Source organism: Diceros bicornis, assembly GCF_020826845.1.
Source record: "Diceros bicornis minor isolate mBicDic1 chromosome 13 unlocalized genomic scaffold, mDicBic1.mat.cur SUPER_13_unloc_1, whole genome shotgun sequence".
Taxonomy (NCBI): Eukaryota; Metazoa; Chordata; class Mammalia; order Perissodactyla; family Rhinocerotidae; genus Diceros; species Diceros bicornis.
The window spans coordinates 20724090-20868268 of NW_026690866.1; the positions used below are offsets into that span (position 1 = coordinate 20724090).

A 144179-nucleotide genomic window follows, 5' to 3' on the forward strand; every position below is an offset into this window, starting at 1 on the left:
AATCAAGAAAAGGAACACTATCTTCCCCAAATTTGCTCATGTTCATTTTAATTTCTCCTTCCCTGCCCTTTGCAAACACATTCTCATTCCCAGGCAACGAGTGATCTGGTATATGTCTCTATAGATTTTACTAAAATATTTATAAATGGGATCATATACTATGTACTCATTTTTTACTGGCTTCTTTCACTCAGCATAAATATTTTGATATTTATGCTTGTCATTGCATGTACTATGAATTCATTCTTATTCCCAACCCTTCCCTGGCAGCACTGTGCACACACCCGAGCACTTCCCATGTTGGCGTGAGAGCCAATACTAATGCTGCATCCCCAAAAGTAGGAATGCGCCTTGGTGCAACTCTGGGAGGGGTTGGCGTGAGCCCTGGAACCACACATGAATGCTTTCCTGGATGGTTGGAAAGCGCACCATGCCACTGCAGTCCCAAAGATTGGCCAATGCTCAGAACCCATGAAGAAGCACCAACCACCAAACACAGAGGCTGGCATGAGCATAAGAAAAGGCAGCAGATATACACTTATATGCAAATGCTTTCCCAGGTGGCACAAATATCCATAGTAGTGCTGCGGTGTCACAACTGTGCACGTGCCTCCATGTGGTGGCAGCTCTGAGCCCAGTGGGAATGCTTTCCCAGCGAGTGGAAACACCCACTGTACCCACACAACTTCCAGCATATGGGGTGGGATCAGAAACACAGCTCATCTTTCCCCACAGTGGTAGCAGCTAGAATTTGTGACCTGATACTACCACAAATACACAGGCAAAAGATCAGTTCATCAAACACCATAAGGAACTACAGTAACAATTCAGGGCAGAAGGAAACGACAAATCTCCAGAAACGAAACTTGAAGTCACAGAAATTTACAATCTAAATGACAGAGTTCAAAATAACTGTCAATAACTGTCATAAATAAACTCACCAAGTTACAAGAATATTCAGAGAGTTCGATGAACTCAGGAATAAAATTAATGAGGAAAAGGAATACTTCATCAAAGAGACTGAAGCTATTAAAAAATATCAAGCAGAAAATCTGGATATGAAGAATATAATTAAAAAGATAAAAAAGAATCTAGAATCCTTAAAAAATAGAGTTGATATTATGAATGAAAGAATTAGTGATTTAGAAGATAGAAATATAAAACTGCTTCCAGTGGACGAGGAGAGAGAACTCTGATTTTTAAAAAAGGAAGGAATTCTTGTAGAAATATACGACTCAATTATAAAAGCAACATAAGAATTATACGTATTCCAGAGGGAGAAGAGAGGTAGAAAGGAGCAGAGAGCTTGTTCAAAGAAATAATAGCTGAGAACTTCCCAAACCTGATGAAGAACCGGACTTACAAATACATGAAGCCAACAGAACGACTAATAATATCAACGCTAAAAGACCTTCTCCAAGGCATATAATAGTAAAATTGGCAAAAGCCAATGACAAAGAAAAAATATTAAGGGAAGCAAGACAGAAGAAAATAACCTACAAAGGAACACCTAGCAGGCTTTCAGCATATTTCTTAGCAGAAACTTTACAGGCAAGGAAAGAATGGAATGATATATTAAAAATACTGAAAGACAAAGACTTTCAGCCAAGAATACTCTATCCAGTGGAAAGATCCTTATGATACAATGGAGAAATAGAAATTTTCCCAGATAAACAAAGGCTGAGGGATTTCATTGCCACTAGATCTCCCATACAAGCAATGATCAAGAACGTACTCATACCCAAATTAAAAAGAAGGCAAATGTCTACAAAGCTTTGAGCAAAAAGATAAATAGACAGACAAAATCAGAAAGCTACAGCTCTGTTTCACAACAGGGTAGCAAATGCTTAATTATAACTTAAAATAAGAAGGGAAGGAAAGCATCAAAAGTAACTATAAACACTTCAACTTAGTCACAAACTCACAACACAAAAATGAATAACTTGTGACAACAATAACTCAGAAGGAGAAGAGGAAAGGGATGGAACCTGCTTAGCCTAATGGAGATAAGAGGCTATCAGAAGATGGACTATCTCATCTATGAGTTCTTCATACAAACCCCACAGTAACCAGCAAACAAAAAATCAGAGCAGAGCCATAGATCACAAAAAAAGAGACAACCTCCATGAAAACCCCCAAAGTGAAATGGTAGTCAGAAACACAATGGAAGAGAAACAATGAAAATATAGATTAGGTGGGATTAAGCCCTCAAGTATCAATAATCACTCTAAATGTAAATCAATTGAATTCTCCAGTCAACAGACACAGAGTGGTGGGGTGGATTAGAAAACCAGACCCAACAATATGCTGCCTCCAGGAAACACATCTCAGCTCTAAAAACAAACAGGCTCAGAAGGAAGAGATGGGAGAAAATATTCCAATCAAATGGCAAAAAAAAGAAAGTAGGTGTTGCCATACTTATATCAGACAAAGCAGACTTCAAGATAAAAAAAGACTATGAGAGACAAAGCGGGGCAGTATATAATGACAAAGGGGACTTTCCACCAAGAGGACATAACACTTATAAAAATATATGCACCTAACACAGCAGTAAAAAAGAATAAAAAGGAACCCTCTATAGAGCCAAAGGGAGAAATTAACAACAACACAATAATAGCAGGGGACCTGAACACCCCACTTACATCCATGGATTGATCATGCAGAGAAAGGCAACAAGTCAATAGTGTAATTAAATGAAACGTATGATCAGATGAACTTAATCGATATACATAGAGCATACCCTCCCAAAACAACAGAATACACATTCTTCTTAAGTGTACATGGAACATTCTCAAAGATAGACGATATGTTGTGAAACAAGGCAAGCCTGAATAAATTTAAGATTGAAATAATATCAAGCTTCTTTTCTGACCACAAATCTACGACACTTGAAATCAACTACAAGAAAAAAGATGGGGAAGTCACAAATATGTGGAGACTAAAGAACACACGACTGAAGAACCATTAGATCAATGAACAAATCAAAGGAGAAATCGAAAAATACCTGAAGACAAACGAAAATGACAACAAAACAACTCTTATGGGATGCAGCAAAAGCAGTTCTAAGAAGGAAATTCATAGTAATACAAGCACACCTCAACAAACAAGAAAAATACCAAATAAGTACCCTTAAACTACACCTAATAGAATCAGAAAATGAAGAATAAATGAAGCCTCAAGTCAGCAGAATGAGGGAAATAATAAAAATTAGAGAAGAAATAAATGAAATAGAGACTAAAAAAACTGTAGAATGGATCAATGAAACAAGGAGCTGGATCTTTGAGAAGACTGAAACAAGATTGACAGACCCTTAGCCAGACTCACTAAGAAAAAAAGAGAGAAGGCTCAAAGACATAAAATTAGAAATGAAAGAGGAGAAACTACAACAGATACCACAGAAATCCAAAGGACAATAAGAGAATACACTGAACAACTTATATGCCATCAAATTGGATAACCTAAAAGAAATAGATAAATTCTTAGATTCACACAACCTCCCAAAACTGAATCAAGAAGAAATAGAGAAAATGAACAGACTAATCACATGTAAAGAGAACGAAATGGTTATCAAAAACCTCCCAAATAACAAAAGTCCAGGACCAGATGTCTTCTCTGGAGAATTCTACCAAATATTCAAACAAGATTTAATACCTATGCTTCTCAAACTATTCCAAACAGTTGAAGAAGATGGAACACGTCCTAATTCATTCTATGAGGCCAACATCACCCTGACAGCAAAAGTAGCCTAGGACAGCACAAAGAAGTAATATTACAGGCCAATATCACTGATGAACACAGATGCAAAAATCCTCAACTAAATATCAGCAAATCGAACACAGCAATATATTAAAAGGATCATATACCATGATCAAGTGGAATTTATACCAAGGATGCAGGGATGTTTCAACATTCGCAAATGAATCAGTGTGATACACCACATTAACAAATTGAAGAATAAAAATCACATGATCCTCTCCACAGATGCAGAGAAAGGATTTGACAACATGCAACATCCATTTATGATAAAAACTCTCAATAAAATGGGTATAGAAGGAACGTACCTCAACACAATAAAGGCCATATATCACAAACACACTGCCAACGTCATACTTAAAGCCATTAAGTATGGCTTTAAGTTTTTCACTTAAAGCCATTCCTCTGAGAACAAGAAGAAGACAAAGGTGCCCACTCTCGCCACTCCCATTCAACATAGTACTGGAGGTTTTGGCCAGAGCAATTAGGCTGGAAAAAGAAATAAAAGGAATCCAAATTGGAAAGGAAGAAATGAAACTTTTGCTGTTTGTAGATGACATGATTGTAAATATAGAAAACCCTAAAGAATCCATCAGAAAACTATTAGAAATAATCAACAACTACAGCAAAGTTGCAGTGTACAAAATCAACTTACAAATATCAGTTGCATTTCTATACTCTAATAATGACCTAACAGAAAGAGAACTCAAGAATACAATCCCATTTACAATTGCAACAAAAATAAAAAAGTGTCTAGGGATAAATTTAACCAAAGAGGTTAAAGACCTATACAATGAAAACTATAAGACATTATTGAAAGAAATCAATGATGACATGAAGTAATGGGAAGATATTCCATGCACATGGATTGGAAGAATAAACACATTTAAAATGTCCATATTACCTAAAGTAATCTACAGATTCAATGCAATCCCAATCAGAATCCCAATGACGTTCTTCATAGAAATAGAACACAGAATCTTAAAATATATATGGAAAAACAAAAGACCTCAAATAGCCAAAGCCATCCTGAGAAGAAAGAACAAAGCTGGAGGCATCACAATCCTAACTTGAAAATATATTACACAGCTATACTAATCAAAATGGCATGCTGCTGGCACAAAAGCAGACTCATAGATCAATGGAGCAGAACTGAAAGCCCAGAAAGAAAACCACACATCTGTGGTCAGTTAATCTATGACAAAGGAGCCAAGATCATACAATGGAGAAAGGAAAATCTCTTCAATAAATGCTGTTGGGAAAACTGGACAGCCACATGCAAAAGAACGAAAGTAGATCATTATCTTCCAGCATACACAAAAAATTACTCGAAATGGATAAAAGACCTGACTCTAACACTTGAAAGCATAAAACTCCTAGAAGAAAATATACGGAGTGCAGTCTTTGACATCGGTCTTAGCAGCATCTTTTCCAATACCTTGTCTACTCAGGCAAGGGAAAGAAAATAAAAAATATACAAATGGGACTACATGAGACTAAAAGGCTTCTGCAAGGCAAAGGAAACGATGAACAAAATGAAGAGACAGGGCTGGCCACGTGGCTAAGTGGTTAAGTGCACGCGAACCTCTACTGGCGGCCCATGTTCGGATCCCGGACACTCACAGACGCACCGCTGGTCCGGCCATGCTGAGGCCGTGTCCCCCATACAGCAACTAGAAGGATGTGCAACTATGACATACAACTATCCACTGGGACTTTGGGGAAAAGAAAAAAGGAGGAGGATTGGCAATAGATGTTAGCTCAGAGCTGGTCTTCCTCAGGAAAAAAGAGAAGGATTAGCAGAGATGTTAGCTCAGGGCTGCTCTTCCTCACAAAAAAAAAAAAAAAAAAAAAAAAAAAACGAAAAGACAATCCACCAACTGGGAGAAAATATTTGCAAATCATATATCTGACAAGGTGTTAATCTCAAAAATATATAAACAACTCATACAACCCAACAACAAAAAACAGATAATCCAATCTAAAAATCGGCAGAGCATATGAACAGACATTTTTCCAAAGAAGATATACAGAAGCGCAACAGGCACATGAAAATATGTATAACATCACTAACTATTAGGGATATTCAAATCAAATCTACAATGAGAGATCACCTTACACCTGTCAGAATGGCTAAAACTCCCAAGAGAAAAAATAACAAATGTTGGAGACGATAAGGAGAAAAGGTCACCCTCACACACTGCTGGTGGGAATGCAAACTGGTGCAGCCACCAGGGAAAACAGTATGGAGATTTCTCAAAAAATTAAAAATAGAAATACCATATCTTCCAGCTATCCCACTACTGGGTATTTATCCAAAGAAACTGAAATCAACAATTCAAAGAGATTTATGCACCCCTGTGTTCACTGCGGCATTATTCACAATAACCAAGACATGGAAGCAATCCAAGTACCCTGCTACAGAGGAACAGATAAAGAAGATGTGGTATGTATTATATACAATGGAATACTACTCAGGCAGAAAAAAAAAAACAGGATCGTCCTGTTTGCAACAACCTGGACGGACCTTGAGGGTATGATGATAAGCAAAATAAGCCAGACAAAGACAAATAGCATTATTTCACTCATATGTAGAAGATAAACATACACAGGGATAAAGAGAACAGATTAGTGGTTACCAGAGGGGAAGGGGGCTGGGTGTTGAGTTAAAGGGGCACATATGCATGGTGATGGATAAAAGTTAGACTACCGCTGGTAAGCACGATGCAGTCTATACAGAAATTCACAAATAATAATGAACACCCGAAATTACACCATGTTAAAACCCTTTATAATTTCAATACAATAATTAAAAAAGAAAAAAAATAATTCATTCCTCTTTATGGTTGAATCGTATCCGACTGTGGGGATATATCACACTTTGTGTATCCGTTCACCAGTAGATGGACATTTGGGTTGTTTTCCATTTTTATCTACTATAAATAGGTTGTTATCAACATGTGTGTACAAGTCTGTGTATAGACATATGTGTTTATTTCCCTTAGATGGATTCCTAGGAGAGGAATGGCTGGATAGACGTATGTAATTATTAAAGACGCATCCAAGCTATTTTTGACCAGCACTTGATGAGAGTTTCAGTGACTTGACATCTTCAACAACACTTGCTATAGTCAGTCTTTTTAATTTTAGCCACTCTTAAGTGTGGTGGAATCTCATGATGACTGTCACTTACATTTCCCCAATGACTCATGTGGAGGAGGAGAAGGCAAGCCACGCACAGACTGGGAGAAAACATCTGCAAAACATATCCCTAGAAAAGGACATGTATTTAGAATATATAAAGAGCTCTTACAACCCAATAGTAAGAAGACAAGCAACACGTCATGTCTTACCAAGACACAGAAGATCAGGCCTGTGATGAGCACCAGGAGTCCCGCCAAGCAGATGAGGATGAGGGCCCAGAAGGGGAGGTCTGGGGAGACATGTGGTGGGGTGAGCCACGTCCTGTCATTGCCCCAGAGCTCTTGGTGACCCCACTGTGCCTCAACCCTCCTTGACAAGGGTTGGCCAATATTCTTCATCATCCAAGACCCTGTGCGCATGGTTCTCTTCGATGAGACACAGCATCAACATACTCGCCCCCTACCATGGGCTGGGGCTTCCTGCAGGTTTACCAGGCTTCTCAGTCAAGGCATCATCTCTGTTTGGAGAATACTCTGGAAGTGAATGAAATGGAGAATGCATGTGAGTGTGTTTCACTCTTTTTAATAAAACTTTTTAGACACAGAAAATTAAAGGGAACAGTCTCATAAACATCCATCATCTAGATTTAACAGTGTATATTCCATCTAAATAAAACAATATTGCATCAATGTATAAAGTATTAACACTTGCCACCCTTGATTCATCCCATGTTTTCAATGAAATATTAAAGTCAAGTAGACATCATGATGTTTCACCCAATTTTAGTTTCCATCTCTAAAAAGTGAGCACACTTTGCTACAAAATACAAGACCATTATCACAGAACAAAAGTGTAATAAATTAAACCAAATTCATACCTCTGGGAACAGAGGACTGAATTTGGGCTGGACTTTCGTATGACAGCCGGGGGCAGAATGGGTCATCACAGTTGGCAAGCCTATGGGATCTCTCTAAATTTGTAAAATCCAACTCAAAAGTGTTCTTCTGTGCCTAGAAACACATCATCCCCTTCTCCTTCATCTATTTGCTTAATATTCATTTTCTAGGATTAACCTACAATGTAATTTCCTGCAGGATGTCTTCCCTGATTTCCGCCTGCAAGCATGAGTTTGTTCACATCAAATAATTGATAAGTTTCAAATCTCTATTCTTGTTATTCCCAGCTACAAGATAAACTCCAGGAGGGTAGGACACACAACACCCAGTGGGCATGGGGGGAGGGGTGCATGTCCCACTACTTGTACCTCTACCCAGACAACCTCTTAGAGGTGTGCTGTCTAATATGGAGCAGCTACAAGTATCTTTTGAATTAAAATTAATTTTAGTTAAATAAAATAAAAATTCTAGTACCTCAGTAACAATAAAGACCAGTCACAATACCATCTTTCGAGTACTCAACAGCCACATGTGGCTGTGCACTGGAGAGCACAGATATAGAACATTCCATCACTGCAGAAAGTTCTAGCCCATTGGTGATCATCTAGAGCGGGAATTGGCAAACTATAGCCTGTGGATCAGAAACTACATCCACCCCCAAACCTGTGACTCTGCTTCACACACAGCTGGAGGCCCTCACTGACCATCTGGCCCAGTTGCTGTCAGTGCAGAGATAAGGAAACAAAAGTCCAGAGAGGGGAGGTGACTATCTTTAAGTCACAGAGCTGTCTAGGAAAAGGTTGAGGGCCTCCTATATTACACTGGTTTCCTTTTCTCTCTCTCAATGGTGGGTAAAGACTGGGGGACTATGCCACCTCCTGCCAGCCTGAGAAAGCTCAATGCTCTCTAAGCCCCAGGAATCCAGAGTCCCAGAAAGGCCTCACTTTCTTTCCCAATTACCAGGGAGCTGTATCATCCCCAAGGATACTCTTCCTGTCCAGGGTCAAGTTCTGCAGCTGGGTCCATTCTGGGTCAGCCACAGGAATTCCTCATAGATGGCATCTCTGTGCAGTCTCTGTGCCAAGTTGGCAAGGTACACAGGGAGTCTGCTCCAGTGTGGTTACTGTGGGGGACAGACCTGGTAGGGCACAAGGGATGAAAAAGTGTGTCTGGAATTCTACCCTGATTTTAGATTCCCTGCTTCAGGGTCCTGTAGAAGATAAGTTTCTGCAATAATGTAAACATTTGTCTGCAATACCATATACACACATTATTAGCCCCATGTTGTTATCAAGCACTTAAAATGTGGCTAGTGTGTGTGAGTGAGGAACTGAATTTCTCACATAATTTCATTTAAAGTAATTAATTTATAAATAAATAACCACAGGGAGAACATTTTTGAAACTTTGGAGTAAGGACTTCTGCAAATGCATAAAAACAATGAGAACACTGGTAAAAATGGTCAAAATCAAATTTTCAGAAGTCTAGAAATTAATCAACGGCATGTAAGAATCTGAGGATGGTTTAGTGAAGAAACATGGTGGAATCTTGATAAAGGGAGCCAAGTTTGTGGCACTATAACTTGCACTTTCCCATCCTGCTCTTACAATATCCTCCATAACTTTGAAAACTGTCATTCTCAGAACTATAGTGGCTGAGACATCCAGAAGCCCAGCAGCCATAATGGGTTTGGAGCTCTCAAAAGACCCATCCCCACCGAACTCTCACTAGCTGACCTGCCTGGCAGCTCCCCGAAAAAGCCCCATGTTCAGGGCTTGTAGTTACTTGACTCAGAGCTTGCCCAGGGAGGAAAGTCCGTCCCCAGGGCACTTGCTAAAAACAATCAGGGCTAATTGTTTTCTATTGTAGTTGCCTGAGGGAGTGATACCAGCTGAGGCAGGCAAGAGGTGAGCCAAATCTTAGAAGAAAAATTGGGAGAATGAGATGTCCACAGGGGCCTTTGAAAAGCTCCAGTGTATTTGTGGGCATCTAGAAGGACACAAGGGCCCAGGGCTGTGGCACGCCCGGGAAAGACTTGAGAACATCTTAATCTCTCACCGCTATTTGAAGGGTTGGCTTAATATCTGAAAACTTGATTATGTAATACATCATATTAATAGAATAAGGGCCAATACCACGTAATCTCAACCACATATACAGAAAAGAATTTGACAAAATACAATGCCCTTCATGTCTAAAAAAGTAAACACTCAACAAATTAGGAATAGAAGAAAACTTTATCAACATATAAACAGCATCAATGAAAAACCCACGTCTAACACCATTTTCAATTGTGAAAGACTGAAAATTTCCCCCTAAGACCAGGGACAAGAAAATGATTTCTTCCCTTATCTCGTATGTTAATCACAGGTACTAGAGGTTCTAATGAGGGCAATTAGGCAAGAAAAAGGAATAAAAGAAACTCAGATTGGAAGGGAAGAGGTAAAACTATTTGTTTTGCAGAGGAGAAGATATTGTATATAGAAAAACCTAAAAAATACACTCCTCCCAACACACAATATGTGAACCGTATAGCAATAGATGTATAAAAAATTTAAATTGCCCCATGTGCTTAGTGGCTCCACTACTGGACAACACAGTTAGACTGCTGATATTTGTTGAAAGTTTCCAGAAGAGGAAGAGGAGGAGGATGCTGGAGGTTGGTGGCCCCAAATGTTAATGCTTTTCTCATCTTCTGAAAACCTAAGGAAGGAGATGGTAGGATTAGCTGACAGGGATGTGGGGCAGAATGGGCACCATGTCAGTGACATTCAGATCAAGGATGTGTCACTTGAGCTCAGAGTCATCAGCCACCAGCTCAGCCAATGCTTCCAATCTCCTCAACATACATCAAGTCGGTGACCAGGCAGGAGTGGAATATATCTCACATCTGGCTGCCCTTGTAGAGCTTGGTGACCTAGAACAAACGCGAGGGAGAGTGGGTGAGATGGAGGTCTCCTGGGGATGCAGGGGGCCACTGGAGTCAGTGAAAGATCACAGACTTTGGGGCAAGGGAGACCTGACTTCAAATCCTGGCTCTGCCCCTAACTCACTGTGTCACCCTAGGCACAATACTCCCCTATCTGAGCTTCAGTTTACCCAAGTGAGAAATGGGCAAGACAGCTAGGACATCACCTCTGGACACTGAGAGAACCCAGACATGCAGGGAAAATGAAGGTTTGAAACAATCACGTAACAGATGTAAGTCAGGCAGAGGAATGACGCTGCCCTCAGGGCAAGGAGGACGGGAGAGGGGAGACCCCCACATGTTCCGGGGTGTCTCTCGGCAGGGCGGTGTACTCCGAGGATGTGGGCTCCAGGTTGCTGAGGTTCCCAACGATGATGCGGAAGTGTAGTAGGTGCTCTCTGTGGATGGATAAACTCTGGGCTGCAGAGCATGGAGCCACTGAGAGGAAGAGCAGACAGGTGGAGACTTTCCATTCCCAGCACAGAGGCATGGTGGCCCACGGGATCAGGGTGCTGGTGCAGACGGTGTCACCCTGGTGGCTGCCCCATCCTTCTCAGGCCTGGGGAGAGAGGGATGTGGGGACTCTAGTGAGAGGTCCTGAAACCTCTGGGGGTGGGGGCCAGAACTGGAAGGAGGAAATGGGAGGACAGTGGGGAGACAAAGACGGGTGGTCACAAAAGTGGTCATTAAGGGCAGATGCTCAGGGGAGGGTCTCACCTGAGGGAGACCAGTCTGCAACTCGAGTAGAAGGGACCCAGGCTGCTCCTCTTGAACTAGGAGCCAGCGGGGGAGGAAGGAGGAGGAGGATGAGCAGGAGGGACAAGAGTTAGGGGAGGGGCTCGGTGGGATTTAACCCACCAGGAGCTGCTGAGACCAGGGTCTCACCAGGCTCTGCAGGACCCTCACAGTGGAGTTGAATGAGGCTGAGCCATTGCTCCTGTCTGATGAATACCAGAGAGTGGAGATGGGGAAGGTGACTGTGAGGGTCTTCAGGTTGTGCCCCAAAGCTGCAAGACGAGAGGGAGTGCGATGGCCATCACTGAGTGCTGGCCTGAGACCAGAGCAGAGTCCTGCACTAATTATCATCTGTCGTCTTCTCTCACAGTGGCACCACCACCCACCCGTGTGGTCACCCAATTCAGAACCAGCATATCTGCTCAGCTCCTCTTCCCTCCCAGTAACACCCATTCACCTTGCACACTGGTCCTCACATACACTCCATCCCTCTCCCAGCTCAGGTCTTAACTTCCTTCACCCAGACAAACACCCCAGCAGGCTCACTGGATGCTCTGTCTAAAGGATGTTCTACATGGACTACAAGAAGAATCTTTCTGAAATGAATACCTCACTAGAGCCACCACTGCTCTAGTACCACCCATGGCTCCCTATGGCCTTCAGTGATTAGTTCAACCTTCTTGACCTGGCACTCAAGACTCTACTCAATCTGGCTCCTGCTGACCTTTCAGTATCATTTTATCCATCTACTGCACTTTAAACTTCATGCTTTGCGCAAACCAAATTCGTTTCAATTCTCCCCTTACAGCATGTTGATTCTGGCTGGAGCCTTTGCTCATGAAATCCACTCTGCCAGGAAAACCCTTCATCCTCTATTTGCCAGGATCCCCCCTATTCATTCTTAAAGACTCCATTCTGGTGAAACTTTCTCTAGCAAGCTCTTCCCCTCCAAATTATGCCAGGTACCTCTCGCTGAAACATCCCACATTGTATTATAATGGTGTGTTAATTTCACAAGACTAGGGGCTCTCTGAGGTCTGGCCTTAGACTGAATCGTTGATATAATCTTTGTGATCAGCATGATTGCCCTAAAACCAGAATGTCACACCCTGGCTTCCCAGCTCCTGGATCACAACTGGCTGGTGGAGGATTGGGGCCGGAGAACTTCTCCTGGGAAGGACAAGGGGCCCCCGATACCTGTGGTGGCTTCTGGTAGCACAGGTGTTGATCAAGTATGCAGGGACGTGGTGGCTGGCTCGGGAGTTGTGGCGAGGGCTGTCTTCAGGGAGGGATAGAGTGGGAGGAGACCCCAAGCTCACCAGGGCTCCAGCAGTGGCTGTCCCAGGACCACCATTCACAGATGAAGCATAAATGAGAGTGAGGGGATGGGTGACTGTGTGAGTAGAGGGATGAGCAAGCCTGTGGATGAGAGGAGCCCAAGAGAGAGAGATAGGTGAACAAGAGAGACTGAACTCGGAGGAGAGACAGATGGATGGGCAGAAAACTGGACAGACGGATGGGATACCTGGAAAAGGAGGACAAAGGGCGGCGCTTTAGCAGAATTAAAGTGAAAATCACGTGGGGTCTGAGTGTGTGGAGAACATGTCTCTGTCAAAGGCTTTCTCACACTGGGTTGGGACTCTCCACCAGAACCCGGGAGGGAGAGAAGGGATGAATTAGGGCCCTTCCAGGTCCTTCCCTCACCAAGGACAGCAGGTGTAGGAGAACATGTGCTCCCCATCTCCAAATGCGGACGGGACCCAGGAGATCAGGTCCAGGAATACTCACTGTTGGTAGTCAGGGCCACGGCTCCATAGGTGTAACCTGTGGAGAGAAGGCAAGAGGAACTGAGCAAGAGTTGGGGTGAACATAAAGGATTAAGGAGAGGGAGGATGCAGGGACCTTTGTGGGAAAAGCAGATGGGAAAGCAGAGGGGAAGAGGGGAGGGGTGTTGAGGGGGGAGGCAACGAGATGGAAGGTGGCTGGACCCAGTGATCACACAGTGATGAGAAGTCTGAACCCAGACCGGGTGGATAGAGAGATGGATCATAGCTCACTTTAGAGCAAAGGAGGCAAAACAGAACTCCGACTAGGAGAGACAGCGTGGCTGTAGCACAGGCCCTCACCACTGACATAGAGGCTGTCCCTCTCCAGGGTGAAGGAGCCCAGGTGGGAGAAGCCCTGGGTCTCATGGCTCAACTCCCAGTAGAGTCACTCTCTGTCCAGCCCTGCACGTGCACGGGTCAGAGTGGAAGGTGCAGATGATGTCCACCCCAGTGGCTGCCCTACCCTTCTCAAGCCTGGGGGAGTAAGAACATGGGGATGTGGAATACTGAGCAGGGATCCTTGTGGGTGTGGAAGGCGAGAGAGGGGAAAGGAGGAGGCTGAGGGAGATGCTGAAGGGGCTGCTCTGATGCCTGCAGGGGCTCTCCTAGGTGTCACCCATGTGAGACAACCCCCTCACAAGTAATGCCTGACATCCTTTAGGATGTGGAGGGGGGCATGTGAGTGGCAAAGAGGGGTGAACACACAGACCTGTGCGAGGGGGCACCTGCAAGTCTGCACGGACAGCAGCGAGGAGCACAGTCAGTGCCCTGTGCCATCTGACACATGCAGGCAAGAAAGTACCGTTACATTCTCTCGGTTCTACACTCCACGGTCTTTTCTTTCTACTTAGTTCTTGCTCCACAGCCATCAGCCAGGCGTAGGGAACAATCATCTTATTCCTAATTTTATTCCCAGCTCCTCCCATCTTGCCTCTTAAGTCTTCATTCTTAACCATGAAGTCCATTTTAACCCCCGTGCTTATACCAAACACTGATTGCATCATCCTTCTACTCGCATTTCTCCAGAGTCTTCCCACTGGTCTTAGAACAGAGTCCCAAGTCACTCCTGACCTTGTCCAGCCTGTCCCCCACACTGGTCTGGCTCACACCTCTCCCCCTGTGTTGATTCGGCTCAGCCATCCCTCTTCTCAGTTCATGGACACACCGGGCTCTCTGCTTCAGGGGTGTCCTCATGCGGATCCCTCTGCCTGAAACACTTTCTTGAACAAACTCCCACACCCTCACTCCAGTCTAACCCTCCAACTAGCTAAATCCAGTTCCAACTCTAGCTCTCAAGCTAAATATCAGTCCTTCTCAAGAGGGCTTCCTTACCCCCTTAGGTTGAGTCCCCTTGTCCCAAACTCCCACATCACTCCCATCATTAACTGTCTAAAATCCAAATAACCAAATACAATATAAATTCCATGGATGTGGGACAAGGTCTCTCTGGTTCTCCAGGTCCCCATGCATGTGGCCCAGGGCCTGGCTCATGAGATCAGGAACCATCCCGGTTTGTCTAGGACTGCCCTGGTTTGAACACTAAACATCCTGTGTCCTGGAAAAACCCTCTGTCCCGAATAAATGAGGATGTTTGGTCACCATAAATTATACACTCAGAGACTATCTATTGCATGACAAGCACACATTCCCCTCAAGAACATCACAGGAAAGCTAGAATGAAAAAGGCACACACACACAAAATTAGTAGAAGCCAACAACTAAATACAAAATTACTTAACAAGATACTCTGCAACGTGAATCACTAGACCGTTATTTCAGAAAAGTTTCAAGAAACAAAGTTAATTCCCTTTAGAAGGAAAGGTGGTGTGGACAGTCTTTTTGGAGACTATTGCCCTTCCCTTCAATCTACAGTGTTGCTTAGTATTCCTCCAAATGATTTGAAATGTCATAAAGAAAAAAATGCTCTAAATGAATCTGGCTACTGGCAAATTCAATTTTAAATTTGTTATTAATACAAGGAAGTTCCAATCATCTTTTTTCCTGAATGCTCCTCTATTTCAAATTTTTGTGGAGGATTGATAGGACTTTAGAAGTCAAATTGAATGGTTCTAAGAAATGTTGCTGAGTATCCCTGCTAATATTTCATGGGATGTCTTCTAATACTACATACACACGCAAAACATTTTTGTATTTATTATATATAAATCCTGACTTTTGAGTATTATGCAATGCAAGTAAATCTATATTTTCTACTATAATCCACATTTGCAGTTCTTTACGTTTCTTTCATATGTTCTTATTTGCATATAACTGTACTTACTGAAATATTTACCACCCAGAACCACACACAGTTTACCATCTTTCCCTTGAATATAATTCATCAAACATCAATAATTTTTCTCAAGATACCCTCACTCTCAGTGAGTCCATGTGGTGACAACCCGAGCCCAAGAAACCCCACTGGCAGGTCTTCTGCACAGCAGAGGCTGCCGGAACCTGTTGGTACCAGGTCCACAGGGTACTCACCTGGTCACACAGAAATCCATGGATCAGTGAGGACAGGTGGACCCTGAGCCCGGTTTCACCTCAAAGTTGAGCTCCACAGATGCTTTTCGTGTCTGAGGGGAGAAAAAAAAAGCGCAAACAAGCTTTTGAGGCCTTTTATAGGGTGTTGGATGGAAAGGCCACACCATTCACTCTTCTTTTTTTGTATTTACTGATTTAACTGTAACTGTTGGTTGTGACAGGATTTTCCCAATTCCTATCCAGCCACCTGCTCCCCGAGATGGGAGAAAGCAGCTTCGTGCTGTGTACACTTGAGTCACTCAACTCGGCTGGACAGAGACGTTTTGGTGACTCTGGACTCTTTAAACAAGCTTGTCATTTAGGGACCCTGTAAGTGACTCGCTGACTTGTCAACAATTTCCACACTTCATTCAGGGCTCGGGGGATTTTCAGGCCCTGAAGCAGGTTTCCCAACCTCCGCACCACTGACATCTGGGGCCTGGCAATTCTGTGTCGGGCTGTCCTGGGCCCTGGAGGATGCTGAGAAGCATTCCTGCCTCCCCCTCTAGATGCCAGGAGCGTCCCCATTTGTAACAACCAAACACCGCCTGCAGATGTGGATAAGCCCCCTGGGGACAAAATCACACGGAGGACGGTGTTGGGGACTCTGAGGAGGGGACGGCGGCGCCCAGAGCCTGGAGGAACAGCAGCCTTGGGGGCCCTGAGCCAACAGCCTGGGGGAAATGGAGCTGCGGAGGGACGGAGAGACGTCGGGCACTGACGGGGCTGCCCGCGGCCCAGGCGCATCCCTGGACCCCTACCCGAGCCGGGACCGCCCGCTGCTCACCAAGCCCCACCCCTGAGAGCAAACGTCCAGGAGATTCCGATCTGCACCAAGAAGATGGAACACACCGCGAAGCCCCCGGCTCCATCCATGGCTGCCGCCCGTGCTTCCACTTCCTGTCTTGGGCGGGCGTTCGGGGAGGACGGAAGTTCAGGGAGGACGGACGTTTGGGGGCTCCGGGTCGAGGCGGCGTGCAGGTCGGTGCGGGGCCATGCACCCCAGCCTTGAGGGAGGTGTCTAGTTTCTAGAGTGAGTGCTAGGGCGGGCAGCGGGCTGGGTCAGCAACAGTGACAGGACCAGGTCTAGGGGCAGGGCTGTGGGGGGGGACAAGGGTGTGGGCGGGGACCACGCTGTGGGTGGAGCCAGGCCCGAATGTTGTGGGCCGAGACGAGTTCCAGGGACGTGAAGAGGCAGAGGTGGGGCTGGAATAAGTCAGGTGGACTTGACAGGGGGAGGAAATGAGCTCCAGGGGCAGGACTGGAGGCGCAGCTTTCCCTGGACCCCTAGACTGTACAGGTAGCTGGATGTTGAACAGCTTTTCTTCATTCCTTTCCCCACCTTTACACAGACACATAGAATGATGTGCCAGATGGGGAACAGGTGTCAGAGCATGGCTGACTTCTGGGAAGCATCAGTCATTGTGGGGTGGTCATAAAGAGAAGCCTGGAACTTGCTCAGGAAGTTTAGACAGGCAAGAGCAGGACAGTGTAGGGTGGTGGATCCCAAGGACAAATGGTCTCTTAAAATGACATTGGAGTCCGCAATGTCACGTGCTACTGCAGAGCATGTCAGAAAAATCATGAAAATTCCCCAGTGGATTAGTAAGAGACATGGCTTGTGAGGTTAGCAAGAGAAGCATCCACAGAATGGGGATGGGATTGGGTGGGCACCCTGGAAACAGAGGCATTGGGATATATGTGAACTTTTCACAATGGATCCCTGGCAAGAGGAGGAGAGGAGGGGCGTGGAGGGTGAGGACTCTTAGGAACGCTGGCTGAGAGATTAGTTTGTAGATGGTAGAGATTTGTGCGTATTTGAAACTTGAGGGATGATTCCAGTAGGGAAGTTATGGAAAGCACAACAAATAGTGAGGGCATAATGTCATTAAAATGGAAGTATAAGATAAAAATCAGAGTGGTTTCAGCCAAAAAATCAATTTCTTTGGATATAACAACAGAAAAGTTGTGATAAATGAATTCCTTATGAGGAATATATGTAGATCTGATGACTAGAGAGTGAAATAGTTCCTGTCTGGTGGTTAACAATTTATCTGTGAAATATGGAGGAGGTCGGAATATAGAGATTTATGGAACTCAAGAAATGGAAAAAATGAGCAGAGCATTCAGGAAGCATTAGAGAAATGCATATAGGTCCATTGGTTGCTGTGATTCTCTGTTGGGATCCACAGGCTCCTGGCGCATTCTCTGTTCAGTGCAAGTGTCAACATGGCATGGCAGGTATTTGAAATCATCTGAAGTGTGCAGGGTGGATATGGTGGCAATAAAATATCTGGGAGTATGGTCAGTGAATGATTGAAATGATGGGCTGTGAATCTGAGATTACTAGAAAGGATTAGGAGAAGAAAAGAAAGGTTTGTGAAGATATTCCTACTGGAGTAATCTAGTTTATTGAAGAATGGTTATTTAGAGTGGATTTCTTTGTGTACAAACTGGAAATGTGGAAATTTGTGGTGGGAATATGGTGTTTGTGAATTACTGACTGGGGAGCAGGAGAATTTTGGGTGAAGATAGGATCGGGGTGTGGAAGTGAATGACTAAGGATAGAGTAGTGAATAATTTCATTAGAGATGAGGCAGTGAAAGGAGCTCTGGAGTACTTGGAACTCTGTGTCCCAATAACAGTGGGCTGTGGGGCACCAGCATGTGTGTATTTGACCATGACAGAGAGCGGAAGAGAGGAACGTCCTGAAGCAAGATGGCGGAGGGAAGTTGGCCTGGATTTGACACTGGATAATGACCTTGAGCTTTCTGTCCTTGTCTCACTTCAGCTTGATGATGTCACTGAATCCTGTTCTCCGTGTGGTCCCTGTACCAGCAGATCAACATCACCTCTTAGAATTGAAAATTCTCTATTCCTTCCCCAGACCTACTTGGGTTGAGTTCCAGCAATCTGAGTTTTAAAAACCCTCCAATGATAGTGATGCACAGTGTGATTTGAGACACATGTCTCCAGGGAGAGAAGGAGGGCGGAATATCCACGTGAGCAGAGAACGTTCTCCATGGATGGTAGTCTTCATCCTCCATTTTGTTCAAATTTCACATTTTATTTTGTTTTGAAAGAGAAAGCTCCAAAAATATTCCCCGACTTCATAGTGGAAACAGTAAGATCATGAAACTAAAACCATTCAGAAAACTAAATATCTATGCACCCTGAAGCCTAAGCAGCTGCATATTCCAGAGGCCAGTTACTGGAATAACTTCCCATCCTGGTGGTGAGGTCAGGTGCAGTCAGTGGGAGGAGACCCTGGAGAAGCCGCAGCAAGGCTGTGGATACAGTAGACTGCAGGGACTCCAGGCCTGCAGCAGTAAAGGAGAACTCTTAAGTTCTTTGGAGTCGCAAATACCTTCGAAACAGTCACACAGCCTGGTCCATGTGAATCCCTGGACCATGCAGGGGCTGATGGATCTGCACACCAGCTCTGAGCCCACCCTGGCTCGCTGTCCATATTGGGCAGAGATGAGTCCAGGAATGGGTCTGAGTCGCTCACAGACCCTCTGCAGGCAACAGGTATCTTCTAGAGATATCAGGAGACAGACACAGAAAGTGAAGAAAAGCATGGGAGAGAATGACTGTGGTCTCGAGGACAGACGAGATTGCTGGGGAGGCAGAGAGAGCAAGGAGCCAAGAAGGGCATCCTGAAAACAGTGAGGAAAGCAACATCGGTGCTGAAGAAAAGCTGAGTGGCGCCGTTGAGAATTTCCCCATGAGACAGGCTTGACTCTCACAGCATCTCTTTGTAACGTCCATCATGATCTTGACCTTTCATGGTAAACCTCAATTTTACTTTACGATGAGTTTTCTCCTTTTTATATTAAAATTGATAGGATAATTGAAGCTGAGGAATTAGTGTTTTGAACTTACATTTGTTTTTTCTAGACCTTACACTCAATGAAGTGATGATACCTACTAGAATGAGATTTGTCTTTGAATGTATATTAAAGCCGATTCCATAAATTTTTATTATGATTTTGCATCTAATTTTTTTTTTTCGCTGAGAAAGATTTACCCTGAGCTAACATTTGTTGCCAATATTCCTCTACTTTTTGTGTGGGTCACCATCACGGCATGGCTGCTAATGAATATTGTAGGTCCGTGCCTAGTAACTGAAGCTGGGCCACCAAAGCAGAACATGCCAAACTTAACCACTTGGCCAGGGGCCAGTACGATGATTTTGCATCTAATTATAACTTAAAATCCATCAGTCTTTCCCTTCATTGTCACATGGTAATTCAGACATATGTGATTTCTATATCATGAATTAAGTATCTCTTATCTGTTACCTGGCAAACTTGTGTAGCTTTGATTTTGGAATCTCAAGAATGAGCATACCCCCTGTGGACATTATTTTCCACTTAGAGAACCTTGGCAACAGGCTCATTGCCTTCCTTCCCACACTAGATCCAGAGTCGTGGAAATGTGTTTTCCTTGCACACAGCACAGAGCACATAGGAATTACTCAACAAACATGTGATAAGTGAATAATTGGTGGCATCATCAGGTCATTCACAGAAGCCAGACTGAGAGAGAGCTTCCTTAGGTCAGAAGGAGAACCATTCCTTTATATTTGTGATATTTTAATTTGTAACATTATAATGTGGACACCAAGTATAATGTTTTTATCAAACTTGTGTTCTGAAGGTTTTCAAAAATCTCTAAAACTCAGAGTACAGAAAAATAAATCTCTGTGACCCTGTTACTTGCTTCAAACATTGTCAACTCGTATACCATCTGACTTTGTTTATCCTCACACCAAGACCCCAAGAATTAACCAGAGGACATGGCTGAGAGCACATCATTTCAGCTGTAAATATTTGAGTTTCTCTTACAGATGAGGGATTTTTGGAACACAAACACAATAACGTTATCACACACAAAATAAAAATATCATTCGTATAATCAACTATCTAGTCAGTATCCAAAGTCTCCAAGTTTTGTCAAGGTTATTTCCTGGTTTGACATTTTATTTGAGTCAGGATCTTAATGAAACCCTTCTTTTGCAATTGGTTGATCTGTTTTTGAAGTCGCCTCAGGAGCTAGGTCCTGCCTGCCTTTAGTCCATTTGTTAATGAGCTTCCTTGGGCCTTGTCCTCTCCACGTGCAAGTTTTGATCTTTTTACATTGTTTTCCCCACTTAGAGCTGATGTTATTCCAGAGATTGAGCTAGAAAACTACAAGTTCCTAAAATTTCTTCAAAAGAAATCTCAACTAGAGAAGCAGAAAACGTTCCCTGTTCCTCAAGAATGTAGAAAGGCAGCCCCTGCCTGTGGCACGACATGGTCCTAGGTAGTGCTGTTTTAAAGACACCCACATTTCAGTGGTTGTTGCTCTGCCTGTGAAAGTACCTTCAACCTTAAAATCCCAAGAGAACAGGCGGGGGGCCATGTCTGCTCCTGGAGGAGCTGAATGATACTGAAATGAACTGGTCTTCGGAATTAGGGGGACTTGGATGTGTTCCCACTAGCCAGCGAAGGGGTGGACCTTCTCCCTTCACCCACATTCAATAAGCTGATGACCCAGAAGAGTTCGTGATTCAAGGAGAACTGTGAGATTCAGTGTCTCACTTACATGCCTACAGAAAGCGAGAGAACCACACCACAGCTCCCAGACTGTAAAGAGAACAGGACTTTAATATAATATTCAAATATGGCATTTATTGTTTACAACAAATAACTACTGTCCCTCCACAATGTGTGAATAGGTGCTGGGGTAGAGACATCAGGGAGCTGGGCTGAAGTCTTCCCCTCTCTCTTGGGTTTAAGGGGACCTCAGAGATCAGCTTACAATGTTCCCCTTCCCGTCAGAAGGGAGGAGGTGGCCCAGTGCATCCCAAGCATCCCAGCTGTGTCCCCACTGCTGAGGATGGGGCTGTGATAGGCCACTGGTATGGGGCTCAGTGTTTGGGCTTGGGGACTGAGTAGAAGAGTCGGGTTATACTGGGGGGCCTCCCTCAGAATCATGGCCCCCCACACTGTCCCCACTGCACTGAGTGCTGCAGGCTCTGTGCTCAGTGCTGTCATCCACCAGTACCCCATTTATCCCTGCCACGCAAGAGATCATTTAGTATCACCTATTTCACAGAGGAGGAAACGGAGTCTCAGGAAGCTGAAGAGAGTCACCCCAGTCACAGGACTGCTCAGTTGTGGAGCTGGGATCCCAGTGCCAGTTGTCTGACTCCCCAAGGGCACTTTTAGCCCGAAGTTTTACTGAACCAATAGGAGTCAGTCACCACAGCCCAGACACTCACTCACCACTGACTTTGATGATGGCGGGTTCTTCTTATCCTTGAGTATTCTGCTGGCCAACTAGGTCTGGGAATCCAGCTGGCAGGACAGGCTGTAGCTCCAGGACAGAGAGGCACCTGTGAGCCTAACAGGATCCACACTTCAGGTGTCCCTCCACTGCCTGCCCAGCAGCTGGAGTCTGGGTGTCCCAGAAGTTGCCATGCAATAAGACTTGGGGCTGAGTGGGGGGCCACGGAGACAGGCTCTGTGGACTGGCCAACAGGGAGCGTCCATCCCTGCCCTCACCCAACTCCTGCCCGGCCTCACTTATCATTCTCGTTGAGCAGTTCCATGTCCTGGAACCAGGCCCCAAATCACTCCTCGGGCTCTAGGTTGTAATTTTTTGTGGCCACCTGGAGCAGCAGGAGCTCCCTCATGACTGGGTATTCTTGGGACTAGAGGGAAAGAGAGGCTGCAGATAGGGCCTGAGTGGGGGATGCTGCATGGACCTTGTGGGTGGTGAGGAGTGGGGCAGGGGAACAGTCCTTTAAACTGTCCTTCCCTTCAGTTCCATCCAGGCTCTACCTGTTCGCATAATGGGAATAAGCAGCGCCTCCTCCAGGATTTTCTCCTTGATGCCATCCTCCCCTCAACCCACCTGCCAACTGGATGGGTCTCCCACTTCTCTGTTATCAAACTCTTCCACTCAATGTAAGATACAGTGGGCGGAGCCAGGGACTGTTCTGCCCAGAGGGTCTCTGATTTGCTCCTTCTTCCCCTTCCTGCAGGGGGTGTGGCAGCTGTTCACTTCAGTCCTCTTCTCAGGTTGATCTCATTCCCCTGGAAGGCAGACAGCAAGAGTCAATCAGACAGAGCCCCCTAGCCTGACTAGACCCCTATGCCCACCCCTTCTCAAGTTGCACTACTGTCAGGTCCCCAGAGGGGACCGGGCATGCAGAGAAAACAGGACTTGGACCTAGGCCTGGCTCTGGGTTCCAGAGAAAGAGGCCATGGGGGAGAGCCTAAGGTACCTGGCAGCACAACCCTCTCTGATGACAGACTTGGAGGCTGAGGCCTCAGGCAGAGGGGACTGCTCAGCCACTTATGTGTTGCCTGACTTGGAGGGGCCCGAATCCTCTCTCCCTCTACGGGCAGCATGGGAGGGATAGGCTGAGTCCAGCTCAGATAAAACCTCACGCAGCTGTGCCGTCAGGCAGCTCTGAGCTTCCCCAGCCTGGGGAACCGGAATGGGTGTCTCAGGTGGAACCTCTGTTCACTCATCCATAAGATGTGCCTGATGTCCCAACTCCGAGGGGCGGCTGCAAGGCTCTCATGAGACATGTGCCAAGTGCTGAGAGTTCAGAGCTCAGTTCAGGGGCTCCCGCAGCCCAAGGCTCAGGATCCTGTTCCTCCCTGCCTGGTTCTCAGGTTCACCCACCTTGAGATTATCACCCATCAGCAGGTGCAGCATCAACAGGTGACCAAGGAAAGTGCCAATATAGGGGATGACACTCTGTGACATCAGAGTGTGGGTGGGATGAGCCCTAGCTCTCAAGTTGGTGCCCTGCAGACCCTCCCTGAAAAGTCCTCACCCTCAGCCTCCTGGCCTACACCAGGGTTCCCACGAGGAGCAGCCTAGGACCCTTAGCAGCCTCCCCTCAATTCCTCCTCCCTGCACACCCCAAGAACACCACATTCCTGCTCCTCACCTCCCAGGGCCGGCTTCTGGCAAATCACAGGGTATGTGGTCTCTGGCCCTCCCCACAACAACCCAACCTGCACCAGACCTTCCAGACCCTCCTCCTGGTAACTTCTACTGGGGGATTCAGGCACTGTGGCACCAAGAGGAAGGGCCGTCCTCTCTTGATTTGAGGCCTGCATCTGGGAAGGAAGAGCCCCTCCCCCACAGGAACACTCACCTGCTGCTGCTGCTGCTTCTCTTGCACTCTCTGGGGGCTGATCTGAGGGGGGGCAAACGTGGAGGGCCCCTCCTGCCAGGGTCGAGGACAGTGTCAGTAAGGCCATAGTCCCCTCACCATATTTCTCTCCAGCACCACTGGCCTCTGACCCTGGACATCTGACTCCATGCAACTGGTACCAATAGCACTCCATCCTCCAAGATGTTGTGATTCTAGAAGAAGCCCAGCTCCAACTCTCACTCTGGGTGTGAGCTTGGGCTTTGGGTCAGGCCTCCCCGAGCCTGTTTCCTCATGTGGAATATGTGAGAACTCCAGCTACCTCACAGGTTCTCCTGAGGACTCAGTGTCACATGACATTGTTCTCACCCTCACCCTTCCAGGTGGAGCAGGCAGAAAGCTCCCACATTCCTTTCCTCCCTCTTACCTCATCATCACCCTGTGTGGCCTGCAACTGAGGCTCACCTGGGGGAGGACTGACCTCCAAGTTCACTTTCAGCTTTCAGGATTCAGTTTGGACTGAGAGTCTGAGTTTCATTCTGTCTGTTGGCCTGGGCAATCTCGTGATTCTCTCCTTTATAGTCGTCCACATTGGGCAGCCCGAAAACACTGGTATTTGATTCCTCAGTTACAGAGATTCGACAGAGTGAGAGAGAGAGAGATGGAACATGAAAGAGGGAGTAAGAGGATGTGAGAGAATTTTTTAGTTAAAATTTAGACAAGACATCCCATCACTTTGGCTGTTATTATGTTAAGAAGCCAGTTACTAACTACTTAGTGGTTCCACTGGGATGCCTATAACATGGGTGGGGCTTACTGGGTACCACTGTGGAGATTGCCCACCTCATAGGTCAAGACGAGGCACTTGGGTGGCATTCTCCCTTAAACAGGAAACAATTGAATGGTTTTATGCCACAGGATGACAGTATCTAAATTTCCATTAGTTTCAACCTCCTCATGATGCTGACATGAAAATGAGGCCAAGTTGGAAGCGACTGTTCCAATATCACATTGCTAGAACCCAGGCCTGTTTTGAGTGGTGTTCTGTGCTACCTGTCACCCCTTCTTGTTATTCTTCCATCTCTAAGTTTGTGCCTTAGGTACATGGGACATCAGCCCACAGGGGTAATAGATATTATGTCATATACACCGGGTGACATCCCTAGGAAGTAGATTCTAGCCTGATCCCCATGGTGCAGGTTTAGGGACAGGGGAGGACCTGAGAGGTACAGGGACTTTCTCAGGGTGAAGAACTGGTAAGAAAAAAGAGGTCTACGTTCATCTCTGTCTCCTCAAAGCTAAGACCCGACTTGGGTTTCTAGGGAGCTGTGGCTAGGGCTGTGTAGGCTCCTTGTGTATAGTTCAAGAGATGACATGGGGGAGAAGGGTTAGCAGCCAGGGCACAGGAGGCAGCTCTGGACAAGTCTGATTGAGGTAAGGGGTCCAGGTAAAGGAATCTTGAAAAATGACCTCACTTCCTTGTTCATAGACCTAAACAGATCTTAGAACTCTGGTAACCAGGCACCCACAACCCCCCATCCAGCTCACATGACTGGAGACAGTCAACAGGCAAAAATATTTTGTTGTTGTATCCCAACTTTTGGAGGATCTAGGCACAAAAAAAACCCAGAAAGAGAAACTTTTTGGTAGTTGCCGACGTTGGCTCAGCCCTGATCCCCGAGGCCTCTGGGCGTCTAGCAGGAGGCAGTGAAGGGTAACACGGGGCAGCCCAGGAAAGGCTAGTGCAGGCCAGGACGCAACTGTGATCCCACCTGATCAGCCCCACACCCCTTGTTCCTCATCGTGTGTGTGTGTGTGTCTGTGTGTGTATGTGTGGAGGGAAGAAGACAGGGTATGAGGGGCAAGCCATTCCTGGGCAGGAGCTGGTTGTTAGGTGTCGGAAACATGGTGGGCCTGTCATATTCATAGCCCAGGTCATGGCTGGCAGCATGAGAAGTTGATCTCCTCTACTCTTATGTTACTGAGCCATAGAGGTTTCATCTCTTTTCCTGCCTGACCACAGTTCTTTGCAGGGATGTCCCTCTGTGCCTGAACTGAGGAGCAGACTTTCTCTTGAGGGATGACCCCAGTGGCAGTGTGCAGGCAGCCCTTCATTCCTTCTGGCCCAGATCCGGAACAGTCTTTGCAGAACTCCAGTCAGTAGGTCATTGAGGAGCTGCCCAATGGTTTCAATTTCACCAACTCACTAGGAAAGGGGAAGGTGCCTGAGGCCACAAACACCATCCAGTGCTGCTCTGAGATGAGAGCAGGAGCAGAGGGTCTCCACACTCAGGACCTTGAGATGACCAGGTTGGACCAGAACTAGGGCATGACCAGACTGGGGCTGTCCCTTTTTCAAGCTAACGGGGATGTACACGCAGGTAACTTTGCCTGTTTTGGAGCTGAGCTGCCATGACCCTCTTACCCTTGCCCGGTGTGAGCTTCTGGAGGCCACTGAGGCAGAGGCAGAGGGTAACTGGGACTGCAGGCTGGATATTCCTGGAAGGGAAGTGGGATCTTTCCTGTGTTTAGAAGGACACATGGAAAGTCAGCTATGTGGGTGAATCTTTCTCTTTGTTCCACTGTAGCACCAGCTGCAGAGCTCCAGCCAGTGGAAGGAGCAGAGCAGTGGGCAGTGGTGGAGGGAGAGCTGGCTACAGCTCCGTTCACATCACCACTACTAGTGCTGAGGCCAGCGTCCCCTCCTTCAGCCGTGTTGGAGCTGGAGCAAGGGCCAACATCTGCTCCAGCAGCAGTGAGAGCTGCTGAACTGAAGTCACCTACACCATCATTTCTAGTGGGAAGTCCATCTCCACCTGTGGCTGTTAAGGAGCGTGAGAAGAAGCCCAACCTCACGGCCTTCTCTCCTAAGCTGGTGGTGGAGCAGTTGACCGTGATGGATGTGGTGAACAGCTGGGCTCTCAGCGCGAGGAGGGGCACGCCTTCCCTATGCCATCGTTGTCCCAGACTTGATCCAGACTCCCATGATCTGGGCCCAAATCCCAGCTCCACCCCTTCCCAACCACATGAGCTGGGCAACTTCCGGAACACCCAAGCGTTTGCTGTCCACCTGCAGACCGTAGAGGTATACACTAACAGTACCTGCTCCATAGAGTGGCTGTGCCGGCTCCATGAGGTAAAAGAGATGGAAAGCTGGGCAGGGCCTGGCCCATCAGGGGTGTAGGGGAACTCACTGTGTGCAGACAGGACTACGGTGGCCAAGCCGTCTCCTCAGGAGGGTCAACAGCCTCAGGACTTGACACCTGATGTGTGCTTCAGTACAAGGGAGACAGACAAGGCCAGTGGTTGCAGCTGCCATGGGGGAATGTGCATCAGAATGGGGACTGGTACCAGAGCGGAGTTCAGGGTGGTGTCAGATGCCCCCTTGGCATGAGCAGAGTTGAGCCACCATCTGGAGCTTGGAGTTAGCCAGGACGGGCTGGGTGCAAATGCCCCTCTCCCTTCCCTGCCGGGATTGGGTCTTGGGTCATCCTGTGTTGGGTACCCTAGGTGGACAGAGAAGAAAACGCAGGGACTCTCACAAGGCTCAGGCCACATCCTGAGCTTCCTGAGCTCCAGCTCTAAACTGTGACAACTGTGTGCGACTTTAGTGGCTGTGGACACAGAGGTGGCCTGTGGCAGGGCTGGATGACACTCCCCCTGTTCCCCAGGAGCTCTTCTGGAAGGTGGTGCCCACTCAGTGCCTGGGATCCACCTGGCGCAAGAAGAACAAGCCTGGCAGTGAGCACTAGACACCCACCATCCAGGCCACCATCGACCAGTTCAGGAGGGTGGCCAGCCTCGTCATCACCACCTGCCTCAGGGACGTGAGTATGACAGCCCAGGACAGGGCAAGGGTGGTAGAGCACTGGGTCTAGGTGGCCCAGGTGTGCCGTGGGAGGCCCAGTAGAGAACCTCTCTGGAGACTTGGGAACTGCCTCTCCACCTTTATCAGCTCCCAGGATTGAAGTGTGTGATCCAAGCTCCTGCAAGTCCCTAGGCCCTTCCTGCCAGGACCCCCGCTGACCTTGACTCCAGGTCCCAGTAGGAGGATGCTCACTTCCTACCTGGCTCCTTCCCTGGGTTGAGCTAAACTCCTTCTCCTTGTGAGTGTTACTTTCTGGGTCCTAAATGTCCTTCTGGGGCTCCCTGAGCATCTGTCTCATCCAGGAGAGGCGATTTAAATAGAAGGGGACTGAAGCTAGAGCAAGCGGGGCTCCAGTGCCCAACCTCACACCTCATTCTCTTCCCTTACCCAGGAGTGCGAGATCTGGAAGACCTTCTCCTCACCCCGCACTTTCATCTCTGCTCTGCAGAAAACCTCCACAAGCCACCTGAAGAACACAAGGGGAGAAGTTTCCCTGTGGGTAGGCCTCTCTCCATAGGAGGACCAGGATGGATGGGGGATCTCCTGTATGTCTCTCATTGGTGCCTCAGTCAGCCGGGAACTCCTGGAAGGCAGCAAATGCTGGGTACAGGGCCTGGGAGTGGGTAGTTGGTCTCTAAGTCTCCTGGTGTCCTTAGTGAACCAGTTCTGCTTCAGGACTCGGTTTCCCTAAATGTCAGGTACTGAGTTGAGCCACATTGGAGATTTTCATGTGTTTATAGCAACAGAACTCTATGGCCAGCTGAAACTCATAGTGGTCAAAACAGAGCTGCTCTGTAGAGCTGGGGAGTGGAGACCCCAGTGACCAACAGGAGAGTCCCCTCCCAGTCCCATGAGCCCTTAGCGCTCAGAGGAGCCCAGTGAGAACACTCCTCCAGGCAGGTTGAATCTCTTGGGTTGTCAAAGAAAAGGGATTTGCACTCAGACCCCTCACATTATCCCTAAATTTATCCTTCCCTCTTTCCCCTCCCCTCGGGTAAAGCTCTGAAAAACTTAAGGAGCTCTATAGCCAAGATGAGTCCTTGAGCAGAGAACTGATGACCAAGATAGAGTGGAGGCTGTGGGTCTGGAAAGAGAGGAGAGGGGAGAGGGGCAGGGGTACTGGGCAGGCTGTGGTTTTGATAGTTTCTCACTTGAACTTTCTCTGAAACATTCCCGTCTATCTTGTCTAGGTTAACAAGCAGAGGGATCTGTTCAGCTCATGGGCAGCAGGGTGCCATTTTTGGGCAGGAGGCCCTGGTCATGGGACACAGTGGTATTGGCTGGGCTGTTCCAAGAGGAGTTGCCGAGCTGGTGCCATCAGTATGTCTCTGGCTTCCGTGCACATCCATCCTGCTGGATGTAGCTTCTTCCAGGCTGTTGCGGTGGGTTTAGCCCTCAGCCTAATCCTGTCCTCAGGAAGCCAGGCCCCTGCTGCTCCTTCTGTCTTCACCATGTCTCCAAGGGGAGGGCCCCCTGCCTGTGCCAGGGACATGCATGGCAGAGGATTCCCATGGTCCAGGTGGACAAACAGGCTGCTCATCCTTGGGCCTGAGCAGCTGGACCAGAGACGGATGTGTGTGCTTTTGGGGACCCCCCTCGGATTGCTAGAGTAGTCACTCGTGTCAACCACAAGAGTCTCACCTGAGTGCCTGGTTGACAATGACATATGTCCCCAGGGGCTTATGAGAAGCGTCTAGGCAACTCATGGATTCTTAGTGGATCCTGCTGAAAGGACGTTTGGAGCTTCACGTAAATGAGGAAGCAAAGCGTCCTGTCACCACCTTCCCTGTGCATCAGAGGTGGCACATTGGGGGTTCAGTTCCTGAGTGGATAAAGAAAGAGTTCAGGGCAGGGGAATGTCCTGAGGGGTTCCTTGGGGAGGAGAAGGCTTTGGCATGGCCTCTGGCGCTGCCTGGGGGCCAGACACTCCACGAGACTGGGGCAGGCAGGAGCCATGCAACCAGACTCCCAAGACACCCCGTCCTCTCCACTGCTCGGCCCAGGACCAAGCTTTGAGAGCTCAGAGGACAAGACTGTTGTCAGTGGTGGGGCTGCGAGCTAGTTGAGGATGTGGGAACAGGGCATCTGGCTGGGAGTGTCAAGCGGCTTCTCCTCTTTGGGCCCCTGAGCAACTCACTGCCCCTGTTTGGGCCTCTGTCTCCTCATCAGGGAAGGGAGGGATGGTGATTGTGCGGTGCAGGCCTCACAGGGTGGTGATGAGTTAAGAGGGAGGAAGACTGTGGGAGCTTTCTGCCTGCTCCACCTGGAAGGGTGAGTGCGAGCACAATGATGACAGTCATCTGACATTGAGTCTTCAGGAGTACTTGTGACGTAGCTGGAGTTCTCACACCTTCCATATGAGAAAACAGGCTCGGGGAGGCCAGACCGAAAGCCTAAGCTCACACCCAGAGTGAAAGTTGGAGCTGGGCTTGTTCTAGAATCACAACACCTTGGAGGATGGAGTGGCATTGGTACCAGTTGACTCGAGTCAGATGTCCAGGTTCGGAGGCCAGTGGAGCTGGAGAGAAATGGGGTGAGGGGAGTATGGCCCGTTGACACTCTCTTTGACCCTGGCTGGAGGTGCACTCCATGTTTGCCCCCCCACAGATCAACCCTCAGAGAGTGCAGGAGAAGCAGCAACAGCAGCAGGTGAGTGTGCCTGTGGGGGAGGGGCTCTGCCCTCCCAGCTGGAGGCCTCAAATCAAGAGAGGACAGCCCTTCCTCTTGCTGCCACAGTGCCTGAATCCCCCAGTAGAAGTGACCAGGAGGAGGGCCTGGGAGATCTGGTGCAGGATGGTTGTTGTTGGGAGGACCAGGGACCGCAGACCCTGTGATTTGCCAGAAGCCGGCCCTGGGAGGTGAGGAGGAGGAGTGTGGTGTTCTTGGGGTGTGAAGGGAGGAGGAATTGAGGGGTGGCTGCTAAGGGTCCTAGGCTGTTCCCAGTGGGAACCCTGGGGTGGGCCAGGAGACTGAGGGTGAGGACTTTTCAGGAGAGGGTCAGCAGGGGGCCGACTTGAGAGCAAATGTTCATCTCACCCACACTCTGTTGTCACAGAGTATCATCCCCTATATTGGCACTTTCCTTGGTCACCTGTTGATGCTGTACCTGCTGATGGGTGATAATCTCGAGGTGGGTGCACCTGAGGACCAGACATTGAGGACCAGGATCCTGAGCCTTGGTATGTGGGAGCCCCTGAACTGAGCTCTGAGGTCTCAGCACTTGGCACATCTCTCCTGAGAGCCTCACAGCTGCTTCTGGGAGCTGGGGCATCAGGCACATCTTAGGGATGAGTGAACAGAGGTTCCACCTGAGACACCCATTCCGGTTCCCCAGGCTGAGTATGCTCAGAGCTGCCTGACGGCACAGCTGCTTGAGGTTTTATCTGAGCTAGACTCAGCCTGTCCCTCCTATGCTGCCCATGGAGGGAGAGAGGATTCGGGCCCCTCCAAGTCAGGCAACACATAAGTGGCTGAGCAGTCCCCTCTGCCTGAGGCCTCAGCCTCCAAGTCTGTCATCAGAGAGGGTTGTGCTGCCAGGTCCCTTAGCCTCTCCCCCATGTCCTCCTTCTCTGGAGCCCAGAGCCAGGCCTAGGTCCAAGTCCTGTTTTCTCTGCATGTCCGGCCCCCTCTGGGGACCTGGCAGTAGTGCAACTTGAGAAGGTGTGGGCCTAGGGGTCTAGTCAGGCTAGAGGGCTCTGTCTGATGGACTCTGGCTGTCTGCCTTCCAGGGGAATGAGATCAACCTGAGAAGAGGACTGAAGTGAACAGCTGCTGCACTCCCTTCAGGGGAGGGGAAGGAGGAGGAATTCAGAGACCCTCTGGGCAGAACAGTCCCTGGCTCCACCCACTGTGTCTTACATTGAGTGGAAGAGTTTGATAACAGAGAAGTGGGAGACCCATCTAATTGGAGGGTGGGTTGAGGGGAGGATGGCATCAAGGAAAAAGTCCTGGAGAAGGCGCTGCTTATTCCCATTCTGAGAACAGGTAAAACCTGGTAGGAACTGGAGGGAAGGAGTGTTCCCAGGACTGGTCCCTGCCCCACACCTGGCACCCGACAAGGCCCATGCAGCATTCCTCACCCAGGCCCTAAATGCAGCCTCTCCTTCCCTCTGGTCCCAGGATTACTCAGTCATGAGGGAGATCCTGCTGCTCCAGGTGGCCACAAAAAATTACAACCTAGAGCCCAAGGAGCGATTTGGGGCCTGGTTCCAGGACATGGAGCTGCTCAACGAGAATGATAAGTGAGGCCGGGCAGGAGTTGGGTGAGGGCAGGGATGGACGCTCCCTGTTGGCCAGTCCAGAGATCCTGCCTCCGTGGCCCCCCACTCAGCCCCAGGCCTTATTGCATGGCGATCTCTGGGACACTCAGACTCCAGCTGCTGGGCAGGCAGTGGGGGGACACCTGAGGTGTTGTTTCTCTTAGGTTCACAGGAGCCTCTCTGTCCTGGAGCTACAGCCTGTCCTGCCAGCTGGACCCCCAGACCTAGTTGACCAGCAGAATACTCAAGACCAAGAAGAACCCAGCATCATCAAGTTCAGGGATGAGTGCGTGTCTGGGCCGGGGTGACTGACTCCTAGGTGTTCAGGAAGGCTTCGGGCTAAGCATGGCCTTGGGTAGTCGAACAGCTGGCAATGGGATCCCAGCTCCACTACTGAGCAGTCCTGTGACTGGGGTGACTCTCTTCAGCTTCCTGAGACTCCATTTCCCTCTCTGTGAAATAGGTGATACTAAATGATCACTCACGTGGCAGGGACAAATGGGGTACTGCTGGTTGACAGCACTGAGCACAGGGTCTGGAGCACCCAGTGCAGTGGGGACAGGGTGGGGGACCATGATTCTTCCAGGCCACCAAGATAACCCCACTCTTCTACTCAGTCCCCAGGCCCCAACACTGAGCCCCGTACCAGTGGCCGATCACAGCCCCATCCTCAGTGCCGGGGACACAGCTGGGAGGTTTTCCATGGAGCGGGCCAGCTCCCCCCACCTGACAGGAAGGGGAGCATTGTAAGCTGATTCCTGTGACCCCTGATGCCCAAGAGAGAGGGGACACACCCACCTCAGCTCCCTGATATCTCTACCCCAGCAACTACTCACCCACTGGGGAAGCACAGAAGTTAATTGTTGTAAACAATAAATGCCATATTTGAATATTATATTAAAGTATTGTTCCCTTTACAGTATGGGAGTTGTGGTGTGGATCTCTTGCTTTCTGTAGGCATGTAAGTGAGACACTGAATCTCACATTTCTCCTTGAATCACTAACTCTTCCGGGTCATCAGCTTATTGTATGTGGGAGAAGGGAGAAGGGCCAGCAACTTCCCTGGCTAGTGGGGACACCGCCAAGTCCCTCTAATTCCGAATACAAGTTCATTTCAGTATCATTCAGCTCCTCCAGGAACAGACATGACCCCCAGCCCGTTCTCTTGGGATTTAAATGTTGAAGGTACTTTCACAGGTAGAGCAACAACCACTGAAATGTGGGTGTCTTTAAAACAGCACTACCCAGGACCATGTCGTGCCACAGGCAGGGGCTGCCTTTCCACATTCTTGAGGAACAGAGAACATTTTCTGCTTCTCCTGTTGAGATTTCTTTTGACTAAATTTTAGGAACTTGTAGTCTTCTAGTTCAATCTCTGGAATTGCATCAGCTCCAAGTGGGGAAAACAATGTAAAAAGATCAGAACGTACACGTGGAGAGGACAAGACCCAAGGAAGCTCATTTGCAAATGGACTAAAGGCAGGAAAGACCTCGCTCCTGAGGCCCCTCTAGGGGCTCCCTGTTCACCCCTGACCTGGATTTGAATCCTGATGTGATCCTTGTCCAAGACACTGAATTCCTTTTCCTGCTTGTTTTGTATCCAGGAGGAAAGATTTGTGATGCAGCTTTTAAGGCTACTGCTGGGCCTCGTTCCATAAACATGACTGCTCCCTGTGAACTAGGATTTTCAGCACCCCTGCCTTCCTTAAGCAATTCCCTTTAGGGCAGAAATTCCCTAGAATGTCCCAAGCCTCCTCTCTGGCTTGGCCAGAGGATCCCCGGTGAGCTCTACTTTGACAATATAAGGGGCCATAATCCTGGCCAGTGAGTGACCCCACACTGTCCCTTGCTGTCCAAGGTGACATCTGAGCCTATGTCGTTCTTAGGTCCATCATCTTGGACAATCCTCCAGTTTACACACTAAGTGTTGGTGTTACCAACTCGTCCAAATGGGGCAATTGGGCCCAAGTCCTTAAACTGTGTCACCCCTGGGTGGCTGTGTTTTCTTCCCCAATCCTGTGCTGTGATTACATTACTACAACCTCCTGGGGTGTGAAGACTGTTTGGAGCTTTGAAAGATGAGGTACGACAGGGGTGTGGGTGGCTCCAGCAGGGAATGCCACGGAACTGATAGTCCATAGACGTGCATGAACACAGCCTTACCAATTAAAATACTGAAATGCTTCTCATCTGGTGGTGAACAGACACTGCTCTGAGCTGACACAGAGAACCCACCCCATGACTAGGAGATTTCAAATGGTTACCAAGTGGCATTTTGAACCTCATCACTTGTGAACACCCTGTAAGACAAGGGACAGATGAATCGCTTGGCACTTGTGAGTTATCCCCTCCTTTCTGATGGCTGCAAGTGTCACCCAGACACACAGGCTGCATTCTGCCAGGGAAGCCTTGTCAGGACAGCCAGAAGTTGAGGATGAAGCCTGGTTCCCGTCATCCCAAGCCCTTCCTGACACGGTACAGCCACCCAGGAAAGTGACTTGGTAATGAAAATACTGGGAAGGCCGTACTTTCCCTCCAAAGAGAAAGAGAAGTGCCAACAGTGAAAGCTTGATCCCACAAATAGACAATTAAATCCCAACAAGCACTGGTTTCTTTCAGTATCACTGATGCTGAAAAGATCTCTTTCGATAATAGCACGATCCCCCAACTGCCATGTCCATTTTCATGAATCACATTTCCAACACATATGGATCTAAAAAACTGTGGGAAATCTGGTATTTCCTTAGATGCAACTCTGAATTGGCATGCAACAGAGAACAGAAAAATGGAGACCTAGAAGTAAATATCTAATTTGAGAACATAGACACAAAAGTGCTTTTGAAATAATATTTTGGAATCTATTGGAATACTATACAAAAAGAATAATCCACTTTATGTAGGTTTTACTGTGACTGTGATGGGAAAAGCTGAATCATCCCGTGACATTGATAACTGGCTGCTGACTTTAAAGTACAAATAAATATTGTACATAGTAAACGAAAATGTGAAAACAGCATGAAAATGGAAGATCTTTCTCTCCTCACCTGAAACTCAACCTCTCACCTCAGAAAGAAACCGCTATCTATATTTTCTATGTCACGCAGCAGAGTTTAATAAAAGAAAAGTATTGGTATATTTTAAATGTTCAAGAGCTCAAAGCAAGGAAACATTAGGGACGCAGCCATGAGACCTCACTGAGGTGCCTGCTCCATTTCATCTGCTGTCAGGACGGCCTTCTTGGCCCCTCACTTTCTCTGCCTCGCCAGCAAGTCTGTCCGCCATCAGTGCTATCACCAGTATCACTCCTTTGCTCTTCACTGCCCTTTCCTCCTTCTTGACACCTTCCTCAGTCGTCAGAAATTGTTGGCAGTCGAGCTGTGGAATGCCCATATCAGCTCCTGGAATCATCTCTCCCACATCTGAAGACCAGCAGGAGTGCGCAAGGGACCTGGAATGCAGACCACCTGCGATCCCACTTGGCAGGGATTCACCTGTGTGACTAAGTGCAAGTTTTTGCAATGCTTTGGCAAGATTGAAAGGACTTACGAGTCCTGCACTGCTGCAGGCCTGGAGTCCTTGCGGTCTCTCGGCCCAGCATACTTGGTGGGGATGGTCCAAGGAGTCCTCCCAGGGACCTGTCATTGCGAGGACGTGATGGGATTCTAGTCACTGTCCTCTTGAATATGTGACTGGACATCCTCAAAGGGATGGAGATGCTTAAACTAGGCTTTGCTTTGGACTGGTTTTCACAGCTATGTTGCTTCCTCTGCGAAGACGTGACTGACATCCTTCTTATCATACTTCTTTTCCTCTTACCCTACAAAAACCAATCATGAAAGTGGGTCAAATGATAAAAGACGCCTGCCTTTTTAGGACAATTATCCTGGCTGTTTTGTACTTCCACCCCCCCTCTATCCTCTGGGGATAGATCTGACCTGTGTCTTGGGATGTCATCAGGCAGATTTGCATCAAGAACGGAAAGCTCAAGGTCAAAATTCAAAGCTACTCCAGATCATTTCTCCCCCTCCATCCTGTTAACATCCCCTCCTTGTTTGAGTGTGATTCTTTTCTCTTCTTGTCCTTGTAACTCTCAACCGCACAAGTCCTGGCACTCCCACTCAGGACAGCCAGTCCCCAGTCTTTTACTAAAACCCAAATATTACTATTTCTGTGTTTTCTATCTACTCATTTGCTTAATCCATTGACCACGTGGTGTTCATAGAGGTTAAATCAATAGTGATATTATCAACCACACCCTGTTAACGACTTCCTCCAATCACCCAGATGTTCACATAATCCTAGTGGTTATGTTCAAAAGTAAATAATTCAGAAAACATATTCACCTACCAGAAATTCCTGATCTCTAATATTTTTATTCAAACACTCATACAGTAGATACCTGTCCCTCAAGATCAGAAGTAATGCCAGATCACCAATCCTCACCGTAATTTCCTCCTACACCTAACTAATCCTGGATTCCATGGATTATGATCACAATAATTTCCTTGGAAATATAAAAAATTCCTTACCACTCACTTATTTTGTAAACCTCGAAACCCAGAAGATCCCGATTATCTGCCATGCCGCAGCTACTGCTGGTCTTATGACAAGCTGAAGAAAAAGCACAAAACATGACCTTTTGGTACCACTGTAAACACAAGACCGTCTGCATCAACTGGGAAGCACCCGTAATGCCTGGAAATTTTGTTCTCCTTTTTTTCTGTTGGCTCAATAACAAAAAGACAAATCAATTTAAAAAATGGGCAAGAGACCACAATAGACTTTTTCCAGTGAAGACATACAAGTGGCCAACAGGCGTATGAAAATGTGTTTGGCATCGTTAATCATCAGGAACTGCAAATCAAACCCACAATGAGGTATCACTTCACACTTGTTAAGATGGCGATTATCAAAAAAACTAAAGATGACAAATATTGGTGAAGATGTGGAGAAAAGGAAGCCTTGTGGGAATGTAAACCTGTATAGCCATTATGGAAAACAGTAGGGAGGTTCCTCCAAAAAAGAAAACTAGCATATGATCCAGCAATCCCACTTCTGATGTATACCCACAGGAATTGAAATCAAGGTCTCAAAGAGATACCTGTACTCTAATGTTCATTGCAGCTAATTCACAATAGCGAAGATATGGAAGTAACCTAAACGTCATTGATGGATGAATGGATAAAGAAATGGAATATTCGTCAACCTTGAAAAAAGAAGGAATTCCTACCATTTTTGACAACGTGAGGGACCTAGAAGATATTATGCTAAGTGAAATAAGGCAGACATAGAAAAGCAAATACTTATATGTGGAATGTAAAATTGTCAAACTCATACAAGCAGAGGTTAGAATGGTGGTTGCCAGGGGCTGGAGGGATGGGGAAATGGAGAGCTGATTATGAAAGGATACAAAGTTTCAGTTATCAAGATAAATAAGTTCTGGAGATGTAGGATATGGCGAAGTGCCTTCAGCTAACAAAACTCTATTGCATACGTCACATTTGCTACTTGAGTAGATGCTAAGAGTTCTTACCACAGAATGATAGTAATAAAGGAGGTGAGAGAAAACTTTGGAAGGTGATGGATATGTTTGTGACCTTGATGTTGGTGACAGTCTCAAGGGTGTATACTTATGTCCAAATTCATCAAGCTGTATATAGAAAAGTATGACACCATCGTTGATTCTTCTGCACCTTGAAATATGCCATGTCCTCATCACAAGAGAAAACATTTGTAACTATGTATGGACGGATGTTAACTGGACTTATTGTGGTGAACATTTCAATATATACTCAAACATTGAATCATTACGTTGTACCCATGTAACTGATAAAATGTTGTATGTCAACTTTACCTCAATAAAAAAACCACAACAGACAAAAGCATTTGAATATTGTAAATGAGTTCAGTGAATCCCTGAAAGTGCCCCATTCCCATATGAGAGTTACAGGAAGCAGAGAGGATGAAGTAAATGGAAGAAAGTTGTAAAAACCAGTATTCAAATTAAAATCATTTAAGTTGCTATCAGCTCCTTGTGGCAAAGTTCTGTGAGCACTAATCTTCTTTCACATTTTTCCTGGAAATCATACTTTCAGATCCAACCCATAACAGTTTCATCATTTGCTCTAATGAGACAATTTCAACTTAATAAATAAAACCAAAAGCATCCCTTACGTATGAATAAAGTTAGTGAACTTTACAGAGAAAAGAGCATATTTGCACAATCTCAATAAAGGAAACAGAAGAACTGAATGATGATCAAGTCTCATTCAAGCTTATCTTTGAAAGCCAGTAAGACCAGGTTATCTTTTCAAGGATGTGTATAGAGCTTTCAGCCTTGGAAGATAGAAATAGTGGCCTCCTCTGGAGCAAAGGGCAGGCTTGTTTACCCCCCAGTATAATAAAACTAACACCCCCCACCCAGGGCAAAGGTTAGCAGACATCTTGCCCTTTATTAAAGATTTGAGTTCCTTAGGCTCTGAGATCTTGCAACCCTTTGAATGTGACCTGGCCCACTGTGTATCACCCTGTAGAAAGTGAGATTTAGTGAACCGGTGTAAATGCTGATACTCTGGCCACTGCTATTGCTGTGTCTTTAAGTCCTTTGTCTCTGACCCATGGGTTTCGTGTCTTTTGTCAGCATCTGTTAAACCATTGTAGGCTAACTTATTAGCTTGCAGGTAAGGTAAAATATCACACCTTTCACAGTTCCCGACAAGCCTGTAAAGTAACTAGTAGTCTTAGGAACAGAGAGCTATCCAGAATAATATGCATGGATGGTCTTCACAGAAGACTTCATGCAACCAAAACTTCAATAAGTCTCTCTAATCTCCTTTATTTCTACCCCAATTAGAAGGAGAGGCACCAAGCTATTACAGACCTAGGTCTTGTGCAAGCCACCTGGAGACCTAGTGACCAGAAACTTCTCATGGGGAGCAAAGACAGATGGGAATATTTCCAAAATGGACCCATATGCCTCCCTATCATCCAAAAGACAGTACATTATCTTAATTTATGATGATTTGAAGCAATAAAATCTTGTGATGGGCCAAAGATACACTTCTAAGAGGAATGAGGCACATAGCAGTTGTAAGCAGATTAAGACGCTTGGTGAATATCAAACGCCGAACTAAACGCAGTGTTCTAATCAATTATAAGGTACAACAAATTTAATAAGGTCAATTAAATGATATTTAATGGTATCCTTGATTATTACTCTGAAATAATGAACAAGAAACTCATGTAGATAACTATCATTCGTCTTACTTTAAAATATGGTAGTCAGGACTGTTTGAGATAAACTGGAGATAAGGAAGGGGAGAAATAGATAAAAGTTAGCTGCTCTGAAGCCCTGTCAAGACCCCTGGATCTACTTGTAACCCACGAGAACGAGGCAGACGGCTGTGTACCTAGATCCTCCTGCACTGTGGTTCTTAGGGATGTCACGGAGCTGAAGCAGCTTCCTGAATCGTGTTTACACGTCCATGTGTACAATACCCTTGACCATGGTGATGAACCACCATTCAATCATGCCTTACACCCCCCTAATTAACAATTAGATTTCAAAATCATTGTATCATTACTTGATCATTTATTTCTCAAACCTGTGGGATGCCGAGCTAAAAGAAAATTAAATTTCAATGGTTTCTTTTCTTTGAAGGACCAAGATGTTCTTTCACACTTGGAATCCGGGTTACAAGATAAATCCATCAAATCAATGGAAACAACTTAAGAAATGGACAGAGGGATACTTCATTCACATATACACAGTTTGCACTGTGGCAAAACTAGAGTTATATTTTTAAAAATTAGAATTTTTTGAAATTTTAGAGATATTAAAGACTTTATTCTGCTTATACTCCCTTTGGTTTACCAAACCAAACTCACCCTTTAATGGGCGTGTCTAGCATTGAGTGCTAATAACTGCAGCTTTTTTAAATTCTTATTTTTCCCAGCTCAAAGACCAAGGGAAGAGGTCATCAAGAGGTCAAGTCTAATCTACCTACAGATGTGGCAGGATTAACTATGGATGTTCAAGCCAGACATTGCCAGCAGAACCACATCTCTTCACCCATAGGTGAGTTTTTACAAGTAATATCAGGGACTTAAGGATATCAAAGGAAATTCTTTATTAAGAATCAAAGTTATAGATTCCTATCTTGGGTTCATTACTTTGAATTTTTGAACCAAATCATGTATATCGATTGGACCGTGTTCAATTCTGTGATCTGTAGAAGACGCAGCCTATAGCTGAAGAGAAATAGATACAACACCAATATCTTACACTCTCTGAAGCACAACTGAGAGCCACTGGAGTCAGAAGTTTTCAAGACAAGAAAAAGTCATCCTTCATTTGAACAGAAAGAGTAGAGGCTATTCAAAGATTCAACTTTAAATTGTTAACATGACTTGTTAGAATGGAGCAAGCATAATACTTTCTAAGTTTCATGATTTTTCTCCAGAATACTGAGATGGATGACCTTGAAGTCCAGCTTCCCCATACATGTCATTATTCAGTGATGAAATTAATTTCCCTATAAAATAATTCCCATAAAATTGTTACAAATATATCATAGTCTCTGACTAAAAGGAAACAAAGCAAATTGAGCAGTTGAAAGCAGTGTAATAAATTCCACACAAGGATCTTATAGCAGCATTATGTATAATAGTGTAACTGGATGTAATCACTTTGCTATCAAAGAAGATATAAACCGATCATGGTATGCCTATTCTTTGGAATACCTCTAAAACTTCTAAAAAGGTAAATTAGAATGATGTGCACTGATAAGGAGAGAGGTCTATGATATATGGTTTGGGAAACAGCAAATTGAAAAACGATGTAGTTATGAAATTTATTTTTAAAAAATAACTTTGTGTATTTACAAGATCATAGGAAATTTCCAGAAGAATAAGCCACAACCTCTTAACAAGAGTTCCTTCTGAGTAGGAGAGTGAGTTTTCAGGGAAGGGGATGAAAGGGGAATGTTTCACTTTACTCTACATAGATCAGTGTAATTTGACTTTTTTTACAGTGTGTACTTGTTTCATAATTAGAAAAATGTGTGATGTGACCGTTTGGTGCAGGGCAACAGTATTATGTTCACCAGTCTCTGTTCTTTATGTTACTGCACAGCATGGACTGTAGGAGAAAGCCCAGAGGAGCAACGAAGACAAAGAAGACATGACACCTGCAAAAAGTCAATGGAGTATTTCTACATAACAAACCTTCCAGGTGAGTGACAGTCAGTATCTTCCACTGCTCTAGCTCTCTCAATGAACCTAGAACCTGCCCAGGGTAAGCCGGAGGACCACGCCCGCTAGTCCACTCCCTGCCTGGAGCCTGTTTGTGCAGGGTGACTGCCATCAAGCAGACAATGGACTCAGGATGGGACGTGTGCCTTTGGGGAGGCTGGCAGAGAGGCATAAAGTGGAACACCAGCTAAGTGCAAACCTGAGAGGTGGAACTCCAGGTGGAGACACAAAATATACCAAGAAACTGTGTGAAGTGAAGGAAGCTATTTCATCTCTCTGAGCTTCAGTGTCCCCCCTGTAATGTGTGGATCACAGGCCTACTTCACAGAGCTGTTGGGGAAGATACATAAAAGTTACTGTGACAGCAAGTGTCCACATTATTAACAAAGTCATATCTGACTTCAAAATAATCGATGAAAAGAATAATGCTAATGAGACCAAAGACGGGATGCTCAACATTGTAAGCAGCCCCAACAACATGAGAGTGAGAGGAGCTCCGAGGAAGCAGGGTTCATCACAGCTCCACTGGAGACGATGAACACGGGCTACACCAGTATAAGTCGCTGTTGTACAGTGACTCATGTAGTGAGGGTGGGTCCCTAAAGACACTGTGAAATCCAGTTACACACAGTGGCTCCTAGGAAACAACTACAAAGCAATCAACTCAGCAGATAGGAATGGGAAGGGTGTGAGCATAGGAGGGTCAGAGCCACAAAATCTGACAGAAGACACTGGACCACGAGCGCTCAGCTCTGTCAACAGCTGCTGTGGTTGCACCAGGAGATCACACGTCTGAGACAGCCATTGTGGGGACTGCTGGGAGTACAGTGGTCACTGCAGCCATACCCCAACAGCAGTTGCATCGGAGCACACAGACCCCGAGACTTTCCTCTCCATTAATCCTTGTTTCAAAATGAGGAATATCCTCATGTTACAATGTCTCCTTCCAAACCTTGTGGACGAGTGTCATCAGAACCCCCTGAAGAGGTCACAGACCAGAGTAGGATGGAACACTGGGGGTGGGGGAGCGGCATTGCACCTGACCACAAGGACTATCACCCGGGTCTATTGAACACGAGAGAAGAACCCGAGGATGTAGTCTAACGAGAATTCCCCATGTTGCCAAATTCAGAGACACTGCAGAGTTTCTTGTCCGTTCTTTAAAAAAATGTTAAAGAATTCGTGTCATTAATTCATAACGAGGCAAATTCTTCACATAGTGACAGGGTCCAGTTTCCATGACCAGCTTATTCAGTTGTTTTGATAATATCCCACATTCAAGAATTGGAAATGTAACCTATTGGGATGTGTAATATAAACAAGGACTTTTTTTCACGTAGATCAACACCCAAAGTTTTAGGGAGGACATAAATCGTGAAAGCTGCTAACCATTCCTCCACAGGATTCAATAAGACTTTTAAGTTAATTTACCAATCTCAGGAAAAGAGAACTTTTCTTTTTTTTTTTTTTAAATAACTGCAAATGTGTATTATATTAGAAAATATAGATTTACTTGCATTACATAATACTCAAAAGTCAGGATTTATATATAATATAAATACAAAAAAGTTTTACGTGTGTATGTAGTATTAGAAGACATCCCATTAAAGATTAGCAGGGATACTCAGCAACATTCCTTACAACCATTCAATTTGACGTCTTTTTTTTTTTTTAATTTCTTGTTTATTGCAGTAACATTGGTTTATAACATTGTAAAAATTTCAGGTGTACACCATTGTACTTCTATTTCTGCATAGATTCCATCATGTTCACCACCAAAATACTAATTACAACCCATCACCACACACATGAACCGAATTATCCCTTTCACCCTCGTCCCTCCCCCCTTCCCCTCTGGTAACCACCAATCCAATCTCTGTCCCTATGTGTTTGTTTATTGTTGTTATTATCTACTACTTAATGAAGGAAATCATGCGGTATTTGACCTTCTCCCTCTGACTTATTTCACTTTGCATTATACCCTCAATGTCCATCCATGATGTCACAAATGGCTGGATTTCATCGTTTCTTATGGCTGAGTAGTATTCCATTGTGTATATATACCACTGTTTCTTTATCCATTCGTCCCTTGATGGGCACTTAGGTTGCTTCCAAGTCTTGGCTATTGTGAATAACGCTGCAATGAACACAGGGGTGCATGTACCTTTACAAATTGCTGTTTTCAAGTTCTTTGGATAAATACCCAGCAGTGGGATGGCTGGATCATATGGTAGTTCTACCTTGATTTTTTGAGGAATCTCCATACTGTTTTCCATAGTGGCTGCACCAGTTTGCACTCCCACCAGCAGTGTATGAGAGTTCCCTTCTCTCCACATCCTCTCCAACACATGTTGTTTCCTGTCTTGTTAATTATAGCCATTCTGACGGGCGTCAGGTGATATCTCATTGTAGTTTTGATTTGCATTTCCCTGATAGTTAATGATTTTGAACATCTTTTCATGTGTCTGTTGGCCATCTGTATATCTTCTTTGGAGAAATGCCTGTTCAGGTCCTTTACCCATTTTTTAATTGGGTTGGTAGTTTTTGTGTTGTTGAGATGCATGAGTTCTTTATATATTTTGGAGATTAAGCCCTTATCAGAAGTATGGTTTCAAATATCTTCTCCCAATTGTTAGGTTGTCTTTTTGTTTTGTTGATGGTTTCCTTTGTTGTGCAGAAGCTTTTAGTTTGATGTAGTCCCATTTGTTTATTTTTTCTATTGTTTCTCTTGCCCGGTCAGACTTGGTGTTTGAGAAGATGTTGCTAAGACCGTTGTCGAAGAGCTTACTGCCTATGTTTTCTTCTAGAACTTTCACAGTTTCAGGTCTTACATTCAAGTCTTTAATCCATTTGGAGTTAATTTTTGTGTATGGTGTAAGGCAAGGGTCTACTATCATTTTTTTGCATGTGGCTATCCAGTTTTCCCAAGACCATTTGTTGAAGAGATTTTCTTTTCCCCATTGTATGTTCTTGGCTCCTTTGTCAAAGATTAGCTGTCCATAGATGTGTGGGTTTATTTCCGGGCTTTCGATTCTATTCCATTGATCTGTGTGTCTGTTTTGGTGCCAGTACCAAGCTGTTTTGGTTACTACAGCTTTGTAGTATATTTTGAAATCAGGGAGTGTGATACCTCCAGCTTTGTTCTTTTTTCTCAGGATTCCTTTAGCTATTTGAGGTCTTTTGTTGTTCCATATAAATTTTAGGATTCTTTGTTCTATTTCTGTGAAAAATGCTGTTGGAACTTTGATAGGGATTGCATTGAATCTATAGATGGCTTTAGGAAGTATGGTCATCTTAACTATGTTAATTCTTCCAATCCAAGAGCACGGAATATCTTTCCATTTCTTTGTGTCTTCTTCAATTTCTTTCAGAAATGTTTTATAGTTTTTGATGTACAGATCTTTCACCTCTTTGGTTAAGTTTATTCCTAGGTATTTTATTCTTTTTTTGCAATTGTAAATGGGATGGTAGTCTTAATTTCTCTTTCTGCCACTTCGTTGTTAGTGTACAGAAATGCAACTGATTTTTGTATGTTGATTTTGTATCCTGCAACTTTACCATATTCGTTTATTACTTCTAAAAGTTTTCTGGTGGATTCTTTAGGGTTTTCTATATATAAAATCATGTCATCTGCAAATAGTGACAGTTTCACTTCTTCCTTTCCAATTTGGATCCCTTTTATTTCTTTCTCTTGCCTGATTGCTCTGGCTAGGACTTCCAGTACTATGTTAAATAGGAGTGGTGACAGTGGGCATCCTTGTCTGGTTCCTGTTCTTAGAGGGATGGCTTTCAGTTTTTCACCATTAAGGATGATATTAGCTGTGGGTTTCTCATATATGGTCTTTATTATGTTGAGGTACTTTCCTTCTATACCCATTTTATTCAGAGATTTTATCATAAATGGATGCTGTATCCTGTCAAATGCTTTCTCTGCCTCTATTGAGATGATCATGTGATTTTTATTCTTCATTTTATTAATGTGGTGTATTACGTTGATTGATGTGCGAATGTTAAACCATCCCTGCATCTCTGGAATAAATCCCACTTGATCATGGTGTATAATCTTTTTAACGTATTGTTGTATGCGATTTGCTAGTATTTTATTGAGGATTTTTGCATTGATGTTCATCAGTGATATTGGCCTGTAATTTTCTTTTTTTGTGTTGTCCTTGTCTGGTTTTGGTATCAGGGTAATGTCAGCTTCGTAGAATGAGTTAGGGAGCTTCCCCCCCTCCTCAATTTTTTGGAAGAGTTTGAGAAGGATACGTATTAAGTCTTCTTTGAATGTTTGGTAGAATTCACCAGGGAAGCCGTCTGGTCCTGGACTTTTTTTTGGGGGGGGAGGTTTGTGATTACTGTTTTGATCTCCTTACTGGTGATTGACCTATTCAAATTCTCTACTTCTTCTTGTTCCAGTTTTGGAAGGTTGTATGATTCTAAGAATTTATCCATTTCTTCCAGATTGTCGAATTTGTTGGCATATAGCTTTTCAAAATATTCTCATAATCTTTTGTATTTCTGAGGTGTCTGTTGTAACCTCTCCTCTTTCATTTCTGATTTTACTTATTTGTGCCTTGTCTCTTTTTTTCTTGGTGAGTCTAGCTAAAGGTTTATCTATTTTGTTGATCTTTTCAAAGAACCAACTCTTGCTTTTATAAGACTTTTAAGTTAATTTACCAATCTCAGGAAAAGAGAACTTTTCAATTCAAATTTTTTTTTTTTGCATTCAAGAGTACAGTACAACCAAGAGAATGAGCATAAAAAAATTAACAAGAAGGTCTTGCTTGCATTTCATCTTTTGCAAATAATCAGGATATTTTATGCTCTGTTCCTTTCACTACTCTAATCAATTTTTAAAGAATACGGTACATCTGACTATCCCGGGGCTTGTTAATCCTGGAACCTTGCCGGAATCCAAAGCATAGATGTTAAAACTGACGGGTTTCAAATGCTGCCCAGGTGCTGTCTACCACGAAAATGCCTCTCCCAAAGCCGGACCACTGGTCTCTTCCTGAGAGATCAGAGTCATCCCTCATGTCCCTGAGAGACTGGCCACTCAGGCCTGAGCTGAGATTAGGTGATCAATATAAAGGGCAAAATCCTTAAGCTATTCTCATCCTAACGATGCTGTTTTGGAGACCTCTGCACTGGAATGGGTTAGTGAAAATGGCCTACTAGATACTTGCCTGGGAATTGTGTTGTTCTACTCTGCCCTTAGCAGATCCTGGGGAATCCAATGATTAACCTCAAGGATGCTTCAACTTCCACATCTGTGAAAAAGGCAAGCAACAGCCAATGTCACCACCTTGTAAAACTCCAAAGTTGTGCTTCCAAGAGGGACCACAAGGGCGAATTTCTCCCAAAAGCTGATGAAATGATGGCACTTTGGCTGGAGAAGGCAGAGGGCAGCAGGCAAAGTGGAAAGTTTCTGGCATGTCAAACCAGTTCCCATAAGCAGTTTAGAGAAGCACCTGGCCCTGGACTAGGTAGGAGGCTGTGGAAAGACCCACAAGCACACAGGGGGGAGGAGGAATCAAGCAAAGGAGGGGGGCGGTGGGGAAGAGGTGCCAGTCTGGGCTTCAATTTTGGACAAAAGCAGTTGCATGCTGCAGGCCCGAGGCTTCCCATGCATCTGCCACACTCTCTTAACTCCCTGGTCCCTTTCGTCCAGTCACATCCTTCTGGGGATCAGTCCACATGGAGCGGGTGCAGGACCTGAGTCCTGAGTCAATGGTTTGGCCCTCGGCCAAGCTCACACCGCCCTGCTCCTCCCCCCAGGACCAGGCACCGCCCCGTGCCCAGAGCATCCTGAGAGCTCTAGTCCTGCAGCCCTACAGGTTGCCAGCTGGGAGCGGTTAAAAGAGAAAAGCTCCCAGCATGCACAGCTCATGGCTCCAACTCTTGCCTTGTCCTTCGACCAATGGGCCCCACCTCTCTGCTTCTCCATCCCACCCTCTTCCCCACTTCTTCTCTATACCACGCCCAATCTCCATGCCCTGCCCACTCCTCAGAGTATGTGCAGTGTGGTTGGGCTGCATCCCTTGAGTTCGGTACTCAGGTAGGGGTGGGGCTCACAAGCCTGGCTATTGCTGAGGTTGCTTGCAGCACCTGTCGAAGCCCCCTGGCCAGTATTTGAAATGTAAATTCAATATGTAAAATGGAAATATCAGGTGCCTGGGATCCTGGAATTTGCCTTTTCAATGCCACCTGTACTACCATCCCCCCTATCTCTCCAGGCTGCCATGATCCTCCCTCTGGACCCCGTGGTCAGGGTCGCTGCAGAGATCCTCCCTTTGCACCCAATCTGCCTGAATGGCCCATCCCTTGGTCAGGAGTTTTTGAAGGACTGCCCTGAGCCATGTCATAAAAAGGAGAAAACATCACATTGGACAGCCCCAATTCCTGCATTATACAGACAGGAAACTCAGGTGCACTGGCAAGTGACCCCTAAGCCACTTCAGGGGACAATAAGCATGTCCCTACTCCCACTCTGCACACAGGCTGGTTCACTGGACTTTCTTATCCCAGTGTGGACCTCTTGGCCTTGTTAACATAGGCAACAACACCGAAACTTCCCATTGGTCCTTCCCACAATGTTAGGCAAGTTTGTGCAGGAAGGTAATATGCAATTTCTGCTCTACTATGGGGCTGGCTCCTTGGGAACTAGTTTTAATATCCCTGTTTAAATATACCTGCAGAATCACAAAATAATTAAGCAAAATAATTTGTTGCTGTGGAGGGTTATGGTGATAATTCTCTGAAGTCGTTTTTCCATTTAGCTTTTCTGATTGATTCTAAATACTACAGCACCACACGCTTCTCAGACTGGTGGATGCACAGCTCCACTTCTTTCAGGGAGAACGCACAACAGCAGAATATCCGTGGCCTTACTTTCTGGGGCATCGGTATTACTACAAGATTTGGAAGAAGCAAAGTTAGGTCATTTCCAAGGTAAGGAATTAAAAACTTAACACTAAGATGAGGTGGGAAAGTCATAGGCCATTAATAATTGTCAATAATCTGTGCCTGAAATATCAGACTTTCTCTGAGAAAGAACTCTGACACCCTATTTCCCATTGTTTTAAATAGGAAAAATTAGAAGGCATAGCAAATCTATTGAAAAACTCTACCAATTTCCTAAGTCACAATATGGTACCTAGACATAAGTTACGAATATCTTGTGCTCCTCATTTTGTTTCTCATTCAACCCAGTCCCACAGGTCTTGAGTGCATGCTGTGAACACGGCACTGTGCTAGGTGTCGAGGCCTTGGTGAGCATTGTGGTGGGGGTGGACCTTGCTGGAGAAAGATGGCATCATAAAATCTCAAATCCATGCCAGGTACAAAACTGAGGCAAAAATGGAAAGACCCAAGGGACCACGCAAGGATGAGGGCATTAATAGATACTTGGGAATATTAAAATCCATCTGATGGTGTCATGAGTGAATGTGTTCCACTTTAACACAAAACACTGCTGTTATTCTGAGATATTGAGTTAGTATCTTTGTGCAAATATGCAGGATTTAAAATGTTTATTGACATATAACATGTGTACAGAAATATATGCAGAAGTCATCCACGTAAATCACAAAGAATTATTACAAAGTGAACACACTTGTGTGACCAAGAACTAGCACCAGCTTCACTCAGGCCCCGACAATCCCTCTCTCCCTATTTCCTCCCCAAAGTTACTGATATCTTACCAGCGAACACTGTATGTCAAGTTTGTCTTCTTATACAAGTGTTTTATTACAGAACAATTTAAACAATATACTAAATAAACAAAATAGCACAGTAGGCCCGTCACCCAGCTTTAGCAACTACTAATCATCTGCCATTTTTGTTTCATCCACACTCCATCCCATTCCCACCTCACTTTATTATTCTTTTAAGCCTTTGTGCGTGTGTGGTGAGAAAGATGTATGCACATTGAAAGGCACAAATCTCAACCGTACAGTTTTGGCAAATAAACATGCCCATATAACTTTCATCCCTTTAAGAATAAGATATTTCCATCACCGCCAGAAAACTTCTTCTTGTTCCTTCCCAGGCAATTTTTTCCTTCCCCCAATGCAACCCCTGTTCTCATTTTCTCTGTTAATTTTTAAAGTTTTTAACTGTATGTGTATTATCATCTATTTCTCTCATAGTGTTTTTCTCACTAAATTGGATACTCCAAGAAGTGAAGACTGATGTGGACTGTAATGTTTTACACTGCCGTATTCACTCACTGCTTTTCCCTTAGAAGGTGCTGAACATATTTATCTAAAGAAATTATTCAAACTCCAAAAAATACTTTCTAAAGCTTTCAAAGAAATTCACTCAACTACAGTTATACAAGGATAGAATCTCTTTTGTGGTATACTGCAATAAATTATCACTAAGATTGCAAATCCTTTCTCTCTGTAATTCATTTTAAGACTCTAGCCACAATAATCTATTTAAAATGTAAACCTAATCAGTGCACCATTCCTTTACAATCTCTCGTTTATGTTCAGATCCTTTTTAAAAGTGAAGTCATACATCTGATTTCATCCTTGTTGTCTTGCCATAATCATTTATACCATCCATTTCACTCTCCAACATATCCCAGTTTGGAGGGAAAATTATTTGATCCTCCCATATATAGAACAGCTATTATAAGCCAAGTTATGTAGTAAAACCCATGATCCAGAATTATCTTAAAAAGTCACTGCCCCTGTTTATTTTAATCTTGGTGAGAGGAATGAGTTAATAAAGAGACTGATGAATGTCTAATATAGTGTTAGGTATAATTAGATCCTGTAATAAACAGTAAGGGCTACGCAGAGATAGAGAGACAGAGGGAGGGATGGAGGAAGAAGAGTAAGGAGGGATAAAGGGGAAAGAAGTTACCTACAATTATTTCATTTATTTATTTATCTTGTGAGGAAGATTAGCCCTGAGCTAACACCCATGCCAATCCTCCTCTTTTTTGTTTTGTTGAGGAAGACTTGCCCTGTGCTATCATCTGTGCCCATCTTCCTCAACTTCATATGAGATGCTGCCATAGCATGGTCTGACAAGTGGTGCGTTGGTGCGTGCCCAGGATCTGAACCTGGGCCGCCGGCAGCAGAGCATGAGCACTTAACCGCTACGCCATGGGGGCCGGCCCACCTATAATTAGATGATGCAGAGATCAGGGAAAGACTAACTGATGAGGTGATATTTGAGCACAGAACTGAATATTTTTTTAAAAGACCAATCACATTGTGGGTAAAAGATTTTCCAGAGATGGGAACAATGTCAACAGTGCAGAGTTGAATACTACTTGCACTTCCCAGTGATGTTTTTTGTTAAAAACAAAACAAAACAAATGTCTGGCCTATTATCCCAAGAAAGCTCCCTATACAGAAAAGTACAACACCTTGATCATTACTTAACAAACATTAACACCTAGGAAACAACTTTCAATAAGGTATCTTCTTGTTTTAAGAGCTACTGCCTGCTCACTTAAAGAGGGTTCACAGAAGGACAAAGTGTACAAAAGGGCACTCTTGCTGTCTGTAGGGCTTCCACGCTTACCAGAATAGGTTGGCTTGCAAAACAGGCCGATGTATGTTCCTCCATGGCTTCAGAGTTGTCCTGCTGACACCACTCCTGATGTGCAGACAGCCTGTGGAATGCTGGAAAATGCAAGGACTTCTGCCTCTGATTCCCCTTTTATTGAGGAAGGGAATGGATAATCCAATCAGTGGATAATTCAGTGGAGACATCCTGTCTCTTATCAATGGGATTTGAGAGATTCCTAAAGCTTTATACTTAAAAAAAAATGTTGGGTTATTGACACTGTCAGCTACTGTTGGTATGAAAACATTTAATACAATAGTGTCGGGAGGTGGTATTTGCAGTTTCTATCAACATTTTAATGTTTCCTTTTTCTTCCACTACTGATACCTTTGTAAAAATAGGAATGGAAGTTCATATGTACAAAAATGTCCATCTCACTTATGTTTTAATAGGAAAAAATAGAGACTGTGTAAACCTTTGTCAATAAAAGTATGTCCAAAATATTTATTAACAAGTCTCTAGAATATATCACACAGCCATTAACAAGAAATTGGTATTTAGTGCATTTACATCTCGTGTAATTACCAGTAAACTTGTAATTATTTCAACCATCTTACACTTTCCCTAACATTTGACCTGAATAATTAATGTTCCTTTACTCTCTTTACTTCACTGATGTTGATTTAACTCTTATTACTCCATTATTTCCTCTATAAACTTATTAATTGGAATCATATAGAAATCTTTAATTGCACTAATGGTTAAATCCTGAATGCTTAATACAGTCTAATATGAATAATTACTTTTACCATCTCCCCCAAATGTTAATACCCTCAACACTTTCAATTCTATTTTTAACATTCCTGACATTTGTATTACTGTTTTCATACATTTTATTCGACGTATATTTTAATCTCCATGAGAAATTTCTAGAATAAATTCACAAAATAAAATTCATTTATATTTATTTATAAATTATCCTTTCCTTTCCTCTTCAGTCCTTCCTGTTTTCCTGGTTTTCAAGCTGGGTTAATTGTCCTTTGGATGTGATAACTCACTGCAGTATTTTGTCTAATTCAAGGCTGCTAACAGTGAAAAGTTTCACTTTAAGTTTTTCTAGGACATCTTTATTTGAGGCACTATTGCTGCTGGGTGTAGAATTCTGGTTTGACATGAGATTTCTTTTAGCATTTTTAAAAATGCTGCTCTGTTGATGTCTATCTTATTTTCTTTATAGTTAGAAATCACCAATTGGCCTTTTTCTTGCTTATTTGGCCTCTCTTGTCCCTAAAATCCTTTACATTAACTTTGGTTTTTAGACCATAGATTAGTTCATTAATATTTCCTGTGTAGTCACTCTGCTTCGGGAATGTTGAATTAATTGAATCTGTGGATTGATGTCTTTCATCAACTTGGAACATGCTTGTGTATTTTCACTTCTGATATCAATTCCTCCCTACATTCTCTCCACTCTCATTTTAATCACACCCTATGTGTCTTCTAATTCTACCCTGAATTTCCAATGTCATTGGCCCTATGGTTTTCTTGGGAGATTTGCTCTTGAACTGTCTTCCATTTTAGTAAACCAGCCTTTTGCTAGAATCAGTTCCTTCTTAATTACTTAAATTCTTAATTTCTGTTCTAACATAAACACAATATATCGCTTTAATTTATAAAAAAAGAGACAGCAGAGCAGTTTGACAATGAGAAATGATTTCCTTTTGATGCAATAAAGCTCAAATAGATGGGAGAAAATTATATATTGGATCATATTAAGGTATATGAGGGACCAGTATTCATTAAAATTCACCAGCAAGACAGAGGGTCGGAAAACCTGAGTATCTTGTTCTTTGTAGTGATGTGGACTACATTTTGAAATGATAATATTTAGATTTCTTGGGTTAAAGAAAAATGTTATAAAATCCGGTTTAAATGTTTGTATTTACTTACTTTAACATGTGTTCTGGAAAGTTTAAATGGCATAGGACACGTTGTCATATCTCTGTTGGTCTTGTTTGGATAGAGCCATGATGTGATGGTTAATTTTAGCTGTCAACTTGACTAGACTCAGGGGTTCCCAGATAGACTGTGAAGCCTTATTGCTGGGTGTATCTGTGAGAATATTTCTGGAAGACATCATTTGATTCCATGGTCTACATAAACAAACCCACTCTCACTAGTGTGGGTGGGCATCATCTAATCTGTTGAGGGCTCAGTAGAACAAAAAGCAAGGAAAGGCTGAATCCATTGTCTCTTCCTGACCTGGGATGTCCATCTTTTCCTGCACTTGGACATCTGAGGTCCTGGTTCTCAGGCCTTTAGAATTTGACTGAATTATATCATTGGTTTTTCTGGTTCTCCAGCTTGCAGATGGCATATTGTGGGACTTCTCAATCTCCATATCCTTGTGAGCCAATTCTTACAATAAATCTCCACTTGTACATGTTTATATATATTCTATGGTTCTCATTCTCTAGAGAATCCTGACTAATACACATGGATAACAAAGTTCATATTAAGTGCATATGGAGGAAATTTCCCGAGTCATAGGAGGCTCCCCCAATCCCCAGGAAGAAACAACTCATCAGATCAAGGCAGCAGTCATGAGCACGTGCACACACACACACACACACACATACACACACACACACAAGAAATTTGAAAATGTGCTTAAGCTCAAACTCTCACTCTCTGCCTTATTGTTCATCACAGCAGTGATTTCTACATGACATGTTATACATCCTTTGCCATTTATTATCTATTTCCTCCCACTAACACTAAAGCAAACAGGGGCAGTGTGTCTGTTTAGTTATTTTGTAGATCACAGGTTTTACACCAGAGCTTTGCATGTAGTAAGTGCTCTAAAAATAGAATGATCAAATAGTTTTCCCTCCAAACTGGAACATATCAGGGAATGAAAAGGGTAATATTAATAATTATGATAAGACAACAGGAGAAATATGTGCTGAAGACAGAAATGGAGGATTTAAAAGTTAAGATGAATTGATCACTTTCGCATTTTAAACAGATCATTGTGACTAGAGTCTCATGACTGGATTAGAAGGAGAAAGGATTTGGAATCTTAAGCTACTCCTGCTAATTTATTGCAGTGTACCATCTAAAGGTGGTATGTTTGCACAAGAGTAGTTAAGTGGAGTGGCCGGCCCCGTGGCTTAGTGGTTAAGTGTGTGTGCTCTGCTGCTGGCGACTGTGGTTCGGAACCCCAGGTGGGCTTCTCCAGCCATGCTGAGGCTGAGTCAAACATACAGCAACTAGAAGGATGTGCAACTATGACATACAACTATCTGCTGGGGCTTTGGGGAAAAAGAGGAGGAGGTCTGGCAATAGATGTTAGCTCAGAGTCGGTTTTCCTCAGCAAAAAGAGGAGGATTAGCATGGATGTTAGCTCAGGGCTGATCTTCCTCGGGGAAAAAAAAAAGAGTAGTTAAGTGGATGGATTTAAAATATTTCATGAAGCAAAATTTTAGTGTTTGAATTTTATATGTATATGAATATAATTTATATATTGTACACATAATATATGTGAGCCCTTTTTGTGTGCAAAGCCATATGTGAACACTATTTTGGGAAAATTTGGAAAATCTACATTAGTCTTGTCTTCATGAAATAACTAATTTAGTGAGAAAGAACTAAATCTTGAAAGAAATAGATAATAATGCACATATAACTAAAATAGAAAAAAATCAACAAAGAGGAAAAATGGAGTTTTGAAATTCAGGTTACTGGAGCAGGAGTGTTCACTGTCTGGAAGTGATATTTTGTATGAGGTCTGAAAGGTGAGTAGAAATAAATCAGAAGTGGATAGCCTGTAGGTAGATTCAGAAGGGTGGATGGATGGTTCATTGATATGTGAGTGTGGGGTGATAGGGTGTCCAGGGTGACATCCAGGGCTAGACAGGTTATTACCACAAATAAGTGAGTTTGGAGACACTGAGAGAGAAGCCAATTATTTGGGTAAGTGACTTGTTCAACTTGGGACCTGGTCATTGTGAGTTGAGTCATCACTGATATGGTGAATGTGCAGGTAGATAAATGGGTCTGGGGTTCAGAGTTAGGTCTCTGCTGATTCTTTGGACATGTTTGTCTCATTAGTGGTATTTGAAGCCAAGGAAATGGATGGGGTTGCCCCAGAAGGAGGGTGCAGATGGGGAACAAGTGTCAGAGCAAGGCTGACTTCTGGGAAGCATCAGTCATTGTGGGGTGGTCATAAAGAGAAGCCTGGAAGTTGCTCAGGAAGTTTAGACAGGCAAGAGCAGGACAGTGTAGGGTGGTGGATCCCAAGGACAAATGGTCTTTTAAAAGGAAATTGGAGTCCGCAATGTCACGTGCTGCTGCAGAGCATGTCAGAAAAATCATGACAAGTCCCCAGTGAATTAGTAAGATATATGGCTCTTGAGGTTAGCAAGAGAAGCATCCACAGAATGGGGATGGGATTGGGTGGGCACTGTGGAAACAGAGGCATTGGGATACAGGTGACCTTTTCAAAATGGATCACTGGCAGGAGGAAGAGAGGAGGGGCGTGGAGGGTGAGGACTATTAGGAATGCTGGCTGAGAGATTGGTTTGTAGATGGTAGAGATTTGTGCATATTTGAAACTTGAGGGATGATTCCAGTAGGGAAGTTATGGAAATCAAAACAAATATTGAGGGCATAATGTCATTGAAATGGAAGGATAAGATTAAAATCAGAGTGGTTTCAGCCAAAAAATCAATTTCTTTGGATATAACAACAGAAAAGTTATGATAAATAAATTCTTTATGAGGAATATTTGTAGATATGATGACTAGAGATTGAAATAGTTCTTGTCTGGGGGTTAACAATTTATCTGTGAAATATGGAGGAGGTCGGAATATAGAGATTTATGGAACTCAAGAAATGGAAAGAAATGAGCAGAGCATTCAGAAAGCATTAGAGGAATGCATATAGGTCCATTGGTTGCTGTTGATTCTCTGTTGGGATCCACAGGCTCCTGGCGCATTCTCTGTTCAGTGTAAGTGTCAACATGGCATGGCAGGTATTTGAAATCATCTGACGTGTGCAGGGTGGATATGATGGCAATAAAGAATCTGGGAGTATGGTCAGTGGATGATTGAAATGATGACTGTGAATCTGAGATTACTAGAAAGGATTAGGAGAAGAAAAGAAGGAAAGCGTTGTGAAGATATTCCTACTGGACTAATCTAGTTTATTGAAGAATGGATATTTAGAATGGATTTCTTTGTGTAAAACCTGGAAATGTGCAAATTTGTGGTGAGAATATGGTGTTTGTGAATTACTGATTGGTGAGCAGGAGAATTATGGGTGAAGATAGGATCGGATGTGGAAGTGAATGACTAAGGGTGGAGTAGAGAATAATTTCATTAGAGGTGAGGCCCTGAAAGGAGTTCTGAAGTCCTTGGAACTCTGTGTCCCAATAACAGTGGGCTGTGAGGCACCAGCCTGTGTGTATTTGACCATGACAGAGAGAGGAGGAGAGGAACGTCCTGAAGCAAGATGATGGAGGGAAGTTGGTTTGGATTTGACACTGGATAATGACCTTGAGCTTTCTTTCCTTGTCTCACGTCAGCTTGATGATTTCACTGAATCCTGTTCTCCACGTGTGGTCCCTGTACCAGCACCTCAACATCACCTCTTAGAAATGAAAATTCTCCATTCCTTCCCCAGACCTACTTGAGTTGAGATCCAGTAATCTGAGTTTTAAAAACCCTCCAATGATTGTGATGCACTGTGTGATTTGCGACACATGTCTCCAGGGAGAGAAGGAGGGCGGAATATCCACGTGAGCTGAGAAGATTCTCCATGGATGGTAGTCTTCATCCTCCATTTTGTTGAAATTTCACATTTTATTTTGTTTTGAAAGAGAAAGCTCCAAAAATATTCCCTGACGTCATAGTGGAAACAGTATGACCATGAAACTAAACCCATTCAGAAAACTGAAGATCTATGCACCCTGAAGCCTAAGCAGCTGCATCTTCCAGAGGCCAGTTACTGGAATAACTTCCCATCCTGGCGGTGAGGTCAGGGGCAGTCAGTAGGAGGAGACCTTGGAGAAACCGCAGCAAGACTGTGGATACAGTAGACTGCAGGGACTCCAGGCCTGCAGCAGTGAAAGAGAACTCTTAAGTTCTTTGGAGTCGCAAATACCTTCGAAAGAGTCACACAGGCTGGTCCATGTGAATCCCTGGACCATGCCTGGGCCGAGGCATCTGCACACCAGCCCTGAGCTCACCCGGGCCACTGTCAATATTGGTCAGAGATGAGTCGAGGAATGGGTCTGGGTCGCTCACAGCCCCTCTGCAGACAATGGGCAACTTCTAGAGATATCAGGACACAGACACAGAAAGAGAAGAATAGCATGGGAGAGACTGACTGTGGTTTGGAGCACAGACGAGATTGCCGGGGAGGCAGAGAGAGCAAGGAGCCAGGAAAGGCATCCTGAAAACACAGTGAGGAAAGCAACATCGGTGCTGAAGAAAAGGAGCGTGGTGCCGTTGAGAAATTCCCCATGAGACAGGCTTGACTCTCACAGCATCTCTTTGTAACGTCTATCATGATCTTGACCTTTCATGGTAAAACTCAATTTTTATTTACCATGATTTTTCTCCTTTCTATATGAAAATTGATAGGACAATTGAAGCTGAAGAATTAGTGTTTTGAACTTACGTACGTTTTTTCTAGAACTTGCACTCAATGAAGTGATGAGACCTACTAGAATGAGATTTGTCTTTGAATGTATATTAAATCAGATTCCATAAATTTTTATTATGATTTTGTATCTAATTATTTTTTTTTTTTGCAGAAAAAGATTCACCATGAGCTAACATTTGTTGCCATTCTTCCTCTACTTTTTGTGTGGGTCACCATCACGGCATGGTTGCTAATGAGTATTGTTAGTCCATGCCTAGTAACTGAACCTGGGCCACCAAAGCAGAACATGCCAAGCTTAACCACTCAGCCAGGGGCCAGCACGATGATTTCGCATCTAATTATAACATAAAATCCATCAATCTTTCTCTTCATTGTCACATGGTAATTCAGACATATGTGATTTCTATATCGTGAATTAAGTAACTCTTATCTGTTACCTGGCAAACTTGTGTAGCTTTGATTTTGGAATCTCAAGAATGAGCATACCCCCAGGGACATTATTTTCCACTTAGAGAACCTTGGCAGCAGGCTCATTGTCTCCCTTCCCACACTAGATCCAGAGTCGTGGAAATGTGTTTGCCTTGCACACAGCACAGAGCACATAGGAATTACTCAACAAACATGTGATAAGTGAATATTTGGTGTCATCATCAGGTCATTCACAGACGCCAGACTGAGAGAGAGCTTCCTTAGGTCAGGAAGGAGAAGCATTCCTTTATATTTGTGATGTTTTAATTTGTAACATTGTAATGTGAACACCAAGTATACTGTTTTTATCAAAATTGTGTTCTGAAGGTTTTCAAAAATCTCTAAAACTCAGATTAGAGAAAAATCAATCTCTGTGTACCTATTACTTGCTTCAAAGATTGTCAACTCATATACAATCTGGCTTTCATTATCCTCACACCAAGACCCCAAGAATTAATCAGAGGAGATGGCTGAGAGCACATCATTTCAACTGTAAATATTTCAGTTTCTCTATCAGATGAGGGATTTTTGGAACACAAACACAATAACGTTATCACACACAAAATTAAAAATGTCATTCGTATAATCAACTCTCTAGTCAGTATCCAAAGTCTCCCAGTTTTGTCAAGGTTATTTCCTGGTTTTACATTTTATTTGAGTCAGGATCTTAATGAAACTTTTCTTTTGTAATTGGTTGATCTGTTTCTGAAGTCACTTTTAATCTCTTAGTAGTTCATGCATCTTGGGATTTGGGTGGGATATGAGTGTGTGTGTTTGTGTTGTCTACACCGATGTGTGAATTCTTTCTTTCCTGGATGGCAGTGACCTGAAAAGAAGGACCTGGGCTGTGGGAACCAGGATTTCTACTCTGCTTCTGGCTGAAAAGGCCTCCCTGGGTGACACTTGCAGCCTTCAGAAAGGAGGGGGAAGAAGTACCAAGGAATTCAAGACAATGGCCCTTGTCTTACAGGGTGTTTCCAGGGCGTGATGTTCAAAATGCCGGATGCTAACCCTTTAGCTCCAGGTCGTTGAGTGGGTTCTCGGCATGAGCTCTGAGCAGTGTCTGTTAACCACCCACCTGGGGAGCATCTCAGCATTTTAATTTCTAAGGTTGTGTCTGTTGTGTCAAAGATTGGTGGCATTCCCCTGCTGGACCAACTTCTATACCTGCCCCTCTCCTGCCTCATCTTTCAAAACTCCCAACAAGAAAGTTTCACATCCCTGTAACACAAATACATATAACCACAGCACAGACTGGGGAAAAGAACACAGCCATCCCAGGGGTTACGTGCTCTACGACCTCAAGCCCAGCTGCCCCTTTGGGAGAAGTCAGTAACAACACGATTGTGTAAACTAGTGATTGTCTGAGACCAGGGACCTCAGAACCACATGCGCCCAGATGTCACCCAGGGCAGCAAGGGATGGTGTGGGTCATTCAGTGGACAGGATTAAGGTCTCTTGTCCTGGTAAACCAGAGCTTACCCCTGATCCATCAGGCCCAGCCGGGGAGGAATGGCCATGATGTACCTGACAGAGAGGCTGGGGGCCATCTAGGGAATTTCTACCCAAAAAGAATCATACAAGGAAGTGCAGGGATGTTGGAAATGCTAGTTCACTGGGAGCAGTTAGGTTTATGGAACAAAGTCCTGTTGTAGTTTTAAAAGATGCATCATGAATCTTTCGCTCTGGATATGAAACAAGCGGGAAAAGGACTTCCAAGGGCATGGGCCATGATCCCAGGAGGATTCCAATCTAGGCGAAGAGTGAACAGGGAGCCCTAGAGGCGGCCTGATGGGGATGTCCTGTGGGCCCTTAGTCCGTCTGCACATGGTCTTCCTCTGTCCTTGTCCTTTACACATGCAAACTTTTATCTTTTTACATTTTTTTTCTCATTTAGTGTTGATGCAATTCCAGAGACTGGTTAGAAAATGGCAAGTTCCAGTATCTGATCAAAGAAACCTCAACAAGAGAAGCAAAAAACATTCCTTCTCCCTGGAAAGCTGTAGAAAGACAGCCACTGACCTGGGGAAGGACATGGTCCTGGTAGGTGCTATTTGAAAGACACCCACATTTGAGTGGTTATTGCTCTGCCTGGGAAAGTCCCTCCAACCTCTACATCCAGGGAGATCTGAGGGGTTGTCTCTGCTCCTGGCCCAGGTGAACCACACAGAAATGCACCTGTCCTCTGTGGAAGGGGGGCTTGAGGGTTTCATTCAGTAGCCAGGGAGGAGGCTGGCCCTCCTCCCTTCTGCCACATGCAATAAGCTGTGACCATACACAAGTTCTTAATTCAAGGAGGAAAGTGAGATTCTGTGTCTCATTTACATGAGCATAAGAAGTGAAAGAACCACACCACAACACCCAGGCTGTGACAGAAACAGGATATAACGTAAATGTCAAATCTACCATTTACTAGTAAAGAAATAATATCACTCCTCCCCAATCGGTTAACAGTCGCTGTGGTGCAGATGTCAGGGAGTTGGGGGGGGTGGCGCCTCACTCTCGCGCTTTAGGGGAAACAAGGGAAAATCTTAGGATGTCCTCATTCACTCAGGGTGGGAAGAGATGCCCCGGTACACCCCGAGGGCGCCAGTGTCCCTGCTGGTCAGGAGGAGCTCCACTTGTGGTCTCCAGAGTGTGACGGCTCATCGCCAAATGCGTGGCGGCTGAAGAGAAGAAACAGACTATTTTGGGGTACCTCCCTGAGATTCATGGCACACCTCCCTGCCCCGCTGCACTCTGATCCAAACCCTGTGCTGTGTGCTGAGTCCATCAACAGCACCCTGTTTGTACCTGATGCAGGAGGCATCATTGAGCATCAGCCATTTCAGAGGATGCAACTGAATCCCAGAGAGGAGAGGGGAGCGGCCAGTCCCAGGCCTGGTCAGCAGTGGAGCTGGGATCCAGGCCCATGCTTAGCCTGAAGCTGTACTGAGCCCCTGGATTGAGTTGCTGCTGGTCCCAACACTCACTCGGCCCTAAACTGGAGGATGTCCGGTTCCTCTTTCTCTTGAAGAGCCGCATTTTGCTCGCCATCTGGTGTGCGGGCTCCAGCTGCCAGGAGACCCAGTAGCTACAGGACAGAGTGGACCTGTGAGCTACCGGGAGACCCAGTAGCTACAGGACAGAGTGGACCTGTGAGCTACTAGGAGCCACACCTCTGGTGCCCCTCCCAGAGCCTGCCAGCAGCTGAGTCCCAGTGACCCATGGGTCACCACGCTACGAGTTCTGAGGCTGATTAGCGAACCAGGCCACAGGCTGTGGAGCTGGCCATCACAGAGAGTCTGCCCTGCCCTCACCCAACTCCTGTCCCCCTCACCTCTCATGGACACTGATGGGCTCCAGGGCCTGGAACCAGGCCCCAAATCGCTCTTCGGGCTCCAGGTCATACGCATTTGCAGCCTGCTGGAGCAGCTGGATCCTCCTGATGACTTTGAATTTCTGAGAGGAAGGACAGGATGCAGACAGGGCTTGGGTGGGGAACCCTGCTAGGGATTTGTGCGGAGTGAGGATCTGGTCTGGGGTCTGTGCTCACTCGGGAACCTTCCTTCCTTCCCACTCCATTCAGGACTTGCCTGTCCTCACAGTTAGCTTGAATTAGTTCCTCATCCAGGAAGGTGTCCTTGATGCCAGGCCCCCCCGCACCCACCAACGTGATGGGATTCCCAGCTTTGTGGATCTGACCCAAGGGATGAGGCCAGAGAATGTCTTGCTAGGGGAGGTCTGTGATTTCCACTTCCCCACCCTCCCACAGCTGCTCACCTCACACCATTTCTGGAAGTTGGACTGTTTTCCCTGGAAGGGAGACAGCCAATGTCCATCAGAAACAGCGCCCTAAGCCCATAACTAACCCCCATCCCACCCCTTCTCAGGCTGCAGGAATGTCAGGGCCCAACAGAGGGCAGACCTTCCACAAAGAGAACTTGACACTGGGCCAGGCTCTGGGCTCCAGAGCAGGAGGGACAGGGGAGCTGAGGCCAGAGACCTTATGTAGCGCACCCTCTCTGATGACAGATGGGAAGACTGAGGCTTCAGGGAGGAAGGGACAGCTGGACCATAGAAGTGCTTCCTCACTTGCAGGGGCTGATGACACTCCCCCAGGGGCAGGGTCTGAGGGGGAGGCTGAGTGCAGCTCAGACACAGCCTCCTGCAGCTCTGCAGGCAGGCAGCTCTGAGCTTCACCAGCCCAAGGAGCCTAGTGGGGGGCTTACGCAGAGCGTCTATTCATGCATTGCTAAGATGGGCCTGACTCCCCAGCTCCCAGGGGTGGCCATGGGGCTCTCATGAGAGAAGGTTTGCCAGGTACTGAGAGCTCAGGGCCCAGTGCAGGGCTCTCGCCTCCCAAACCTCAGGATCCTGTTCCCTGGCCCCACCTCCAGGCTCACTCACTTCCAGATCATCCTCCATCCCAATGTCCAGCAGCTTCAGGTGATAGAGGAACGTGCCCAGGAAGGGGATGACACCCTGTGAAATCAGGGTGGGAGTGGTGAGATGAGTCCCACCTCTCAGGTGCCCCCATGGACCCTCCCCCAAATCCCTTCACCCCAGCCTCCTGCCCAACACAGTCTCCCACAGAGAGCAGCCTAGGATCCTCAGCAGCCTCCCCTCAGTTGCCCCTCCAGGAGCACACAACTTCCCCAGTCACCTCCTACGGGCTGCTCTTGGCAAATCCTAGGGTATGTGCTCCCTGCCCCTCTCCACTCTAATTCATCTTGGGCCCAGCCCTCTCAGGCCTCATCCTGGTCACTTCCAGGGCAGGCATTTGAGGCTCTGGGGCTCCAGGATCTTGGCTGGAGGAGGAGGGAGCCCTCTCTTAGGGAGGCCTCAAGCCATGAGGAGAGAGACCCCCTCCTCTGACACCCTCCCCCTCAGGCCCCCTCACCTGCTGTTGCGGCCTCTCCTGGGCTCCCTGGGGATCCATCTCTAGGGTGGCCCACACAGAGGTCACCTCCTGCAGGGTCAAGGACAGGCTCAGGGAGACCATGCTCCCTTCCCCGTGTCTCCCAGGCGCCTGATCCTAGACCCAGGACATCTGGTGTCTATGGCTGTTCCCATTCCAGAGTGCTCTGATTCTAGATCACTCCCATCTCCAACACTCCCTCCTCTGTGCCCTCAGGCCTGCCCAGGCCCCTAAGCCTCTCTCCTCATCAGGAAAATGTGAGGAGGATTCCCATGCCTCCCAGGGTCGCCTGAGGACTCAGTGTCATCTGACTGTCACCAGTACTCTCCACTCCCCCCTCGAGGACGAGGAGCACAAAGCTCCTGCAAATTGCTCTCTCCCTTGTACCTCATCACCACTGTGAGGCCTGCACCACAGATCATCTCCCTCCATATCCCAGATGAGGAGACCGAGGCCCACAGAGGTGCAGTGACTTGCTCAGGGGCGCACAGAGGAGACCACCCCCCCTCTCAGCCAAAGGGCCTGGCCCTCGGTCTTCACTCCTCCTCCAGACACACCTCTGACCAAGGTCCTGTGCTCTGGACTCTCGGGGTGTGTTGAGGCCCTCAGTCAGCCTGAGCCATGGATTGGGAGGCACAAGGTGTCTCGGGGTCCTATCCAAGTGGATTCTGTGTTTTCCAGCCCCCTGGGATTCTCTGACACCAGGCTGCACTTGAGGCCATGCCAAAGCCTCAGCTCCCTAGGATCCCCTCAGGATAAACCCTGCACAGAACTCCTCCTTTATTCACTCAGGAAGGGGACCCCCTTGTGCCACATCTGAGTGACAGTGTAGGGGGTGACCATGGCGCTGTGTAATGGTGACATTTGAATCCTTTTTTACTTGGAGACGTCTAATGTCCTGTCAGGAAGGTCCATTAAGTATCTGTAGGTTCCCCGATAATTCTCATTGCCATCTGGGGTGTATCTTTGTCAACAAGGCACCGGGCGAGACTCACTGATTTGTCAGCAGTGACCACTATAGGGTTAGATCGCACACTCCCAGAGAGCACACAGTTCTGTCCCAGATCCACCATTTGGCCCAAGGCTTGGCAGCCCCTGTGTTCACAAGGCCTGTGTGACCTCACAGTGCCCATCCCTGGAGCAGGCAGAGTGCCCTCCCCTGCAAGGTGCAGTGAAGACAGAAGGAGCAGCAGGGGCCTGGCTTCCTGAGGACAGGCTGGGCTGCTTTAGGAAGAAAGGAACCCCCACCCACTCCATCCACCCACCAGCCTGGAGGAAGAGGGCCAGCTGATAGGTCCACATGGAAGCCAGAGACCTGTTCATTCTGCCAGCTCTTCACCTCCTGGAAAAGTCCAGGCGACACCACTGTATCCCGTTCCCAACACCTCCTGCCCCAAACAGTCCCCACCAGCCCCTGCAGCTCACAACCCCAGCTTCCTGTCAAGCTGGACAAGACAGACCGTTATTTCTCATTGAACTTTAAGTGAAAAACTTCCCAAAGCACATCCTGGCTAGTCCCTCCCCACCTCACCTCCCCTCCTTCCAGATCTCCAGCCTCCACTCACCTCCTTGAGCCACTTCCTGCTCTCCCGCTGGCTTGTTTTCATCAACCGTTTAAGTTTTGTCCAGTTCTTCCTGAGGAGGGAAAAAAGGAAAGAAACACTATGGAGTTGTTTGAGGGAAAATCCCTTTTGTTTGAAAACCCAGAAGATCCAGACAGCCTGGATGAGCGTTTTGACTGTGTCCTCTGAGCCCTGAGGTGTCTGGCACTGGGGAAGGGGCTCTCCTATTGTCACCTGGGGCCTCCATTCTCTTATCTTCTCAGCAGATGTGTTTTAAACAGTCTTAATTTCATGTGGACAGAGAATTTTGTTGCTGAAAACACTTGAAAATCTTCAATTTGGCTCAAGCCAGGATCTGTCACTTAGGGAAACTGATTCCTGAAGCAGAACCACTGGCCTAAGTTTTCAGAAAGACTCCAAGCCTTCCAACCAGGTTAGACCCTATCGCCAGGGTTTGCTGTCTTCCAGGAGGTCCCAACTGACTGAAGAGCAATGCCAGCCCTGTGTGGCGTCTGGTCCACCCAGGTGGTCCTAGCATGGAGAGAGGCCTACCCACCTGGACACCCATCTCCATGTCTCTTTTAAAGGCTGAATGGAGGGGCCCTGCAGAGCCCAGAGGATCACATGGAGTGAGGAAAGTTTCCTCAAGCCTTGGCATTCCTGGGGAAGGGAAGAGAATGAGCTGTGAGGGGGAGCTGGAGCACTGCTTCCTCTGGTTTCTGTCGCCTCATTGACATCTCCTGTCCTGGATGAGACAGCGGCTCAGGGAACCCGGGAAAGGCACAGCTGGAACCTGATGAGGAATACTTCCAAGAGGAGGATTTTGGCTCAAGCCAAGGAAGGAGCCCAGGAAGGGGTGAGATTCCCACCACTGGGACCAGGAGTCAGGTCATCGAAGCACTGGCAGGAGGGGCCTAAGTATTGTGCAAAGGCTCAGACCACAGACTTCAAACATGAGAGCTGAGAAAGGAGAAGGGGCAGTTCCCCTGACTCCAGAGAGGGGCTCTCAGGGCCTCCCACATCTTACCCTGGCCATCTGGGTTCAGAGCTCCACCACCCTGGCCCTGTCCTGGACCGTCATGCTCGGGTCCCCAATGCAGGTGGTGATGACACATTCGACCATTCTGTTAAAGTGGGTCATGTTGGCAAGGATGGTGGGTGCCAGGTGCTCATTACCCCTGTTGTCACACTGGCACCAGATGGAGCCCAGGAAGTCGTGGGACATCACTTTCTTGAAGAGATCCTGGGCAGGACAGGGAGTGTCACCCAGCCCTGCCACAACCCAGCTCAGTGTCCAGCTCCCACAGTCCCAGGCCGGGTCAGAGGTCAGAGCTGGAGCTCAGGAAGCTGATAATGCGGCCTGAGGCTTGTGGGAGTCCCTGCGTGTTACCTGTGTCCCCTGAGGGCACCCAGCACAGGATGACCCAGGACACGATAATGTGGTGCAGGGAAGTGGCATTTGCTCGCTGCCCAGTCTCACTTCCAACAAGCATCAGAACTCGGCTCCTGCTTGACCGTCTCTAGGGGCATCTCCCACCCATACTGACCATCCTAGGGTCTTTCTTCTCTTTCAGGTACACATTTCTCCAAGGCAGCAACAACCACAGGCTTTGTTTTTCTGCCTTGTAGTCATGTACACATGAGGTGCCTAATTAGTGCTGAGGCTGTTGAGGCCTCCTGGGCAAATGAGTGAACTACCCAGGACGATACAGCACTTCAGTGTGCTCCCCTCCCCCACCAAAGCGCAGACTCTGCCCAACGTCCTCTCTGTTTCACCTCGTCCAGCTGCACAGCCACTCTGCATGGCAGCTGCTCTCAGTGTCCATCTCTACTGTCCACATGAGGACAGCAAAAGCTTGGGAGTTAAGAAGTCTGCTCAGGTCACATGAGGGTAAGCAGGGAAACTGGACCGAGATCATGGGATTCTGGATCAGGAAATGTCAAGTGTGGGGCAGCTCATGGCACAGCGAAGGCCGAACCCACCTGCCCTGAGAGCCCCGCTGCTCACCACATCCATCAGTGTCAACTGCTCTGCCACCAGCCGGGGAGGTAACTCCAAGAAGTCAGGCCTCTCCTCCCTCAACAGGTTCTATCTGGTCACATCCCAGGGGCAGGTGGGCTCTGGGGCTGGATCTGGCTCTGCTGTTATCTCTCCAGGTGGAGTGATGATTCTCCCTGGAGCCAATGGTCCAGCTGGCTCCAGCTCAGGAGCTGGCACTGGGGCTGGAGCTGATGTTGGTGGTGGCTCTGTCCCTGGAGGGACTGATGGAGGTGACACTGGCTCCCGCTGTAGCACAGGTGGTGGAACTAGAACTGGAGCTGGATCTAGCCATGGAGCTAGACCTTGCTCTGGCTCTGGAGCCGGAGGGAGCTCTGGAGATGGTACTGCAGCAGGAGACAGAAACAGTGTAACTCAAGTAGCTGACTTCCCCGGTCCCTGTCACAGCCAGGAAAGACCCCACTGCCTTTAAGGGAAACTAGACTTTGAAGATCCTGCAGATCATCTTCCCAGACTGCAGTCTTCTCACCTTCCAGATCTGCCTCAATGGGCATTGGATGCTCCAGCTGGACCTGGAGAAAAGTAGGCGTGGCCCCCCAGCTCCGAGCCAGGCAAGCTGAGATGCAGAGATGTCAGCTTCATCCTGAAGCAGGGAAAGTGCAGGGGTTCCCAGAAATCCTGCCCTGGGTCCAGGCAGGTTCCCACCAGAGAAGAGATGACACTGGGGGAGGCAATTGGGCAACAGATTCAGAGGCCTAGCCTTTCCCTCCACACTTCTCATGCAAGGCACAGATGCCTGCCCCTTCTCATCCCGGCGATGAGCCCCTGCTCATCCAGCACGTTGAACACAGAGCCTGTCGTGACTCTCTTCCTGCTGACACTCTTCTCCTGAAGGGCCGGGACACAGCCCAGCCTAACCCTCCATGTACTTGTGCAACTGGATTGAGCAGAGGCCGGTTTTTGAGCGGGTTGCTCCTGTCTTGGGCCTGGAGGTGGTGGTCACAAGAGGTAGATATGGGAAAAAGGAGACAGATTAAGATGGGTCTGTGATGGGAATGGGTCTCTTGGAGACAACTCAGCCTAGCCACCCCTCTGTTTCCCAGGGGTCCTGGCACCCATCCATAATTCTTTGACTCCTGTCTTCCTGGAGTGGAAGCCACCAGACCTCAGCCTTCCCTTGGGAATCAAAAGATGTGTGAGATGCAAGGTTCTGACAGGCGCGCCCCAGCCACAGCCCCCATCTCTCCCTCCACAGCTTGTTCAGTAGAGACAGGAAGCCCTTCTTCTGGACCCAAAGACCACTCACTTTTTTAGATGGTCCTGTGCTCTGCCCTACTGGCTGGAATAAGGGAAGATGCCTCAAGCTATAAAGGAGGCTATCAGGGCATCACTTGGGATGTACCATGGAAGACAGGACCTGCAAAAGATGTCTAATGTCACTGTCTGACTCTCAGACGACAACTGAGGCACAGCGATTGTGTCTACTTCATTCACTGACTTTACTAAGTGTCCTCAAAAGTCCTGCATGTAGTAGGTATTTAATCTACACACTTGAATGAATGAAGTCCAGCCAGACCATCCCAGACATTTGAGTGGGCCTAGGGCCTCTCTGCTGCCCCAGAAATCCTTAATTGGCTACCCCAAGGAAAAGGATCAGGACCAGCTGGATGGAAGCTCAACTCCATGACAGGGTGATTTCTATGTGTTTTTCCACACTCAGAAAGGCCACATCCTAGAGATCAGTGAGGCAGACTACTTTTCACAGTGAAGAGAAAAATAAACACCATGGACAACCACAGCACGTCCACAGCGCTCTCTGCAGATCCAGGCACCAGGTAAGCACCTGCCATTTCTGATCCCATTAGTCCCTACAAGATCACCATGAAATTTATCCTCCCCCCCGACTTTTCAGAAGAGTAAACTGAGGTTCAGAGAGATGTGGGGATTTGCCGAATGTACACAGCTGGCAGTGGGCAGAGTCACCACTGTGCTGAGGAGGGAATGGCTACTCACCTAGTAAACAGCTGGTCCAGAACCCGGTAGAATGTGTCTAAGGCCGAGTAGTTGACCATGAAGGTGGTGAAGCTGGACGTGTTCCTACTCAGGAAAGCTGGTGCCATGGACTCTGTCAGCTTCTCCATCATGCCTGCCTGGAGGGCACGCATCCTGAAGGCCTCATTTAAATTCACAGTGAACTCATCCTCACACTGGGTGTGAGGAGGGGGCACATACAGTAAGTGATATCACAGTGAACCACCAGGAGGACTGAGGTGACTTTCTACCCTCCCGTGTAGCTGATGGGGAGGAGTGGAGGTCCAGATTCCTTTGCGAGTGGGACTGTGGGGTACTCTAGTGAGAAAATTCTGGATGTGGGGACTCCAGGGGGTTCTCAGATTTGAGCCTGCATTCTAGTACTGCCTTTGTCATCTAAGAGTCCTGCGTGTGAAGACCCCTCTGCACCCACACTCACCTCAGAGCAGCCCTGGTCATGGATGGACTGGTGCACTTGTGTTCTCTCCAGGGAGAGGGTGAACTGGAAACCATCCACCAGCTCCTCTACCATCTCTTGGGTGCAGCTCTGCAGTGACAGTGCCCAGCAGTCAGGCCAGGAGGGATCAGGGGCCTGCCTGGACTTTGCCACAGGGGGAAACACCCCCACAGATCAGGCACAGAGGGGAATCTGCATAGACTTCATCAGGGAAGGAATGCGAGGACACTTTGAGGGCCCGGGATTCACATGCAGATAGAGGATCTTGGTCCCCAGCACTCACCTTCCTCTCCTGCAACCAAGATCTTGAGCATGAACATAACACACTGCTCGACTCCCACCATCTAGCTTCCTGCTCCTGCCCAGGCTGGGTCCTCCTCATCCCCAGCTTCCCTAACTCCACCTCACACACACACACACACACACACACACACACACACACGAGTGTCAAGGGGTGTGGGGCTGTCCTTTTGGGATCACAGTTCTGGCCTGACCTAGAGTGGCCTGCCCTGGCCCACACTGATACCTGATGGTTCCTCCTGCCAAAAGGCCATAGACATTCGAGGTGAGGGCTGAGCCAATGTCGAAAGCGACTTAACATGCTCTCATTCTGGGCTTTCCGGGGGCCAGAGCCTCGGAAAGTCACGGGACAACATGAGAACATCCTGCTCTGTCGAGTGTCTCCACTCAAATGACTGGACAGGAGGCTGTGATTACAATGTGGGTGCCTGGTAACCAGAGTTCTAAGTTCTGTTGGGGGCTGTCACCAAGGAAGTGAGGTCACTTCTTCAATGTTCCAATACTTGACCCCTTCATTCAATCAGACCCACCCAAAGCCCCCGCTAGGCTGTTGGCTGCTCTCCCTCCTTGCTCGTGTCATCTCCATCACCGTACACAAATACCCATCACCACCCTCCCCACAGCTCCTTGGGAGTGGATTCAGGGGCACAGCTTTGAGGAGACAGAGCTGAAGTCAGACCTCTTTTCTCCTACCAGTTCTGTGTCCTGGAAAAGATGCTGTGCCTCTCAAGATCTCCCCAGTCTCCCAAACTGCACAATGAGGATTGGGCTAAAAACAGCTTCCTAGGGACCTTGTCAGGGTACATGTGATAATACGTACAACACCTTTGGGCTGGTGTCACAAGTGTCTAATGTACACACTTAGAGATGGAGGAAGTACAAGAAGGAGTAGGACATCACATAGACTACCAGTCAGAACTTCTCTGGGTTCCAGATGTGTGATCTTGAGAAAGTGACTGCCCCTCTGGGCCTCATTTTCAGGTCTGCATCCTGTAGGAGTTGAAATTAGAGGAAATTCAGACATTGTGATCCACTGTCATTAACCCTTCCACGGTCACCTGTTTTACTCAGAATCAGTCCCAAGTGCCTCACGTTGGCATATGTGATGGGCAGCCTCCACAATGGCCCCAATGCTCCCTGCCTCCTGAAGTGCACATCCTTTTGTCATCACTAAGTGGTCAGTATCTGGCTTCTGAACAACAGAACACAGCCAAGGTGATGGGGTGTCACTTCCAAGTTTAAATTACAAAACGTCTGTCACTTCCTGCTTACTGGCTTACTTGGGTTCCCTACTTACCTCCCTCCTTCTGTTTCCCTCTCTCTCTCTCTCTCTCGCTCACTCTCTCTCTCTCACTCTCGCTCTGTATCAAATCACCAGAACTGGGAATGCAAGTGCTGATGTTTTCAGTTGCACTATGTATAGGCTCCATAAGAGAGAAATGAGGGAGTGTCCAGCCAACAGACAGACAGGAACTCAGACTTTCAGTCCAAATGGATCCTGACAAAACCCATGTGAGTGATCTTGGGTGGGAATCCTCCCCCATTTGAGCCCTGTTGAGACCACAACCCTGCTTCAGAGAGACTTTGAGGCACAGGGACCCAGCTAACTCATGCCAGATGCTTGGCTCACAGAAATTATGAGATGTTATATATTTGTACTGTATAGGTGGTAGGTTTTGGAGTAATGTTGTCACAGAGGAACAGAAAGTAACAGTCTACCATGTCCCAGCATCCAGCCTGATCACCCTCCTCTCTCCTCTCACTCTCTCTTCTCAGGCTCACTCCAGCCACACTGGCCACATTTCTGACCTTCCCTAGTCAATCTCGCTTCTTCCTGTGAGTCTCTGCATCAGGGAGCCTTCTCCTTGACACACTAACTGTTCCCAGACATACACAGGGGTGCTTACACTTGTCATTCTGGTCACAGCAAAGGTCTGAAATGCCTCAGAGAGGCCTTTCAGAACCTCCTAGCACAGTCGCTACTATCACAGATCTTACATCCAGAAGAGCATTATATGATTACCTCCTCCTTCCTCCCATTGAGATAAAATGAGTGCACGGGGAAGGGCTGTCTGCTTTGGTTGATGCAGAGGCAATTCCTTCTGGTTATAGCAGGCATAGGACTGTCTCTTCCAGGCCGAATTTTTCCCACCACGAGTCCATTGTTTAAGGGAACCGTCATTCCCTCTCTTTCATGGGTCTGGTTTCCCCAAGAACACAGTGAACACTCTCCCTGTGCTGCATCACCATAAACCCACAGCCAGAAGATAAGCACCAAGTTAAAACACCACCAGATCCTGAATTCAGTCACTGCTGAGACACTCCCATCAATGTTGTCATTCAATGGTGACTCCTGAGGACACCTTTCCCCTGAGATCCAGTCCCATCCTGTCCTCAGCTTCTTACAGTAACACTGAGATTTCGTCAGAGTCCTCCCAACCTGAGCAAGAAACATTCTGAAATGTTCTCTGTATTAATTTTCAGGGACTGGGGACATTGGTAGATGTAATTTGAGTGTGTATGTGCAGTAGTTTCTATGCAGGTATTCTATTTTTCATACAAATAAAATAGTGTGGCTAATCAATGCACCAAGAAAATGAATAACTGTTCAAATTTGTTCATGATGTGAAGTCTTTAGAGAATAAATGTCGTGGTTAAGAGCACAGAGTATGGAGCTAACTCCTCATGTCCAAATTCAAGCTCAATCCCTTACTAGATATTTGTATTGACTGAGTTATTTACCTGATTGGTGCCTCAGTTTCTTCATCACTCAGTTGACAATAATGATCAGCATACCTACTTTGTAGGTTTATGGAGAGTATTAAAGGAGGTAATGTTTGAAAAATGCTTGGAACACCTAGCGTATTGCCAGTGTTGTGCCTATATATTAGAAATTATTCTGACACTGCCTGTGAGCCCCAGTGGGTGAGACTGTTGCCTGGATGTATGTAGAAAGCACTCCATGACATACGATGAATAAATGAGTGAACAACATTGGCGAATGCATTACCAATGTCACCTATGTGACCTTACAAGCATTCCCAAGCCGAACCACACGCAGACATTCCTGCTTTGTCCTGCATCACATTCCCTGGAGGAATCACTGGGGCTTCTTGGACCCTGGTAACCGTGCCCACTAAAGGTTCTTTTCTGTCAGCAAACCCCAGTCTTTGTCCAATTGCTGCAGCTCACAGCGTCTGCGCTCTGATCCTTGTCTTCACTGGAGGGAGAAGTGCCATCCTCAGAGCTGGGCACACACAGAGCCTGAACCTTGGATAAAATGATTCCCTGGCCCTTGGTCAGGTAGAAGAGCGCAGGGACAGAGTGGGATTTGGGGAAAATCCTCCAGGTGTTGTCAGAAGGGATGGAGGCATGGGATGTGTCAGCAAGGACTTGTCTGCTTGGTGGGCCTTAGTAGTTAAATAGTAGGGAGGCTGGGAAGTTTTGTAGGTTCTAGCATAATACAATCAATATGACGGTCATGAAATCAGAATCAGCCTAATTAAGGCCAAATTAACCCAATGTCAGCTGTTCCCTGAATCTCTAATCCAGTAGTGTTCTATCATCTCCTTTTCATTGATTGGCTAGAGTAATTATAATTTACATAGCCTGTCTATTTTTACATAGAAAAGAAAAAGTGAGTTTTAAAACAACCCTCCTTGGAAAAGTCTCCCTAACATATTGAATTAATAACAGAAGCCACGACAGGAAATTCACCACATATCTTGAGCTTTAGTCTCTGGTTTTAGATCTTCCTAACTGGTAAATTACCTTGACTTCTGCCTTCTTTCTTGAGATTAGTCCACTTAAGACTAAATAGGAGTGCAACCTCATGCCATGGGAGAAGTGGTGACTCTAGGAAGAGGTTTGTTCCATTATGTCAGTGTGTGTGTGTGTGTGTGTGTGTGTGTGTGTGTGTGTGTATGACAGTTTTTGTTTCATCTTGCAGTGTGGGCCAGTGTAGATGCCTTTTCTAGGGAAAAAAATTTCCCTAACCACTTTCTCTGGTATTTATTTTCACTGATGGCTTCATCGGCACTGTCCAATAGTAACATTAAGCACTCTATATTATAGAATTTAATTTTTTTCTTAGTAGCCACATTTTAAAAAATGAAAGCAAACAAGTGAAACTAATTTTAACAGTATATTTTAACCAACTATAACCAAGATATCATCAATGTGGGTGCAGTCTATACAAAAGTTAATAATGAGAGAGTTTACATTTTTTTCCTGGATTTCATAAATCCAGTGTGTACTTCCCACTTACAGCACATTCTCCATTTTTAAGTTGAATTTTTTCAGACATAGTTTCGCTGTACTGAGATTTAATATTCACAGTTGTCAAATAAGAGTCACTAGGAGAGGGGTGGATGATAATTTCACTACTGATTTAAGCTCTAATGGAGCTATGAACACCAACTTGTCAATGGGTTAATCAAATGAATAGTCATATAGCACAGAAGAATACTATGATTTGGGATTTAGAGAATGACTGGGGAAAGTGGGTCCTGACAGGGAGCACCAGGGATTTTGTTGTTGAGAGTGACAAGGACAAAAAGACAATAAAGTCATACTCATAAGTGTCTAACAACATGGGGGAGAAGAAATGACCTGCCGTAGTCCTGAGTTTTGACCTCGAGCTTTCTGTTCTTGACCCAAATCTCTTTGACGATGTCCCAGGACACAGGTCAGATTAATCCCCACAGGGAGAGAGGGAAGGTAGAAGTACAAGGCATCTGACATAATTGTCCTGGGAAGGCAGGCTTCATTTATCACTCTGATCCACATTCCCAATTTTGATTTGGTATTTAGAAAAAGACTGGGGATCGTGTGTCATGACAGGGAGCACCAAGGATTTTGTTGTTGAGAGAGAAAAGGACAAAAAGAGAATAAAGTCATACACATAAGTGTCTAACAACACGGGGGAGAAGAAATGACCTGCCGTAGTCCTGAGTTTTGACCTCGTGGTTTCTTTTCTTGACCCAAATCTCTTTGATGATGTCCCAGGACACAGGTCAGATTAATCCCCACAGGGAGAGAGGGAGGGTAGAAGTACAGGGAATCTGAAATAATTGTCCTGGGAAGGCAGGCTTCATTTATAACTCTGATCCACTTTCAAAATTTATTTTTATAGGGTAAGAGGAGAAGAAGTATGATGGTCAAATCATCACAGAGGAAGTGATATGATTGTGGAAAGCAATCTAAACCAAAGCCTGGTTTGAGCATCTCCAACCCTTTGAGGATGTCCAGTTACATATTCAAGAGACCAGTTACTAGAATCACATCCTATCCTGGCAATGAGGTCAGATACCATCAAAGGTAAGAAAACTTGGAGCAGCCCCAACAACTCTGCTGGCAGAAGAGACTCCAAGGTCTCCAGGCCTGCAGAGTGCAGGAGAAGTGTTAAGTGCTTTGCACCTTGCCAAAGCCCTGCTGAATCTTGCACCTAGTTGCACAGGTGTATCCCTGCCAGGTGAGCTCGCAGGTGTTCTGAACTCCATTCCCCTTGCCCACCCCTTCCTGGTCTTCAGATTCAGCAGAGATGATCCCAGGAGCTTGTCTGTACATCCCACAGCTCCTTTGCAAACGTCTTCTGGTGACTGAGGAAGATATCAGGAAACAGGAAGGGAAAGTGAAGACGACAAGAGACAGACTGTCGGTAGCACTGATGCAGACAGACTTGCTAGCTAGGCAGGGAGAGTGAGGGGCCAAGAAGGACATCCCGACAAACACGTTGAAGAAAACAGAAGACGGCGCAGATAACATGGAGCTCACACTACATTAATGCCTCTGCAGGGGTCCCGATGATTTCTTTCTTTGACCTCTTGAAACTTTAATATATACCAATAATTTTCTTTTCTTGGACTCCTTTGTATGACAGAGAAGATACAGACAGTGATCCTTCTGAGGTTAGAGATTGGGTTTCCGGTGAGAAGAGAAAGGAGATATTTCTTTCTCATTTTGTTCTCTCATTTTCCTTTACTGAGTTTTATCTATTTGTATTTTAAGACCAGGAGTTTTCACAGTCAGGGGATTCTTTAGAGTTTTGCCCTCACATTCACAGAAAAAACACACGTAGTCCAAATGGATTGTCCTTTTTGTGTAATATTGCAATAGATTCCAACGTAATATAGCACTAAAGAGCTGTTATATCTGTCTTCTCAAAAAAGACACCTACTTCTGGGTCTCTATTTTTCTGGTATTTGTTGCATGTTGAATCACAGTTGCATATCATGAACTTCTGGGTTGTCCCTTTTTTTAGATTTATATGTGTTGAAAATTTGATTCATGAAAATCGATATGCCATTGTGGTATCATGTTGTCAGGAGAACGACTGTTTTCAGCATCACAAGTCTCACAATAAGCCAGTGTGTTGGGATTTGTCTATTTGCCTGATCGAGTATGTTGCACTCTTCAAATCCTCTTTATCATTACTTACTTTTGTTCCACAGATTTATCAGTTTCTGAGAGCAATGCGTTAAACAATAATAGAGTATCTTAGTATTTATATCTTCCCTAAAAAATGAGTTATTTTTTAGCTAAATCTTCTCTCCTCTATTCTTCCATGTGGTAATCATCTGGAATTTTGGTTCGAATGTGTTTTTAATGTCTTGCTTTAAAACTAATACTAAATTAGACAGATGTTTTTTCCTTTCCTTGTGACTCCTGTTATGTTTTCCTGGGTTCACATTTCTTCTTCCTGATGTACATTCTTTACCGCTTCTTTCACTGTGGGCCTGTGTGAGGTCAAATTTGAGTCTGTTTGTAGGTCAGATAACGTCTTTTTTTCTTTCACACATAGTTTGAATAGGTGTTTAATTTAGCTTTGTAGTAATTTTTTTCCTTCTTTGTCAAGTTATTTAATATTTCTGAGCCTCCACATCTTTAGCTTAAAATGGGAATAAATCCCTAAAATTGTGACTGTAACTGAGATCATACACGCAGAGCTTTCCAGTCATGTTGTTTAGAAGAAATTTGTCAATAATGATAACTATTATCATTACTGATAATGATATTATAATAATTAATATATAATAATATATTAATGTATAATGATTATACATTAATTTATAATTATAATGTACACTATATAATGTATAATGTATGCAGTGTGCAATAATAATATATTAATATTATTAATCATTAGAATCTTCATAGTGTGCATTCTTGGAGAATCACTGCTTCAGATTGAGAATGTGAAGCTCAAACACAAAAAGTCTGCGAGAGTGCCATGACTGTGACTTTAATTATCAGCCGTTGGGTATCTTCAGCTGTGGTCGTCTGCACAGAGTGTACAGATAATGTAATCTGTTCTCACAGACCCACGGCAGAACAGCGCAGCCTGCCTCATGCCTGGGATGCTCTGGGCTGCTTGTTGGGGAGCCTCTGCTGTGAGGCTAATTGGACTCTGTACAGAGAAAGATGAAAAAAGACTCTTTCTTTTCCCTCAGATTTCTCCCGCCGAGTATTATTCACTTTTACATCCAGAGCAGACACACTCTTCCCAGAGCCTGGGTGTTTCTCTGGGATTCAGGCTTCCCAGACACCTAGTCATTTCAGGTCCCAAGGCCCAAGGGGACTGCAGAATCATGTCTCACCCACTCCTCCTCCCATCTTGGCCTGTTTCCCGTCACAGAGGACGCATGAGTGGGGAGAGGAGCCATCAAGGGAGATTGACCTGGAAGTCCTGGTGAATCTGAGCTTCAGAGAATGAAGCAGAAAAGGGGAACCTGAGACTGCCAGGGCTTCAGTGGGGGAGGAATATGGAGGAACCAAGAGGGGTGTGATGGCTGCACAGAGTGAAGGGGAGGGAGGTTCCAAATTTTCCTTAGAAGGGAAACCTTGCGCTGAAGTGGGGATTCGATATTACATGATGGCAACATCTGTGCTGGTTTCACCAATTCTGGTATCCCCGAGGGATGAACTGGTGTGACACCACAGGACAGAAGTTGCAGTCACTTTCAGGACTTAAGGAAGGTGAAACCTTTCAGCTTAGTCCCCTGTGAGCCAATCAGGGGCCAATTCTAGACAGGCTCAGAACCTGCATCCGTCCAATGTGGTTTCATTCTGTTCCAGTCAAGCTCCTGTGGACTCCAGCTGGGCAAAAGGGACCTCAGATCTAGTCATATCTAGTCATCACAGCTTCCGTAGGTCACCATGAGGCAGGTAATAGCCCAGGCGTCGTCACTGGACCTCATAGTTGCTCTCCTTCCTCCGTCAGCAGACAGTGACTTGTGAGATGAGGAGAGCTCATCAGAATGGTCCAGTCAGCTGCCCAGTATGGGAGACTCCAGGGGAAGGAGATGCCAAAGCCACAGAGACCCGATGCCTCCTGTGTCTCCCTCTTCCTTTTTTCCACTTAATTTTCACCCTCAGTCCTTCTTTTCCTTTCCTTTTCCCTCGTTCGGCTCTCTCTCTCTCTCTTTCCCCTACATGTTCTAGCTTAATTGAGGTATTCACGATATACAGAAAACTGCATATATTTAAAGTGAACAATTTGATACATTTTGATTATAACTTATTGAACCATCACCACAATGAAGAAAAGGAACACTATCTTCCCCAAATTTCCTCATGCACATTTTAATTCCTCATTCCCTGCCGTTTGCAAACACATTCTCATTCCCAGAGACGAGTGATCTGGTATATGTCCCTATAGATTTTCCTGCATTTTACAAAAATGTTTATAAATGGGATCATATACTATGTACTCATTTTTTACTGGCTTCTTTCACTCAGCATAATTATTTTGATATTTATGCTTGTCATTGCATGTACTATGAATTCATTCCTATCCCCAACCATTCCCTGGCAGCACTGTGCACACGCCCGAACACTTCCCATGTTGGTGTGAGAGCCAATAGTAAAGCTGCATCCCCAAAAGTAGGAATGCGCCTTGGTGCAACTCTGGGAGGGGTTGGTGGCAGCCTTGGAGCTGCACATGAACACTTTCCTGGATGGATGGAAAGCCCACCATGCCACTGCAGTCCCAAGGATTGGACAATGCTCAGAACCCATGAAGAAGCCCCACCCACCAAGTACAGAGGCTGGCATGAGCATAAGAAAAAGCAGCAGCAGATATACGTGCACATATCTGCTTTCGCAGGTGGCACAAATACCCATAGTAGTGTTGTGGTCTCACAACTGTGTACGTGCCTCCATGTGGTGGCAGCTCTGAGCCCAGTGGGAATGCTTTCCCAGCGAGTGGAACACCCACTGTACCCACGCAACTTCCAGCATTTGGGGTGGGATCAGAAACACAGCTCATGCTTTCCCCATAGCGGTAGCAGGTGGAATCTGCGACCTGATACTACCACAAATACACAGACAAGAGTTTAGTTCATCAAACAGCATAAGAAACTACAGTAACAATTCAGAGCAGAAAGAAATGACAAATCTCCAGAAACGAAACTTGAAGTCACAGAAATTTACAATCTAAATGACAGAGTTCAAAATAACTATCATAAAGAAACTCACCAAATTACAAGAGTGTTCAGACAGTTTGATGAACTCAAGAATAAAATTAATGAGGAAAAGGAATACTTCATCAAAGATACTGAAACTATTAAAAAAAAAAACAAGCAGAAATTCTGGATATGAATAACATAATTAAAAAGATAAAAAAGAATCTAGAATCCTTAAAAAATAGAGCTGATATTATGGATGAAAGAATTAGTGATTTAGAGGATCGAAAAATAGAAATTCTTCCAGTGGACGAGGAAAGAGAACTCTGATTTTTAAAAAAGGAATGAATTCTTGTAGAAATATACAACTCAATTATAAAAGCAACATAAGAATTATATGTATTTCAGAGGGAGAAAAGAGGGAGAGAGGAGCAGAGAGATTGTTAAAAGAAATAATAGTTGAGAACTTCCCAAACCTGGGGAAGAACCGGACCTACAAGTACATGAAGCCAAGAGAAAGCCTAATAACATCAATGCTAAAAGAGCTTCTCCAAGGCATATAATAGTAAAATTGGTAAAAGCCAATGACAAAAAAAAATATTAAGGGAAGCAAGACAGAAGAAAATAACCTACAAAGGAAGCCCTATCAGGCTTTCAGCATATTTCTTGGCAGAAACTTTAAAAGCAAGGAAAGAATGGAATGATATATTACAAATACAGAAAGGCAAAAACTTTCAGCCAAGAATACGCTATCCAGTGAAATGATGCTTATGATACAATGGAGAAATAAAAGTTTTCCCAGATAAACAAAGTCTGAGGGAGTTCATCGCCACTAGATCTCCCATACAAGCAATGATCACGAACGTCCTCATACCAGAAATAAAAAGATGGCAAATGTCTACAAAGTTTTGAGCAAAAAGATAAATAGACAGACAAAATCAGAAAGCTACAGCTTTGTTTCACAACAGGGTAACAAATACTTAATTATAACTTAAAATAAGAAGGGAAGGAAAGCTTCAAAAGTAACTATAAACACTTCAACTTAGTCACAAACGTACAACACAAAAATGAATAACTTGTGACAACAATAACTCAGAAGGAGAAGAGGAAAGAGATGGAACCTGCTTAGACTAATGGAGATAAGAGGCTATCAGAAGATGTACTATCTCATCTATGAGATCTTCATACAAACCTTACAGTAACCAGCAAAGAAAAAGTCAGAACACAGGCATAGATCATAAAAAAAGAGAAACCCTCCACAGAAAACCCCCAAAATGAAATGGTAGTTAGAAACACAAAGGAAGAGAAACAATGGAAATATAGATTAGGTGGGATTAAGCCCTCATGTATCAATAATCACTTTAAATGTAAATCGATTGAATTCTCCAATCAACAGACACAGAGAGGTGAGGTGGATTAGAAAACAAGACCCAACAATACGCTGCCTCCAGGAAACACATCTCAGCTCTAAAAACAAACAGGCTCAGAATGAAGGGATGGGAGACAATACTCCAAGCAAATGGCAAATAAAAGAAAGTAGGTGTTGCCATACTTATATCAGAAAAAGCAGACTTCAAGAAAAAAAAAGACTACGAGAGACAAAGAGGGGCGGTATATAATGATAAAGGGGACTTTCCACCAAGAGGACATAACATTTATAAAGATGTATGCACCTAACACAGCAGCACAAAAGAATATAAAGCAACTATTAATAGACCCACAGGGAGAAATTAACAGCAACACAATAATAGCAGGGGAACTGAACATCCCACATACATCCATGGATAGATCATGCAGAGAAAGGCAAAAAGTCAATAGTGGAATTAAATGAAACATATGATCAGATGAACTTAATCGATATACATAGAGCATACCCTCCCAAAACAGCAAAATACACATTCTTCTTAAGTGTACATGGAACATTCTCAACGATAGACCATATGTTGTGAAACAAGGCAAGCCTGAATAAATTTAAGATTAAAATCATAACAAGCTTCTTTTCTGACCACAATGCTATGACACTTGAAATCAACTACAAGAAAAAAGACGGGGAAGTCACAAATATGTGGAAACTAAAGAACACATGACTGAAGAACCATTGGATCAATGAACAAATCAAAGGAGAAATAAAAAAATACCTGAAGAAAAACGAAAATGAAAAGACAACAAAACAACTCTTATGGGATGCGCCAAAAGCAGTTCTAAAAAGGAAATTCATAGCAATACAAGCACAGCTCAACAAAAAAGAAAAATACCAAATAAGTAACCTTAAACTACACCTAATAGAACCAGAAAATGAAGAATAAATGAAGCCCCAAGTCAGCAGAATGAGGGAAATAATAAAAATTAGAGCAGAATTAAATGAAATAGAGACTGAAAAATACTGTAGAAAGGATCAATGAAACAAAGAGCTGGTTCTTTGAGAAGACTGAAACAAAACTGACAGACCCTTAGCCAGACTCACTAAGGAAAAAAGAGAGAAGGCTCAAAGACATAAAATTAGAAATGAAAGATGAGAAATTACAACAGATACCACAGAAAACGAAAGGACAATAATAAAATACACTGAACAACTTACATACCACCAAATTGAATAACCTAAAAGAAATAGATAAATTCTTAGATTCACACAAACTCCCAAACCGAATCAAGAAGAAATACTGAAAATGAACAGATCAATCACAAGTAAAGGGAACGAAATTCTCATCAAAAACCTCCCAAATAACAAAAGTCCAGGACCAGATGTCTTCTCTGGAGAATTCTACCATATATTCAAACAAGATTTAATACCTATGTTTCTCAAACTATTCCAAACAGTTGAAGAAGATGGAACACTTCCTAATTCATTCTATGAGGCCAACATCACCATGACAGCAAAAGCAGGCAAGGATAGCACAAAGAAGAAATATTACAGGCCGATATCGCTGATGAACACAGAAGCAAAAATACTCAGCTAAATATCAACAAATCGAACACAGCAATATATTAAAAGGATCATATACCATGATCAAGTGGAATTTATACCAGGGATACAGGGATGGTTCAACATCGGCAAATCAATCAATGTGATACACCACATTAACAAAATGAGGAATAAAAATCATATGAACCTCTCCACAGATGCAGAGAAAGGATTTGACAAGATCCAACATCCATTTATGATAAAAACTCTCAATAAAATGGGTATAGAAGGAACGTACCTCAACAGTATAAAGGCCATATATCTCAAACCCACAGCCAACATCATACTTAATGGTGAAAAACTTAAAGCCATTCCTCTGAGAACAGGAAGAAGACAAAGGTGCCCACTCTCGCCACTCCCATTTAACATAGTACTGGAGGTTTTGGCCAGAGCAATGAGGCTGGAAAAAGAAATAAAAGGAATCCAAATTGGAAAGGAAGAAATGAAACTCTTGCTGTTTGCAGATGACATGATTGTAAATATAGAAAACCCTAAAGAATCCATCAGAAAACTATTAGAAATAATCAACAACTACAGCAAAGTTGCAGTGTACAAAATCAACTTACAAATATCAGTTGCATTTCTATACTCTAATAATGACCTAACAGAAAGAGAACTCAAGAATACAATCCCACTTACAATTGCAACAAAAAGAAAAAAAGTGTCTAGGGATAAATTTAACCAAAGAGTTTAAAGACCTATACAATGAAAACTATAAGACATTATTGCAAGAAATCAGTGATGACCTGAAGTAATGGGAAGATATTCCATGCACATGGATTGGAAGAATAAAGACAGTTAAAATGTCCATATTACCTAAAGTAATCTACAGATTCAATGCAATCCCAATCAGAATCCCAATGACATTCTTCATAGAAATAGAAAACAGAATCCTAAAATGTATACGGAATAACAAAAGACCTTGAACAGGCAAAGCAATCCTGAGAAGAAAGAAAAAAGCTGGAGGCATCACAATCCTAACTTGAAAATATATTACATAGCCATAGTAATCAAAATGGTATGGTGTTGGCACAAAAGCAGACTCATAAATCAATGGAACAGAACTGAAAGCCCAGACAGAAAACCACACATCTGTGCTCAGTTAATCTCTGACAAAGGAGTCAAGATCATACAATGGAGAAAGGAATGTCTCTTCAATAAATGCTGTTGGGAAAACTGGACAGCCACATGCAAAAGAATGAAAGTAGATCATTATCTTCCGCCATACACAAAAATTAACTTGAAATGGATAAAAGACTTGACTGTAACACTTGAAACCATAAAACTCCTAGAAGAATATATACACAGTACAGTTTTTGACATCGGTCTTAGTAGCATATTTTACAATACCATGTCTACTCAGGCAAGAGAAAGAAAAGAAAAAATATACAAATGGGACTAAAAGCCTTCTGCAAGGTAAAGGAAACAATGAACAAAACAAAAAGCCAGTGCCGGTCCCGTGGCTTAGTAGTTAAGTGCACGCGAACTGCTACTGGCTGCCCAGGTTCGGATCCGAGACGCGCACAGACGCACCACTTGTTCGGCCATGCTGAGGTCGCATCCCACATACAGCAACTAGAAGGATGTACAACTATGACATACAACTATCAACTGGGACTTTGGGGGGGAAAATAAAAGAGAAGGATTGGCAATAGATGTTAGCTCAGAGCCAGTCTTCCTCAGAAAATAAGAGGAGGATTAGCACAGATGTTAGCTCATGGCTGATCTTCCTCACAAAAAAAAAAAAAAAACGAAAAAACAACCCACTAACTGGGAGAAAATATTTGCAAATCATATATCTGACAAGGGGTTAATCTCAAAAATATATAAAAAACTCATACAACCCAACAACAAAAAAACAGATAATCCAATCTAAAAATGGGCAGAGAATATGAACAGACATTTTTCCAAAGAAGATATACATAAGGCCAACAGACACATGAAAAGATGTATATCATCACTAATTATTAGGGATATTCAAATCAAAACTACAATTAGAGATCACCTTACACCTGTCAGAATGGCTATAAATCCCAAGACAAAAAATAACAAATGTTGGATAGGATAATGAGAAAAGGTCACCCTCACACACTGCTGGTGGGAATGCAAACTGCTGCAGCCACCAGGGAAAACAGTATGGAGATTTCTCAAAAAATTAAAAATAGAAATACCATACATTCCAGCTATGCCACTACTGGGTATTTATCCAAAGAAACTGAAATCAACAATTGAAAGAGATTTATGCACCCCTGTGTTCACTGCGGCATTATTCACAATAGGCAAGCAGTGGAAGCAATCCAAGTGCCCTGCTACAGACGAACAGATAAAGAAAATGTGGTATGTATTATATACAATGGAATACTACTCAGCCCTACCATGGGCTGAGGTTTCCTGCAGGTTTACCTGGCTTCTCAGTCAAGGCATCATCTCTGTTGGGAGAATATTCTGGAATTGAATGAAATGGAGAATGCATGTGAGTGTGTTTCACTCTTTTTAACAAAACTTTTTAGACACAGAAAAATAAAGGGAGCAGTCTCATAAACACCCATCATCTAAATTTAACAATGTATATTCCATCTAATTAAAACAATATTGCATCAATGTATAAATTATTAACACTTTCCAACCTTGATGCATCCCATGTTTTCAATGAAATATTAAAGTCAAGTAGACATCATGATGTTTCACCCCATTTTAGCTTCCATCTCTAAAAAGTGAGCACACTTTGCTACAAAATACAAGACCATTATCACAGAACAAAAGTGTAATAAATTAAACCAAATTCATACCTCTGGGCACAGAGGACTGAATTTGGGCTGAACTTTCTTATGACAGCTGGCGGCAGAATGGATCATCACAGGTGGCAAGCCTACGGGATCTCTCTAAATTTGTAAAATCCAACTCAAAAGTGTTCTTCCGTGCCTAGAAACACATCATCCCCTTCTCCATTTCTATTTGCTTAATATTCATTTTCTAGGATTAACCTACAATGTAATTTCCTGCAGGAACTCTTCTCTGATTTCCGCCTGCAAGCATGAGTGTGTTCACATCAAATAATTGATAAGATTCAATTCTCTATTCTTGTTATTGCCCGCTACAACATAAACTCTAAGAGGAGGACACAAAACACCCAGTGGGCATGGGGGCAGAGGTGCAGGTCCCCCAACTTATACCTCTACCCAGACAACCTCTTAGAGGTTTGCTGTCTGATATGGAGCAGCAACAAGTCTCTTTTTGAATTAAAATTAATTTTAGTTAAATAAAATAAAAATTCTAGTACCTCAGTAACATTAAAAATCAGTAACAATAAAAACCAGTCCCAACACCATTCTTCGAGTACTCAACAGCCACATGCGGCTGTGCACTGGACAGCACAGATATAGAACATTGCATCACTGCAGAAAGTTCTAGCCCATTGGTGCTCATCTACAGCAGGACTTGGCAAACTATAGCCTGTGGATCAGAAACTACATCCACCCACAAACCTGTAAGTCTGCTTCACACACAGCTGGAGGCCATCACTGACGATCTGGCCAAGTTGCTGTCAGTGCAGAGATAAGGAAACAAAAGTCCAGAGAGGGGAGGTGACTATCTTTAAGTCACAGAGCTGTCTAGGAGAAGGTTGAGGGCCTCCTATATTACACTGGTTTCCTTTTCTCTCTCTCAATGGTGGGTAAAGACTAGGGGACTAAGCCACCTCCTGCCAGCTTGAGAAAGTTCAATGCTCTCTAAGCCCCAGGCATCAAGAGTCCCCGGAAAGGCCTCACTTTCTTTCTCAATGACCAGGGAGCCTTATCATCCCCAAGGACACTCTTCCTATCCAGGGTCAAGTTCTGCAGCTGTGTCATATTCTAGATCACCCGCAGGATTTCCTCATAGATGGCAACTCTGTCCAGTCTCTGGACCGAGGTGGCAAGGCACACAGGGAGTCTGCTCCAATGTGGTTACTGTGGGGGACAGACCTGGAGGGGCACAAGTGATCAACAAGGGTGTCTGGAATTCTACCCTGATTCTAGATTCCCTGCTTCAGGGTTCTGTCCAAGAGAACTTTCTGCAATAATGTAAACATTTGTCTGCACTACCAAATACACTCATTATTAGCCCCATGTTGTTATCAAGCACTTAAAATGTGGCTACTGTGTGTGAGTGAGGAACTGAATTTCTCATATAATTTCATTTAAAGTAATTAATTTATAAATAAATAACCACAGGGAGAACATTTTTGAAACTTTGGAGTAAGGACTTCTGCAAATGCATGACAACAATGAGAACACTGGTAAAAATGGTCAAAATCAACTTTTCAGAAATCTAGAAATTAATCAACGGCTTGTAAGAATCTGAGGAGGGTTTAGTGAAGAAACATGGTGGACTCTTGATAAAGGGAGCCAACTTTGTGGCACTATAACTTGCACTATTCCCATCCTGCTCTCACAATATCCTCCATAACTTTGAAAACGATCATTCTCAGAACTATAGTGGCTGAGACATCCAGCAGCCCAGCAGCCATAATGGGTTTGGAGCTCTCAAAAGACCCATCCCCACCGAACTCTCACTAGCTGACCTGCCTGGCAGCTCCCCGATAAAGCCCCATGTTCAGGGCTTGTCGTTACTTGACTCAGAGCTTGCCCATGGAGGAAAGGCCAACCCCAGGGCACTTGCTAAAAACAATCAGAGATAATTGATTTCTACTGTAGTTGCCTGAGGGCGTGATACCAGCTGAGGCAGGCAAGAGGTGAGCCAAAAACTTAGAAGAAAAATTGGGGGAATGTGATGTCCACAGGGGCCTTTGAAAAGCTGCAGTGTATTTGAGGGCATCTAGAAGGCCACAAGGGCTCAGGGCTATGGCACGCCCAGGAAAGACTTGAGAACATCTTAATCTCTCACCTCTAGTTGAAGGGTTGGCTTAATATCTGAAAACTTGATTATGTAATACACCATATTAATAGAATAAGGGCCAATACCACGCAATCTCAACCACATATACAGAAAACAATTTGACAAAATACAACGCCCTTCATGTCTAAAAAAGAAAACACTCAACAAATTAGGAATATAAAATAACTTTCTCAACCTATAAACAGCATCGATGAAAAACCCACGGCTAACACCATATTCGATGGTGAAAGACTGAAAATTTCCCCCTAAGACCAGGGACAAGACAATGATGTCTTCCCTTATCTCGTATGTTAATCACAGGTACAAAAGGTTCTAATGAGGGCAATTAGGCAAGAAAAAGGAATAAAAGTATCCCAGATTGGAAGGGAAGAGGTAAAACTATTTATTTTGCAGATGAGAAGATACTGTATATAGAAAAACCTTAAAAATACACTCCTCCCCACACACAATATGTGAACCATATCTCAATAGGTGTATAAATATTTTAAATTGCCCCATGTGCTTAATGGCTCCACTACTGGAGAGCACAGTTAGACTGCTGATATTTGTTGAAAGTCTCCAGAAGAGGAGAAGGAGGAGGATGCTGGAGGTTGGTGGCCTCAAATGTTAATGCTTTTCTCATCTCCTGAAAACCTATGGAAGGAGATGGTAGGATTAGCTGACAAGGATGTGGGGCAGAATGGGCACCATGTCAGTAACTTCCAGATCAAGGATGTGTCACTTGAGCTCAGAGTCATCAGCCACTAGCTCAGCCAATGCTTCCAATCTCCTCAAACTACATGAAGTCGGTGACCAGGCAGGAGTGGAATATGTCTCACAGCTGGCTGCCTCTGTAGAGCTTGGTGACCTAGAACAAACGCGAGGCAGAGTGGGTGAGATGGAGTTCTCCTGGGGATGCAGGGCGCCACTGGAGCCAGTGAAAGATCACAGAACTTGGGGCAAGGGAGACCTGACTTCAAATCCTGGCTCTGCCCCTAACTCACTGTGTGACCTTAGGCACAATACTCCCATTTCTGAGCTTCAGTTTACCCACGTGAGAAATGGGCAAGGCAGCTAGGACATCACCTCTGGACACTGAGAGAACCCAGACACGCAGGGAAAATGAAGGTTTGAAACAATCACGTAACAGATGTAAGTCAGGCGGAGGAATGACACTGCCCTCAGGGCAAGGAGAGACGGGAGAGGGGCGACCCCACCTGGTCCTGGGTGTCTCTCAGCAGGACGGTGTACTCCGAGGATGTGGGCTCCAGGTTGCTGAGGTTCCCGATGATGATGCAGAAATGTAGCTGGTGCTCTCTCTGGATGGATAAACTCTGGGCTGCAGAGCCTGGAGCCACCGAGAGGAAGAGCAGACAGGTGGAGGCTCTCCGCTCCCAGCACAAAGGCATGGTGGCCCACGGGATCAGTGTGGTGGGTGCAGACAGCGTCACAATGGTGGGTGCCCCATCCTTCTCAGGCCTGGTGAGAGAGGGATGTGGGGACTCTAGGGAGAGGTCCTGAAACCTCTGGGGGTGTGGGCCAGAACTGGAAGGAGGAAATGGGAGGACAGTGGGGAGACAAGGAGGGGTGGTCACACAATTGGTCATAAGGGGCAAATGCTGAGGGGAGGGTCTCACCTGAGGGAGACCAGTCTGCAACTCGAGTAGAATGGGCCCAGGTTGCTCTTCTTGAACAAAGATCCAGCTGGGGAGGATGGAGGAGGAGGATGAGCAGGAGGGACAGGGGTTGGGGGAGGGGCTGGGTGGGATTTAACCCACCAGGAGCTGCTGGGACCAGGGCCTCACCAGGCTCTGCAGGACCCTCTCAGTGGAGTTGAACGTGGCTGAGCTGTTGCTCCTGTCTGATGAATACCAGAGGGTGGAGATGGTGACGTTGACTGTGAGGGTCTTCAGGTTGTGCCGCAAAGCTGCAATATGAGAGGGAAAGTCATGGCCATCACTGAGAGCTAGCCTGATACCAGACCAGAGTCCTGCACTCATTAAGATCTGTCGTCTTCTGTCCCAGTGGCACCAGCACCCACCCATGTGGTCACCCAAGTCAGAACCAGCATATCTGCTCAGCTCCTCCTTCCTCCCAGTAACACCATTTCCAGTTGCACACTGGCCCTCACATACACTCCATCCCTGTCCGAGCTCAGGCCTTAACTACCTTCACCCTGACCAAAACCTCAGCAGGCTCACTGGATGCTCTATCTAAAGCATGTTCTACATGGACCACTAGAAGAATCTTTCTGAAATGAATACCTCACTAAGGCCACCACTGCTCTAGTACCACCCATGGCTCCCTATGGCCTTCAGTGTTTAGTTCAACCTTCCTGACCTGGGACTCAAGACTCTACTCAATCTGGCTCCTGCTGACCTTTCAGTCTCATTTTATCCATCTACTGCGGGTTAAAGTTCATGCTTCACGCAACCCAAATTCGTTTCAATTCTCCCCTTACGCCACGTTGTTTCTGTCTGGAGCATTTGCTCATGGAATCCACTCTGCCAGGAAAACCCTCCATCCTCTATTTGCCAGGGTCCCTCCTACACATTCTTAAAGAGTCAATTCTGGTGAAACTTTATCTAGCAAGCTCTTCCCCTCCAAATTATGCCAGGTGCCTCTCCCCAAAACATCCCACATTGTATTATAATGGTGTGTTAATTTCACAAGACTAGGGTCTCTCTGAGGGCTGGCCTTAGACTAAATCATTGCTATAATCTTTGTGATCAGAATGATTGCCCTAAAACCAGAATTTCACACCCTGGTTTCCCAGCTACTGGATCACAACTGGCTGGTGGAGGAGTGGGGCCAGAGAGCTTCTCTTGGGAAGGAAAAGGGGCCCCCAGACACCTGTGGTGGCTTCTGGTGGCACAGGTGATGATCAAGTATGCATGGACGTGGTGGCTGACTCGGGATCTTTGGCGATGGCTGTCTTCAGGGAGTGATAGAGTGGGAGGAGCCCCCAGGCTCACCCTGGCTCCAGCAGTGGCTATCCCAGGACCAACATTCACAGATGAAGCATAAATGAGAGTGAGGGGACGGGTGACTGTGTGAGTGGAGAGATGAGCAAGCCTGTGGATGAGTGGAGCCCAAGAGAGAGAGATAGGTGAACAAGAGAGACTGAACTCGGAAGAGAGACAGATGGATGGGCAGAAAACTGGACAGATGGATGGGATACGTGGAGAAGGAGGACCAAGGGTGACGCTTAAGCAGAATTAAAGTGAAAATCACATGGGGTCAGAATGTGGTGGAAAACATGTCTCTGTCTAAGGCTTTCTCACCCTGGGCTGGGACTCTCCACCAGAACCTGGGAGGGAGAGAAGGGATGAATTACGGCCCTTCCAGGTCCTTCCCTCACCACGGACATCAGGTGTAGGAGAACATGTGCTCCTCAATCCCAAATGTGGACGGGACCCAGGAAATCAGGGCCAGGAATACTCACTGTTTGTAGTCGGGGCCACGGCTCCATAGGTGTAACCTGTGGAGAGAAGGCGAGAGGAGCTGAGCAAGTGTTGGGGTGATCATAAAGGATTAAGGAGAGGGAAGATGTAGGGACCTTTGTGGGAAAAGCAGAGGGGAAATTAGAGGGGAGGGGTGTTCAGGGGGGAGGCAACGAGATGGAAGGTGGCTGGACCCAGTGATCACACAGTGATGACAAGACTGAACCCAGACCGGGAGGATAGAAAGATGGATCACAGCTCACTTTAGAGCAAAGGAGGCAACACAGAACTCCGACTGGGAGAGACAGCATGGCTGTAGCACAGCCCCTCACCACTGACGTAGAGGCTGTCCCCGTCCAGGGTGAAGGAACTCAGGTGGTAGAAGCCCTGGGTCTCATGGCTCAACTCCCAGTAGAGTCACTCTGTCCAGCCCCGGACCTGCGTGGGTCAGAGTGGAAGGTGCAGATGATGTCCACCCCAGTGGATGCCCCACCCTTCTCAAGCGTGGGGAAGTAAGAACATGGGGATGTGGAATACTGAGCAGGGGTCCTTCTGGGTGTGGAAGGCGAGAGAGGGGAAGGGAGGAGGCTGAGGGAGATTCTGAAGGGGCTGCTCTGATGTCTGGAGGGGCTCTCCTAGTTGTCTCCCGTGTGAGACAACCCCCTCACAAGAAAGGCCTGACATCCTTTAGGATGTGGAGGGGGGCATGTGAGTGGCAAAAAAGGGTGAACACACAGACCTGGGCGAGGGGACACCTGCAGATCTGCACGGACAGCAGCGAGGAGCACAGTCAGTGCCCTGTGCCATCTGACACATACAGGCAAGAAAGTACCATTATGTTCTCTCGGTTCTACACTCCAAGGTCTTTTCTTTCGACTCCTTTCCTACTCCACAGCCATCACCCAGGCCGAGGGAAGAATCATCTTATTCCTAATCTTATTCCCAGCACCTCCCATCATGCCTCTTAAGTCTTCATTCTTAACCATGAAGTCCATTTTAACCCCGGTGCTTATACCAAAACGCTAATTACATCATCCTTCTACTTGCATCTCTCCAGAGTCTTCCCACTGGTCTTAGAACAGAGTCCCAAGTCACCCCTGATCTGGTCCAGCCTGTTTCCCCCTTGCCGGTGTGGCTCACCCCCCTGCCCCTGTGTTGACTCGGTTCAGCCATCCCTCTTCTCAGTTCATGGACACACCAGGCTCTCTGCTTCAGGGGTGTCCTCATGCGGGTCCCTCTGCCTGAAATGCTCTCTTGAACACACTCACACACCCTCATCCAGTCAAACCCTCCAACTAGCTAAGTCCAGTACCAACTCTAGCTCTCAAGCTAAATATCAGTCCTTCTCAACAGGGCTTCCTGGGCCCCTCAGGTTGATTCCACTTGTGCCAAACTTCCACATCACTCTCATCATTAACTGTCTAAAATCCAAATTCCCAAATACAATATAAATTCCATGGAGGTGGGACAAGGTCTCTCTGGTTCTACAGGTCCCCATGCATGTGCCCCAGGACATGGCTCATGAGATGAGGAACCATCCCAGTTTGTCTAGGACTGCCATGGTTTGAACACTAAACGTCCTGTGTCCTGGGAAACCCCTCTGTCCTGAATAAACGAGGATGGTTGGTCACCATAAATTATACACTCAGAGACTATCTATTGCATGACAAGCACACATTCCCCTCAAGAATGTCACAAGAAAGTTAGAATGAAAAAGGCACACACACACACACACACAATTAGTAGAAGCCAACAACTAAATACAAAATTACTTAACAAGATTCTCTGTAACGTGAATCACCAGACCGTTACTTTAGAAAAGCTTCAAGAAACAAAGTTAATTCCCTTTAGAAGGCAAGGTGGTGAGGACAGTCTTTTTGGAGACTATTGCCCTTCCTTTCAATCTACAGTGTTGCTTAGTATTCCTTTAAATGATTTGAAATGTCATAAAGAAAAGAATGCTCAAAATAAATCTGGCTACTGGCAAATTCACTTTTAAATTTTTTATTAAGACAAAGAAGTTCAAATCATCTCTTTTCCTGAATTCTCCTCTATTTCACATTTTTGTGGAGGATTTATAGGACTTTAGAAGTCAAATTGAATGGGTCAAAGGAATGTTGCTGAGTATCCCTGGTAATATTTAATGGGATGTCTTCTAATACTACATACACATGCAAAACATTTCTGTATTTATAATATATATAAATCCTGACTTTTGACTATTATACAATGCAAGTAAATCTATATTTTCTACTATAATCCACATTTGCAGTTATTTACGTTTGTTTCATATGTTCTTATTCACATATAACTGTACTTACTGAAATATTTACCACACAGAACCACACACAGTTTACCATCTTTCCCTTGAATATAATCCATCAAACATCAATAATTTTTCTCAAGATACCCTCACTCTCAGTGACTCCATGTGGTGACAACCCGAGCCCAGGATACCCCACTGGCAGGTCTTCTGCACAGCAGAGGCTGCTGGAACCTCTTGGTACCAAGTCCACAGGGTACTCACCTGGTCACACAGAAAGCCATGGATCAGCAAGGACAGGTGGACCCTGAGACTGGTTTCACCTCAAACTTGAGCTCCATGGATGCTTTTCGTGTCTGGGGGGAAAAAAGTGCAAACAAGCTTTTGAGGCCTTTTATAGGGTGTTGGATGGAAAGACCACCCCATTCACTCTTCTTTTCTTGTATTTACTGATTTAACTGTAACTGTAGGCTGTGACTGGATTTTCCCGATTCCTATCCAGCCACCTGCTCCCCGAGATCGGAGAAAGCAGCTTCGTGCTGTATGCACTTGTGTTGCTCAACTCACTTGGCTGGACAGAGACTTTTTGGTGACTCTGGACCCTTTAAACAAGCTTGTCATTTAGGGACCCTGTTAGTGACTCGCTCACTTGTCAACAATTTCCACACTTCATTCAGGACTCAGGAGATTTTCAGGCCCTGGAGCAGGTCTCTCAACCTTGGCACCACTGACATTTGGGGATAATTCTCTGTTGGGCCATCCTGGGCCCTGGAGGATGCTGAGCAGCATTACTGCATCCCCCCTAGACGCCAGGAGCGCCCCCATTTGTAACAAACCAAACACCGCCTGAAGACTCGGATAAGCCCCCTGGGGACAACATCACAAGGAGGACGGTGACGGGGACTCTGAGGAGGGGACGGCGCCGCCCGGAGCCTGGAGGAACAGCAGCCTCAGGGGCCCTGAGCCAACAGCCCGGGGGAAACGGGGCTGTGGGGGGACGGAGGGACAGCGGGCCCTGACGGGGCTGCCTGCAGCCTGGGGCCCTCCCTGGACCCCTACCCGAGCCGGGACCGCCCGCCGCTCACGGCGCCCCACCCCTGAGACTGAACGTCCACGAGAATCCGATCTGCGCCTAGAAGACGGAACACACTGCAAAGCCCCCCCCCCCCCCGCTTCATCCATCCATTCCGGTCTCGGGCGGGCATTTGGGGAGGACGGAAGTTCGAGGAGGAGGGACGTTTGGGGGCTCCGGGTTGAGGCGGCGTGCGGGGCGGGGCGGGGCCACGCACCCCAGCCTCGGGGGAGGTGTCTAGTTTCTAGAGTGAGTTAGAGGCCGGGTCGCGGGTTGGGTCCGCACCAGGGACAGGGACCAGGTCTAGGGGCGGGGCTGTGGGTGGAAACCAGCTCTAGTGGCGGGGCTGTGGGTGGGGACAAGGGTGTGGGCGGAGACCAGGCTGTGGGCGGAGCAAGACGCAAACGTTGTGGGCGGAGACCAGTTCCAGAGGCGGGAAGAGGCGGGGGTGGGGCTGGAATAAGTCAGGCTGACTTCACAGGGGGAGGAAATGAGCTCCAGGAGCAGGGTTGGATGTGCGGCTTTCCCTGGACCCCTAGACTGTACAGGTAGCTGGATGTTGAACAGCTTTTCTTCATTCCTTTCCCCACCTTTACACGGACTCATAGAATGATGTGCCCATATTTAAAATTATAAATTTTTTGTGCAGGTTTGCTTTTATTAATTTCGTTAAAAAATTGGATCATATATTCACATTTCTCTACAACTTGCTGTCTCAAACCAGTAGATAAGGATATAACGCTATTTTAATTTTAAAAATCTGGGGGGAGGGAGGCCACTACGTCGTAGATACACGTATAAGAAAACTTCAAAGAGTGGTGCAAAGTCAGTAAAATATTCTCACTCTACCACTGTCTCCCAGTCCTTTTGCACAGAGATAAGCATCTTTTTCTCCTCTATCCTTCCAGACATACTGTGTATATGTGGGCCTGTGTATATGTTGAAGCCCAAGAGGGATGTCCCCAAGCAAAACCTGAAGCTCACGAATTGTCTCATGCATCAGAAGTTACTGGAAAGAGATTTAAATTTCCGGTGGAAGGAGATGAACCAGTGATGAATCCAGAGGAAGACAACGAAGAAACAAGAGAATTTTCCCATTTAAAAGGTAAAAGGAAAAAGTGAGAAAGAAAATGTATTCATAATATCTGATGTAGCACATCTCTGGATAAGATTCATATGCTATAAAATGGTAAACACTTATAAAACAGTAGACATTGAATTTTAATTTATCCTAATTCATTAAATAGTTATATTGGGCAAGGGGAATTATGTTTTTAACATATGTAAAAACTCTTCATGCTGATTGTTTCAGAGAAGAAAGAAAGTATAAATAGTCAAAAGCTGAAAAATGAAAATACTGTATGAGTAGCTAATTTAGAAATATAGATTTTCAACCAGAAAATTAAAGAAGATGTTTTTGGAACCAGAGTCAAGAGTGAGGAAGGTAGCTTTTCATTATAAGGCTTGAAGTATTATTTGAGAGATGTGCGTATAGACACACACACACGGGAGCCTGAATTTGTATTCCAAAGGGATCATCTAACTCTACAAAGAGTTTGTAAAAAGGATTCACTTTACAACACTAGAACATATTTTGAAAACTACAGACTTCAAGCGTAAAAAAAGCTGTCATCATCCCTGTGGAAAAATGAATGGGGCATCACTTTCCCACCGACATGGTGATAAGCATTTTACGTACATTACTCTTGAGTATTTTCACAGCAACCCATAAGAAGATGATATTATCTATCTCCATTTTGCAGATGAGGAAATTGGTGACAGCATATTGCTAAAATTTTCATATAAGTTCTCAATAGATCTTGTTTTATGTTAAAATTTATTGAATTTTCTTTTCATTAATAAAATGATATGTGTCATTCTTACAAATAAGCAAAGGGTGTGTACAAACAATTTAGCAAAGCGACAGTTTTATATCCTTTTGATATAATTAAATATAACTATCATTTTTATTATTTTTCTGCTCTCTGCCTCACATCTAGGAAGATATTTCCTATCCTAAAGTCTTACTAGAAAGCTCTACTAAAAATCAAGTATCAAGGAATACCCATATTATGCCAGGTTCCTGAATACATGAAAAACAAAAGACATTATAACAAATTTTTGTACAAAAATCATAGATCATTCATGAACTGATAACAACACAAATCATGATTGGGCAAGGTATTTCTGTAGAATGACAAATATTTAAACTTTAGACATTTAGAAATGTAGTTCATTACAGTAAATAATGTGTATAAGAAGAATTTTTTTTAAACTGCCTAACTGCCAGGAAATTGTTTGACAAAATGCACGGCAATATTATTCATAATAGCCAAGAGATGGAAACTACCTAATTGTGAATCCGTGGGTGAAAGGATGAAGAAAAGCTGGGGCATCTATACAATGGAATATTATTCAGCTTTTAAAAGGAAGGAAATCCTGTATTCAGAATTGCTTGACAGGATCATTTCAGTAGCCATGTGCTTTCTTGCTTCGTCACCTCTGGTCTATTGACCAAAGAGATACCAGGGTGATCCTTTTACGATGTAGGCGCCATGACATCTAGTGGATCTCTAAATGAGATTTTGGAGGTGGACTGCCTGGGTACCAACTGTGTGACCTTGGACAATTATATAACCTCTAACATTCCTCGTCCATACAATAGGGGTTAATAATATTGTCACCATAGCTTTGATGTGAGGATTAAACGAGTGAATACATGTCAGATGCCTAGAATGTGCCTGGCACATGGTAAGGCAACATGAAATATTTAACTGTAATTATAACCAAATTAAATATTGTGATGGCCTATTAATTAAGTTGAAACATATGAAATTTCTAATAGTCAGCCATTTTGACCTATTATTATTGTTGAATAAATGATAAAACTCAGTCTAGGCAGGTTGTGTAGAGTCAAAAAGTATTGGATAAATGAAAATATTGGTAGAAAAAATAAGCTTAAATAGATTGCTTTGCAATTTACAAAGCAGTTTCTCATAATTTGTTTCATTTAATGTCTATAGAATGCTTTTCAGGATATTATTACCACTATCTCTGAAGGAGTTACTGACTTGCCCCCAATCACACCACATTATATAAAACAATTAGAGTGAACACATCATTTAGAGTATAAATTCAATATGATACTTTGTTTTCCCTTCATAATATCATCCGTCATCTCAAGAAAGTGATGAAATAATGCTGATTCATAGGAACTTAGTCTTAAAGAGACATACTCTCAGATGATAAACACAACAGCTTTGAAACAGGAGTATTGCGAGAAGAAACTTGGGACCAATGCTTTCTGGGTTTTCAAGTCCATGCTTAGAGTTATGGGAAACAGTCAAAGAAGGGAAAGGGTGAAAAATAGTCCAGAATGAAAGAAGTTTGACGTATATGTAACTTTATTGATCACCTCAAGGTTCTCTTTTTATTTATGATCTGTGTCAACCTACTAGAATATAAATGCTATTAGGGTATATCACTGCTATCTTGCAGCAAGGGGTAGGCGCTGAGTAAATATTTATTATTAAAGGAATAAAATTGGCCTTGAATACATCTGCTCTTTACTTACCAGAGAACAGCCCCATAGCAGGCAAATGGCATCATTAACAAAATTTTAAAAATCATATCCTTATTAGCTCGTGAACATGGATTCAAGGGAATGTTTCCACAGCCTCACTGTAAAATAAAGCAAGCTTTTTTGTCCCATTGATTGCTGGTTCCAGCAAGGCCCATCTCTATACTTACCTCTAAACAATTAACTATAGATTTGTTATCTCAATGAACAGCGATTTGGTATGGAACCTCTTTTATCAGTGTCATGCAAAAGTAGACATTTGATATGTCTTTAAGTAGTGATGTGGATAATAATGTTGATGCTGAAGAAAACTGAAAACTCTCTCTGGTCTTTGTCAAGTGCATGTGGGTGAAGGGTATCTTGTTGTCACTGGATTTCAGAACTCAAAAAGACTCGTCCAACTCTTCATGTTACAGGTGAAGAAGATGAGGTCTAAAGAGGTTGAGAGATTTGACCAAGACTAATTACTGAGACTAGAGAGAGATCCTCTGATTCTCAGCTGCCCACATTATCATAAGATCTCGAGCTCCAAACAGCCAAGAGAATCAAGTCTGTTGATTTCCAGCTAGAAATGATTCCCCGTCACTTTTATACTTTCTCTCTGTTAGATGCCTGGTCTGCCCTGACAAGGGAATGATCTGAGGTTTACACTACACTTAAGAAGAGAAAATGCTCCTGGCAAACATTACTGTGATTCAGTGTGGCACTGGAAAGCACAGTCATGAAAGAATAAGAGGTAAATAATATTAGAGAAGAATAGAAAATCTATCTATTATTTAGTGGGACATAACTTATAAAGTTTAGAACTGGTAAATAAGTGGAGTAATGTGAAAGGAAGCTAGATTCCTATATGAAACATCAAAAATCCTGTTATATGAGCAAGCTGGGATTGGATGTTCTTGGTCGGACTTAATCACATACCTGATTGTTGACTTGAAGCCACCTGGAGTGATGCAGATGTGCAGTCTATCTAGACTTATTCACATATTGATGGCCTCAGGCTTGCCAAGGGCAGCCAGAGAAGGACAAGTACCATTAATGAGCAAGTGTTTGTCAAGCCTTTGCTCATGTCATTGGCTAATGCCCCATTGGCCAAGCAAGTTACAAGGCCAAGTCTACCCAGAGTCAACGTGGGATGCTATGAACAAACAGACAGAGGGAGAGGACTAATGTGTGGCCATTTTCGTAATCTCTCACAGCTAATTTTAGAGGAGAATTACTATGAATGTTGGTGTATTTGTTCATTTGAATGCCCGAGGAAAATTGTACAAAGCCAAAAGAAACGTAAAGCAAAAAATTAAGTGGAGATGTAAGGTAAGTTAATTGGTACTTAAATTGGGTCTGGAAAAATGTGATAGTTTATTTTTCAAGTGTATGCAAGTTCTTGTGACCTATGAAAATAACTTACATTTCGATTATTTTCTCCCTGAATGTGTTTTATTCCTTAACACTTTGATGCGTTTCTTTCTGGCTTTAGGAAAATAACGTAGCACTTGGGAGCAAAGATGCAGCCTAATAGACCCAATTTGGAGGCCAAAATGGAGCAGACCTCCACGGCCACCATGACCTTGCCCTTGGTACTGTGGTAGATGGGCAGGAAGGTGACCCAGAAACTGCAGAACACCAGCATGCTGAACGTCAGGAACTTGGCTTCATTAATGGTGTCAGGCAGGTTCCGGGCCAGGAAAGCCACAGTGAAACTGCCTAGGGCCAAGGAACCCAGGTGTCCCAGGACACAGTAGAAGGTAGTGTCCTAGCCCTTGTTGCACACGATGATGATGTGGCCGTGTTCAGAGTGTGCATCTGTGTCAACGAAGGGAGGAGAGTTTCCCAGCCAGATCCAACAGAGACTCAGCTGGATAAAGGAGCAGATGTGAATGATGAAGTTAGGTGCCCCTGACACCAACCACTGGAACATCCTTCTCCCTGGTCTTCTGACCTGGAAGGCCACAACCACAGTAATAGTTTTGGCCAAGACTGTGGAAACAGCCACAGTAAAAACAACTCCAAACGTGATCTGTTGAAGAATGCAGGTGGCTGTGTTGGCATGACCAATGAAGAGAAGGAGCATAGGGTGAGGGAGATGAGCAGGGTGTAGCTGCGAGTCCGATTATTGACCTTGACTATGGGAGTGTCTTTGTGCTTCACAAAGACACCCAGGACCACAGCTGTTATGACAGAAAAGCACAGAGCTGTGCAGGCCAGGGCCATCCCCAAGGGGTCCTCATAAGCCAGAAAGGTCACAGCTTTTTGGAGGCAGCGATCTCGATCTCTGTTGGCCTTCTGATGATCTGGACACTTCACACACTGATCCATGCCTAGGGAGAGATGCAAAGTGTCCTCAGCCCAGGTTCAGTCACTCTCTCTTATTCTCATGCCCCCAAAGAAGGCATTGGGTAAGTTTAGCCAATTGTCTTCCATTGTTGCTCCAGGCACCAAATAACAGAATGCTCTGCAGAGAACCGTTACCAGTTAATACTGCCCATCTTCTTTATAGTTAAGTAAACAAAGCTATTATCCTTCTCAGTATTTATCTTGCATATTCATGAAAGCACTTTTTTCTCAGAAAAAAAACAAAACTCATCCCTGTCTCTCTGAGCTATAGCCCTGTAAGCTATGGCCTAGATTTATTCATTCAATGATCAAGTAGTAATTGGAAAACTTCCATGAGGCAGATAATATGCTACATTCTAGGGAAACAGAGATGACCAAGTCATAGACACCACTCCCAGGCAGGTGCAAAATGAGACCCTTTCTACCATCTAAAATGATCTCCAAAACATTTCATCTTGATTTCACTTCCACCACTTCTGTTAAGATTTTAGTCACTTCTTTCCTATGTTATCACAAAACATTCTACTCTGTTTCCCTGCCCTTGTCCTGCATCACAAGTGATAGTTCTACATGTAAGTGGGATCATGTTTATCCTCCATTAAAAAATCCCACAAACTCTTGGGAAGACCAAAAAGACGGTATAACCTTGGTCTTGCCTTCCTCTACTACCTCTGCTCTGATTTTTAAGATTCCCAAATCTTCATGTGGTTCTGAAACTGTTCCGTGCCCACTCATCCCTGCAGGTATCAATACATGATTTTTCCTTCTACAGGGGCATTGCTCCTTCCTCTTAAAGTCCCTTTAAAATCTCTAACTTTTCACGTTTAGAACTACAATCTGCTTGATAATGATTTCTGTGGATGGTGTCAGTTAGGGGTGGCGAGTCATTGTCTTCTCCATGAAGACAGCCAATTTACCCAACATGGTTTATTGAAAAGGCTTTCATTTTCCCACTCCACCTCAGTGTTTCCTTGTAAATCAGTCGTCTATACATGAGTCCCTATATAAGCAGTCTGTATCTGAACTTACCATTTGGTTCCGTTGATTTTCTTGTTTATCCTCTTGACGAACCTCCTCTGTTGTGATGGTACCATACTTGATGTCAGGTAGAGTAAGTCCTCCCACTCTATTTTTTGTCTTCAAGATTTTCTTAGCTAAGTTTTTCGTTTATCATTTCCATAAGAATTTTATCAATTGTAATTTCCACAGAACAGGTCAACATTTTAACTGCAATTTTTTGGAAGCTGTAGATTAATTTGGATAGTTTTCATATCTGTAGAATTTTAAGTCTGTTCAGTCATGAACTTGGTTTATCCTTCCACTTCTTTCAGTCTTCCTCTATTTTTGTAAATGCCATTCTATAACTTTATGGACAGAAATCTTTTGAAACTCTCATTAAAGTTATTTCTAGGTCCTTCATACTTTTAAGATGTTGTAAATGTCATTTTTTAAAATTTAACATTTGAATGCCTTATGAGTGGTAGATGGAAGCAAAACTTTGTATATTAACCTTGTATTCAGCCACCACTAAACTCAGTTAATACATTAATTTATATGGACTTTACCTTTATGCCATAATATCATCTGAAGTTAACATCAACTTTTTACTTCTTCCTTTGAAGTGTGCTGAATTACATTGCTAGAATCTAATTTGGTCATGATATGTCCTTCTTATAAAATATAGCTAGATTTTGAAGGTTGATTTGATTTGATTTTTTTTTAGGATAAATGAATTTAATCAAAGATAGAGAGTGGCCTGTAATTTCCTGTCCTGCAATGAATTTGTTAGATTTGGGTACCAATGTTCTGCTAGTCTCTCAAAGTGAGTTAAAAAGTTTTCTGTTTTTCCTATTCTCTGGAAGAGTTTGAGTAGATGTATATTATTTCTTTCTTGAATATTTGGTAGGATTCATCAGTTTTGTACCAAATAAATAGCCTACAATAATATTTTGTAGGAATGTTTTAAAGTATGGTCTCAATTTCTCTAATAGATATGACATTATTCAGATTTTTCAATTTTTCTTGAGACAGTTTGGTAACTTTTATTTGCCTGGAAATTTGTGAATTTCCTCTAAATTTTCATTGTAGCAACATGATGTTATTTATGTTTTCTTCATGTTAAAAATTTTCCATATGATCTGCACAGATTACTCCCTTTTAAACCTTCATATTTTTTTTGTTGCAATTTTTCTCTTTTTTTGAACACTAGTACTAGGATTTTATTGAGTATATTTGTCATTTATTAGACTCTAATTTAGTTTTATTTATGCTTCCGATGTTTGTCTTTTATTTTGTGAAATCTTCCTCTAATATTTATCATTTTGTGTGTTCTATTTTCTTTGTGTTTAATTTTCTGCTTTTTTCTAGCTTGTGATGAATGCTTAGAACTGAGAACTTCAACCTTTCTATATGATACACAATAATATATAAATATATATAATCTAGGATTATACATTTCTCTCTTAGAATAGTTTTAATTCCACCCCATAAGATTTGATGAATAGTATTTTTAATTGGAAATACACTGTAATTTCCATTGTAGTTTACTCATTAATCATGGGTTGTTTACAAATGTATTTGTTAACCTCCAAGCATGTAGAAATTGAAGTTAGTGGAATTAGTGTTCTTTAGATGGGCATATGGAACATATTCCCAAAATTACCATGTGCCAAATGTGCACATGGAAGTTTTATCCAAATTGACTATATGCCAGACCATATCATCAATCTCAGTACATTTCAAAAAAAAAGTGAAATGATACAAATGATGTTGTGAAATTAAGCTTCATATCAATCACAAAAATAAAATGAGAAAATGCCACCATTGAGGGGATACCAGCATTGCACCATTTAATATCATAAAATATGAGTAATACCAAAATGTTAATTATGATATGAAAAATCTTCAGTGTTGGTATTCTGTCCCTCTTCTACTTCATGACCCAACTCCCAAACCCACATTATCTGGGTTCTAGTCATGTTGAACCTTTTCTCAGCTCCCTAGAATATTAAATGCAGGACTAATTTGCCATTTTTTGCCATGTCTAAGAATTCTACCAAGAATTTATTCCGCCTTCATTAGTCTGATATAATACTAATGCTACTGACTCTATGAAGAAGTCCATGACACTTCCCTACCCACAAACATATATACTATCACATATTTCATCCCATGGGGCTCTGCGTACCTATATTGCAGCCCTATGTCACCACCTTGAATTCTCCTCACTGCGTGTTTTCTCCCCTACTCACCTGTGAACTCTAGGAGATCAGAGACCAAGAGGTATGTACTCATTGAAGGAAGCTGTACCGTAAGCACATTGCATACCATGAAAATACTTACTTCTTAAATCAAACACAAACTTTCTGAGCTCCTACTTTGTGCCAAGAACAGCACCAGACACTGGAAAAATAAGGATTTGTTCAATGTGATCTAAACGTAGCTTTAAAGAAGCTGAAAAGTAAGAACTTACAATACCTTGTGTTAGAATCCATGAGAGAGATTTAAGTTAGGTTACTGTAGAGTGGTCAGAAAGGGTTTAATTGAGATGATAATGCCTGCAATGATGCTAAAATGAATCAAGCAAGCTAGTTCAAGGTAGAGAGAGAGTGTATCATTTTGGTGGAAATGATAAAAAAAGTTGGCTTTTTTGGCTATAAAAGTTAAATTACTAAATGGAGGAAGGATATATTTGGACCCTGCAGTCCTCATCCAGAGTTTTTCCGTTTCTTTGGGAGAATGGTGCATACAAAACAGAGGTGGAGAGCCAGCCCTGATTGCCTAGTGGTGAATGTTCAGTGCTCACTGTTTCGGTGGCCCAGGTTGGTTTCCTGGTCATGGAACCACACCATCTCTTTGTGAATTGCCATGCTGTGGTGGTAGCTCACATAGAAGAACTAGAATAATTTACAACTAAGATATACAACTATGTACTAGAGTTTTGGGGACAATAATAAAAGAGGAAGATTGGCAACAGATGTTAGTTAGCTCAGGACAAATGATTCACTTCAAAAAAAAAATAGAAGTGGAGAAAATCGCTGCAAGGCACATACTCCCTTATCTCATTGGAAATCTCATTCTGTTGACAGGGAATGCAGTCAAAACAACAGGCAGCCTTGCTCTCCTGAGGGCTCTACCTGAATCCCAGACTGCAAATATCACTGCATACAGAGTGTGGAGTCTGGAGAAAATCAGATACCACTTGGTAACAGCTATGACTTTTACCTAATTTTCCAGTAACTAGAGTGTTTTAGAGTATTGGGCCTTAACAAACTGAAGATTGAAATATCTAAATCCAATTCATTGGTTGGATGCCACGCTTACTGTATGATATAATACACTGGTAAACCTCAGACGTATTGTGGGTTTGATTCTAAAGCATAGCAAAAAATCAAATATTGCAATAAAGCGAGTCACAACTGTTTTTTGATTTCCTAGTGCGTAAAGAAGTTATGTTTACACTATACTGTAGTGTACTAAATGTGCAAAATATTATCTTTAAAAAATATATACATAACTTAATTTAAAAAAAAAATTATTCCTAAAAATTACTAACCACCTTCTGAACCTTCAGCAACTTGCAATCTTTTTGCTTGTGAAGGTCTTGCTTCGATCTTGGATTATATGTAAAAGAAAAAATTACTTCAGTTGGAAGTGAATTGTTAAATTCCCATATGTTGCCCTTTATGAATTCTGAGGGGGCACAAAACCCCAACAAGATTTTGGTTATTCATGTGTGGTGTGAGTAATTGTGATTGGGTTCCACACATCTCAGTAATTCCTGTGGCCCACTCAATCACCTCCTCAGATAAAGACAATTCCTGACCACGTGGAGCACGTGGGGAATATTCTCCTCCTTTCACCTTCAGTCCAAGACCTTCTGGAAAATTCCAAAAGTTGAGAAAGGTGTACTCTGAATCTGATTTTCCTTCTTTGGCCAAATTCACTGAGTCACCAGCAAGGTTGTTAAATTCTATGTTCCTCAGAAAGGGGTGCAGCTAAAAGAGACATATCATCCTGTGGAGAAGTGGGCCCGGGTATTAAAGAGAAAAACCCTGCATTAGGGAAAGCCTTTCATTGTCTGTAATCCTTGTTTCATAATGTAACTTTATTACAAGTATCCAATGAAGGAAAGCATATGGAGAACTACAATATCATAATGTTTCTAATATATCAGTTAGTTTCAAGAGAAAATGCCCAAAGACAAGAATATCAAGATGATGAGTGGTGATAGGATTCAGATAAAGCTCAAGTAAAAAGTCCAATCTAACCAAGCTCATGCACTCTCTGAATTTTCCCAGACCATCAATCTGCAAAATGATGTTAGCAATACCTAAAGTGGTTGCAAAATTAAATGAGATCATTTACATAAAGTATTCACCATGATGTTCAGCACCTGATAGGCACGGAAAGGACACGTTGTCTTCTTGTCATTAAGGAGCTGCATGGGAGAAGGCTGGATAATCCCTATTGAAACATTAGACATACAGGATGTTGGGATCCTTTGTAACACAAAGCATTGATATTGACTCATAGCCCACATCCTCCTTGCCACTAGAACCTTCTTGTTGATGACTTACAACACAACGCTAGATTTACCTCCTAGGGAGTGAAACAAGTACAGAAACTCTTGTGCTTTTCTTGGAGAAAGAATCCTAACTGCTTGGTTTGAACACCTGTGGAACCCAATAAGAACGTCACTTTAAGAGTGTACATGCTGTTATGCAGATGAGACTTTACCTGGCAGGGAGAAATCACCAGATCTTATCCGTTTCCCATTGGCTGAATTTCTGCACGTTGAAGAAGCATCTCATGAAGGCTCCAGGCCACAGCATACACAGCATTGTACACATTGTAACTCCATTCAGTCATGATCGTGTCAAAAATCTGCCAAGGAAACCATCCCAAGGAGGCATTGGGTGGACAATTCTCCAGTGTTTTATAGTCAGGTTCAGAAATGGTGCAAGGAATAAAAGGGTACCACAACCTAGTGAGGTAAATGTCTTTTGGATATTTGGAAGGATTAAATGTCTGGATAAAATTTTGAAAGCCAGGAACCTCACTAGGGTGGTGTCAGAAAATGAGAGTCCCATGGAATGAATCAAGGATGAAATCTCTCTCACTGTGGATAAAATCCCACTGTGATGTCGTGACCCAGACTTCCCATATCACTAAATACTCCCAAGTAGAAAAGCTCAAGCTTACGAGAGAGTCGGCATCACTATAAATGATAATCACATTCCCTTCTGTTTCCTCTACTTGTAAATCATATGACCAGGTCCTTGAGGAATATGACCTTTCAGTGACAGGGATCATTTCCACAAAGGCTGGACAGATTCTATTCCGGTCCATCTCTCCTCTCATGTCTGAGAGAAACTCAACACCTTTCTTGTCTTCCGAGATGACCAGCCCCACCCAGGTCCAACTGAAATGAAACAGCAAAGAGACCATGCCAATGGCTAGAGATGTGTCCCTGGGGGCCAACTGATAGAGAGATGGAAACTGCTCATCATCATTCAGGATAAGATCAAAAGTACCATATGTAAGCTAAAATGAAAGACAATTGGAAACAATATGAGGACGAGGATTGGCAAAAACCACACTCTCAGTCCTGAAGGCTGTTCAGCAACACCTGGAAGTGGTAGAAGGGGATAATTGCTCATTTCATTTTCTAATCATTTTCCACTCCCTGAAAGCTTTCTAGAAAATAAGATCAGTAGGTTTCCAGGAAACTGCTTTGTCTCCATCCCCCTCAACCTTCTCTCTACTCCAAAGAAAGGAAATGTCATACACCACCAAGTTCCTGTACACGTACCCTTTGAGATTATATCCTTTGAGAGATGCACAAACCCAGTCTCCTCCTCTCCTCCTATTTAGACACCTGAGAATGGTACCAAAGGAGACATGGTTTCATCTCTCCCCATCCCACCCAGCCTTACCTGTGGAAATTTGTAAAGTTCCAACAGTGTTCCAATCTGGGCAGAAATTGCCAATGTGGTTTCTGTAAGGACCTCTAGAGACTTGCTCTCTCTCCTGCAGTCTTAATTAGGGATGTCCTTGCCCAACCCTGAGAGCCAAATCAGGGAACTCTCCACTGTCCTCCTTTCAGTGGGCAGGGCATTATAGAGATCAAATCCCAGAGACATGTTGGGCAAAATATGAGGGTTTCTGTTGATTTCCTCAATGGCAAAAACCAAGGCCAGAACATACTGGTAGTTCTTGTACTGAAACCTGCATAGAGGGGTAGGGATCCTTAGGGAAAATACTCAAAATGATTTCCTTCAAATGCAATACAATGACTTAATTAAAATGAATTTGCTATTGACTCGAACGTCTGTGGCAATTGATGGCTTTCCTGCAGCCTTATAATTTATAATTAAAGAAAATAACCTGACTCTAGCTGTGGAAGGTCCTTAGTGAATTCCACACTCGTGAAGGAAACTGGTTAAGTACACAAAAGAAAGTACAATGAATGGAAAAACAGATCACATTCAGAGTAGATTTGTAAATGGCTCTTTGCTTCAGGAGGCAAAATGCTTGTTTTTATGAGCATACCATTAACTCCTTCTAAGAAGAGCAACAATATTAGCGTGAGATTGGAGATAACCCTGGGGAGGAAGAATAATTGCAACTGAAATACATGTGACAAGCATAGACACATGATATGTGCAGGTTGAGAGTGGTGCAACAGAAGGCTGTCAATCAAATTGCCTAAGCCTCTGTCCCCTCAAACCTGTGTGTCTGCCACCATCAAAAACCAGGAAACTATGGTGAACTTCAGAGATCCAATGAAGGAGGAATCGTCAACAGGCAGGAACAATTGAAAGATTCTAGATGGAATCAAAGGACTAGAAACACTTAGGAATCTAAGAGACACAGCATTGTAAAGTTTAGAAAGCTTCTCATTCATTTCTTATTTAAAAAATATTAAATTAAAATTAATCATTAACATCTTTAACGGTACCTATTCCTGATAGCCCATATTGTCTTCATTTTTCTACAGACTTTCTACACACAAATAACTCCTAAGAGTAAGAAAATTCTTTGCATTTCTATTGCCTGGGATCTGTAAGACTATCAAGAATTAATAGAGCAGTCACTTGTACTTATTTCTAGTGTTCTATTATTTGAGGATTGATCAGTACCCTAGTTCATGCTCACTGCTTGTTAATGCTCCACGTGTGCTTGTGAAGAATAGGTGTTCTTCACTTGTTGGGTATAGGGTTCGATGTGTAGCCACTAAATCAAACTTGCTAATTTGTTTTTCAAATACTCTATTTATAGATATATGTTATTCTTTGTCTCAGAGGAAAGTTGAAATTCTTCACTATGAAGATATATTATTTCTACTTCTCCCCTTCCTCTGCCTCCTTCTCCTATACTTACCCCTCCTCCTTCTTCTTTTTGTTCTTGTCTTCTCCTCCTACTCCTTCTCCTCCTCTTCCTTCTCCTCCTTCCTTTCCTAGTTGAGGCTATATTATCTTCTCATGATATCGTGTGTAGTATAACAACGACTATACCTTCATGATCAGTTGAACTTATATACCAGTGAGAATTAAACACTTAATTCCCAATGATGCTTTTTTCCTCATCTGTTTTATCTCATATTATTATAGCAACCCTGCGTTGATTTTTCATTGGTATTTTTCTAGCATATCTTTATATCTTCTATTCTATTTTGAATTTCTAGTTTTCCATGTTTTTTAGTTTTCACAAGTCCTGTAAACATGACACAGCTACATTAGTCATTGTCCCATCAAATTTAACAATCTGTATATAACTAAAGAATTTATTCCATTTACGTTTGTTGTGATTATTTATATCCTTGTTTTGCCCCCACTATCTATATGTTTTCCTTCTATTTTTTCCACAAGTTTTATTATGTTATTTCCCTTTAAAATTTATTGATTTATACTTCTTTTCCATATTCTATTGTATCTCCTCTATTTGGGTGAGAGTTATATTCTCTACTTCTATTTTACCACCAGCCCAGATTGCCTGAAGTGGATATATTTTCTCATATCCTGAGAAATTTATAGACCCTTTAACTTTCAGTTTTACCCTCATGACTCGTTTTTGTTGTACAGTATTTTATTTCTCCTTTTTCTTTACTCTCTCTCATCATCTCCATATCTACCTTATCTGTCTTGTTTTCTACTTCCTTGTCTTTCTGTGCTGCATTCTGTTTCCTTCAGAATTCAAATTTAGTTTTGTATTCTCTCTTCTGTTGTAGAAGTATCTATGGAGTTTTAAAACTCAACAGTTACGTCTTTTTCATCTCTAAAATTTCTATAAAGCCCTTTGCCAAATGTGTCAGATGATTACTAGAGTCCCCTGTTTGATTTTGTCATGCCAATTTTTCTGGTTCCATTTACTATAAACAGTTTATACACAGTTATTTTATATCTTGAAGTTGGTAAATCTAATATTTGAGGTTTCACTGTTTAAATCTATTGTTTTGTTTTTAATTATCTTATGTGTTGATTACACTTATCGACAATGGCATGTATTCCATATTTGTTTGGTGAACATTGATTATGAGCTCATTTTTGTATGATTTTAATGTGTACAGAATGTAAGGCTTTAATTTACATCTTTTCCTCCAGAGAAGAATGTCACTGGTTTTGGCTCACAGTCGTGTGAGCTGACACGAAGCTATGTGACATTTTTGTGTGACTCACAACTAATCTGTGAGTCCCAGCTTCATTCCCTCAAGTCACTTGTTACACAAAGACAAATCGTTTCATTAGAGGAGCGTACTGACCTTTGACCACTGGGTGAATCCAAATTTGTCTAGTGCTTACAGTTTCCTTCTTCTGTCCTTTGAGATTTGGCTTACTTCATGTGAACTCAAGAATGCAATAAAATTATATTTTATGGAAGATATTGTTATGTGGAGGGAAACCTCTTCAAGGTATCTAGTCCTCCATACTCATAGTATTTCATTCTTTTGGATACTCCTTTGGATTCATTTCTTTTAATAGAAATTCGTTCTTTCATTTGAAAAGAAAATAAATGTTAAAATCAAATGTGTGAGCTTGGGGGCATAGAAATAATTTACATGCTATTCAACAAAATATGCTTATGATATAGAAAATTTTACAGACCAGTAATGTATGTATGGATTAGGTACATTAAACTTAAACTGAGAACCTCTATTTAGAACATATTTAATCAAACTTTAGGAGAAGAATCATTGAGAGGCACACTCGAGGACCATTCTGTTTCTGTGTGGTGCACACATACTATACATATACCTGATGGTCATGAGACAAGCCATGATATGGCCAAATGTAGTTCAACTTAGTTCAGATGTGATATGATCAATTAAACTTGAAGAAGGTAGAGTGTCCAGAATGTCCAAAAGCCCCATGTGTTTCCAATATTAGAGCGTTAAATGCTGAGAAGAAGGAAGAATGGTGCAGGTGTTGTAAAAATACATTGCAATCTCTATAGAGCAGAGAGCAGCCTCCATGTTAAACTTATTTCTGATTGTGTGAGTTTTCTGAAAATAAAGCACCCCTTTCTGAGGAAAAATGAAGAACTTTTGCGTGTCAGTTGGGGCCTCCAATTGCTGAGGTGGAGTTAGGAGTACAAGAAGTTTATTGTGGCATAACACCTGTGAAGAATCAAAGGATTGGGGAGGGACAGCCCTCACACTGAGACACGGATTTTACTGCCTGTGAAATGAAAAAAAATAAGGAATATTAGGCAGGGGAGCTTCCAATCACAATATGCAGATGCCAGTCCTTCAGCCCCACCCAAAACGTACTGAATCAGAATATCTGGGGTGGGGTCCAGCACTCCTTCTGTGTTTTAACAAGCCCTGCAGATCATTCAGATCCTTAATCAAGTTTGAGGGTGACTGGTTTCAAAATAAAGCACCACACCAAAGAATTGAACGTTGAGAAAGTAAAACAATTGTCTAAGTACTTTGTGTTAATGTGATTTATAAAAAATGCAAAATACAAACAACTTTAAAGAATGTGCATAAAATTTAAAACCATCTTGACCCAAGTGCTTAATCTATACCTAGAGACACTGGATTTGGAGAAAAAGAAAAGAAGTAAAATACTAATCAATTTTTCATCTAACATTGAAGAGTCAGTGAGGCAAGACTTCAGATTCTGGGTTCTTCTTATTTCTCAAATTAAAAATATTGTAAAATAGGGTCCAGCCTTGTGGCATAGTGGTTAAGTTTGCATGCTCTACTTTGGTGGCCAAGGGTTCATGGGTTCGGATCCCTGGTGTGGACTTATGCTTCGCTCATCAAACCTTGCTGTGGCAGTATCCCATATAATGTAGAGGAAGATGGGCATGGATGTTAGCCCAGGGCCAATTTTCCTCAGCAAAAAAAAAAAAAAATCTAAAATAGAATGTGAAAAAGATCTATACATCCAACACAGTGAAAAAAAATTTAAAAAGAAAAATTACTTTAAATGGAACAAAACTAGGAAAAAAGACAAAAAACGAAGTACAAAAAAATAGAACCACAGAGATAATGCTACGTATATCAGTTATAGTATACTGAAATTACTTAAATCACTTTTTCAATATTGAATGTTACTCTACATTCCACGAAGATGTAGGAAACTAACACTGAACATAGATGCTGAAAGAAAGGGGATTGTCAGTAATAGTCCATACATGTGCTCGCAAAAGTAAAGCCACAACTAATATGAAACTTTTATATATGAATGTGTATAATGGTACACATATCTGAAGGCAAAATATTTAGGGTCTAAAAGGTGGTTAGCAGTCAAAAAGTATATGTTCACTCATATATTAAAAAAAGGATTTTAAAAATATGAAGTAAAGTGAACCTAACTACAACCATAGTAAGAGTATTCAACTAAATTCTCAGTCTTTGTCCAAAAAAAGTCAATATAGGAATCGTATATATTGTTAATCTTGATTTATCATTAATTATTTTTGGAGCACACACACACATATGTCTGCATATAAATCTCAAACGTCCTACTCCGAAGCAAAAAAATAATATTATTATAAAATTAGGTCCTATCCTCGTCCAGCAAGCAATTTCTACATAGTAATCATTTCCTGAAGCCACCAGAAGAGAGATACATGGCCAACCACAGAAATTCTGACTCAATAGCTCATCAGAGGAACAGGCAGATTTGAAATCCAGTTCCTTAACCAACATGCACGCAAAAATGCTCATTAACTGCCAACGTATCTTAAACAAATCAGACAATTTATAAGCCTATAATCACTCTCATGAATAACTCTTTGGTGAAACAGGAAATCAAACCAATGATTAGAAAGGAGTAGCAAGAAGCCCTGGAGAGAGAGGAGAGAGAAAGGAAGAAGAGAATAAAACTGTCTGTTCTGAAAGAAAATATCTGAGCATTAAATATCTTGAATAGCAAATAAAAATGAAAGTGAGTGAATTAAACTCTCAACTCAAAACAAGGAGAACAGAGAAAGAAAACGTAAAAAATAATTTGGAAAAAGAGACTGAAGCAGAATTAATAGTATAAAATAAATATAAAATAAGTCCAGAGGAAAAGTAATCAGTTACTCTGATTCTTTGGGAAGCTCAATAAAATAGGCATCATTCAGACAAGTCTTATAAAGAAAAACTATTTGAGGAAGACAAACATCAACAACATTAGGTGAGAAAATGGGACCAGGAGCGAAGTCAGAGAAAATGTTGTGCATCTGCACATGGAGATGTCTTTTGGGATCTCAGTGATAAAGCTGTTTTTTAAATGAAACTGGAATTACTCAAACTGGCTCAAATAGAAAATACAAAATTATACAAATGTTCTTTATGGGTTCCAGATAGTTTTTAAGAAAGAAAACTACAAATATATGGTGGGTTGGATGCATTTACAGATGAATTGTTTCTAAAACTTAAGAATAGATATTTACTCTACCAGGAAACTCTTCCAGAATATAGAAAAAGAAGGTATATCTCTATTAATTATGAAGTTAACATGAGCCTATTACCAGCATCAAAAAGAAGATGTGAGCAAGGAATCATCTTAAACAAACTTTAGAAATTAGATAAACTTGTAATATCCTCACATTTAATGTCCTCACATTTCTGCCAGGAAAAAAACACAATATGCTCATGAAGTATGTAAAGCATTTGATAAAATTCAGGATCCACTTCTCTAAAACACATTATTTTTGGAGGACACCTCCTTAACATGCTTTTGTAAAAATAACTAACACCAAAACAGAAGCCCTCTCGAGTCCTTGCTTAAAACAAAGACACTAAATCACAACTACAGATGGGTGAGGGGCAGGCACACAGGATTACCCCCACCCAGGGACTCCTCTGTACAGGCTGGGATTCTTCCCCCACAGATCTGAAGGTAGAGCACTATACAGCGGCAGATGAGGCAGAAGGAAGGACAGAGTCGGTGGAGTATGTTGGTGGAGAGTGCTGTCTCATAAGCATCCAACCCTAAAAATTGGACACTAAAAGGAAGAAAACTGGAAAATATAAAAGCACTGTTCTTCTCTTTGAAGTAAGGAACAAAGTCAGTGGGACAAGACAGAGATAACAATGGACAGTTTTGAGAAGGTGGGGATGACGGGGAAAGACAGGACGGGTGATGCAGAGCGCCTTGGTGTATCCTTCCACAGATCCCATAGGCATCATTCGTCATAATAATCAAGCAGAATATAAATAAAGAGGCACTTACCACTGCAAAGTGACACCCTTGCTAGGCTTCTTGATCCCTCTGTGTAAGAAATAAGTATAAAGGGGGAAAAACCCACCAATAACCACATCTCCATCCTTGTATGCCCTGGGTTACATTCTCAAAATCTGTCAGGATAAGCAAAATGATACACAAAGAGAGGAAACTGCAGCAACAGGAAGAAGAAAATCAAAAGGAACATCTTAGAAGCCTCTGCAAATCCCTGTGTCTGTGTGAGGTGTGAGGCAGCAGAAGCAGACGTGGAACATGCAACCTAAGGAGATATCTACACATGTCACGTATAGTAACACACACACACATTCACACACATATGTGTATAGGTAGTTTTTGTGGACTGAAAAAGCAATTCTAATGCCCTCTGACTCCTTTCAGCAGTCTCTTCCTCTGTCCTGGTGAGATCCAGACCCCACTCTGCCGCGGGGCTCTGCATCTGAGGTCCTGTGTCCAGTTGAAAAACACCAGTTGGAAAACATGTTTGAGGAACATCCTCTCCAGCCTTAGGCACTATGATTTCATCCACGTCCGTGGATAGTAAGGCTCCAGGGACCACCTCCTCTTGGGCAGATGGGGTCCCAAACCTTTGTCAACAAGCTATCCACATGAATGTCATTTGTGATGTTGCAAAATAACTGCATCAGAGGATGTGATATCATGTGTAAGGTGAAAGGTTCAGAAAGTATCCATGTCAGTCAGGGCTCAGCCAAGGACGTTCCAGCATCTCTCCTTCCAAAGTCAAAGATAGGCATGGGCAGCTTCATACTCCCAGGGCCCAGGAGAGCCACAAGACATTCCATGTGGGACCCATGCAGGGCTGCACACCAATCATGAGTGCAGAAACACCACAATCACATGAGTCCCTGCCTGGGGAAGCAATAGTCAGTCTCAATTCAGAAAATTCCAAATCCATAGCTCAAGATCAATGCAAAAATAAAGCTACATTTTTGATTCTTAAAAATCTTCCTCCTTTCCTCTTCCTCCCTTCTTTTAACCTTGTTAATCCCAGGGATCAATATGGTGTGATCATCCACTTCTACAACTTCGGCATTAGTTTCCTCCACTATTTATGCTGTTATGAGAATATGGGACTATGTGGGAAATTCCTTTATTTTTTCATCCTCAATTGGAGGATACAAGCTGGAACACACCTATGTTCCCATCACCCCAAACATCCATGACAAGGGCCACATCTATACATCTATCTGGCCCTGGATCACAGGGCACTTTTATGGCAGGAAAATGATTATTCTGTATGATACTGTAATGGTGGGCACAGGATACATTTCCCAAAACCCACAGAATGTACAAGACAAAGAGTGAACCCTGACGTAAACTATAGTTCTTAGTTAACAATAATGTATTGATGGTGCTCAGGGCAAGCTACCACAGGAGGCACCACTCTGGTATGCAGATTGTTTTGAGTTGAAGACAATAGGGACTCAGAGAACTCAGGAAGAATATTTGAGTTTCCCCTTCCAAACTGCCTAAAGTATTTAAAACGAAAGAGCTGTTTCAGAAGGAGTTATTATCATGATGGCTGTAAAGATAATGTAGGATAGAGGTTACAATAGGAAAGGCACCAAGCCTGTTTTATCAAAAACTCCGTCTCTCCCTGACCACATTATCTATAGATGACCCTGAAAAGAATTGTCTTCCTGGCCTCTGAAGTCCCAGACGACTACCCACCCCCAACACGTTCCTCGCCTTTAGCTGCAATACTTAAGCGGGCAGCTTAGACAGAGGGACGAGTTGCTCATTTCTGAGTTTCTCCCATGTATACATGTTATTAAACTTGGTATTATTTTCTCCTGCTAACCTGTCTTGTTAATTATTTGGCCAGCCATAAGAACCTTAAGGAAAATGGCAGAGGGTGATTCTTCCTCTTCCCCCGACAGTATCAATCTTGGTTCCTGAATTATAGCTGATATACCAAGCTAATGCAAGATGTTAATAATAATGGAAACCGTGCGTGTGAGCAGGGAGGAGGAGTATATGGGGACTCTGTACTTTCATTTCAATTTTTCCGTAAATCTAAAACAGATCCAAAAACATAAGATCTATTAATTATTTAGTTTACCAATCTGGTAGCCACTGGCCATATGTCATTAGTGAACATTTAAAATATGATTAGTCCAAATTGAGATATGTTATGAGTGTAAAATATGCATGGATTTTAAAAAAAATTTGTATGAAAAAGTGAATATAGAACATCTCAAAGAAAATGTTTATACTGATTATATATTGAGATTATAATACTTCTTGACATACTGGGTAAAGTAAAATATATTATTAAGATAAAAATATTAAAATTACATGACTACTGAGTTGGGAATTGCAAAATGCATCCAATACACACAGACATGAGACTCTGGCTGAGACAAGGGCTTCTAGATTTTGCAACCACCACATAAAATTATGACTTATCACACTGAAACCCACTTCCTCTGACTTGAGACAACGCTACTGTTATGGGTTGAGTTGGTCCCCCCAAAATGTGGAAGCATGTACAGAAACATGTATAGTGAACAGAAATGCTACTGATTTTTATGTTGATTTTGTATCCTTTACTGATTTCATTAATTAGATCTTAGTTTTTTGGAAAAAAACGTCATAACGTCATCTGCAAATTGAGACAATTATAATTGTACTTTTCATATTCTGATGTCTTTTATTTTCTTTTTCTTCCCTGATTGCTCTGGCTAGCACTTTCAGTACTTTGTTGAATAGGAGTGGTGAGTGTGGACCCCTGACAATCTGTAAGAACCTGTTTTAGCTCCAAGTCCACCTACCAGTCCATCTCAGGACAGAGTTTGTCTTAATCAACCAAACACAAATTCACAAAGGCTAATCTCACCTCTCACCTTACCATACCAGGATTGGGCACTCAGACCCATTCAAACTACAGCTTAGTGGTCCCCAGGCCTCAAAGATCCCCTCCGCTCAGTCCTTACATCAAACACACAACTCCAGGTTCCTGCCAACTGCTGACACACACACATTCTACATTAAGATAGTACCACTTGCCACACAATTCATCCTGGTGGGAGCCATGTTCCACATCCCACTTGCAAGCCTGTGTTCACCTTCTGGTGCTGTCTTGGTTCACTTCTGGTGCAGTCACAGGTGCTCCATTGACTGCCTGACTCTGAACCAGCAGGAAGTCCAGCATCTAGTCTGTTGAAAAGATGCCAGGACAGTGGCTAACATTTTGAGATCCGTGGTCTCCCTACCTATCCCCCTCGTCTGAAGTCTAGCACACTTTTACCCTTAACCTCATGATGACAAGTCAAGGGACTTTGTGGAAACCCTTCAGGTTGGGCAACAGCGGGACCTGGGACTTTTGGGTCGCTGGAATAACCCAAAGCTGATCCCTTGTTGGGTGGAGGAAGTGAGAATTTGGGCTCAGGGTTTCAATGTCTTTGAACAAGTCTAGCCTAATGCTATGTATGCCGATCGAATGTATAGTGGGTTTTTTTTCTTCTTTGTATGTGTAGATGTATTAGTTCTAGATGTATTATGTTGTCATGTCCTTCCTTGGCACAGCCACGTTAAGTTTCCATCTAGATATTTACAAACAAAGACATATTGCAACTATGTAACATCTCTTTGCATTCTTGCAGACAAAATTCCCCTATGAAATATCTATTTACATACCATAGTTAAGTGTTTCCATACATCCATTTCCTCAGACAAAAATAATATTGGGACCTGCCCACGTGGCGTAGTGGTCAAGTCCCCGTGTTCTGATTTCGTGGCCTGGGGTTCACTGGTTCTGATCCCGGGCACAGGCCTATGCACCACCAGACATTTAATGCACCACTCCTCAAGCCATTCTTGAGGAGTGGTGCATCCCACAGAGAAAAATTAGAGGAGACTTGGCTCAGATGTTAGCTCAGGGGCATTCTTCTTCCCTAAGTGATAATGTGGATAACAATGTTGATGGAGATGTAGATAACTGAAAATTCACTCTTGTCTGTGTCAAATGCATCTGGGTAAAGGGTACCTTGGAATCATAGGACATTAAAACTCAAAAAGACTTTTCAAGCTCTTCATAATAAAGATGAAGAAAATCTGAAGAGGTTAAACTATTTGACCAAGATTAATTCCTGGAACTAGAGTGAGATCCTCTAATTCTCAGTAGGTATATTGTCATAACATCTCTAGCACTAAATAACCAAGTTGACTTCCAGGTAGAAGAGTTTCCCCTTCACGTTTTGTTTTCTCTCTCTTAGATGATTGCTTTGACCTGACAAAGAATTTATTTGGTGTTTATGCTACACTTCAGAAGAGGAAAATGCTCCTGGCAAACATTATTGTGATTCAGTGTGACTCCAGAGAGCCCAGTCATTTAAAAATGAGAATAGAAAGAATAGAGTAAGTAATATTAGAGAAGAAGAGAAAAATCTATTATTTTAGTGGGAAATAACTTATAAAATTTAGAATTTTAAATAAGTTGACTAATGTGAAAACATATTAGATAACCATATAAAAATATCTTAATATTAGCAAGAACTATTTTAAACTTATAAGTAATTATTCTAATCTTAGGAGAAATAAAATATTTAAAGTAATTAGATTTATGCAACATGATGCCATATGTAGTTATATGATTTATAAGTTATGTAAGATAAATGAAGAAGGTTATAAAGATATACCAAAGGACATAAAAGCTCTGAAGAAATGGAGAGATATACTACAATTATGAATGAAAACATTATCCATTTTTCAAGCATCATTCAGATTCACTGTATTTAAAATCAACTTTTAAAATGATACAGTAATTGTTTTATAGACAAGAAGATATCCCTTTGCAAAATAAAACACTGGACCATCGACTAACATTATTCACAAGTAAATCACTCCAAATGGATTATAAGGGCTAAAATTAAAAGTAGAAATGCTCAGTGCATAACAGTGGTGGATGACAATACAGGAGAATATCCATGATCATAAAATTAGTAAAGTTGTTATTTATATATATTCTTAAAGATGTATTGTTGTCATTTACTAATGTTCAATTGACCAAAGCAATTTACAAGGCCAAGTCCACACGGAGTCAAAGTGGGAGGGGTCTACCAAAACACACAGATGGAGGGAGAGAACTGATGTGTGGGCATTTATGTAAGATACCGCAGATAATTTTAGAGAAAATTTAATCTGAGATAATATTCATATTTGTGTATTTGTGCATTTGAATGCCCTAGGATCATTGTACAAAGCCAAAAGATATGTAAAGCAATAAATTAATTTGAGATGTAAGGTAAATTTACTTGGTATTTTTTATTTTGTGTGTGTGTGTGTGAGGAAGATCAACCTTGAGCTAACATCCATGCTAATCCTCCTCTTTTTGCTGAGGAATACCGGCTCTGAGCTAGCATCTATTGCCAATCCTCCTCCTTTTTTTCCCCAAAGCTCCAGTAGATAGTTGCATGTCATAGTTGCACACGCTTCTGGTTGCTGTATGTGGGACGCGGCCTTAGCATGGCCAAGCAAGTGGTGCGTCGGTGCACACCCGGCATCCGAACCCGGGCCTCCAGTAGCGGAGCGCACGCACTTAACTGCTAAGCCAAGGGGCTGGCCCTTTACTTGGTACTTAAAGTCTGCTTGCAAAAATTTGGTAGTTTATTTTTCAGGTGTATGCAAATTCTGGTGAAAAAATATATATATTGATTATTTTCACCTGAACCAGTTGTATTCCTTAACCCTCTTGGTGGGTTTCTCTCTGGACTCAGGAAGTTAATGTAGCACTTGGGGGCAAAGATGCAGCCTAATAGTTCCACACTGGAGAACAAGATGGACAGGCTCTCCACGGCCACCATTATCTTGCCCTTGGTGTAGTGGCAGAAGGGGAGGAAAGTGACTCAGATGCTGCAGAACACCAGCATGCTGAACGTCATGAACTTGGTTTCATTAAAGGTGTCAGGCAGGTTCCAGGCCAGGAAAGCCACAGTGAAGCTGCCCAGGGCCAAGGATCACAGGTATCCCAGGACACAGTAGAAGGCAGTGACAGAGTCCTTGTTGCACACGATGATGATGTGGCCGTGTTCAGAGTGTGCATCTGTGTCAATGAAGAAGAAGAGGTTCCCAGCCAGATCCAACTGAGACTCAGCTGGATAAAGGAGCAGATGGCAATGATGAAGTTAGGTGCCCCTGACACCAACCACTGCCACATCATTCTCCATTGTACAGTGACCTTGAAGGCCACCACAACAGTAATAGTTGTGGCCAAGACAGTGGAAAGAGCCACAATAAAAACAACTCTAATTGTGATTAGTTGAATAATGTAGGTGGTTGTGTTGGGTCAGCCGATGAAGAGTAAGGAGCAGAGGAAGCAGAGGGTGAGGGAGATGAGCAGGATGTAGCTGAGATTCCAATTCTTGGCCTTGATTACAGGAGTGTCTCGCTGCTTCACAAAGACCCCAGGGACCACTGCTGTGACAACAGAGAAACAAGGAGCTGTGCAAGCCAGAGTCTTCCCTAAAGAATCTTCAAATGCCAGAAATGTCACAACTTTCAGCAGGCTGCGATTTCTCTCATTGTTTGCATACTGGCTTCCTGGATGCCCTATACGTTGATCTCTATTTGAAAAGGAAAGGAAAGTCTGGGTGTTTCAGTCAGCCACTTTTCCATATTCCCAAGACAAAAAACAAAATCTCATTGGCATTATAGGGCCCACAGCCCACACCTTATTTGGTTGTGAGAGACAAAGTTGCAGAGACTTACATTAATAATATTCACATTAAACTGTCCCGTCCTACGTCAGAATGTTCTTAGCTTCAAGTAAGTGATAATCCACCTCCAAAAGTTCCAAGTTTGGGTCTTGTGTTAGTTGGATGTGTCCATAAACTTGTGGGTTTAGGGGCGAATATTTTAGGTGGTGGAGATTTTGCAACACATCAGTGAGGTACTGGGAAAGTGAGGCAGGGAAAGGACGGCAGAACATCAGGGACATCAAGTGCTTTACCACTGTGCTCACCTAGAGCTCAATCGCTCTGGGGAGCACTGTGAGACAAGAAGCACACATGGGAACAAGTGATCTCAGCTGAGGATGAGACAGCTGCAACACATACGCAGGCATGCCCATCAGCCATCATTCAAGGGCTGCGCCCTGGGCTATGAATTTGTATTGGGCAAACTTTTACGGTAAAGTGACAGAGGACAAATATTTTAGGCTTTGTGGGCCATAGGGTCTCTGCCACCACTACTCAACTCTGACCTCGGAGCATGAAGCTGCCATTTTTATTGTTGAAAGTGGGCATTCTTTTCTCGTCCTTATTTCTACAAATAATATTAGAACAGTGCAATTACCATAATTACAGATTTTCTTTTTGACTCACTTTTCTATATAAATCTTGTTTCTCGATTTTTCTAACTCGATTTTTGTTTCATAAAAAATGTAGTAAAATTCTTAACATTCAAAGTAAATTCATTGGATAAAGTGGTTTGAATTGCGTTAAAGCTAAAAATTATTTAGACAAGGATACAGACTTTTGTAATATTCAGATATTGCATTTGGGAAATTTAATGGCGCTAAATTTATTCAGTTTCTTTTGCATTTCTCAAACACATTTTTAGCCAAAATTAAAACTATACTTCGCATAGCATACAGTAACTACTTACTCAGTACACTTCCTCCATTATACCTAGCTATTAGAACCCCAATTTTGAGTGAACTAAGCCAATTGTGACAGATCTAAGCTAATTTTTGCCAGAGTGTGCTCCACCTCACTTGTGGGTTATGCGCCATGGACATAAATCAATGACAATCTGATTGTATGGTCTCTTTCTTGCACTAAATTAAACGTGCATCAAATAGGATGCTATAGCCGATTCTTCCTCTTTCTTTCCCATGTGGATGATGAGCAGTGGCAGACACATGTAAAAATAAAATCCAACACACTAAGCATATTGCAGCAAAAATTATATGGAGACTGAATCTTTGTTATCAAAAGGTTGATAGAAAAAAGAAAACTTTGCATCTGTCTATTTCTGAAATTCTTGTAACAAATAACAAATGTCATGATTTAAGGCCACTATGAGGTTCTCTATCACTTTCAGCTGAACACATTCTAATTAATGTACTTTGTGCATTAATTTTACTGTTTTTGAGAGTGAGAAATGAGATTTTAATACTGCATTATCAAACACTTTACTATTGATATGTAGGAAAAGCATTACTATTGAAACATTATTTTCTCTTTTATGTATTTATGTATTTATTTATTTATTTATCTTTTGATTAAGGAAGGTTAACCCTGAGTTATCATCTGTGTCAGTCTTCCCCTATTTTGTATGTGAGTTGTCGCCACAGCATGACTGCCGAGTGGTGTAGGTCTATGCCTAGGATTTGAACCCATGAACCCAGGCCACCAAAGTGGAGCACGCTGAATTTTAACCACTACACCACAGTGCCGGCCTGTTATATTATTTTAGATTCCCCTAATTCATTAGATATTTTTGCATTCTAATTTAAAATATTTTTTTGGATTACGTAAGTAAACACAGAAGCAGATTCCACTGGTTGCGTATTCATGACCCATCTGCCCCCTTCCTACCAGCAGCTCAGTTGTGCTTTGACATTCAACTTCTTCCATGAGGCCATGTGATTGAGGGGAGGTTGACAGCTCTAAATCAATTATAGTTGGCCCCACTGGGAGGATGTCTTTTTGAGTGACTCTTACAAAGTCAGGGGGAATAGATGCCCACACTTTTTCATCTTTCTGTTCACTTGCTATAGTATAATACTTTAAACAGTGCAGCCTCTGCGACCATAAGGAGCCCAGCCTGTAGACAAAGCTGAGAACCAAAGATGACAGAGCAAATTATGAGAATATCACGTGTGCTTGATTATAGTTTTGAGCTGGTGAATTCTCTAATCCTGGAGTCATTCTATCACTGGCTTTCTTTTGTTAAATTGTTTCACTATTTTTTTGTAAAAAGTGATATTTATGACAACATTCATCAAGTAAATAACAAATGGAATAAAACATATTTCCTTCTCCATCTTTATAATGCAACACTGTGCTTTACTTTTTCTGGCACAAACAATCATTGTAGTAAAGTAGTCTGGTCTTTTTTATGGGCTATAATAAATATTTTTTAAAAGACACATTTAGTTTGTTTTCTTTTTATTTATAGCCAGATGCGTTCTAACAACAAACATAATTTTTAAACATGCTCTCCCATTCAGCCTATTTTTTATTGTGTAATATGTTATTTCATGCATTATTTTTCTGGACAGAACATTTAGCAATGTCAAGAGATTACTTTGGTAATAAGTATGTATGAATTGTTTGTTGTTTTGTTTGGTAAGTCTGGAATATTATGCTTAAATATGATGGGTTTTTTTTTTTCGTTATTTACCTATTCCATCATCATCCATGATAAGTCTTTTATCATCTCATTCCAGCAATATTAGTCTAATTAAAAATGTCTAAATATGCCACATAAAATATTTTATAAACACTTAATTGTGGTATGACTGACATACAAAAAGCTGTACATATTTAATGTAGACAATTTAATGTCTTTGGAGATAATATACACCCGTGAAACCATCACTACAATCAAGTCCTTAAACTTACTCATCATCTCCAAATGTTTCCTCCTGTCCTCTTTATTTTTTTAATTTAACTTCCTTTTTTAAAATACTTTTTTTCTTTTGAGGTGGGAAGACAACATAAGTCTACCCTCCTAGTAAATTTTTAAGTCTACAATACAATATTGTTAACTGTAGGCCCATGTTGGGCAGTAGGTCTCCAGAATTTATTCATCTTGCATAAACTTTGTTGTTCAAACTTCTATTGCCAAGAATTCCCTCTTCATCTTGAAATGACAAATCCCCACATATTTTTAAAAACTCAACAAAACATTGGCTTTCCCTGAAGAATTATCTGACTTATCCAAGTCAGACTATCTACACTTGTTGACTCTGCTAACCTCTAACTACCTTTACTATGGCACGTTTCACATTGCCCTGCTATTCTTTTTTCACATGTAACTTACTATGATTTCTTGGAAAGCAGGGCCTTTATCTTATCAAGTTTGCATGCTCAGTTCATTGTTCATATCTTCTACTAAAGTAATAATAATATAATATATCCATTCATTTATTGAATCTTTAGATCCGGTTTTTGCACACCTACTATGTGTAAGGCATAGTGCTCGTCACCTGGGTGTAAAGATATGAATAGGGGGCATGTCCTAAGACACCCACACTTACTTCCATCATAATTCCATGTGTGTTACTCTGTGATCAAGATGAGTATATGGTGCTATGGAATCTCTAAGTGTTTGCCTAACATAACATGTGGGTTAAGAGCTGTAGTCCCTTGAGAAGAGCTGCTTCAGCAGAACCTAACAATGTGAGTATAAAGAAGCCAGATCAAGGTAACTCCCAACATGGAAATGATGTATTGATTACCCAAAAAATGTATTGAATGAGTGAATGAAATAGTTGAAAAAAAGAAGAAATGTGATGCTATTGGTTAATCCCAGACCCTTTACATTTTATTTGGAGACAAAGAAGGTCTGAGAGGAAGTGATTGTAATTATGTAATTTTGCCAGTTCATACCTGTCTGATTACATATTTCTTTCTCTGGGCACAATACACAGTCAAAGCAGCAGGTAGCTCTCTTCCTGAGGGATTTTCGTGAATCCTGGCTGACAGAACATCCTACACCCATAGGGGGGAGTTTGAAAGAAGAGAATTATTGATAATACTGAATAATACTATATAATTTGGTAATATTTTATTATTTTATAATATTGAATAATTGATAATATTGTTTAAATTATCTCACAAACTATCCTAAAGATCACCTCTAAGATGTGACATGATTGATGCACCCAGGGAAAGCAAAATAAAATCAAGGTCAATCTGCAGAAAAGAGTTCCCAACGTGAAGACAGATAATGATTTAAAACATTTTCCATCTCAATCACTAGGACACTTGTTTGTTTTAAGCAAATGTGGCATTTGAACATGAATCATATTTGTTATTGCCAAATGTGATTCTGAATATGATATTCCTGGATTACATTTTTGAACTATAAGCAGATTTTACCTTAATAATAAATAATACTTAAATTGATACAATACATTTACATGAGAATTATTTGATTAGTACAAATTGCAATTATTGAATTTATTTAATAATATATTTAATGTCAGGTAGATTCTACACCAAAGACACATGGACAGGCTTGAATGATATAATATAGCATCTTGAGGGATGGCTTACAAGACTGAGTTTTAAAGGGAAATCCAATGAAGAGGAAGAATGTAGTTCCTGGAAGAGAAAAAGGAATCTTTTTTTCTGACGGTGAATTTTTCTACAAGAATGTATAAAGCTGGGATGAAGAGATGGAAATATGAGGAATATTAATAAAATATTGAAATATTAAAAAAAAACCTTAACGTCAATTCTTTTGATTCTAGTTAAATAGAATAAAATCTGTTTTCTGGAAGAAAACCAAATGGCCAAAGACAATTTGAATTGTATCTACAAGTCATCAAAATTCTAGATCGTCAACATCTGTTATGTCTTCGAGGCACAATGCATGCAGAGCAATAAATTTACAAGCAATGAGATTGACACTTTTTCAGCTTAAATGGGAATTTAAATCATCAATTTTTTATCACCTCATCCTATTAAATTGGTAGCCTCACTGTCCTGCCTGTAGTATATAAAGTATTTCAAAATTCAGGAATATCTCCTTAATTAAAAGTGTCCCTTCAATATCTCTAGGACATTAAGAAAAATTATATCAATTAATTGGGATTTTGTTATGAGTTAAATAATTTCACGGTTGTTTTCATATGTGGTCTCCATCTTGAGATGCAGATGAAGAATTAATCCAAGATTGAGTTTTCCGCAACCTTTTTGAATCCCACAGCTCAGTCTATCAGCTCTTCATGTATAATGAAACCTTGACCACGTGGATCCTGGGGAACAAACTCTCTTACTTTCACTTGAAGTCCAAGACCTTTAGGAAAATCATATAGTTCAGAATATCATGTTGTGACACAAAGATTTTGTTCTCATCCAGTGACACATGAGCTCCAGTGCTGTTTTGTTTTTTTTTATTTGTATTGATTTATTTATATTTTATTGATGTTTTAATAGTTTTTAACATTGTGAAATTTTGGGTTGTACATTTTTGTTTGTCCATCTCCATATATATGCCTCCCTTCACCCTTTGTGCCCACCACCATTGCCCCTGGTAACCAAAATACAATTTTCTTTGTCCATGTCTTGGTTTATATTCCACATATGAGTGAGATCATACAGTGTTTGTCTGTCTATGTCTGGCTTAATTCACTTAACATGATACTCTCCAGACTCATCTATGTTATTGCAAATGGGACGATTTTGTCTTTTTTTATGGATGAGCAGTATTCCATTGCATATATATAGTACATTTTTGATCCAGTCATCAGTCTAGGGACACTTAGGTTGCTTCCACTTCTTTGCTATGGTGAATAATGCTGCAATGAACAAAGGGGTGCATAAGCCTCTTTGGATTGTTGATTTCAGGTTCGTTGGATAGACTCCCAGTAGTGGGATGGCTGGATCATAGGGCATCTCTATTTTTAATTCTTTAAGGACTCTCCATACCGTTTTCCATAGAGGCTGCACCAGTTTGCATTCCCACCAGCTGTGTATGAGGGTTCCTGCTTCTCCGCATCCTCTCCAGCATTTGTTGTTTTTTGTCTTGGTGATTATAGCCATTCTAACGGGCATGAGGTGATATCTTAGTGTTGTTTTGATTTGCATTTCCCTGATGATTAGTGATGTTGAATATCTTTTATGGGCCTATTGGCCATCTGTATATCTTCCTTGGAGAAGTGTCTCTTCATTTCCTCTGCCCATTTTTTGATCAGGTTGTTTGTTTGTTTGTTGTTCAGTTGTGTGAGTTCTTTATATTTTATGGAGATCAACCCCTTGTCAGATATATGTTTTGCAAATATTCTCTCCCAGCTGGTGGGTTGTCTGTTCATCTTGATTCTGGTTTTCTTTGTCTTGTAGAAGCTCTTTAATCTGATAAAGTCCTACTTGTTTATTTTTTCTTTAGTTTCCCTAATCTGGGTAGGCATGTCATCCAAAAAGATTCCTTTAAAACCAATGTCAAATTTTCATCTTTGAGATTTATAGTTTCACGTCTCACCTTCAGGTCTTTGATCCATTTTGAGTTAATTTTTGTGAATGGTGATAGCAGGTGATCCACTTTCTTTCTTTTGTGTGTGGCTGTCCAGTTTTCCCAACACCATTTATTGAAGAGACTTTCTTTTCTCCATTGTATGTTCTTAGCTCCTTGGTCGAAAATTAGCTGTCCGTATATGTGTGGTTTTTTTTTTCTGGGCTTTCAATTCTGTTCCATTGATCTATGTGTCTGTTTTTGTACCTGTACCATGCTGTTGTGATTACTATTGCTTTCCAGTATGTTTTGAAGTCAGGGATTGTGATGCCTCCTGTTTTGTTTTTTTTTATTAGATTGCTTTAGCTATTCGGGGTCTTTTGCTGCCCCATATGAATTTTAGTATTCTTTTTTCTATTTCCATGAAGAATGTCATTGGGATTCTGATTGGGATTGCATTGAATCTGTAGATTGCTTTAGGTAATATAGACATTTTAACTAGTTTTATTCTTCCAATCCACATGCATGAGACATCTTTCCATTTGTTTATGTCATCATCGATTTCTTTCAATAATGTGTTGTAGTTCTCATTGTACAGGTCTTTCACGTCCTTGGTAAGATTTATACTTAGGTATTTTATTCTTTGTGATGCAATTGTAAATGGTATTATCTTTTTGAGCTCTCTTTCTGTTAGTTCGTTATTAGCATACAGAAAGGCAACTGATTTTTGTAGGTTGATTTTGTACCCTGCAACTTTGCTGTAGTTGTTGATTATTTCTAATAGTTTTCCAACGGATTCTTTAGGGTTTTCTACATATAAAATCATGTCATCTGCAAATAGTGAGAGTTTCACTTCTTTGTTACCTATTTGGATTCCTGTTATTCCTTTTTCTTGCTTAATTGCTCTGGCCAAACCATCCAGTACTATGTTGAACAGGAGTGGTGAGAGTGGGCAGTCATGCCTCATTCCTGTTCTCAAAGGAATGGCTTTCAGTCTTTCCCCATTGAGTATGTTGTTGGCTGTGGGTTTGTCATAAATAGCTTTTATTATGTTGAGGTACTTTCTTTCTATTCCCATTTTGTTGAGAGTTTTTATCATAAATGGATGTTGTATCTTGTCAAATGCCTTCTATGCATCTATTGAGATGACAATGTGGTTTTTATTCTTTGTTTTGTTGATGTGATGTATCTCGTTGATTGATTTGCGGATGTTGGACCATCCCTGCGTCCCTGGTATAAATCTCACTTGATCATGGTGTATGATCTTTTTAATGTATTCCTGTATTCAGTTTGCCAATATTTTGTTGAGGATTTTTGCATCTATGTTCATCAGCAATATTGGTCTGTAATTTTCTTTCTTTGTATAGTCTTTGATATCAGGGTGATGTTGGCCTCGTAGAATGATTTAAGAAGTGTTCCATCTTCCTCTATTTTTTTGGAATAGTTTGAGAAGGATGGGCATTATATCTTCTGTGAATGTTTGGTAAAATTCACCAGAGAAGCCATCTGGTCCTGGACTTTTTTTTGGGGGGGAGGTTTTTGATTACTATTTCAATCTCTTTACTTGTGATTGGTCTATTCAGATTCTCCATTTCTTCTTGGTTTACTTTTGGGAGCTTGTATGAGTCTAAGAATTTATCCATTTCTTCTAGATGGTCCAATTTGTTGGCATATAATTTCTCATACTATTCTCTTATAATCCTCTGTATTTCCATGGTATCCATTGTAATTTCTCCTCTTTCGTTTCTAATTTTATTTACTTGAGTCTTTTCCCTTTTTCTCTTAGTAAACCTGGCTAAGGGTTTGTTGATTTTGTTTATCTTCTCAAAGAACCAACTCTTTGATTCATTAATCCTTTCTACTGTTTTTTTGGTTTCAATTTCATTTATTTCTGCTCTGATTTTTCTTATTTCTCTCCTTCTGCTGAATTTAGGCTTTGTTTGTTCTTCTTTTTCTAGTTCTGTTAGGTGTAATTTAAGGTTGCTTATTTGGGCTTTCTCTTGTTTGTTAATGTTGGCTTGGATCACTATGAGTTTCACTCTCAGGACCACTTTTGCTGCATCCTATATGGTTTGGTATGGCATATTTTCATTTTCGTTTGTTTCCAGGTAGTTTTTGATTTCTCCTTTAATTTCATCAATGATCCATTGGTTGTTCAGTAGCATGTTGTTTAATCTCCACATTTTTGTCACTTTCCCAGTTTTTATTTTCACGGTTCATTTCCAGTTTCATAGCATTATGGTCTGAAAAGATGCTTGTTATGATTTTAATCTTCTTAAATTTATTGAGGCTTGCTTTGTTTCCAAAAATATGGTCTATCCTTGAGAATGTTCCATGCACACTTGAGAAGAGTGTGCAGTCAGCTGTTTTTGGATGGAGTGCTCTGTATATGTCTAGGTCCATCTCATCCAGTTTTTCCTTTAAGTCTACTATTTCTTTCTTGACTTTTTGTCTGGATGATCTATCCATTGATGTAAGTGGGGTATTAAGATCCCCTATTATTATCGTGTTGTTGTTAATGTCTCCTTTTAAGTTTGTTAGTAGTTGCTTTAGGTACCTTGGTGCTTCTAGGTTGGGTGCATATAATTTTATAAGTGATATGTCTTCTTGGTGGAGTGTCCCTTTTATCATTATATATCGCCCTTCTTTGTCTCTCTTAACCTGTTTTATCTTGAAGTCTACTTTTTCTGATATGAGTATGGCAGCACCTGCTTTCTTTTGTTTGCCATTAGCTTAAGTATCATCTTCCATCCTTTCACTCTGAGAATGTGCTTGTCTTTATAGCTGAGATGTGTTTCAAGGAGGCAGCTTTTTAATCCATCCTGCCACTGTATCTTTTGATTGGAGAGTTCAATCCATTTACATTTAGGGTAATTATTGATATATAAGGGCTTAATGTTGCTGTTTTGTCACTTATTTTCTGGTTCTTTTGCATTTTCTTTGTTTCTTGTCCCATTTGTTTCCGACTGCCGTTTCAGTTTGGTTGTTCTGTCTTATGACTCTTCTAGTTTTCTCTTTGTTTATCATATGTGATTTTGTTTTGATTATTTGTTTAGTGGTTACTTTGAGGTTTGTGTAAAAAATCTTGTGTATGAGATAGTCCATTATCTGATGGCCTCCTATTTCCTTATACTAAGTCAATTCAATCACTTTCCTCTTCCCCTTCTAAGTCATTCTTGTTATACGTTATTCTATCTTGTGTCGTGGGTGTGTGTTTACAGTGATGAGGTTAAATTTATTTTTGGTGAATTCCTTCCTTTGATCTTTGATTTTGGTTTTTAAGTGGTTTTTAACCTATTCCGGTAAAGACCTACTATTTTTCTGAGTTTGTCTACGTATGTTTCTCTTTGCTCCAAGCTTTGTATTCCTTTTCTCTTCTTTTTTTCAGGCCTGAGGTCCTTCTTGAGTATTTCTTGTAATGGGGGTCTCGTGGCCATGAACTCCCTTAGCTTTTGTTTATCTGGGAGAGTTACTATTTCTCCATCATATTTGAAGATTATTTTTGCTGGATAGAGTATTCTTGGCTGAAAGTTTTTGTCTTTCAGTATTTTGAATATATCATTCCAATCTCTCTTAGCCTGTAAAGTTTCTGTTGAGAAATCCACTGAGAGCCTGATGGGAGTTCCTTTGTACATTATTTTTGTTCTTATCTACCTGCCCTTAATATTGTTTCCTTGTCATTGACTTTGGCCAGGCTTACCACTAGGTGTCGTGGAGTGGGCCTTTGCCTGTTGATGTATTTAGGTGATCTGTTGGCTTTGCTTGCTTGTATTTCCTGCTGCTTCCCCAGATTTGGGAAATTTTCAGCTATTATTTCCTTGAATAGGCTCTCTGTTCCTCTTTCCCTCCCTTCTCCCTCAGGAATACCTATAAATCTTATGATACCTTTACTAATAGAGTCAGATATTTCTCAGAGACTTTCTTCATTTCCTTTTAGTCTTAGTTCTTTCTCCTCTTGCATCTGGAGCATATCTGTATTCCTATCCTCTATAATGTTAATTATTTCCTCCATATTGTCAGTTCTGTTCTTTAAAGATTCCAGATTCTCTTTTATCTCCTCCATTGTGTTCTTCATCTCCATCAGCACTAGTTGGTTTTTCTTTATGATTTCAATCTCTTTTGTGAAGAAACTCCTAATCTCATTGAATTGTTTGTCTGTGTTGTCTTGTATTTCATTGAGTGTTTTTATGATAGCTATTTTGAAATCTCTGTCGTTTAGGATATGAATTTCTGTGTCACGGTGGTTGGTTTCTGGGTGCTTGTCATTTTCCTTATGGTGTGGTGATTTTACTTATCTTTGAATTGTGGTTCTTGTATTGGCTTTGTTTTTCCTCATCCTGGAAATATCTGGTTGCTATTTCCACCGCGCCACTGTGTAGGGGTAAAGGGCCGTGTAATCTGAGCCCCCTGCATTCTGCCGTGGCTGTTCCCTGTGATCCACAGGTCGCTTGGTGTGGTCTGGTCTGCTGGGCTGCAGGGTCCGGTTTGCAGGGAGGGGGGGCTCTCTCTTTCGCCCACTGGGTCCCTGGCATAGGGGGCTTCTCATTCACCCCTCGTTATGCACTTTCTGGTGTGCTCAGATGTTGATGCTACCCCATAGCAGTTCTGAGTCCTCTGTATGGGAGTTTCCCATTGGCTGAGAAAGCCTGAAGAGCTATGGTTTCCCAGCAGAGGGCTGCCCCTCCCCCATCTCTGGGAGTCCCGAGGACCGAGATTGCTGATATGATGGGGAGGGAGAGGAGATTTCCTTACCTCTGCCCACTTCCTCCTGGGGCCCAGCACGGTCCGCTCTCAGAAGTGCGGCAGTGTGGATCTTTCTGATCTTGCTTTTCACTCTCTAGGATTCTGTTGTTGGTCTGTGACTGTACCATTAGTTGTATCTTATCGGGGGAGGAGTTTAGAGGAAAGCTCACTCCACCCTGACGCTGATGTCACTCTCCAGTGCTGTTTTTAAATTGGGTGTTTTTTAGGCATGGGTGGAGCTGAAAGGGAGACTAATTTGGGAAATGAAATGAGCATGGAAATTGGAGGCAGAAAACCCAGATACGAACTGGTGGGGATACTCAGTTGCCCAGCAATTAGATTTTTTCCCCTCTATATTAGTCATCCTAGGAATAAGTTCAATTTAGGGAGTTTTTACTCTTCTGCATGCTTAAGGAAGAAGGCATCCTTGTCTGCCCTCAAAGAGCACATGGTGATTTGTTTAAACCATTCCTGAAGATTCCATATCCAGGGAATGCTGTAGGGCTAAACCTGAGCTGCACCCAGAGCAATGAGGTTTGCTTTAGGAGATTCCTTGAACTCCAGAAGAGATAAGAAAGAAAGACATCTTGCTTCTTACTACCTTTGAACAAAATATTTTATTAAATGAGAGAGAAGAGATGAAAGCTCCTAGTAAAGAATATTCATGTATTAATTGATATAATTTATATGTAAATGTATAACTAATATTTATATAATACATAACTATATATATGGTTATATATACACATAAACAAATATATATCCACAATAAATGCGTGTATTTAGATCTGACATGACATTCACTTCCTTGTACCTGAAAGCAAGAGTTTCAAGACACATTATTCATAGATTTTGGATTTATGAAAGTCTAAGTTCCTCTAAGTAGAATTGATGAGGACTTGGGGAAATTAAAACATATTTCAAAGTATTGGGGTTCTCATCTGTAAAAAGGGCATCAAACTCCTTGCTTCCAAAAGTCATTTTAAATTTCAATGAGGAAATATTTATTTAGTTATCATTAGCCTTTCTAGAAAAATGCAGGAAGTTCAAATAAATTGTCTTTCCCCACAGACATTTAAGATATCACGGGATAGGGCCATAACTACAGTTTGCAAATCACTGAATTTTCAAATTCCCTAGGATGAATTGTCATTAAGTCTTATTTTTAAAACTTACCTCTCACAGTGAAAGTTTTTAATTGATTATTTCTAGTTAAAAGAGTTGACGCTGTTACTAATTAGACCCTACAATCATTAGAGATTTACTTGCAACCTGTAAGAAAGAACAACAATTCATTATGTTCAAGTGACTGTTGATCTGTGACAATGTCACAATCACAATTCTATACCCAAATAAAATAACACTCTGATCCTAAAAAAACAATAATGATAATCATATTTAAGGGAGAAGTTTTACCTTCTAAGGGAGAAACATGAGCTGGCCTGCATCCATTATGGACACCACTTCTGCTTTCATAAAAAGCATTTCATGGAGGGCTCAGGCTACCACATCCACAGCATAAAAGATGTAGTAGCTGGATCCAGACATGGTCGTGTCTAATTTGTCCTTTGGCAGAGACTCCAGGGAGACATTGAATGGACACTCCAAAATTTTCCACATTCAGTACCTGCAATTGAGCAGTTGAAAATTTCAAGCCATAAGTTGGTAAAGAAAAAGTCTTCTGGGTATTTAGAGGGGCTAACTGTCCGTAGAGAGTGTTTAAATCCAGATATCTCAAAGTTCTAGTGTGCAATGGAAAGACATCCATGGTAAGTATCTAAAAAGTGGTGAAGTGGAAAAAACGTAACCTTCCATTGTGGTGTAGTGATGCACACCTTCTAAGTGGTTAAGTAGTAGTTTCCTGCAATGCTCACACTTATTAATATACTTGTGTCACCAAACATGGTAAACATATTGGCTGATGAGCCTATGATTCTGGCCATGAAGGTCCAATCTTTTGAAGTGTATGTCCTCTTGGTCACAGGTATCTTAGTCACAGGCAGGCACCGTTCATAGTCACCTCTCATCTAAGTTCCCAGAGGAATGCTCACTTTTTATATCAACTGACACTAAGATTCCCACCCAATTCCAGCCAAAATGTATCAACAATGAAGCCCTTTTGAAGATTCAAGATATGTCCTTGAAAGCCATCTGATAGAGAGCACAACTAGTCCTTACCTTTCAGTACAGGATCATAATCTCCATAGGTTATCTGAATCAAAAGAGAAAAAATGTTCCCTATTGAGTCTCTGGAAGCAAAATAAACAGAATTTCAGCAAAATTCATATGATCAGGTAGCTAAACTTATATTCTTGGTGCTAACACTGTGAATATGAAGCAATATTATCTGATGGTAGAAGTGATTGAGGGGAAGCTTGGCTTTGAAGCCAGTCTGCCTGGGTTCAAATTCTGACTCTAATATGACTAACTTAACCATCTTGAGAACGTTATATAACCTCTATCCATCTTGGTTCCTATGTCTCTAAAGATTCCCATAATAATGGTACCTTTTCATTTATTTTATTAGGATTAATTTTGTGACTAATTTGTAAAGCAGTTGACGAATGTAAAATGTTTTTTAGTACATAATTACATACAAAATTTTACTAACTATAAGATAAATAACTAAGGTGTGGTTATTTGAGAATATTTAGCTTCCATTCCTTTGAGAGAATTTGGACAACCACATTTCCAGAAGCTACTGTGGTCTGCTTTAGCCAATGATGCTAGCCTCTGGCTACTTCATCACTTCTCAACTTCACACACCAAAATAATGTGTCCACCATATCAAGAACTATCTGTGGTAGGTATTTTCCTATTAGGGAGACATGAAAACCCACTTTCTTCTTTTCCACTTGACTGGCCAAAGAATTTCACCAAGGAGGAAAACGTCTGTCCCTCCAGATCCATCCCCCCACCATGCTCATACCTGTGGTATTTGTAGAGCTCCAACAGCGTCCCTATCTGAGCAGAGAATGCTCGTATGGTTACTGCAGTGACAGCCACAATCTTGATCTGTGCCTGGCAGGTGTAATTAGGGATCTTCCGGCACCCTCCTAATGATCAACTCATGGTGCTCTCCAACGTGCTGACTTCATTGTGGAATGAATTGTAGACATGGACACCCAGAGACAGGTTGGGAAGCTGCTGGGGACTCCTGTTGATCTCCTTGAAGGCAAAAACAAAGACCAGGACATAACGATAGTTTTTGTAGTTCGACCTATATCAAGGCAATAGTATTAGAAATAAAGATCAAGTCATGCACTTCAGGAGTAACTTTTCTGGGAAAACAAGGAGGAAAAGCATGGCATTTGGACTCAAGCAACTTGTTCATTCCAGAGCAATACTGTCTCTTCATGACTTTGGATTCCAAAGCACATGAACAGGTGTTCAAAAAGCCTTGGAAGATCCAGCACTACTGCTCTGCACTCAAAAGACATAGAACAATGTTCTAAAATGAGTTACTTGGAAGGGTGCTTAAGGTGAAAAGACCAATTTACATATTTGTTTACAAGTCAAGCACTACTTCATGCAGTGACAACAACATGAGGTTCGTCGTGGCCAAGTCCTGGTATAATAGGATGAAGCAAAAGTTCACGATCCATACAAAGAAACTAGGTAGGACAGGGATGTGCAGAAGAAAAGCTTGGAGGAAGGGCAAGTCGAAAATAGAATGGTGTCATCAAAACTTTTGCAATATACCTTTCTAAAACTGCCTGCTTCACAGACTTAGGAAACACATACTACCAGAAGCAGGGAAACTGCATCATAATAAATAAGGAAATAGTCTTAGGGAGAAAACAAAGAGAAAGGCAATTTATGACTCTATGTTTTTCTAAAAGAGTAAAAACAATTCAGAGTCCAAGGAGCAGTGTAAACTTGCAGCTTTTCATCTATTTTTTACAGATTAGAAAACCATCATAGGCAGTGAGCTTTAGAGCTTATCTTTGGGTTGATTCCGCTCTTGAACATCTAAGTTCAATCCAATGTTAATTTTCAAACAATTTAATTGAGAAGGTACAACACACAATTCCAGAAGATTGCACAATAGAACATAGGCTTTTGTTGCTCTAATATTAAAATATTTTCACTGGTGAATATAGTTTTAAAAAACAAAATATTGGGATACTGTAATTCTGAGTCACCCAGAGACACTCAGATTGGATTAAAAGAGGACTTGTATTCATTTCCTATTGCTACTCTGAGAATCTACCACAGATTTAGAGGCTTAAAACAAGACAAATCTATTATCTTGTACTTTGGGAGGTCAGAAATCTAAAATGAGTCTCACTGGTGAAAATCAAGGTGTCAGCAGGACTGCATTACTCCTGGAAGCTCTAGGGAAGAGTCCTATTTCCTTGCACATTCTGGCTTCTAGAGTCTGCCCACTTTCCTAGGTAATAGTCTCGTATCACTTCAATCTCTGTTTTCATTGTCATAACTCCTTCTCTGACTCTGACTTTCTTGACTTACCCTTTTACATGTAAGGACCCTTGTGATTATATTGGACCCATCCAGATAATTCAGAATTATCTCCTCATCTCAAGAACCTTGACTTTATCACATTTGCAAAGTCTCCTTTCTATGTTAGGTAGCATATTCACAGATTTGAAGGATTAGGACTTGGTCACTTTTGGGGGCACATTCCACCTACCACAGGACTCAACTACATGCTTTCCAATACTTGAAGCAAAACATAGAAGAGATTAAAGTAGATAGAAATTATATTCCATTTAAACATGAACCAAAACAAAACGTGGGTATCCTTGTTAATATCTGATAAAATCCGAGTTCAAAGCAAAAACCTGTGAAATATCAAAGGTGGTGACCATATGTCATATGTGACATATGTGATGACCATATGTGGTGAAAGGAAGAAAAGATCGAGTGTTAACAGTCAATATATATATATCCCCTCAAAGTAAAATAAAGCTATTAGTTATAGACCCATGTACATAAGTACATATATGTACAACCAGATTTGGAGAATTAACACATCCTCTGGTCAGATTAAAGACAATAAAAAATATGCAAAGTTATGGAAGCGTTAAGCTTAACAGATATTTACATAAAAATGTAAATAACACTATTATATTATGAACACAAAAGAATATAAATACATTTGATCATGCACTGGGCCATCAAGTAAGCCTTTGAACATTGAAATTATACTCAGTGCATTCTCTGACCACAGTATCATTAGGCTAGCAATTAATAAAAGGACATCTATAAAATTCTAATATATATATATATAATATATTATATACATATTATATATATATGTTAAACACTTGATCTTTGATAAGCACTAGGGATCTAATGTGCACCATGACTATAGTTAACAACACTGTATGATACATATGAAACATGTTAAGTGATAAAACCTGAGTTCTCATCACAAGGAAAAAAAATATTCTTTTCATTTATTGCTTTTTCTTTTTACTATATTTATATGAGATGATAGATGCTAACTAAATTTATTGTGGTCATCATTTTACCAAATATATAAGTCAAACCCTTATGCTGTACACCTTAAATTTATACAGTGATGAACGTCAATTACATCTCATTAAAACTGGAAAAAAACACATCTTTTTCAGAGAATACTCCAAATTATTTTAGACCATAAAGGATACTCAGTAAATGCATTTTGAAGAAAAATGAATATCATCTCAATAAAAAGTTCTTTTTTGAATAATTTATATATTTTGCTGAAACTTGCTCTTAGCACTAACTTCTAGCCCATATATGGTTTGCCCAAAGATTCTCTCCCCTCCCACATTATGGGTCAGGAGCAGGATGGCATGTGGGTCACTGCAGTGGGATCTTGGTGTTTTTGGCCTGCAACTTGTATCCTTTAGGCTTTCAGAAATTAATCACTAATGGAGATTATTTCAAGGTAGGAGAAAATAAAAGATGCTTATTTCTATCTTCTGTTTGGAAGGAAAATATTCCAGAAGGGAAAAAGAAAGGAAGCCACAAATAATGATTAAAGGAAAAAAAAGGAGCTGATGATTCACAGTTTATGGGAGATTCTCAACACAGCTTTTATATTCAACTTTCATAACTGTCAGAGGGATTCACACACACACATGAACTTACAGGTAAAATGTGACATCTTTGCTTGGACGAATCACAAAGATATTTCTGTTGCATTTCTGATTCCTGAGTCAATGTATAGAAGGGGGAAAACCCACTGACCACCAAGTCCCCTTCCTTGTAGACACTGGGCCTTATGTAATCAAAGACGTCCAAATAACTCATCATGCACATGGAATGTGGAAATTTCGCAAGGAGGAGCAGAAGAAGCAGAAAGAACATCTCAGTTGACACACCAGCTTGAGGCAAGGCCTCTAGTCAGTTGTGACTGGGGGAGCAGAGCTGGAAGGAGACCTGCAGTGTAGCCCTCTGCAGGGAAATTTTACTCCTGTGCAGGGTACACATGTCTAAAAGTGCTCTGCCATTCAAGACCATGGAAAGAAGATCTGTTATTGATCAGAACTATGGCATTTTCAGAAGCGATATATACTGGCTCAGATCTTCCCTCAATGTCACTGTGGATCAGAATTGCTTCTGGCCTCTTCTCTCTGTCACTCCCCTAGTCCATGCCTAACTGGTCACTGGTGTCAGAAAGGACCTCTGGGGTCCCCCTGGCCCTGGGGCTCTGCACCTGGCACTCTCTGCCCTGGTAAGGACAAACGTGAAAAATCTGTTTGGGTAACATCTTCCACTGCAGGTGCCAGAGATGTCATCAGGGCTGGGGGTCATCAAGGCTCTGGGAACTACCCCATCCTGAGATGATTAGATTTTTTCTTTCCCAGGCAAACATTCTATTTCTTGCAATTGACTGAGAGGTGTTGCATCCAGCAAAACACAGTATCAGAAAGAGCTGGTATTGCAATCAGCAAAAAAAGTCCAGCATGATTCCTGTGATACCCCAGGAGGAGGTCATTGACCATGACTTGGGTAACCCTCAAGGGTACTTTACAGCCTATATTGCCAACCTCACCCTTAGGTCTATTTGACCATTGTCTGAAGAACTGGTCTCATGCCCAGTTCAGGAAATAGATATACATTTTCCAGTTCATATCAGTTTGGCATGAGATAAAGTCTAAAATCACATATATTTACACCTAATGTATTCCTTAAACCTACGTCCTATGCCAGGACTCCAGCACTTAGTTACTACATGTTCCAATATCTTCCATTTAAAGTCAGTCTCTCCTAAACCCAAAGTGTCTCTCAACAGCTCTTTTGCCATTTCTCTGCTAATCTTCAAGGCAAACATTTGCAAGGTTTGTTAGTATTCAAATATTCCTCTTCCTCAATTCCCATTCTTTTCAACCCACTTCAATCAGGTCTGTACAAGTATGTCATTCAATCTGCTCTTCTCAAGGACATCAGCAGCTTCTATGAGGCCCAAATCAGTGGTCATTTTTTACCCTTATTTTACTTCACCACACAGCATCATTTGACCCGGCTGACTGCTCTATCCTTAGGACACTACTTTCTAAGTGTTTTCATTTTTCTAAGTTCTCCATATTGTTCCTACCTCATGTGTAACTCTCTCCTGATCTCCTGTACTGTAGCCTCTTTATTTTATTCACCTTTAAATGCTTGATATTTTTTGCATGGATCTTGTGTTCGCTCCATTTAAGAGTATTTTTATTCCACCTCAAACAATGAATATATTTGCTATATTCTAAAATTTTATTGTTTTACCTTCTACTTTTAGATCTAAAATCCACTGTGAATTGATTTTTATGTACGTTGCGAAGTAGGAGTTAAGATTCATTTTTGAATAAAAACATCCAACTAGTGGAGCACTACTGATTAAAAGGACTGTCCTCTGTCTACTTCTCTGCAGTGGTGTCTTTGACATAAATCAAAGTTCCATATGTCAACATGTCTGTTTATGGACTCTATGCTCAGTTCCATATTTTGTATCACAATGCCAGGTAGTGTTAATTACTGTAGCTTTATGGTATGTCTTGATATCTGGCTGTGTATATCCTCCAAAATACTTCTTCCTTAAAGAACTCCTTGGAAATTCTTGATCCTCTTGATTTCCTTATAAATTTTATCATCAGATTATCAGTTTCTACCTATCATCCTGCCAAGATTTTGACTGAGATTATTTGGAATCTATAAATCAATGAGAGACAATGTCGTTAAATAAGTGATCCTAGCAATGCATGATGTTGGTAATTCTCTCCATTTATTTATATTTTCTTTAATTTCTCAGAAGCATTTTGTACTTTTATTTGGAGAGGCCTTGCACATGTCTCATTAGATTTAATTCTATTTCACAGTAGTAAATGTTGTTGATCCAGCCCTTGTCATTGTATGACACATGTCTCTAATGTTCTTTATTCTGTAATTTCTATTTGCTTTTCTTTCTGCTTCAGTTTTGGGTATGTTTTATTTTCTGAAATTTTTAGCCTCTCATCTGCTATTAAATTAATAAGTCAGTATATATTGGCTCAGCGCTCCCCTCAAAGTCACTATGAATCAGAGTAGCATTTTATAAATGTCCCAAGTTTCTTTGAAAGCAACGTGTATCCTCTTACGTTTGGTTATAGAATACAGGCCCAGTAACTCAAGCTAATTTTGTTTTTGGATATAGTATTACATTCAGATTTTTCCCTCAAACTTATTTAGTGATAGAGGTGTATTGAAGTTTTCTACTGCAGTTATAGATCAACAAATTCTTTTTTGTTATTCTGTCATTTTTTCTTTACATATTTGGATGTAATGTAAATAAGTACATACAGGATTAGGTCTTTTCATGTGAATTGTTCCTTTATATAATGCGGCCTTATTTTTTCATAACAAAGTATTTCAGTACGTTAATAAATGATCAAACATTTCTTCTGATAGACCAGGCACTCTTCCAAATGCCTTATGAATATTAACTTAGGGAGTACTAAATATAAACTTAAGAAGTGTGTACTAGTATCATCCCCACTTTAGATATGAGAAAACTGACGTGTCACTTGCCTGAGCTCTCTGGCTAGCAAGTGGTAGAGCCCGGATTTGAGCCCAGTGTCTCTGAGTGGCATAAGTGGTAGACCATCATGGAGACAGTGGTATATTTTCTAGATTCTTCTTTCAGGACTGTCACTCGCTCTTGTAGCTGCAAAAAGTCTTCTAAGGGCTCCTCCTGCCAACCTCACCGGGAATTTCCTGGGGCCAAAGGAAAGTGCCACACCTAAGATTATGACCACTCCCAATGGCAGCCCACTTCCAATGACTGGTTCACGGGGGGATACAAAGGCTCAATTCATTTGCCTCAATTTGAGAAATCCCTGAAGGGCCACCTCAGCTCCAGAGCTCCCACTGGGATAAACTGTTATCTCCGTTATTATCTTATCATAGTTCAAACACTTCTTCTGCCAATCTCAGTTCTCTTCTTTACAGATGGTTACCTCAACCAAGTAACAATCTTTTTATGCCAAAGTTTCTTCATCTGTATAATGAGAACAATGAGAGTGCTTACTTCACCGACTTGTATTAAATATTCAATCAGCTACGATATGTAAAGCATTTATGAGACTCCTAGTATATAGGAAGCATTATATATTACATCTTTTATTGTGAATTAATTTAAATCCATTCTAGGATTATACTGAGAAAAATGAGCCACACACAAAAAAGAGTAAATATTGTATGATTCTATTTGTATGAGTTCCAAGAACAGTCAAAAAATAATCTGTGATAGGAAAAATAATCAGAACAGTGGTTGCATCTAACCTCAGATTGTGGAGAAGTGGTGAGGCAGGAGCAAGGATTGACCGAGAAGGGACATGGAGGAACTTTATGGGGTGAGGAGAACGTTCTATATCTTGAAAGGAGTATAGGTTACATAGGTGTATGCATTTGTCAAAATTTATTAAGTTCTACACCTAAGATCTATGTGTTGTGCTATATTTAACATATACCTCAATTTAAATCAGATTCATTTTCCTAAGTGAAAGAAGCCAGAAACAAAAAGCCATTTATTGTATATTCCATAATATGTCATTTGGGGAAAAGCAAAATTGTAGTGAAGGACAACAAATCAATGTTTCCTGGGGCAAAGAGTAAGAAAGGGGATGACTAAAAAAGGGCAGCAGAAAGGAATTTGGGAGTGATGGAATTGTCCTATCAAGACTGTTCATGTGTCTATCATGTTCCATCATGACTATGTTGATGGATACACAACTCTATGCATTTGCCAAGACCCCTAGAACTGTAGACCCCAGAGTGGATATTACTGTAGGTTAAAAAAAATTAATCCACCAGGTAGTGAAGGGAACATAAAATGGAAAACAAGCTATAACAAATGAATATAAATGTTGTGGAAAATGAATAACACAGCCACAATGAAGGCTATGAAAAGGAAACCAAATTTACTTTGGAAAACTGTGTTTTACCAGATCCTGTAAGTCTGGATCAAAAGAAGTGACCAGAAATCATGTACTCTAGTTCATACATAATGTTTCTCAGAATGGTATGGGTTAGCAATTCTGAAACTAGTTTATGCATACACTAGATCTGAAAAACTAAGTAAATGTATTGTAGACGATGAGAGCCAGTGTATCACAGTCAAAGAAAGATGTTATAAACAAGGAAAGAGAGAAGGCTAGCTCTTATACCACTCCAACTGAGGCGTTTGGTTGGAATAAGAGCTACCGTTATCAATTCCTGCTTTTCATGGATGGATGGGTATATAAAGAGAAAGAGAGAGAGAGAGAGAGAGAGAATGTGTGTATGTAGAGGATAGTATAGATTCATATCTTTCCAAGGTCTGTCAGCTCAGAAGACCTAGAAGAACGACACTCCAGTAATAATGAGAATACCTATCAACCACCCAGAAATTGGTTTCTAAGATATTATTCTAAAGAAAAAGTAAGAAACCAGGGCTCTCTGGAGGAATAGTGGATTCCAGGGCTACGGTAGAGGAAATATAACCTGATCCTGAAATATCACTGAAGGATATTCTAGTGGAAAATAAGGATTCACAAAAAGAAGCCCCTAAAATCTGCTTAAAAATCCCCCCTCAGGTCTTTGAATAGCACCTAACTTGTGCATGTGCAGGGAATGAATCTAGGAGACTTAGAAGAGAAAAGCCACTGAAAACTGAATATTGTGCAGAAATTTCGGAGATCACACATGCCAGGAGTTGAAGGTTGGCTTTTGGAGTCATCTGGAGTGGAATGACCTTGGTAAAAAAAAAAAAGTCCTGGCTTTCAATTATGACCCTAGAAATGTCACAGCCTGAGAGTCAGTGCCACACACTAAGAGTAAGATCTACATCTCGGGAGTCAGTGCAAAACTGAAATAAGTGTGTCATTTTAGGTTCTCCTTCAGAGGCTCAGCATGATCCATTCGTACTGGAAACCTAATCTTTAGAGGAAGGAAACATGATTAAGAGCTTCTACAAGGTATTGTTCACAAGATCCAGCACACAATAAAAGATTAATAGACATGCAGAGCAGCAGGAAAATGCTCTCAATTATCAACATATAAATCAGTAGAAGCAGACCCAGAGACAATCCAGATACCGGAGTTAGCAGACAAGGATTTCAAAATAACTATGAATGAAAGAAACATGGACAATTGTAGAAAATGAAAGACAAACTAGAAATCTTTAAAACAACCAAAGGAAAAGGACACATTTCCTTCAAAAGAGCAATTAGAAGTCTGATAACTTTTCAAAAGAAACTGTGGAAGCAAGAAGACATGAATGACATCTGACAGCTAAAGGGTTGAATGGGAGGAAAATAAACCCTGCCAAATTAACATTCTTTGACTTAAGAAAAATAATCTTCAAAAATGCAGACACTTTAAAGATATTTTCCAAAGGGTGTTTAAAAAAACAAGCTAAAACAATTAAACAAAAGCAGAACTGAAATTCAAGAAACTCTAAAGAGAGTTTTCAGGCTGAAGGAAAACAATTACACCCAAAGACACATAATGTTAGGAATGATCATTGGCAGGAAACAAAATGTAAGTTTTTATAATGAATATTGACTTACTAAAACAATCCTGCATACTTTTACAACTTTTACGTAAGTCTAAACATTTTCAAAATAAAATGCGTTTAAAAACACGTTGAACTGATACCCGAAAACTAACGATGATGGAATCCCCTCCAAGGGAATCCCCACTCCACCCTCCAAGACTAGAGATTATGAAGCCCCAGCAAGTGGTGCTCACAATCTGCATCCAACAGCAGATGTGACAGAAGCCCTAGCGAGACACCACCAGTTCCTCCCAAACCTGAGGCAACTGGAACTCAGATAACATCTGTCATCCACAAACACAAATGCTGGTGTCTGAGCAAGCAAGACCTCCATCCCCTCAAAACTAGAAATTATGAGACTCCAGCAAGAACCCCCTAGTAACTTCCAATTCTAGAAATGAGAGCAGCCCCATAAGTCACACACTTACCTGCTCCTCAACACTAGAAAATGGGAAGCCACAGCCCAGTGACCCACCCAGTCTATGCCAACAGTACCGACTAGGGCAGACCCAGAAAGAGAGACTTCTGATCTCCCCCAACACTAGAAGAAAGGAGTTTTATAAAGACCCCTCCAGAGTCCCTGACTAATGATAAGTCGAATCTCATGCAATTATCCCAATCCTCTCCCTGAATGAGAGACAATGGCCCTCCATCCAGTGACTGCTCCATGTCACCCTAACACTTAAGAAGTGTGAGCCCCATACAAGCAGTGGTCCTCCAGCGTCCAAGCACCAGAGAAAAAAGGAACCTCACTCTCATACTTCCCACTTATCCCCAACATCATGAGGACTCCATCAAATGATAGAAGCTTCAGCAAGTGATCTCCCACATTCCTGCAAGATTAGAGACGTTGGAAACCCCAAAAAGCAACTTACAACCCCCTATACACCGAGAAGAAGGGAGCCCCAACAAATACCACATCATTTTAACCAACACAAACACCAGCTGGCCTCTTTACTCCTCAGACTAGATATGAGTATACCCAGCGAAGAGTAACCTAGTGTCCCTGCCCAGAAAAGAAATGACCAGAGTCTCCCTAGGCAACACACCAGGCTCTCCAATGTAAGTGTCAAACAGATCCTCAGAAAACTCCCTCTCTTCCCATTATCACAAAATAAGAGTCTATAGAAGCATCAGCAAGCAGCACTCAACACATATGAGAGGAGCCCACAATGCAAGTCCCTCAAGTCCCTACCAACAGGACATGCCGGCCCCTGTGGTGATTCCTCCCTAATCTCAAAAACAAGGATCATTCTGAGCCCCAGCTGCCAGCTCATCAGCATCCTCTTGCTATGTATATGTCTCTGTCCCCGACTGTAGTGGAGATATGGAGCCCCATCTAATATCCCCTGCCCTGGGGAAT

General features: G+C 42.7%; 1 protein-coding gene and 1 long non-coding RNA gene across 3 annotated transcripts; both read right to left on the reverse strand.

The window, feature by feature from the left end:
- Positions 1-8897: 8897 nt before the first annotated feature.
- On the reverse strand, positions 8898-88714 carry LOC131401760 (uncharacterized). Of its 2 annotated transcripts, none has more exons than XR_009217941.1 (3): positions 88349-88714; positions 87761-88022; positions 8898-8931 (listed from the first exon to the last, which is right to left on the reverse strand). It is a non-coding gene; the product is annotated as an uncharacterized LOC131401760 (long non-coding RNA). The 2 variants fall into 2 exon arrangements; XR_009217940.1 differs by lacking the exon at positions 88349-88714 and adding an exon at positions 88181-88237.
- On the reverse strand, positions 60648-63018 carry LOC131401758 (ral guanine nucleotide dissociation stimulator-like). The gene is made up of 5 exons (XM_058536930.1): positions 62936-63018; positions 62443-62517; positions 61816-61848; positions 61373-61494; positions 60648-60719 (listed from the first exon to the last, which is right to left on the reverse strand). Exons 1-5 carry the CDS (start codon positions 62972-62974, stop codon positions 60659-60661), a joined length of 330 nt encoding a protein of 109 aa, XP_058392913.1. The 5' UTR covers positions 62975-63018; the 3' UTR covers positions 60648-60658.
- Positions 88715-144179: the final 55465 nt, after the last annotated feature.

Excerpts from the sequence above, each read along its gene's own strand:
- LOC131401758 (XM_058536930.1), bottom strand. The coding sequence starts at position 62,974 with ATGGATCCCCAGGGAGCCCAGGAGAGGCCGCAACAGCAG. Across the intron at positions 62,518-62,935 it reads AGGAGAGGCCGCAACAGCAG|GGTGTCATCCCCTTCCTGGG; the intron begins GTGAGGGGGCCT and ends CTGATTTCACAG. Across the intron at positions 61,495-61,815 it reads ACTTCCAGAAATGGTGTGAG|AAATTCAAAGTCATCAGGAG; the intron begins GTGAGCAGCTGT and ends CCTTCCTCTCAG.